Source organism: Ammospiza caudacuta, chromosome 1 (genome assembly GCF_027887145.1).
Source record: "Ammospiza caudacuta isolate bAmmCau1 chromosome 1, bAmmCau1.pri, whole genome shotgun sequence".
In the NCBI taxonomy this organism is placed as follows: Eukaryota; Metazoa; Chordata; class Aves; order Passeriformes; family Passerellidae; genus Ammospiza; species Ammospiza caudacuta.
The window spans coordinates 8,762,418-8,906,596 of record NC_080593.1 but is presented as its reverse complement, the minus strand read 5'-3'; the positions used below and the strand labels follow the sequence as shown (position 1 = coordinate 8,906,596).

The 144,179-nt window shown below is 40.9% G+C and overlaps 3 protein-coding genes across 4 annotated transcripts in view; 1 reads left to right on the top strand and 2 right to left on the bottom strand.

Moving 5' to 3' along the window:
* The window catches only part of SHH (sonic hedgehog signaling molecule), a 9,478-nt gene extending 6,815 nt beyond the window's left edge, over window positions 1-2,663 (top strand). Inside the window, exons 3-4 of one of the 2 annotated variants that reach the window (XM_058816564.1) lie at window positions 1,957-2,520; window positions 2,551-2,663. In XM_058816564.1, the coding sequence (XP_058672547.1) occupies window positions 1,957-2,520; window positions 2,551-2,663 (677 nt within the window). Of the gene's footprint in view, window positions 1-1,956 lie in introns of both variants that reach the window. The other variant, XM_058816556.1, reaches the window with a different exon arrangement.
* A 30,150-nt stretch (window positions 2,664-32,813) lies between these two features.
* On the bottom strand, window positions 32,814-132,987 carry RBM33 (RNA binding motif protein 33). Its single transcript, XM_058815625.1, has 19 exons — window positions 131,388-132,987; window positions 117,413-117,491; window positions 112,408-112,456; window positions 110,531-110,607; window positions 107,757-108,048; window positions 106,579-106,689; window positions 99,116-99,287; window positions 94,141-94,346; window positions 92,036-92,336; window positions 86,813-86,871; window positions 70,779-70,938; window positions 69,549-69,880; window positions 68,667-68,909; window positions 67,668-67,955; window positions 59,381-60,022; window positions 46,941-47,144; window positions 45,380-45,568; window positions 34,213-34,301; window positions 32,814-34,030 (listed from the first exon to the last, which is right to left on the bottom strand). The coding sequence occupies exons 1-19, from the start codon at window positions 131,569-131,571 to the stop codon at window positions 33,982-33,984; spliced, it is 3,726 nt and encodes a 1,241-aa protein (XP_058671608.1). The 5' UTR covers window positions 131,572-132,987; the 3' UTR covers window positions 32,814-33,981.
* Window positions 124,609-137,283, bottom strand: LOC131564987 (uncharacterized). The gene is made up of 2 exons (XM_058815615.1): window positions 137,058-137,283; window positions 124,609-128,633 (listed from the first exon to the last, which is right to left on the bottom strand). Exon 2 carries the CDS (start codon window positions 128,128-128,130, stop codon window positions 126,493-126,495), a length of 1,638 nt encoding a protein of 545 aa, XP_058671598.1. The 5' UTR covers window positions 128,131-128,633; window positions 137,058-137,283; the 3' UTR covers window positions 124,609-126,492.
* Window positions 137,284-144,179: the final 6,896 nt, after the last annotated feature.

The window sequence follows — 144,179 nt, the reverse complement described above, 5'->3', positions numbered from 1 at the left end:
GGGACATTGATAATGCGCTACAGCAAGTATTTAGAGCAAGCTTCTACATTTAAAATTCAAATACAGATCTTGAGTGCCTTGGAAAAGTGGCTCTGCTGTGCAAATAGTGCTTGGAAGGTCCTGGGTTTTTGGAGAGTATGTGTGTGAATTGGCACATAGGGTTTCTGCACCTGAACAAATAGGGAGGGGGAGAAAAGGGGGGGAAGAAGCTGGGAAAAAAATGGAAGTGTCCTCTCTTCCAAGAGTGTCTGCATTTATTACATGAATCAGAATGACAATGCTGATCCTTTATTGGATTTTAATTAGAGAACCCAAACAAGCGCTGCTCAAAGAAGCAGATTTTCACACCTCTGCCAATTCACTGGCATGTTTGTAGAGCTGCTACACTACTACATCTATTCATCAAGTCCCTGAATATGCAAACAAAGCTCTAGCCAGACCTTTACTGCCAGCTTGTAGGAAGGTGTAGTTTACTAGCAGAGGCCTCCACATAAAGCACATAGCTTGTTTGTTGCCATGTCCTCCCTGAAGAGGGAGGCCTTGGAGATCTTGCTGCTTCATTTCTGAAGAAGTGATAAAGTCATTAGCAAATCAATAACGGTCTAATTTTCACCCTTCCTGTCTTTCCTGAGAAAGTCATTAGGGGACACTCCAATGATTTGTTTAAATCATAGGAATTTCAGTAGCAGTCACAGAGACAAAATATAAAATCTGTCCATCTTTAGGATCTAAATCAGCAGGTCTCTTGACTGCTATAGGGAGTAACTGAGAGAAAGCAGGGAAAGGCAAGGGAGGGATGGGGAATCTCAACACTTGCTACCATGACATACTGTGGGATATTAACCAATATTAAAAAAAAAACCAGAGTGGTTAGGAGCACTGCAAGTCCCTCTGTTAAGACAGAGATCAGCCTGGAGCACAGCAGACTTCTTTTCCCACCGCCCCACAGGTGGCTGAACTTCCAAAAAGTGATTTACAAGAGAGACAGAGTCTCATTGCTACTTTTGCTGTCTTTAAGTCTGAGATTGTTCCTCTCAGTAGCACAGGAAAGCAGCAAAAGCTGCTCTAAACTCTGAGTAACTCCCAAGAGTTACTCAGGAGGAGGCATTTGCTTGGGCCTGGCACAGTGTTGGGCTGCTCTGGGATCACATGCTACGAGGCAGGGAAGAGCATGCTTCTCCTAGAAGGAGGGAAGTTTCTTTCTTTTTTGGGAGAGGATTGAAGCAAAGTGCTGGAGATGCCAGGCAAGGAGCTGTGAGTGTGAGATGTGCCCCAGTAGCCAGCATGCTGAGCAGGAAGGCTGGAGGCAGCATGGGGGCTTGTGCAGCACTATGCAGGGGGATTTGGGAAATTTGGGTTGTGGCTTTGCAGTGGCAAAATTTGTGTGCAACCTGGGGCAAAGTCTCCTCCTGTTCTTTGCTGTTTGCTGCCCTAGATGTGCTCCTTGAGTAAGAGCTGAATGGGGACCCTGAGCATCAAGAGCACAGGCACTTGCTTAGAGAAGAAACTTCATGCCAGCAAAATGACTCGGCTTTAAAAGCCTGCAAGTTATCTGGCATCAGGTGTCAGTGCAGGGTAAACAGTAGCCAAATGGGAAGCTCTTCCAGGAGAGATTTTGTTCTGGAACAGTTTTCTCAGTGGAAATATTTTGGCTTATTTCCCTTACGAGACAAATCACTCTTGTAACTCCTAACCTAGAGGAGATTTTGCACTGGCTCAAATCTGGCAGGAAGGGGATTCTCACTTGACCCAATGAGTGCAAATGGAAAGTGCTCATAGATGAGGGTGGAGGAATTTCAGAGGCTGTGTCCTGAGCTTTCTTTGTGGGTTGGGGTGGCTGGGAAAGCAATAAGTTCCTGCATGCTCCCATGCCCCATCCTGGGCAAGAAAAAAAAAAAGGAAAAAAAAATACATATGTGCCTCCTCTAACCCTACTCTGCCTCTCTCCTTTTACAGAAAACTCAGTGGCAGCCAAATCCGGAGGTTGCTTCCCTGGCTCGGCCACGGTGCACTTGGAGAAAGGTGGGACCAAGCTGGTGAAGGACCTGAGGCCTGGAGACCGGGTGCTGGTGGCCGACACCGAAGGCCGTCTGCTCTACAGCGACTTCCTCACCTTCCTGGACCGCGAGGACGGCTCCCACAAGCTCTTCTACGTCATCGAGACGCGGCAGCCCCGGGCCCGGCTGCTGCTGACGGCCGCCCACCTCCTGTTCGTGGCCCCCCAGCAGAACCAGTCGGAGGCGGGGAGCGCCGGCAGCCGGGCGCTGTTCGCCAGCCGTGTGCGGCCGGGCCAGCGCGTCTTCGTGCTGGGCGAGGGCGGGCGGCGGCTGCTGCCGGCGGCCGTGCACCGCGTGTCGCTGCGGGAGGAGGCGTCGGGAGCCTACGCGCCGCTCACCGCCCAGGGCACCATCCTCATCGACCGCGTGCTGGCCTCGTGCTACGCCGTCATCGAGGAGCACAGCTGGGCGCACTGGGCCTTCGCTCCCTTCCGCCTGCTGCAGGCCCTGCTGGCCGCCCTCTGTCCCGCCGGGATGGGGTCCCCCATGGGAGACCCCACGGCCCCCGGCATCCACTGGTACTCTCGGCTCCTCTACCGCATCGGCAGCTGGGTGCTGGATAGTGACTCTCTGCACCCGCTGGGCATGATGGTGTCGTCCAGCTGAGGGCCCCCCGCGCCAGCCCGCCAGGCTCCAACGGAGAGACAGAGACACGGAGGGAAAGAGAGAGAGAGAGAAAGGAGAGAAAAAAAAGAGAAAAAAAAAAAAGAAAAGAATACGCTAAAAGAAAACAAAAAAAAAAGGAAAAAATACATATTTTTAAAAGAGAGCACGGATTAAGACTTAAAAAATAATAATAATAAAATAATAATAATTAAGTAGGACAGTCCAAAGTAGACTTAAAGGGAAACAAAGACCCCTGGAAGTTCTGTTCTGTTTAGTTTATAAATATATATATATTTTTATTTGTTCTTTTGTTTTGTTTGTTGTTTGTTTTTTTTTTTTTCCTCCTCTCCTGGATATTTATTTCTTTGGTATTTTGAATAGATGTTTTAAATGATATGAACCGGACCTTCAAGAGCCTTAAATAGTTTCTTTGATAATTTATTATCATGTGAACTGTACTCACAGGAGAAAAAATTATTTTGTGAGGCCAAGCAAAACTGCGCAGAGTCTATTTTTCTACATGTCACGTGTGTCCTGACTTTCAGAAAGCAAAATTCTGTACTTTCCCATCTCTCCATTACATTGCTCTTTCATTTCAGCAAGTCTAAAAAACAAGCAAACAAACAAACAAATACACACACACAAAAAAGACAAACTTCATGGGGGTCCGTAAATTATATTTTTATACACAGAATTGTAAATTAGATTTTTTTGAGAGATCAATACTTAACTGAATCACATTTCGTTTTTTGAAATAGTGTAAAATATGAGAATATATTATTTTAATTTAAATAGTTGCAAATGTAACATCATTTCCTGTATTGTTTTCCATGCTTTGCTTTGTAAAAACATCATTTGGCCACGTTCATGGAAGTTCATGGAAGTCGAGACTGTTACACAAACTTTTTATTTGCAAAAACCGTAAGAAACTTTGTTATTTTTAACTTCAGAAAAAGTTTATTAGAAAATAATATTTTTTAAAAAGCGCACATGGCGGCAATTCTGTGACGATGGAGATGGTAGTTTGTACAGAGGGGGAAAAGGATGTTTTGCATTAATAAATTGAGAAATAACTGCTGTAAATTTACTAAAATGTATTTTCGAATATTTTGTAATAGTTTTAATAGTTTTATAGAAATAAAATGTGCCATGCACAGTTTGGTTAGTATATAATAACTAAGAGTTCCTGGTGCATCCCATTTTTTTTTCCTTTTTCCTTGTTGGTTTAGGAAACATGATACCTAAATGAGTGCCCTTTATTTTATTTAGATTGTTGCTTATAACATTTAATTTTGGTACTTTAATTAAGGAAACAAATCCATCACATCTGTGCATAACCTGGAATCTCTTGTACTGACAGTAGAACCTCACTTATTTGCACGAGTGACCAGCAGATGGGTTTCCCTTTGCCAGAGCCCTGGCTCCCCACCCCTGCTCAGACAATGCTCCTCTCTTCCAGCTGCAGCCCTGACTCCACGCTCACTTCCCAGTCTGGAATGGAGACTGTAGATGGCTCTGAGAATTGATTTCTGAGGATGCTAAATCAAGTTTTCTCTTTGAAGTGCATTAATGTAAGGGAGGCAGCTGTCTTTGCCTTGTGGCAACTGCGGGGTTTCAGTGGGGTTCAATCTGGGTGCCCAGAAGATGGAAATCTGAGGGAGAGACATTGACTTTGGTGAGTTAGAGGGGTTCATGTGGCTGATGCTGGAAGAAGGATCATGAGATCCACCAGATTTCACTGGCTGCTTTGAGTAACAGCACAGAGTTTGTGGCCACTGACAACAGAGCAAAGCACCCTTTGCAAAACAAACAAAAGGATAAAGATTTGTTAATTTATGCTGAGATACATTCCTTAGCTGTAATGCAGGAGTCTGTCCCCACCCACCCATGGGTGAATGTGCTGGAGATGTGTTTTAGGAGCTGAGCGGTGGGGCCAGTGCTGCATCCCCTGCCTGGTCCCAGCCCCAACCCACCCTGAGGGGATCATCCTTGACAGGTGCTGATCAGTGAGGTTCTGCTGCACCACGTGCTCCTCCATTGAGGGTTTCCAGGATCCCTTTAAAAATTTTGCAAAACATTGTGTGTGCATGTGTGTGCGCGTCTGCGACGGGACCGCGCCGGAAGGGAGCTTGCCTTGAATGTCTTCTCACCTTTTCTTTGGTTTCCATTACTTGCCAGTCTAGGATGTTCACCCACCAGGCCTTTTGCTCCAGACACAGCCACGTTCTCTGCTGGGATGGATGGCAGCTCCACAGCCTCCCAGAACGTCCCTGCTGGGGCCATCTCCAGAGAGTGTCGACCATGCCCTTCCACGCTGAAATCCCAGGAGCTTCTGGAGCGCAGTCAGGAGCTGGAGGCCGAGTTCCACACACGAGCACTGCTGTGTGAAGCCCCGACAGATGGATGTGGTTTCTCCTTCCTGTCAACTTCTAGTCCAGCCCCACTTCCAACCTCCAAAGCTTGGACATGGCCAAGGTGATGAGACTTTGGAGTGACCACAGTGTGCTGCAGCACCAGGAGAGGAACAAAGCCACCCTCATGTCTACCCAATGAGAGGCATCACGGGGGACTGTGGACTGCCTGGTGGGTGCTGAGGACCTGCTGCCCACCCCAGCTTGGACTCTGCCACCTCCCTGTCTTTGGGGTGTGCTGAGGGCTGCAAACCCAGATGATTTGGGGCATGTGAGAATGTGATCATGGAACAAATGAGTCTCTGCTGTAAGAGTCTGGCCTTAGTTTGGCAGCGTCTGGGTGTCTGAGCTCTCTTACCCTGTCTCTGAGAGGCTGCCATTTTTAAAGGCCTCTACACTCAAAGAAATGACCGTGTTGGAAGGTGCCTTCTCCAGAGGTCGGGTGGTGGAGGTGTTTAGGGATGTCAATGATCAAACTTAAAGCCACTGGCTGGAGGGCTTAAATCTAAATTGCAACTGAGAAGTTTAAGAGCCATCAGACCAGAGCCCACACTTGTGTCAGGGCAGGGCACGTGCCTGGATGGGACCACACCAGACATTGCCTCATTTAATCTTCACCCAAAGGCCGAGATGAGCTCAGATCTTTGTGGTGTGAGAGAAGCTTAGATGCTCTTACACCAGGATCAGCCTGTTTCACTGAGCAGAGAAATGCTGTGCCACGTTCTCCGTGCGCTTACTCCAAGCAGCTTTACGTCTTCCTCTCACCGTGTCTGAATTCCACCTCTCCCTCTGGCTCCTCTCATCAGGATCACCCCTCTGTGGTGTGTTAGAAGTGCTTCCTTAGATGGGCCAATCCAACCCACAGCCACAGCTCTTGTATGAAGGATGTACTGTCATAACCTTGTGCAAAACATCTAGGAGATGTCACTGTCCGTTTTCAGGGTCCGAGTATGGCAATAGTTTGTATAAATGTACACATAGTGGTGGCTACAGAATAGTTTATGACTAAATACATATCTATTACTGTCAAAATAATGTATAAGAATGTACTTGAAGCTATTATCCTTGTGCTCTGTTGTCTGAATAATTAAAGAAGTTACAGAGACTTCCTGAAATGTCTGATATGTGATGACATTCCTATTGCACACCTCTGAGGAGATTACCCTGATGAAATTGAAATGCAGAGTGGGGATCCTGTGGGATTTGGTATTGGACTCTTCAAACACACCAGGAATTGTGCCAGTGGGGCTTCATGTGGTGGCCACAGCCTCCTCCTCCTCCCACCCACAGCCACGTGGGCAGTCTGTCATTTACCTGTGAAATATTGCGTGGCTCTGCAAAGCCAACTCATTTGGGAGGGTTCTGTGGGGTGGCAGAGGTGCCCTGAAGGGCAGCCACCAGCAGCTGCCTGTCCTCTCCACCTTCCCCAGCCAAGCCAATGTGAGAAATGACCCTAATTAGACTGGGGCTAGTCTGTGTTTACTTGACCAATAGTTCAGGCAGTGCCCTGGTGCTCAAACCCTCCAAAGGGAAGCTGGGATGTGCCAGTAAAAGAGGATCACATCCACAACTAAAATCCAAGCACTGGGGTGAACCAGGTGTTTCCCAGCCTGTAGCTGTGCTGTGCCTCAGCTCTTTGTGCCCTCACAGGGAAAGTTTGCCTAGCTGGATCTTTAGACATATATGCACATATATGTCTACATATATAATATTATTATCCTGATATTAAGAGCTCAGCACATCCCACCAGGACACAAATATGTTTACTCTGGCCCTCCTGAGCATTTCCCACCATGCTGAGGCTGAGCAGGAGATGTAAATCAGCCTAGCTGGCTGATAATTGGGCAGCAGTTTTGCAGCCCCAGTACAGCAACTATTTCAATTACAGGGGGAAGGAAACCAGAAAGAGCATTTTATCTTACTCATTACTGCAAGCCATAAGGGACCATTAGATTTCTTAAGCTTTTGAAATTCTCTCTTCAGCAGTTTCTGCCTTAAAACTAGTTCAAACTTAACTGAAAAAAGGTCAATTTTCCATGTGCAGAGCCCTTCAGAGCTTTCAAAGGAGCAGTGTTAATGTGATCCTTGGCCCAGGAGGGCTGAAAGGGAAAAAAATAATCTGTAAAAAAAGCATCTTTACAAGCAATGGGATTGTCTCAGATTTGATAGGGGCCCCACAGCCACTGTTGGGGCCAAGATTGTTAAATATAATTTTTAATGCTTTGCGTTTGGGGTGTTTGGACTTACATATTTAAATAATTTTGGTTTTCAGGGATGAAAAGGAGTGAACAAATGCAGGAAATATGACTTTAATGATCTTGTCCTGATTCCAGTGAAATCAAGAGTGGAATCCAGACGTGATTTGGGTGCACAAGCAATTGTGCACCTTAAAGCTGAGTGCAGGACGCCATATAACTTCTTTTCCTTTCATTTTTAAGTGAGAGCAAGACATCTCTTTGGACAAATATTACTGCAAATCACGAATGAAACCACAAGGTCAGGAAATCTGTTTGGGGTAAAAATATTTGTTTTGATGTCCTGTGACCTAAATGTGAAATAAATATTAGATTTGCTCAGTTTGGTGTGAACAAGTGTCTGTTTGTATTACTGGGGAGGAGAGGTGACAAGGGATGGGACTGTGGAGGGTTCCTTGGCCACCAAACTCACATCTGGCTGCTGCCCAAGGGCAGGAGGGGTTGGACATGGGGCAAAACTTGCCTGGACCAGACCTGTGGGACATCACGATGGCTCCCTTGGAAAGGGGATGTGCTCACAGGGAAACCATACTTGGGAATGCTGGATCATTCCAAGTTTTGAGACTTTTGATGGCATTGTCTGCAAGGGAGTGGATGATCCATCTGTGTGCAATTACAGCGACTTCCTTTTGGTCTCATGACAGACAGACACTGTGTCACAGACCTGTCACAGGCTTTCCCTGGGTGGAGGAAACTTATTTACAGGCAGGATACAGATCAGGCTTTGGCTAGTGCATTTCATGGGCCTTTTTCCTTTTTTCTTTTTTTTTTTTTTTTTTTTTAGCAGTTTAGGCTGCAAGCAGCCCCTGGTGGTTCCAGGTCTCACCTCAGCCCATCCTGAGCAATGTGCTGGGGGCCACCCTCTGTCAGGTGCCACATGTCTGCAAGGATGGAGGGGCTCCATCCCTCTGATCAACTAGTATTGTTAAAAAAGCTAGCAGTTTTCCTAAATAGAGCAGCCTTGCATCCCATCCACCAAGAATCTTCCTTTACAGTCTCCTTGCATTTATTCTGTGAGGAAGGAGAGCAAAGAGTTAAAACAAGATTGGTTTTAAGAAATCCCAGACTCAGAATCTGGGACATTCAGAGCTCTGCCAAGCTCTGCTGCTGCTCCTGCAGCCTGCCCTGAGCACAGAGCTGAAACCTCACTCACCCAGCTCACCTCTTCCTTGTGAGTCAGCCCCATCCTGTTTTCTACAGCAGTGAGAACTGGTTTTAATTATTAGACAGTAATGAATGCAAGTAAATATTACTCTCAGGATTGCTCATGGACAATTCCCTTGGAATAGTCACTGGTTGGGTGTAAGCTTTGTTGGCTTTGCCAAATGATGTCCTTTCTACTCAGCAAAGTTCTGGACACAGGAGTGTAATAAATGTTCAGTATCAAACAAGTCTGTTCTGGCAGAGTATTTGTGAACAACCATTTTGTGCTAACACCAATGGAAGCTGTGGCATCAGAAAGTCCAACTGCCATTCAAATATTTGCAAATAATGAATATGTGATCCCACAAATAACAACAAACCAAGCTGGTTGCTTTCATTGAGGAAAATGATTATGAATCACTGTGTACTGTGGGCTCAATCCAACAACCACCAGCGTCAAAAGAAGTTTTTCCACAACTTCAAACAAGCAGGGAGCTGAGCTGTGTTTGCTCAGCTTTACCTGGTGTATCCAACACTCTCATATTGCACCATCAAATAATAGGATTTATCAGGCCAGTAAGTATTTCCTAGAACAGCCAAGAGTGGGCACATTTCACCTCCTGACTGAGAATGTGCAGCTCCCACTGATGTCAGCAGGGTTATGTATGGGCAAAATGAGGTCAGACTCTGTTGCCCTACTTTATGTGCCCTGTGGTATTACACTCAATTAAGTTTTGTCTCCCAGGACACAGCCTCTCTCCCACTTAAGTCACCAGGAACTTTGTCACTGCACAACAGTGCAGGAGGAGGCACGAAATACCAGTCTTTGATGCAGAGTGCAGTGAGTTTTAACCCGTGTGTTCAGGAACTTTCAGCTGCACTTCAAAAAGGGAGGGTTAAATTCAATAAAAAAATTATTAGATCCATGAAAATCCAACATGGGGAATCTTCAGGAGAAGGTAACAGCTTTGCAAACTCACCCAGAGCCTTGCAGAGTGTAGCAGACTCAGCAAGAGCTGCTTCCCAAGGCAGCAGTGCATCTTTCCTGCCCTCTGCCAACAGCTCCCCCTGATCCCTGCAGAAAGATCCTGAATATCATGGGCAACACCTCTTAGGCAGCAGAGAATCAGTCACATTTTCTGTGTGGGTGACCACATGCTTGACTACTTTGAAAATATTAACCACTGCTTATGAACTGAAACTATAAATAGCTGTAGGAAGGAGAAAACAGTAAAAAAAATTCCTCATTGCAGACAAACAAGTTGCCAACAATTCCAGACTTTGAGTGAAGCAGGTTTGGTCCTTGTCCGTTTGATGGGGTTTCTTCTGATTTTGAGCAAGTAGCTTGTTGTCCCCTTGGCTTTACCAGAGATGGGCAGAAAAAACATTTCTGAAGATATTTTTCCACAGTCTGTGGGGCCAACATGATGGGAAACACAGTGGATCAGATATCAGATATCTACTGCCCATGTGCCACTCTGAGGGTTCTCCTCTGTGGTGGTGTGCTTCTTGCCAGTGTGCTTCCTGCCAGATTTTTAATTCCATTCTAAATACCTTTGGAAAAGAGGACAGATGATTTTATACATGATGCTAAACTCTGCATTACATACATACATCACAAGGAGGAACAACAAGGCTTTAGTCAGATCAAGAGTAAGAAATAATTTTGGCTTCTGATTGTGTCTCCGCCATGGAGAGGAGGTCCCTGCTGACTGGACAGGATCTCCCTGGACTGACGAGTGAGCTGAGACACCAAGAGCTCACAGAGAGAGTTGCAAATATGTCTGAATGTAGGTGTCCTAACTTTGCTTCTGAATTCTCCCTAAAATGTCATGTCAGCCTTCTGCAGAGGCTCCCCATGGAGTCCAGGCTACATTGGGAGCATCTTGGTCTCATCCAGTGGTCCTCATGTGAGGTGCATATAGACTTTCCTTAGCTCTGCACAGTGACCAAGCTCTGGGCCCACATCTTCACCCCTCTCTGTTCTGGGCTGGGGTAAGCCCAGTGCAGCCCAAACCCAGAGCTTTCTCTGCATCTGGCTCTCCACTGAGGGATTAGAATTTCAGAGAGGCCACAAACCTCAGTGCCTCTCTTTCCAAGAGCAGGGCACACTTGTTCAGCCTTGCCTGTGTAGGTATAAACACTGTGCACATACAGCCCAGTTAATTAAAAACTATTCCCACTCAATTCTCCCTCAGGGGAAGGAAGGGAGAAGATAGATGCTCATGGGAGGGGTGCTCATCACATTGCTTAATGTGATTTGGAGTGGGACATGCTGTGCTGTGGGGGGCTGAGGGAACACCATGGAGAGCTGTCCCTGGAGAGAAATTTCCCCTAATCTCTGCAGTGTGGAAGGGAAGGAGTGATGTGTTTCCAGGAGAGAGAGCAGGAGACCAAAAACCTGCTCCCCAAGGCAAGGAGGCACGGATGGAGGCTTGCCCTGACATTTACCCAACACAGGATTCTTGCTTGGGACTTTTGGGGGTCTTGGGAACCTCCCAAGTTCCCAGGTTTTGGGCAGCTCATGGAAAGGAGAGGAGAAATCCCCAGCACCTGAGTGTGGGCAGGACACAGCCTGGTCTGTGCTCTGGTGTGTCTGAGTGGCTCAGCTCTGCCACCAGGAGCTGTCCTGGGCACCAGACACAGAACAGCCACAGCCACAGCTCTCCACCCTCTGCTCCCAAGTCACTCATGGGAGTCACTGATGGACACACCAGGAGTCACTGGGGACACTCCAGGAGACACTGGGGACGCACCAGCAGTCACTCACAGACACACCAGTGGTCACTGATGGACACACCAGGAGTCACTGGGGACACTCCAGGAGTCACTGGGGCCTGCCTTAGCGGTGTGTGGATGTGCAAGGGCTCCCAGGGAGCAAGTGCAGATGCCTCAGGAGCTCTGGTGCCTTCCAGCAGGTGCTGAACAACACCAGGGGCAGAAGAAAAGCTGCAGCTTTGTGGGATCTGCTGGCTGCAGCCAAAGTTGACCTACATGCACCACCAAGGTTCTGGGCATGCCAAGTGTTTGTGCCTTTCCCAAACCAGGATTAAACCAACTGCATTTAGAAACAGGCAGGATGCTGCCACTCCTCAGGGCAGGGGGATGTCTCTGTGCAGCCCCTGCCCCACCAGGGACTCAGCATGGAGACATCTGGACAGCAGTGGTGCCACTCCTGAGGGAGATGTGCCATGGGTTCCACACCTGGGCCTCAGGCTCCTGTGAACCTGTGACTAAAGAAGCTTGCTGGGTAGGGCCAGAGTGTTCCCAATGTTCAAAATGAGAGAAAAGTCATATTTCATCCTATAGGTCCCCAAATTGCTGCTTTACAAATGTAAAAAAGGCCAAGTCAGGACTCCCTTTTGAGTTGCTCCTTGCACCAGGGAAGTGTTTTGTCTGATCACAAGATGTTCCTTTTTAGGGGTGTTTTTTTCTCTTAGCAAGGAAATACCTGAACATTGTTTATCAACTGAAGCAAGGAATGAAATACACCTAAACATTTCTTCTCATTTGGGTGCAACTGAATATGCAGGAAAATTGGAATATCTTCCTGCAGATTATACATTGGAGCTATTTTTTTCCTATTTATATGGATCTTGACAGGACAGAACTCTTTATTGAGAGTTCAATAATGACATCTGCTATCAGGAATATCAAATCCAGTAGAAGATGTTTCACATTAAAATAGAAACCCATGGCCAAATTTCCTCTTGATGAATACAGACACGGCTTTATAAACTTCTTCAAAGTTTCACTCTTTGCACCAGAATAAAATTCAGCTCAGGGAGTTTCTATGAACACTTATCCACATGTGCAAAAAGAGTCTGCTTTTAAAAAGTGTCTCACAACAACAACAAGAAAAAAAGGCAGAAACAAACCCTCAGACCTTTCAGGCTTTGTTGCATTAGGTGGAATCGAAGTGACCTCTAGTGATTCCCTGCTAACCGTGCAGCTTGGCAGCTGCCTGCGCTGAGCTCAGGGCTGAGAGGGGATGTGTGCTGCTCTCTCAGCTGGTAAAAATGCAATCAATACCTGATTAATGCAAAATTACGGCAATTAACAGCCTTCACAATAGCAATTCTTACAATTCAAGTGTAGAATGTTTTCCCAATCTCTACCGTTCCTTTCCATGCAAGCTGTGCATTGTTAAAAGGAGTGTTTTTATCAGTCGGCTTAAAAATCAGCAACACAATGAATTTATTAGTAACTTATCATCCATGTGTCTTCTGGCAGTGCTGACATGCTGTTCTGTAGGAATAGACAGGATAGGAAGTGCATTAGATTTGTGATTTAACTCATTTGTTCCTATTTTTTGGAACAGTCACAGGCTGATCACAAAATTATTACCAGTTGTGTAGGGAGTGTTGCTGTGGGGCTAAGCCATCCCCATCCCCAGGTTCAACCAGAGATTATCACCTCTGCAAGGTCATCTTCCCTCTCCCAGACTATTAAGGGTTTTTTTTTTTTTTTTAAAAAAAAGAGCATAGAGAGAGAGGATGTTACAATTCATCAGCGGTGGGGGAAATGAAAATTGTGTATCAGCCAAATTATGTCAGTTTACCACGAAAATCAATACCAAAGGGGGCTAGAAATGGGATGTCATCATTCAGAGGCAATGCAGGAGAAGATCTGTCAGCAGCAAGACGGCTGTGAGCTCTGTCCCTGCATTCCCCAGGGATATCTCAGGGTTGGGGAAGGCAGAAAAAAATCATTGATTCCTCTGGCACACGAGATTGGGATGGGCACAAAGGAGATGCTCAGGAGATGCTGAGCTCTGCTAGGACTCAGAATATAGATATTTAAAAAACAAGCTTTCCATAGATCAGATGTGTCAATCTCTGAATCAGAGCTGGGTGAAAACCAGGACCCTATTCCTACCAGAAGAAAACCCACTGAGCTGCTTTGGTTTCCTTCATGTTTTGAAGAATTAATCTCTGACCTCTATTCTTTCCTGCCCTATCTCTACGTCCATTAAAGACCATGAGGTGTGATATCTGCAGAAAAGAGGATAGGAACGCTACTTCTGTCTTGCTCTCTCTCCCTGCTGTCAGCTCTCCAGAACAAAATGCAATTTAAATCATTCCCAGGGCTGATTTTGCATTCCCTGTAATTTTCATGGAGGCTGAGCCACAGCCACTGCAATGGAATGAGCTCCCTTGTTGGGGTCAGTGCTGCACTATTTGAGACATTCCTCAGACACACTTCAGAAGGACTTCACATGGAAATGAGGAGTTCTGCAATGGGAGCTTCCAGACTCACTGTCTCAGCCTGACCCTCTGCCTGCCCCACCAGCCCTGTCAGGGATTCTGGGGACCCTCCTGCCTCTCTGGGGTGTCCATGGTGTAAAACCAGGCTGTATTCCCAAAAACCTTCTGCTTTCTACTCCCAAAATGCAAGGCTGGACCTGAGTGTTGGGCTGTTGGGCTGTTATTGTCAGACTATGATTTCACCTGCCACTGCTCAGGAGCATCTTCTGAGTTCAGCCTCCTCCATCCTGAGGCATGAAAGAACTAAAATGATGCATGTGTTTGTCCAGGGCTAGAAATCAGCCAGAGAAAACCTATTTGTCTCCCCAAAATGAATCCAGCCACCAGAGAGTGCCAGCCCAAGCTCTGCTCTGCCTGGGCAAACCTGCAGAGCCATGACTGGGGCCAAGCAACAGGTCCCATCCACATTTCTGTGTGAAGGCAAATATGGCTCAATCTCTGTTTGCTTTTAAGGCTTAGAGACTGAAGGGAAACATTTTTATTTGTTGTGAGCAGCAAAACAAATAAAAACAGGTGGATGGGAAAAAGCAGGGGGCTCAGCATGGGATGATCTGGTGCTAACCCTGAATTATCTTTTAGGCTGAGGCATCTTTATTGGTGTTAAACCAAAACAGAATCTTCTGTGCATCAGCTAATTTCTTTCACAAAGAAACATGCACATTTTATTAAGCTCCTTATAAATTTCATTTTCATTTTGGATTAAATGATATCATTTTAATGAAAGGCAGTAGCTAGAAAAATGCATTTTGTCTTTAAAGAATCACTTTCTGGTAAAGCACCATTTCCTATTTTTTAAAGCCAGGACTGTGATAATCCAAATACTTGCATAGCCTTTGGTTACCAGCCCTGAAAGCTGTAAAAATATGATTTATTTTACACGTGCATGCTGTGGGTTTATTTTTCCAGCTAAGGAATGAGAATACAGAAGCTAGTTTCACTTTTGTGGTCTAATAGGTCAGTGCAGATTTACCATTTTAAACATGTGCAGCCATAAATACAAAACAAAACAAATTGTTGCTGCTGCTGTGATTCAAACCCCAAATTAAAAACAAATACAAATTAGAAATCCCCTTTAAAACCTCATCTGTCTAAAGCTGCTGAAATATTGTCTTGATGACAGAACTTCTCACATAACAACACTGCATAATAGGTTGACCATTTAGAGTATTTTCACTAAACTTTTGTTTGTTTTGAATATCCTCAGAGGCCTTTTCAAATTTGACTCTGTGAGCATATGTTTGCATGTCAATCCCAGATTGTGTTGGTTTTTTCAAGTTATCTTCCAGCCTTCATTATCTTCAGCAAAAATGTTAAACATGTGAACCTCAAATGTTAAAAAAAAAAAATAAAATAAGGAAATTTAGATAAAACTTGCTCATGTATTTATGTCATAGTAAAGTTTGCACAGTTGAAATTGGGATCAGGAGATGATTCAAAAGTAGCAGAGTGGAACATTTAAATTTTTTTATACTGGAAACCATAGAAAAGTGTAAAGCAGCCAGCTGGGTACCAGCCCACCCAGCTCAGCCTGTTCTCACCCCAGCCCTCCATGGGCACTTGCTTGCAGAAGGAGAAACACAGTGAATATTTGGAATATTGACATAGTGAATATAATGAATATTTTACAAAAGGTTCACTGCTGCCTGAAGGAAAGCTTTCCTAAGGGAAGGAGTATGACAATCTGTTCCTTAGAAAATACCTGGCTGAATTCATTGGGACTGGAAGCAATGGTGGGTGCAGGATCAGAGGCTGCCCAAACAGCCTGGAGAAACCAGTGCTGCACATTGTGCTCCTGCAGATTCCTCACAGCCATCTCTGCAGACCTGGCTTTTCTGCCTCGGTAGCCCAGAGTGGATTTAGGAATGCCAAGGGAGAAGCAGGAGAGAGGAGGGGCAGCCCTGGGGCTGAGGAGTCCCCTCAGCTCCTCCCCAGCATCTCCTGCAGGGCTTTCCAAGGGGAGGAACCTCCAGACTTCCCTCATGCCAGAGGGAAATGAGTCAAAATGTTATAACTACACAAGGTTCCCTGGGCCTGGTGGGGCTGCACAAGCTGCCAGGGTCCAAAAGCAAAAAAAAAAAGTTACCAACAAAACCTAACAGTGATGAAAAGGACAATGTCTGAAAACACAGTGAACGCCTTTGAAGGTGTTGAGATTAATGGCTCTTCTTGCTGTATCTTCCTGTGATTTAGCCAACATTCTGAAAGCTGTAAAATGTTGAATTTTCATTTTCAGGCCCCCTTGCACAGGGCAGAACCTGACACATGACTGCAGGCAGACCTCACTCCTGGAGAGCAGCTGGAAAGCCCCTGAGTAGCAAAGAAACCAATGTTTTTGGAGTTTCACAAGGAAAATGACTATAAACCAGATTTTGTAGCTCGATTTTGCATAGGAATAACCTGAAGGCTGTTGAAATGTCCAGGTAAAGATGAAGCTGTGCAGGGAAAGCTTCATTCACCCTGCAGAGAGGAGCAAGCCAAAGCTAACTGAAGCACAGCTAAAAAGCACTTTGCTGTAGCTTCCAGGAAAATGCTGATACTGGACAAGGGAGGAAGAGAGAAATGGCTCATGGATACATCTGGAAAATTACTGGATCCACCACAGAAATTCAATTTGTCCCTTTAAGCCCTTAACCAAGCTGCTCTGCACCCAAAGCAGATGGGAAGCAGCACTTGGGATGACACATCCAGAGGGGATGATGTTCCACAGGTCCATCACATCAGCTGTGCTGGCAGGGCAGCTGGGAAAGGAGAAACTCGAATTTGTGGTAGGAGCAGAGTGCCTGAGCAAGCACAAGCCAAATGTCTTGAGCTTGGTATTGTACAAAAAAAAAAAGCCAGAGCAGGTTTTAGGTGAAAAAGGGATCAAAGACTGAGAGCCAGACAGAGAATGGGATTTATGGTACCAGACTGGGTCAGTTAATGTAGAACTGTTCTTTGATAAAGTCAGTGATTTTATTTTATTTTTAGAGAGAACAATTGATCTCAGGTGAGTTTGCAATGATGTTACATTAGTGTGTGCCACCTCAGCCTGGGAGGGTGGAAACAAGCAGGGCTGATGTGCAGGCTGGGGCTTGGCAGTGAGGGGCTCTGCAGAGCTCACTGTGAAAATGGAAGGAGGAGACAAATGGATTTCCTCACACATTGTTTCACTTATCTGCTCCAATGTCCTGGCAGAACTTTAGGACTGTGTGAAGGTGGGTGACAAGAGCTGGCACAGTCAATAAATGTGACCAAAATACTCGCCAGGAAGCCTGAGACTACCTTGACCAAATAATAGAAATTATGAAAAAATGATAATCAGAGGTGTTCCTTGTGAGTAAAAACAGTTATTCCTGTTATAAATGCAAGGCAAGAAGGGAGACCAGAGTCCCTCAGGCATTAACCACATCCATGTAACCATCAGGAATGCAGCATGCCTGTGCAAAAATCCAGCATGATGCTAGGAGGTGTCAGGTGAGGCATTTCCACCAGAGCTGGGGGAAAGCTTTGGGAAGAAGCACATAGGCACAGGAAAAAAGGGGGTTTGAAGCTGAATTGTTTTGCTTAGAATTCAAGTGAGTCTGATGATGATAGAGATATACTATACTATAATTATATTACATTACACTACATTATATTATATTATATTATATTATATTATATTATATTACATTACACTACATTATATTATATTATATTATATTATATTATATTATATTATATTATATTATATTATATTATATTATATTATATTATATTATGGAGATATAGAAGGAAGTCAGGGGTTGTGTGCTCTGAAAGAGGAAGGATTGGAGAAGGGCCCTCTGCTGGAAGACTGCTCATCTTTATGTACATTTACACTGGTCAGTCACACCACCCATGGAAAAACAAACATTCAGCAACACATCACATCTCTCCAGGAATTTCAACAGGTTTCACACCTGTCTCTACAGCTAATTATTTGTTACTTAAAGCAGTGATTTGTCACCATGATATTTTATGAAAAATTCCTTCGCCAGGATTTCTTCTCCTGGGAAGCTGGGAAGCTTCAGCTTCTCCATGTTTTCCTGTTTTGGAATGTGATTTGGAGAATTGTTTTTAATTAATGACCGATCCCAGTCCAGCTGTGTCAATACTCTGGTCAGTCATGGGTTTTTATTACTCATTCTTGTCCAGCCTTCTTTAGGTATCCTTTCTAATTCTTTAGTATATAGAACATAACGTAACATATCATATCATAACGGTGCACAGGGCAGCCACTGGTGCAGGGTCCAATTTTGGGTGATTCCTTCATGGACAGATTGCACAGCTCAGAGCCAGGGCCCAGTTTCTTCCCAGTATGATGAAGGGACTTTTGCCTGGTCAAACTTGAAGTCCACACCCAGCTTTTCCCTTGTCCAGTTTGGTGCCCAATTGACTATTTCTTATAGCAAATTTCCTTCAATATTAATATAATATCAATATAATATTAATTATATATTATAATATATGTTATAATATATTATAAAATAATATATATTATATTATTGTATATTATAAGATATAATTTCTATTTGATTATACATAAAAATATTTATATTTATAATTAAATATAAATGAATATATCTCTTTAATATATCCACAGTTATGATTGAACTAAAACCTTCCCTTTTTCCAGCTTCATTGCAGGTAAAGAAACTGACAACCTGATTCAGTTGTGAGTTAATTCATTTAATCTCCAGGTGCCCTTAATCTTGAAATTAATACCCCTAAAACATGGCTAAGTAGCATTCAACCTTCTTCCTTTAATTATGTGTATAATGAAGCTCATTTAGAGAGCAGCCAGCAGTATGGAGACCACACTGCAGGTGCTGCCCCTCTTTCCCACTCCAATCCAAATCCCCTTTTCCAGGTTAGTGTGAGTCAGGACTTCACTCAGCACCAGCTGACAACATTGGTCCAAAAATGTCTCACATGGCACAAGGGCCTGGTGAGTTTTGGTCCTGTGAAATATGAAGAAGAATCAATCTCAGTGGACCCACCTTGTGGAATGTTATGGTTTTTGCTGCCCTGTGACAGCAGGTAAAGAAGTTTCAGTGGCAGCAGTCTCGTCCTGCTCCTCCCTGCATTCATCTGCTCTGCCACCCTGGCATCCCTCAAACACTGCAACTGAGCAAGAAACTGGAGTTAAACTATTGTCTTCTACCTGATCTCCTGAATCGGGAGGAAAGGAGGCTCAGGAGAGACCTTATCACTCTCATAGCAGGTGGGAGTCAGTCCTCTCCCAAGGAACAAGTGATAGGACAAAGGCAATGGCCTCCAGTTCCACCAGGGAAGGTTTATATTGGATTTTAAGAAAAATTGCTTCACAGAGAGAGCTGCCAAGCACTGGAACAGGCTGCCCATGGCAGTTGTGAAGTCCCATCCCTGCAGGTATTTATAAGACATGTAGATGTGGCACTTGGGGATATGGTTTAGTGCTGGGCTTGGCAGTGCTGGGTTAACCTGGACTTGGCATCTTGGGGGTCTTTTCCAAGCTAAGCCATTCTGTGGTTCTGTGACACTTTGATTTACACCAGGAGGAGGGCTGGCATGGCACATGAGCATGGCAGGAGTTGTGTCCTGCAAGGAGTGCCCTCCCAGCAGCCCAGCCTGCAGCAGGCTGCCTTTCCAGAGCTGCTGTTCCCTTGCCTGTTCATTCTGCTCCTGTCTAGAGACTGCTGGGGATGCCAGGAGGAAAAATAAATAAAAAACCCTACCCAAAGCACTGGTAATTAGTTCCTGTAAATGGGTTTCAGTCTGGTTACTTCTCTGGTTCAGTCTGATGTTAAGATTTTTTTCATGCCCTTTCCAAAATCACAAGTTAAAACTGGTTCTTTGAGAGTATTCTGGGACATTTGGTATAAACAATTCTGATGTAAAACTGCAAGAAGCTGTTCTTTGGGGTGGTTTTTTTTTTGTGTATTTCCTTAGGGTGCTTCAAATCACGGCACAAGGACCACACTCCTGTGGGAAACATGATCTTGCTCTCCCTGGGCAGCTGGGCAGCTCATCCAGCACTGCACAGCTCCCAGCACACCTGGCACCTCTCCTGGCACCTCTGGGCTTGGCATGGGCAGCCAAAACTCCAGCACAACCAACACCTTGTTCAAATCACTCCTCCCCATGCTTGTGCCCACCCCATCACCCCATGTGGGCCCATGTCCCTCCATCACCAAATCTAACTGGACACAGGAGGAGGAAGGGGAAGGTGAGCTCTACCAATGGATCTCTAACCATAAAAGGGATTAGAGATGGGCACAGGCTCTTCCTGGGTCCCTTGTGAGGTGGGTCCAGGCTCCCCATCCCTGTGGCTGTGCTGGCAGAGGCAGCACAGGTTGGGTAGAGGGTCAGGGAGGGGACTGGTAGGTCCTGGGGGAAGAATTTCTCAGGGAATTGCATCATGGATTGCTGGCCTGGGGATGGGCAAAGGTGTGGCTGAAGGACATACACCAGAGTTATTTAATTTTATGGGGCTGAGGAAGAAGAAAAGCCCTTGTGCCTTCATGCCCAGCATGAGCTCTGGTAACCAGGGCCAAAAATATCACAGAACCGGCAAAAGTCATTCACTGTGTCACACTGGCTCATCCTCCTTCAGATTCACTCACAAACATAAAGAAACCTAAAAAAATCTGGGGACTTTTGTGATACTTGGCTTTCATGTGTCTTGTCATGGGTAACTTCTCACCTCCACTCAGGAAGCAACCCCAAATATTTTGTAAATAAACACCACCTTCATGGAGAAGGTTCCCATCCATCGTGTTGCCCTCTCTGCACTTTTAAATGAAACCCAGGAGATTTAACTAGAACGTGCCAGCATTTTTTAAATTTGCTTTGATGTTTCTGCTGTTTGAAAAATGCTTGCCTTCAATACCTTGACTCCATGGCTGTAGCATTGTGTGTTTTATACAGGTTTTGTTGTAAAGTTGGTTATTTTTTATAAGTTGAGATTATGGACCCTCGGTTTCCCCCATGTTCTCCCTCACAATGGCTTGTTCCTGACTTGTTTGGCACCACATGGCCTGCAAGGCCTCCTCACCCTCCCTCAGGTCTCCTCCTGATCCTTGGGATGAGCTTCACCTTCAACAGAGGCCTCCCTCACCCTCTGCCCTCCCTGTGATGGACACCCAGGCTCTGGTTTGTCCCCTCCATGGTAAAGGATCAGCTGCAGCTGAATATTCCCGAGTCCATTTGGGACCTGCTGGGATTCATCCTGGAGTTCAGCAGGAGCTGCCAGATGTCATGGCAGGACCCTTCATCTACCAAAAGTCCTGGAAGTCTCCCCTGATGGAGCTACTAAGTGTGAAAAAGGTGTGTGAGGGAAGGTCCAGGGAGCTACAGGGTTCAGCATCAGTTCCTGGAAAAGTTATGGGGAAGATTATACTGAGTGCTCCTGAAAGGCATTTCAGGGAGGATACAATCACCAGGCACCATCCCTGTGGGGAAATCCTGTCCTCAGTGCTCAGTTTGAGCAGACAGTGAAGCTGAGGGAGCTGCTGGGCCACGCTGGTGAGCAGGAGCTCGTGAGGGGCTGATGGTGGGTGGGGAGGCTGAGGCCTTTCCAGGCTGGGGCTTTTCATTTGATGGGTTTGCTTGTGGGATTTTTGGGTTCTTTTAGGGTATTTTTAGGCTTTTGGGAGTATTTATTGGTGCTATTTTGATAAGACAAGTACTTCTGTGCTCAGTAAATCACTTTCTTAAGTGCCATGAGAGGAGGGGAAAGTGAGGATGCAGCAGCTGCCAGGTGTGAAGTGCTCAGAGGATGCTGCCTCTGGGCTCAGCAATCTCTCACACCCTGCTCTGTGTGCCCACCCTGTCAGGACCAGGACATTCCTCTGGCTGCCCTGGATGGCTCCAGACCACGGCAGGGGCTCAGAGACCTTGGCACGGAGTCAAAAACACCTGTGCCTTTGATTTTAGCCCTTGGAAAAAATTATCAACTTTGTATGAAGTGTTACAAGCCACAAGAGTTTGAGTAGAATGATAGTGAATTTATCACAGGGTGAAAAAATAGAATTTTGGGGTTTTAGAATGGGGGTTCAAGAGGCAGGATGGAGGAATCTGGGCATGTCCTGTGCCACTTCTCCTTCTTGCCCTCCATCTTCTGCTGGGATGGTGACACTTCTGGATTGGTTTAGAGTAGAGACAGACTGTCTAACATAAGTGATGGTATTGGAAAATTATTGTAAATAAAGTACACGTAGTTTTTAGTATTAAAATCTAACACCACCCTAAGGGCAGACACTCTAAGGCCACAACCCAACCTGCTGGACAGACCTCAGCAGATCAGAGAAAGAATGGAATAGATCAGAGAAAATAAACAACCTTGAAAAGCAGAGCTGAGGAATCTCGATTTCTTCAGTCAGGGGGCTGGGAAAAAGAGACCTTCTAACACCTCAAAAGTCATCTCAGCCACAGAAACCTGAGACACCCCCCCCCCCCCCATCTCCTTCTGAGGCCAAATGAGGGGGAGAAGTTGAGAAGGCAGAACCACTGAGCAGGAGGAACCCAAACTGGTGACATCCTGCACTCACTGTGACAACCCACAGGACCTCGGACACTTCATGGGTTAAATTCTCATCTCAAAAGGCAGAGTCTCACCAGAAACAGCCACAGGAAAGAGGAGCAATGAAACAGAGACTGATGCAGAGCCTCCCTGAGCTGATCCCCCACTGCTGAGGCTCCCTGAAGCTCTGTTGCACCACAGTGGCTCATGGCAGCCAACTGGTGAGCACAGCCACCACCTCTACAGACAGGTGAGGGATGGCAATGACAGGGACAGAGCTGCCAGCAGAGCCTCCTCCCACCCTCCTGAGCTGCCCTGAGATGGTGCCTGTTTCCCTCGGGCAGCACAGCACAACCCTGGCTGAGCTCTTGCACAGTAACAATTAAATTAGATTTCAGATATGTCATTTTCAACATATCCAAAGCGTTTGCATTGTCATCAAACCAGTGACAGAGCTAATAAAACCAGGGAAATATAGAGGCATTCAAGCCATTGCCATCATGCTCTTGTGTTTGACTTCATGTTTCTTGCACACTCAAAATATTTGGGGTTTGGTGTGTGTGTGTGTTTTAAGGCTCCAGCACAATTAGTGAAGATGCAGGTTTAAGGCTGGAGCACCACAAGCTTCCTTTCCTCTTTCCTCTTTCCTTTCCCCTTTTTCCTTTCCTTTCTCTTTTTTCCTTTCCCCTTTTTCCTTTCCCCTTTTTCCTTTCCCCTTTTTCCTTTCCCCTTTTTCCTTTCTTTTCCTTTCCCCTTTTTCCTTTCCTTTCCTTTCCTTTCCTTTCCTTTCCTTTCCTTTCCTTTCCTTTCCTTTCCTTTCCTTTCCTTTCCTTTCCCCCTTTTCCTTTCCTTTCCCCCTTTTCCTTTCCTTTCTCCCTTTTCCCTTCCTTTCCCCCTTTTCCTTTCCTTTCCCCCTTTTCCTTTCCTTTCCCCCTTTTCCTTTCCTTTCCCCTTTTTCCTTTCCTTTCCTTTCCTTTCCTTTCCTTTCCTTTCCTTTCCTTTCCTTTCCTTTCCTTTCCTTTCCTTTCCTTTCCTTTCCTTTCCTTTCCTTTCCTTTCCTTTCCTTTCCTTTCCTTTCCTTTCCTTTCCCCCTCTCCAACTTTCAAACAAATGCACCCATCATATCTGTTCCTTGCAGACAAGAATTGGACAAGAATTAAAAAAAACCAGGTGCTTTCAGATTTAATGCACATCTCTGCAATAAAAGATTCTCTTGCTTTGAAATAAAACAGGCTGAGAGACACTTGCCAGTTTTAATCAATAACGCAGGGAACATCTTTGCTCTGGACTCATCCCTGCAGGAAGTTGTGCCAGGGTTTTGAAGCTCCCCGGGAGCAGAAGGGCAGGAGGGATGTGCTGAGTCACTGAAGAGCATCACCCTGTGCAAGGAAACCCTGGAGCAGGATGCTGGCGCGGGGCTCAGGCTGCCAAGATGTGGCACAAAATCTGCAGAGAGGATCCTGCCTGCTCCGGGACAGCCCCTTCATCAGCAGCATTCACAGAGCGAGGAGCCATTTCACCTCCCTGAGAGGGGTAATTATTTCTTGTCAGTCAGACTCAATCACTGAGCTCCCCACAGCTGGTGGCGGAGAAGCATTTAGCCTCATTTACCACCCTGATGGCCTTTTAGCTCTCCCACACTTCACACGGGCTCTGCCATTTCGCCCATAAATTCTTCTTTAAAAAAAAAATCATAAAAATGTATGAGGGGGGGAAAAAAAGGGCAGAAAATGGAGGCAGCTAGGAGAAAAGGTACTAAAATTTTCAAATGAAGATGAGGTTATGTACCCCCAGCTGTTTCAAGTGCAGTGATTGAGGGGCTGCCTGATGAGGGATGATTACATTCCTCCTGCCCCTCACCCCCATTAGAAGCAGTGTGCATCCTCCCCCTGGATAGGCTGATTAACAGTAGCACAGGAAAGCTTGGAAACAACCTCATCTTCCCCATTTTGATGCAATCCTTGAATTTTCCTGACCCAAATTAACAAACACAAGCCTTTTGCAATAAGCCAGCACCTTTAAACAGTCTGAAAGGTTTAAAGCAGGAGGAACTGTGGGTATCACTTGGCAGAGAGACCCTTTTGTGGCAGTATTTTAATGGAAAATATACAGAGAAATTATCTTCTCATCAGTTAATTGGGATTTGGCTTCCAGGACTGGTTTTGCCACACAAAAGTCCAGGCTAGAAGCAGAAAAGGACATAGTTACAATTCTAGGTTCTCAAACTGCATTTAGTCCCCAGGACTCAGATTTTGCATCCAGCTACTGTTTGCAGAAGTGCCAGTTTCAATAATAATGTTAATAATGATAGCTATAATAATTTTTTTAATAAGCAAATTATAAAAAGTGATGAAGAATTGACTGAGGGCTGAAGGAGCAGCCAGGCATCCCAAACCCCTGAATATCTTTTGAATCTCATCAGAACAAATGAAAGAGCTGCCTTCCACTTTTTCCTTTGAAGCTTTTAGCTATTTCCCCATTTCTCAGGTCCTGCAGTGGGATCCATGACGATGAAGGCTGTGGAAGGCACCTGACTCACTGCACAGATAAATGTAGGAAAAAGTCTCCCAATCCCCCCTCCCTCTGCTCTTACTGCAAGTAAAGATTGTGTGCTGCTGTACAGGAGCACCACACTTACAGAAGGCACAGCCTGATTTGTTTGAGACCCTGGAAATCAGGATTGGAAAAGGCTGTGGGGCTATTCAGTCCATCCTCATGCTGTCTAAAAATCCTTCTTATGAAAGGAGAATCCTCTCATCAGTAATTTAATGAAAAGATTGTTAATTAGCTAACAATCAGTGGCATACAGGACTGGAATCGGAAGAAACAAATGCTTAATTCCCATGTTCTCCCCACAGCATCCCCAGTGCCAACAGCATCTCCAGAGAACAATTTTCCTGGTCAGCATCTTTAATTTTTCACCAGTTGAAGGCACACATTCCCCTGGGATCTTTTCAGAACAGCACAGATGGGTGAAAATATTGAATGCATATTCAGCAGTTACCAGAACTGACATCTGAACCCAAGGAGCAGTGGCACCGTGTGACCAGTCAATTCTCATTGAACCCAACTAAGGATGTTTTCTGTAGCTTAAGCCCTGGTCTTTGAAAGGCTGAATGTGTAGAGCAAAAGCAGAGGAAATCTTTGATGGATGAATCATTCAAAAAAATCTTCCCAAAATAAATATTCACGGGGTGTTACTACTTAGGGCTGTAGGGAGGTGGTTGATTGGGCTGCAATTTTTGAAGTCCAGCATTAAATCTTCATGCCACACATCCACATGCTAATAACTCAATCCTGGAAGTGCCTGATGCATCCAGCCTAAAAAAGCTGTAGTCTTTTTCCTCATAGATCACCCCATCTATAGATCAGATATCTGCAATTAATTCACTGCTCTTCCTCTTTTCCCAGTGACTCTTACAGCAAAAATCCTTATTTATTAATACCAGAGTGCATCACTTTGCACTTTGCAAGATTAAATTTAATCTCACCTCTATTATTCTAATTCTCCACCTCATCCAATTCCTCTAAGATTCTCTGATCCTCCTCCTCAGCTGAGCCCTCCCTGATCTGTCTCCCAACACGTTTGGTGAGCACACTCCAGCTCATCCTGCCCAAATCATTCCAAATTAATTAAGGCTAATCAAGACCAATTTCTGAAGCACACAGCTAGGCATCTCAATATTTGATTTTAAAGGTTTGTTTGCACCTCCCTTGGTCACTCCCTTTTCATCCCCTCAGTAACCATTTCTTAGCCATACTGATTTCACCCCTCTCTCCCTGGCTGTCAGCCTTCCAGCTCCCAAAGAACATCCCCACATGAATCCTGCAATCCTAAATTACAAATTAATCGGCAGCACAACATTTTAACTTCTGAAGACCAACAGACTTCTATGCCCAATCCTCACCTGCCCCCTTGAAAAGGGACCTTGTTCTTCCTCTGTGCTGTGCAGTGTTCACTCATTCAGTTTAGGGCAGGAGTGAACAGGAGTCATTGCTCAGTGGTGCTTCAACTTCACTAAAACACAAATTCCCGCCCCAAGACTACAGACTGACAGAGGCAGAGAAAGGTGGTCCAAGAAAGTGAGGAGATAGGACTCATTAAGTTTGGGTTTTGAGGGATTTTGGTGAGGTTTACTTTGGTTGGAGCCTTGTCCAAAGGAGGAGATGTGGAAGAGGTGATGCTGCAGATATTTACAGTGTGCCCCTACTGCTAATACATGACAAAATTAGGCTGAAAACTAAACTGTAACTTTGCTCACAAAGGTGACTATTACATATTTATTCTGAATTCCCTATTTATATCACTGAATCAGAGGCAATTTTTTAACCCTGATGAGTCCTCTGAGGTCACTGTGTGCCCTCCATCAGGCTACCAGCAGAACAATTTGGGGTGCCGTTAGTCTGCCCATGTAACAAGGTTCTCCTGAGACCCACCACAGTGATTCTGTGACAAGCTAGCAATGCTTCCATGGAAGTGTATACACTGATCACAGGTGCCACTTGCAGTGATGCCAGGATATTTACATTTAACTTTGTGAATAATGTTAAAAAACCCCTATGAAGTGCAAAACAGCTGATTCTGACCTCTTTTCTGTAGATCTTCTCTTGATCTCCAGCAGACCAGTGGAATTAGCCTCCATTTATGTTGATATAAAAGTGTTCAGGAAGTAACTGATGGTTACCAAACTGGGCTTGCTAAGAGCTCCTCTTCATGTCATGAATTAAGATAAGCAATATTTGAAAGTAGGGATCTTTCATTAGACATGCCAGTATGGCTAAAAAGCATCAGAAAAGCTGCAACACTCACAGGCTTTCCTCCTGTACGTATGTTATCTCTAAAGAGAGACCCCTTTTGTTTTCCAGACCCTTTGAACCAGCCACACAAGCACAAGTTCTTTTTACCCTCAGCCACTTTTGTTTCCATGTGCGGCACCTTTGCACAGCTGGTGAAGAACCCTGTGCTACTCTGCTGATGTAAAAGCAAGCCCAGAGATGATGCCATAATAAAAATGGTCAAACAATCCAGTGTGTGAAGCCTTTTTTGACAAGTTTGAAGTTGTACACGAAGCAACAACAAGCAGGAAATTATAAATATCAGGTTTTATTGACATATTTTAGGTACAATAAATATGTTTACATGTTCACATTTCAAAACATTGAAATACATGTAAAAAAAACTTGTACAGGAGATCATCTTTGTGTTTCCATTTTTACATTCACCCAAATAGGTAAGACAAAGATCTCTTATGCACGTGGAGGATTTGGTACAGTCCAGTTTTACACTCAAGCAACCAGCAGTTGCACACCTGGTGCAGATGATGCTGTAGGAAACATGAGGCAGATGCACTCCCAGTGCAGTCAGTATGATACAGTCGGCTGCTGAATTTATATCCTGAACTGCTAATAAACAAACTCTGCAATCCAGATTAGAGCAGTACATTTGAAATGATTCTCAAAACTCCCAGATACAGATAAATATGTATCTATATATATTTATATACACGCTGCTTAGGACTTTACAGGTTAGGAAGGATCACATTCAGTAATAGTAATAGGAGGTAGAATCGTGTCGACAGTGTTGGTATTTCTACGTGGCAAAACCAAAAAGTGCTATTACTATCACTGAATTCAAGAACAGAGCTCCTGAAAAAGTGAAAAGGATAAAACAGTTGTTAATCCTGTTTAGCCTGGCTAAATGCTCAAGCATGTAAAGGAAATGTCTACATTCCCCAGCATGGGTAAAACTGCAAAGCAAAAGTGTTAAGTGATGCTTCTCCAGTGCTCTGGGACGGGCAGCACGGCCTAAGGGGTGACACCTGTACCAAAGCAACCTCAACTTCAGGCACCAGAGTCTGCAAAGGAAAGTGTGGTAGGGTGGATTTCAGGGCAGGATAGCTTGGGTTCAATACCCTCAAAAGAGCTGGAAGAACAGAAAACAGAGCAAAAGACTGAATGCAATGCACTCAGGAAAAAAAGCAGAGAGATGAACAGGGAATGAAAAGGGCAGGAACATAACAAGGATACAAACGGAAATGGAAAATGGGAGCAAATGAGATGAAAATGAGGAAAAGCATAGCAGAGAGGCAAAGGGTACCACAGGAAAAAGGAAAGTTGACTTAATCCAAGGGCTCCTTTATAAATAAAATTATATGCAATGGTACAGAAGATCAGCTGTGAATAAATAAGGGTTAGCATCTGGTCTCTGCTGGATCTGTAAGTAAAAATGTCTATTAATTAGAAGTTAAACTGCTGAAAGAAGTTTCATCATCTGAAAAAGAAAACCTGCAAACAAATGGTTTTGTTATTCTCAAAATAGAGATAAAACTGTAAGGTTCCAATCTCAGCCTGACAGACACTAGGAAAAAAAATACCATGCACATTAAAATCCATTAGATGCACACAAAGAAAATCCTGAACAAACACAACATCAGTACAGCAGTGTTGGAAACTGTGATCTTCCATGTGACTACACACAACATTGCAATACAGCTACATTTAACTGTACACAGGTTCTTTTACAAAGTACTTTTAAACTGCAATACTCTTTAAAGTTTAGATGGTAAAAACCACTGAACAAAAGTGCTGTTACATAAAATAAAAGCAGTGTAACCTGTTGAAAAAGTGTATCTATAAAGCCCATTTCCAGTTAGAAAAATCAGTGAACCAAGAAAGCAGAGAGCAACACAAGCACCTAAAAGACCCTGTGAGATTTAACTTTCACCTCGAGGTTTTCTTTAGTGCAATAAGGACCACACTTTCCACCAAAGCAGAGAAATAGAAAAGGGAGTTTGTTTGTTTGTTTGAAATTAAAAAACCCAACCCTGCCAAAAGCAGCATTATAAAGAACAAAATGATCCTTCCCAACCATATTGTACCAGAAGTTGGCATACCCAAGGATCCAATATGAATCTGGTTTTGTACACAAGCCCCTGTGCTCATGTGGACAGTAAGTTATCTCCATGCTTAAAAATCAGGTTACAAAAAAACCTTACAGAAAATCCTTAGGATTTGATACTAATTTAAGATAAAATACTTTCAAGTATTTATGGTTATGATTTAATTAGAGGACAAGGCATGATTTAAGGTAACATTGAAACAAAAACTCTATGTTACCCTAAATGACCTTTATAACACAGCTAACTTTCTGCAATGTGTTTAGGATTTGTGTCCTTCACAATTAATTTCTCATCTATCATGACGCTAAAAAAAAGAAACAAAACCAAAAGCACAAAAAATGCATTAAAAAAACCCAGGTTTATGTCTCTCTGAACAAAAAATGCCTTTTTGACAGTGAACAGGTGACACAGATTTCTACCTTCAAGTACCTTGACTCGAATCACAGACACAGTACTACACAAAGGACAGGAAAGCACAATAATACTATGCCAGAGGACAAATCCAGGGTATCTCCCAAGCAGACAAAAAAAAAAAAAAAAAAAAAAAAAGAAAAAAGAAAAAAAAAAAGGCAAAAAAAACTCTCAAAAGAACCCCCAGAGCCTCCCACCCCCTCTCAGCCCAGGTACAAGGGTGACACACCCACACACACATACAGCCACACAGATAATGGGTGCAGGAAGTGCCTGCAGCAGCTTCCAGGGAAACTGCATCATTTCAACCTACACAGATAAAAAATACTATGTTTAAAAAAAGATAAAAAATATAGCACCAAGTAAAAGGTTTTTTTTTATCCCCAGTAGCTGACGTTAAAAATAAAAAACAACTCTGAGGACCTCCAAGGTTATTCTGAAATAACCTTCAGTTTCACTCTCATCTGTGCCCTTGCAGAGGAAACCTAACATTAGTGAATTAAAATGCTCAATCTGCTTGGCATTTTAAAGGCTAGAAGGACTTTACAAAAAATCAGAAACCTGAAGCAAACCTTCACATTTAAATGGGGGGAACAAAATACATATCCAAGGATAGCATGCAGAGGGGGTGCCTGGATCCACTCCTCCTTGCCAAAGCCACACTGGGGATGTGTGTGGGCTGAGGACAGCACCCCTCTGGCTCTGGAAATGCTACAGAGCTGTCCTGGTGCCCCTGCCTGCAGCAAGGACCCTGAGCACCACACCACAGGCTGGTGTGGCACTGATAAGGGGTGGCACTGATAACACTGGGATGCACCAACGTGCCACCAACCTGCCCCACATGTGAAACCCAAACTGTGCAACCAAAACAGCCCCAACTTTTGAGGACAGTATTACACCACAGACCTAAATTTGTACCTGCAAACAGCACAATGGAACAAACCCAGAGAGACCCCGTGCCTTGGTCTGACAGAGTTTCCCCTCAGAAGTTAAAGGACAGAGCTGTTTTAGGGTTTTTTAATAAAAAAAAAAAAAAAAAAAAAAAAAGTAGAACATTCAACTAAAATACCACAGATCATATGGGTACTTCAATATTTTAGTCAAGGCAAAATATGAATAGTTATAAAGTGAATTTTCCAGTGGTACAAGATGGAAATGAAATAATTAAAAAAAAAAAAAAGCTGACTTCATATAACCACCTACTGGAGTTGCCTATTTAAATAATTATAAAATTATGCTAATAAAAACTGAACAAATAATACACAGATCAGGATATATGTATTGACTTACTAGCATCTTTATAAAAATTTGAAGATATACACAAAAACACATCAACATTTATGGAACCATATCCATTTAAATTTAGATAAGACAACACAAAAAACTAACAAATAGCTAAGATGTGGTTGACTGTAAGCACTTTGAGTAGCATTTTAATTTTAAAAGGTCAATATTTACATACTACATTAAATGCCTTCTCTTTTTTTCCCATTTTGCATCGTATTGTGAATTCACTACAAAGAAAGAACAAGATAATGGTTGCAACAGATCTTCCAAGAAAGTTAACTTAAAATGCTCAGATTTAACTCTGTGCTGGAAGAGAACACATCAAGAACACGTCTGTCTAGCTTTACCTCTATTTCCTTTGGGTGTTTTTGGGAGGAGACAACAGATGAATCTAAAGGAGCTGTATCATCCAAACCAATCAATGCCAAGAAATCCACTTTTAAGTTATGATTTGAGAAGTAAGAGAACACAAACATTGCAAAAAATGCCTCACCTAACTGCTACTTTTGCTACTGAGTTTTTTAGGACATTAGAGAGAAATGGTGACAACACAGGGTGTGAGTATGTATGTATGTGTATAATAAAACAAATATAGACATACATACATAAGGTAGGTTTACATGGAGGAAGGTACCCAGGAACAGCTGAATTAATCCCCAGCAATCCACCCATACCCTGTCTATGCACAAGCATAAATCTTCTGCAACTGCTGTTAGAGAGGATGCATCTACTCATTAAACAGGCATTGCTCACGTCACTCCTTCATTTAAATAGATATGAGGCCATTTCATGCCTTTATTCCAAAGCCACACATTTGTCTCAAAAAAAAAAAAAATAAAAACCCAACTGAATAAAAATTTTTAAAACTTAAGTTGGCTGAACCTCAGGCTCTTTGGGATGGATTCAAAACCCAAAGCAGGAGTGTTTCTACAAACTTCTTTGACTTTTGAATCAAACCCATATTCTTAGGCTCCAAGAAACCCTCTAACCCCAATAATGTTTGCTTCTGACAGGACAGCTGATCAACTGCAGATGTTCCTAGTGCTGAACTCAGCTGCTGGCCTGTCTGGAGTTGCATTTATCCCAGATTTCCAGGCACGCACTACTGTAACTCTGAGATGTCTCCTTGTCCTGCTCACTGCAGAGAAGCTGCTCCCTAACAGGGGATGAGCAACTGTTCAATGCCTTGTTTTAAAGATCACCAGGTATTTCTTAGCAATAAAAGTGACATAACCTGAGGGGGCAGTGCAGGGGTCCCAGAGCTAATGGTGTGAGGAGTTAAACAGCCTGGGGCTGAGCACTCTGCAGGCCTTTGGGGCTGGTCCCACTGGGCATTTCCTACCTGCAGCTCTGTCCTGGGCTTGGCTCTACCCTGAAGCACTAACAGCACTTCATGTACAGCAGCTGGGGCTGTCATTAAACATTATGCATGAATTATACAGGTGGCTGTAAACTCTGCCTCCATGAAAAGATTCTCATTCTGCTACTGTGTCTTGTCACTAAGTTTGAAATGGACTTAAAGAATATTTCCTAAGCACCATGTTATTCTAAATTATTTCATTGAACAGAGAGCAGGTCTACCTAGAAGTCTTTTATCAGTACTTATTCCCTCATTATTTTTGGTAACTTTTACTTAATTGAAAATCTAGACCAAAAGTGGAAGAAAGCCAATTAGGTATCTGTGCCATTAAATAATAAAAAAAAATACTATTTTAAAAAGGTTCTATAAATTTGCTTAGCTCATCCCTTCCAGCTTGGCATGCCTACTTTGGACCCCATTTGCAGATCTTTTATTTCATACCCATAGCGTTCTTCTGCAGTCACTCTGGTAACAAACCTACATTTCTGCAAGTCCCCCCCCCCTTCAAAAAGTAGATGGAGTGCTTAAGAGTATTCCTAAAATAAAGCATGAAGCAAAACATCATGGTCTAAAACTAAGGAAATGTTCATAAAAACTGGAATCCAATATAAAGATGACATTTGAATAAGTTTATTCAGAAGTAACTGAAAAAATTGTTACTTTGGGAACCCCGTCTGGATAGTTCTAACCAAAAGGATATATTATGAATTTTACTTTGAATAAAATATAAGCTCCTTAATGTTTTCATGGCATTTTTGGGAACTGACACGTTCATCAGGAGATCCACAATGTCTTTATAGTCCTTTATGTATCAGGAACACCACATTAAAACAAGTCCCTTCAGTGACGGGTTTCTTATGGTTCAGCATTAATGACAAAACAAATCTCAAAGAAAAAAACCTGATCAAAACAAAACATGAGGCAACCACTAGGCCAGAAGAACTATCAGGAATGCACCACTCTTCCTGCATAACATTTTTGAAGTGACCCACCAAATACTTCTTTTTCCTTGCATCTGACAAAGTTATTTAAAACAACCTAATTACAACTCAAGAGTTCACTACCCCACGACGCTACTGAAGGGTAAATCCTTGTTTTTAAAAACCAAGGGAAAATACAGCAGTGTTATTCCTCCTACACAGGGTTTTATAGAATAAGTGGAGTTGGAAAGAGAAAATGGTAGTCTATGTTGGAATAGAAAAATGCACAGACTTATTTACAAAGATCAAAACTACAATTTTCCAGTGTCACCTCCAAAGCTTCTCAGCAAACTGCTATTCAGCAAAGCAGACCATGTTCAAATCTATGCAAGAATACCTTCTGTGCTCTCAAGTATACAATGCAACTAATTTGTTTAGAAAAATGAGTTTTCATTCAAATACCTTGCACTGAAGATAAGAGCAACCATTATCAAATATTCTTTGCTATTCTTTTGAAAGTTTTTCAAATCGTTCGCTGTAACCGCTCTCTCTCAAGTCACTGTGGTCACACAGTAGGATCCTGAAGAACAATGTCTACATGCATCAAAAGCATTTTGGGAAAAAAAAAAAAACCCTCTATAATTCCATGTGGTTACAACAGAATGTGAAGAAACTGAACACAAATTCCACCTTTGCAGATCCTCTCGAATTCACCTCTCCTGGAGGTCACCTTGGTGCTTTCTGGAGTTCAACAGAGCAGTCACAGACTGAGCTGACAGGGTTCCAACCCGATGGATTTTCCTCTGTGAGTCTGTAGCTCCACAGTACACTGAGGCTGGTGCAGGGCTTCTCTCAGCAGACATCACTCCACAATCAGTGCCACGTTGATGTGGGATAGATCTATCATGTGCCTGTTAAAAGTTAAAAGAAAGTTAAATGTGGTGCTCAGACTGATTCGGGCATGGAGCTTCCATGAAGGTCACTAATCAACAGATGCTTGATTGGATTAAAGAAACATTGAGCCAGAGGAGACTGATTTTATCTTCTGAAAGGAAGGAAGGACCCATGGTGGCAGCAGTGCTTAATTATTTACCTGTGGAATTTCTGTTGAAATGCTAAAGCATGTGCTGGCTCCTTGAACTTTGCTATGGCTTTCCGTTGCTGAGGAAGCATCTGTAAACTCTGCAGAGACAAAAGAGCCAGAACATATTTTTAATATTCAAGATCTACTTCACAAAAGCCCCTTATTTTGCATGAAACAGACTGAAATTTTGTAATATCTTACAAATAAAGACTGTACTCTTTATTCAGAAACATATTTCTGTTTTCTTTTTTTTGTGCAATAAAAGAATAGACTGGAAAGAGATTGCAATCAGGGTCCCAGCTGATGGTGTTTGAGTTGGTGGTTTAAAACCTGGAAAACCCAGACTATCTATCACTTGTTAAGCAAAGGTGACAACTCTTCACTTCAATCCATGCAGATGAGACAAACCCCACAGCCAAACTCCCACCAAGTAAGAAGCATTCAACTGGTCAGAGCTCAACTGCCCACACAGCACCTGGAGTCATTTACCAGATGTACATTAAGGGATCAGGGCTCTCCACAGGTTAGGCAGGGCAGAAACAGAAAAAAGTGGTAATTTCTCTCAACTGCACATCCTCATGCTGTTTTTATAAAACAAGTGGCCAGCTTTTGGCAGACACCACCACAAAACCCCACTGAGATGGGTTAGGTCACCACACCCAAGTCCTCCACACAACACACATCTCCCAGACAAGTCCATCTGACACTGCCTCCCAACCATGAGAGCAGCAGTTCACAAAGCTCCAGCTCTGACAAACCCCCTGCACAGTACTGAGCTCTCCAAAGCTCCAGCACACCTCAGGCAGGACTCTGCAGAACTCCTGTCCTGATTCCCTGCTTGCAGCAGTCAGGCTGACCCCAGAGAGCAGCCCTGTGGCCTTGGTTAAGAGGTGTTATCACACCTATGAAGTTTAAAGCTTATGCTTTGAGTTAGCACTTCAGTTATAATAGAAAAAATTTCAAAAAGACACTTGAGAAATTCAAGAAGATGAAGATTCACACATTAAATAGCTACATATCCAACAGTCAGTGAGAACATCCAGCAATTATTCAGCATCACAGAATACTCAGGATGGAAATATGATCCTGAAATCCTGCTGCCTGTGAACACAGGCCAGAGATTTCAGAGTAATGAGGTTAAAACAGATCTGAAGGCTTCAAACAAAATTTCACAGTACCACAGTGATTCCAACATCTCACAGAAAGTTCTGGATGTTTAATAGCCTATGCTGCAGTACATTAAAGACAGAATTGTTCTGATTCAACTTCCAGTTGTTCTTACAGCTTTGGATGCAGAATAAAGAATTATTAACATTCCACTTTTCTCTGAGTTTCTACATAATGGCAATAGAGTTTTACACTGAGATATACATATACACACAGACACAGAGACAAATGCATATATATGGACACCTTAAAACTGTTCTAGATTATGACCTCCTGATGGATAATATAACCATAATTCTTTACTCCTGTATCTTGCCTGGAACTCAGCTGCATCCCCCACACTTGGAAGATTCCAGCCCTCTGATGGTCAGTCTTCAGAATTTTAAACTTTACCTTCAAAAATTCTGTATCACCATCTAGACTGTTAAAAAAGCACCACAGATCTTTGGAGAAAGCAAGGATTTCTTGTGAAACAACATACAACCCCACTCAACACATTTTGAGGGTGACACACTTTGGTATCTCTTAGTGAAAGAATTTTTAATCCCACTAATCTGTTCCCTGTTCATCCAATCTAATGGAGCATTTTAAGCAAGATGTCATATGCCTAGATGAAATTTGCTATTAAAATTGTCTACTTCTACCTTTTTTGAACACATAAGACTCTCTTGGTAAATGTGTATTTAACAAGAGCCATGGCACCTGATAAGTCCAATTTCTTTGTATCTAAGCCTGACAATTCAGCTTTGCCAATTTCTGTAACTTACCTATCTGTGATTTTGAAGCAATTAATTTTGCACCTTCTTCTAACTGACAGGAAACTTTCCTCTCTCCAGCAAAATCACAGATGTCTAGTATTTCCACCAGCCTGTGATTTCAAAGTGAAAGCTGAATAAAAGTTAAAGGATTCAGCAAATCTGATAAGCATCAGAAGGTTAATTTGCATTTTATAGTTTGTGGAAAGCTGCTATGATGAAAAGGTACAGCTAAGTCACTGCAACTTCTCCACTTCTGAGCTGGTAGAAATAGGATTTAGCTTTAAAAAAAAACACTCAGAGGATGATCTTTATTTCTTTTAAAATCAGAATGCTCTTGCTACAGTTAAGCACATTTTACCAACAAGAAGCTCAATTCACCTGCAGGTTTATCTGCAGGAATAAGTGACAGAGATGCTGAAGTTTGTGTTCTCCTCCCTTAGTGATCTCACTTTTTTATGATTTATAGAACTAGATCTTAACACATGTTTTCTTGACACAACTTTTCTTGCTAAAAAGAAACCACCATGAACTAACTAAGTCCTATCACTGAGGACTATGCTTTGAAGACTAAAAATTAAACACAGCCTTAAAGTAAGATTTGGAAAGAACAAACTTTGGGAGTTGCAACAAAAATATCTCTGAATTACAGCTGAAAACAAACAAAAAATCTGTTCTGTTTAAAGAAGTCAACACTTTTAATGAGAGAAAAATCTGTTTGAATCACTGAAAGGATGAATATTTCAGGGAACAGTTCAACAAGAGGAGCCGTACAAGGGCCCAGGGATGCACCCTGCATGTCCTGCTGCCAAACTGATCCTCCCCACAATGTCAGGTCTCACTCAACCACCACAGCAGATTCTCCCAATGCTTTATGCTCCAGACTCCTGTTGTGATCAACTGAAGAAGAGAAGCTGCTTTTTTTTGGTGACTTTTCCCACAAGAACTGAGATATTATTGCATTAATATTCTGGAGAGGCGCAAAAGTAAAATTTGATTTTGCAGTTTATACAAGCATGATGATGAATTATTAACAAGTTTCTCAGTAATTAGCATGTAAAATTTGACTAAAGGAAGACATTCTGGTGTAACACAGACTTATTAACAAAATTAGGCAAAGCATCTAAATATCATTATAGATAACTTATTTATACTTTCTTATGAATTAATAAGCCTTTCAACTGACTAGTTTGGGTACTGTGTTCTTACACTGCATAACTGCTTTATTTCCAAAGCAAAAAAAAAGCCTCAAAAGCAATCAAAACACTAAATGCATTTTAATACTCAACGGCTTTGGCAACAAGGCATCAGTTCTTGGGTAAATTTACTGAAAAGCATCTTTATGAGATTTAATTTCACTGGTCAATACAACTATGGAAACAAAAAAAATCTATCCATGTGACCCTTCATTGAACTGCCCAAACACAACTCATCACCCAGCCTGGGGTAAGGCAGCATCTCAACTGCTGCAGTGACACATGCCTAGATGTAAGACTGAGAATTAAGGACTGCAAAACAAGGGATAGACTAATACTGTACTGCTCCAGTTGGAAACTGTCTGAAAAAAAACAATTTAAATGGGTTTTACACAAATTCTCAGCCTCTGCTACACTCAGACTATGTCAGCAAAAATGATGGATGATCACTTCATGTTTGTTAAGGTACATGAGCTATACACACCTTCCTTGGGCACAGATAAAAAACCCTTCTGGTTCTGTTTTAACAAGAGACAATTACTAAGCCAAGTTTCTCTGAAGATGTGACCATGATCTGAAATGCCACCATCTCTGCTGTGTTTTCAAACAAATCCTCATCTATCACGACTCACAAGTGTGAACTTTATGCATCCAGCTAACAAAGATTTATTTATGTTCTGATTTTGGGACAATACCTTCCTACTCACTTAACTACCTAAGCCCTGACTTTTATGTTTTAAGAGCATTGATGATAAGGCACACAACACATTTACCACAGGTGCAGGGCTTGAGCTGCTGCCATTCCATTCTGAGTAGACAGGCCATGGGCTGGGCACAGAAATTAAGAGTTCCACTTCAGCAGAAGCCTGAAGTTAAATTATTGCATTCTCATCCTAATGGATTATTTCTGTCTTGTTGAATTTGGGGTGATCTGCAGTTTGGAGCTGATTCTACATTTGGATGATGTTAACAGCTACAGTCAGAAGAAAACTCTCCTTGTGTACCCTGTGGTATTTTATTATCCCAAAATATTCAAGGCATTATCTCAAAGACTTACTCCATCAGCTTCTGCTTTTGTTGATTCCAAACAAACAAACTAGGAAAATACATCCCAAAGTTAATTCATTTTACAAATCTTAATCATGTTTCATGTTACCTAGCTAGTTTAACACACCTAAACTTATTCATCCTTTTTGAATAATTTGGCAGCTGTTTTGTTGGTTTTTTTTTTCTTTCAGTGATAACACTCAATAGCCCCTCTCCCTTTTTGAAAACACATTATTATTTGAAAACAGAGGCACAAACACCACTGCTGATGGCTCAGCCTCAGGCAGTGCTGGGTCCATCCTGGAGTTGGTTGGCATTGGCTCAATCACACACAGGGGAACCTTCAGGCAGCTTCTCACAGAATCCACCCCTGCAGCCCCCCCACCACAAAAACACAGCCATGCAAATCCAACACCCATTTCTCAAAAAGTAATTCAGTGTGTTGTTCTTAGACCTGAGGCAGCACCACACACAACTAATGCCAGCTGCTCTCTCCTTTTCAAAGAACAAACATTCCTACAGCAATCCTTGGTCTATGATCTCCATTGCAATGACAAAACACATGGTTCTATGTTTTCCAAAGCATGATACCTCAATAAGAATTTGATCAGAGTTTGATATTAGTCTGTGACCTACAGATTTTGAAAGGCCAGTGGTGGGAGGTAGGGTGGATGCAGCTCTGCCTCTGGAGACCAGCTGGTTCTAGTGAGCATCACTTGATTTACTGGGAGGGCCCTCACCCTTCCTCCACAGGAGACTTCCCTACTGCAACACCAGAACCTCCTATCATGAGCCCCTAAACTGAAATACCACAATCCTCCCAAACGTCACAGCTCTGAGAAAACAACTTCATTCACATCTTCTCTTTAAGCTGACCTAGTCAGATGTTCACCAGAGGATGAAAACCTCTTCTGGGACCCACTCAGGTGGAAAGGATTGACAATACACACAATAACTTCCAAAGGATTTCAAGTGACTGGTTACTTCACAGATTTGGCTGTACAGATCTACTGGGCAGCAGTTCCTGATAGCAGCCTGAGGTCACAGGGATTCTGAGCATGTGTGACCCTGGAGGACAGAGATTACATTGTGACATATTTCTAGCATTAAAAATAAACAGCCAGTTTAGAGTGAGGAAGAGTATTTTACATGGAAGGGATTTAGGAAGCACAGAGCTCATATTGATCTTGACTGACTTCTTTTTCTGCTTAGGAACTGCCATGGAAAGATGCAGATCTTAGGCTGAATAGAAAATTCAAGAAGCCCAGTATTTCATAATCATACTTTTGATTGAGAGTTTGCTTACAAGCAAAACCAATACATAACAATACAATACTATGTTTTAGAACACACTATTTAACTCAAAATCTTAAAAAATAATCAGCAGCTCTGGCTTTTTCTGCAACTGAACTACTACCAGTGACTAAAGCATTAATATCATAAAAGGACCATTTCCTCTGAAGGTATTTCCTTAGGCCTGAAGATCTACACTGCCCTCAAATTTCTCCTCTATCCAAGGTCTGTAATTAAATTTGCACTTACTTGTACAATACTGAAATAGTCAATATGATCAGAGCAGCACATTAATGTCTAGTAAAGCTTCACTGCAAAACCAAGGGCCCTGAGACAAACAGCAGGACATCCTCCAGTGCAAAGCAGAGACTGCAGAAAGCAGGACACCAGAACTCAGAGGTTACACAGAGAGCAAGAAGTGAAAAGGGAGATAAGAGAGCACTGAGAGATGGAAACCAAGCAGGTAGGAATGAGACTGGAGCAGGCACTTGTTTCAACCATAGGAGACACATGGAAATGAAGGTTTCCTCTTTAACTTAATTTCTCTCACTGAAGTAAATGTACTGCCCAGCAGGCCACACTTCCAGTTCACCAGTGGGTTTGGGATTAGGGATGCCAGTTCATATAAAATATTAAAAACCAGGTCTGTGCAAAAAGAAATCAAACTTCCCCAACCAACACCATCTCCAGTGTGTGATCCAAGCTGTTCTGCAACAAGTCAAACAGCAGCACAGCAGGCACTTTCTGAACAGAACAACCAGATTCTATTTTTTCTTCTCTCCCATCAGTAAATGCAGACATGTTTTTATTGTCCTCACAGTCTCCTGATACCTGAAGCATCTTTCCTGGCAGTGACACTTCCCAGCCACCACCAGCAGGCACAGAGGCTGGGACAGAATGTATTTATTTCACCCTCAGCTGTTGCAATTGATCTCTTCCACCTTCTGTTCCTCCCTCCTTTCTGCTTTTCTGACACCTTTGACTTCCCATTATTTGCCCTTAGAAGTACTCAGCTTTCTTTTTCCATATGCAAAGTGTCATGAAGGGAAAGGCTGTTCTGTGGATGACTGATTGATGATTTATGATCATGGTTTACATTTTTGTTTGGTTTTTTTGGGGAGGGGTTAGTTCTGGGGTGGTTATGGAATGATGATGATGGTTGGTTATTGGTTTTGATACTAGGACATAGAGAGGAAGGTTAATTGAAAATGTATTGATGATAAGTGAGTTGGATAATGTAGGGATATATGGTTTAATTGTTTAATAAAAAAATTAAAATGTCAAGATGAAAAGAAAATGGTATGTGTAAAATAGGATTTAAAGGGCTGGCTGGGGCTGCCTTTACAGCAGCTCAGCACTAGGTAGCACTGTCACTCCAGGAAAGCCAAGCCAGGCACATCTGCACTGGAATTGCTTTTCCTTTCCCAGACCAGAAATGACAGTGTTAGCAGAGCAAAATCCTCATTTGTACAACTACTCACAGTACACCTACAATCCCAACACTCTCCTCACCTCTGATATACAACAGTGTGCTTTCCCATTTCCTCTTTTTTTAAGCATCAGAAATTATAATCTTAAATCGTCACATATACTGAGATTTTGTACTGATGCTTTATGTTTGCATCTATATGATGTAAGAAAACACAATCTTTAATCAAAGATTATGATGATGATGATGGAACACCTCCATAAAATAATTCCCTCAGTACTCAAATTCTCGGGAGATCTAGAAAACAGTCTACTCTATCTGCCACCATCCCAAAAAACCTCAATTCATCTGAGGGTGGCAATGACTAGCTGAACACAACTCTCTTTAGACAATATAAACATTAAACCTGAATTCAAGAGTACAAAAAAAAAATACAAGTGCTGTTTCTCATGACCTTTGCAACTTATTAGTAATCTACTTTATCAAGTGGTTCTGGATGGATGTGCATTGAATGTCACTGCTCCACCACCATTCTCAGGAGGCTTTAGTTTGGTGATGTGCACAGAAATCTCCCGAACTTTCCAACACTCTGGAATACATAATTTTATTTATAACATGTAATTATTTTAGAATCAGCAGTGAGATTTTACTGGAGGTACATTATTTGCTTCTGAAAGCCCATCCTCTCCAGAAAGAGTGTAACAGCAGAGTGTATGCTGGAAGGAAGCACTTCTGCTAATTTCATCATGTTTGAGTTGTAAAAGGCAGTTGTAACAAAGGGGATGTTCCTGGAGCCCCATATAAGATTTTCTTATATTCAATATAAGATTTTCTTATATTCAATGTCTTAAGAATCTTAATGGTATTTTTTTTCCTATGTTAATAACAGAGCACATCTAGTGAAGCAGGGATGAGAATGAAAGAGTTTTCAGTGATTAGGCAACAGAAGGTATTTCAAAGGTTGTACATGGGAAAAGGTAATTTTCTCCATTTCTAGGGTATGGGAAGGGAAAAATGTCAAATTTCCAACTTCAACTCTAAGTTTCCCCCATCCTGTCTTTTGCATGTCCAGTTATTCCCAAACTGTGACTCACAGACAGCTCAATGAAAGCTGTCCCAGCTGACAAAGCTGGGAGCATTGAACATCATAAACTGAGGGAAGTTTTTAACTTCCCATCCCAAGGTTCTTGTACCTTGAGAGTGATACTGACAAGAAAAAGCTAAAATAAAACCCCAAGGCCTTTTGGACCCAGAAAAGCAAAGTAATCTCTTCCTCCCTGCTAACTCCATTGATAGATTATAGACTTTTTCCACAACTTCAAACTCTTATGTCAGCAAAGATTCACTTTCTGAGGGAAGATACACAGGATGATCACACTGTAACAAATTCATGATATTTGGAACCAAGAGCTGGTGTGGGATCAGTTGCTTCACAGATGCCCCAGCATGGAAGGTGAAGATGAAGCAGAGCTCCTCTACCAGCAGGGACATGTGCTCATGGTCTGTTCCTCTTGTGAAAGAGCAAGGAGCTCCTTGGATTTCTGCCTCCTCTCTGGGAGCTCTGTCTCAGCCACTCCGACCTTCAAATCTAGACTGCAGCAGAAATTGATACACAGATTTTCTGAGCTGTGTCTGCATGCTGCTTTAAAGCAAGGAGCTTGTTTAACATCAGAGGGGCTTGTTTAACTATGTCCCACACTTGGGGAATCCTTACCTTTAATCAGGCATTTGGGGGGTGGATATGTGTCATTTCAAGACACTATCCAGGCATGAAGAGAACTCCCAAAGTTTTGATTCAGATTTAAATTCCCTTTACAACCGCAAAAAATAACTGTGAGTTCAACACACTTATTTCCCCTGAAGACAAATCAAATGAAAATCTTGATCTCAGAAGGACTCAGCTCCTTAAGGAAAATTTTGGTGAATATAGTCAACAGCTGAAGACAGGATATTCTACATCTTAAAGACTGAGTCAGATAGAACTGACTCTCCTTTCCTTTCCCTTACTATTTCTTCAGCTCCATCAGCTGAAGAAACCAGCTAAAAACCTGGGCATCTTGGCCTAATTTCAAAAAAAGCAGCTAGAATTTCACACCTTGCTATTTTCTCACAACTGCCATCTCCCCACATCCCTCCTATTTCAGTCCATCAAGCTGCAACACTTCATCTTAGAGGACCAGAGCTGTGCATATCCAAGATCTGTTTGTGTGGTCCATGCCTCCCACACACACTGTCCTCACACAGAAACCCCAAAACCTGCATGGAAAGAGCTCTTCCAGCCACTGCTGGGCTCTCCTTCAGCAGCTCCCTTCAGCACTCCTCCCTGCAATGTCCCTTACATGAAACACATATTAGAGGAAGAATGAGGAAATAATTGAGTCTCCCTTTGCTATCAGAGCCTCCTGACCCTCCCAGCTGCAGAGGATTTTGTGCAGCACTGAGCACAAACAGGAGTTAAAACATTAATTTACAGCCAGGAGAAAATCCACTTTTGTACTTCAGGATATTGACCTCTCTGAAAATCTAGCACCACCTCTATAAAACTAATTGCTGTGGACAGTAACAATGCAGATTTTCAAACATTCTTGTTTTCCATTCTTGTCCTTCAAGTCAAATTGTTACTGCATTCTCCTCATTTGGTGCATTAACACTTCTGTGGTGCCACTTCTCAGGGTACCATTACAAAACAAAATCAAAAAGCTAAGTATTACAGATGGTGGAACCAGTCTCATATTCTTCCTACAAAAGCATCCATTTTTTCCCGCATATCTCACCATTTGTACTTGTGAAACATCATTTAGTCTCAAACAAGCCAGGGAATTTCCAGCCTTCTACAAGTCAGACTTGAAATTCAAGTGCAGAATTAGCACAAAAGCTAAATTCAAACATCTTGTTGAAGCACTACTTCTAGATTTCTTGTAAGGAAAATGGATGATGATTCAGAAAGCATAATTTCCAAAGGCACAGTTGACGCTGCTGCAAGAATACAAGTTCTGGAGGGCATAGATATGCATCAAATCCCACTAGAAAATTAGTCACTGTTTTTTCTCCTGTAAGTACATCCTTCTAAATTGGTCTGTGACATTGAATTGAGAGACCAGGGCTTGGAGTCTGCTATGAAACAGCAAGTACTGAATAAATTTTTTAGCACATTCTCAATAACTTCTCTCAATTGTGAGATTTCATTGCAGGGTTTCTATTAATCTCCTTCTAATATTCTCATGCAAGATTTAGCAAGTAAACACTGAATAAATGTGCTTTGGAACTGTATGAATAATTTCCTAGAGTACTACAGAACACAAAGGCACAAAGTATTTTGTGAGGCTAGTTTTGCTTTCCCAAACAAATTAAACCTCTCTGAATTGATGACGTAAATAATTCAGCATTATTCCATTTACTAAATCAGGAACAAGTGAGGCAGAATGTTCATTTTTAGGAGAGCAGTCTGTTTTGCAACAGAGAGATGATCCTAGTAAAGAATTCTCACAGAACACCTCCAATTCATGCATTGCATTTGTCTGAAAATGTTGTTCCTGTCAAAAGGAAAAAAATTTCTCACCTGTATTTTTCATTATTCATTGAATGATATTTTTAAATGCAGTAACAATAAGTCAGAGAGGGCCTCCTAAGCCTTTCACTGCTTTGAAAACCTCCTGCTTTCCTCAAGTCATTTAACTGACACATCAGTTCCAGAAGGCAGTTTGTGAACAGAAGCTGCACAGCAGATATAAGTGTGTGCATGTCATAACCTTGCCCACAGGCCCCTAACGAAGAGAACCTTCTAAAAAATTAAGGATCAATAAAATCCTCCAAAGAAGACCGAAAAAGTAGAGGATGCTACACAGTATAAAGTGTCCTCTGGGTCATCAGGTGCTTGTACCCCAGGACTGCAGTGACAGGAAAAGGTAAATGTCAAAAAGGAGAGTAGGTGCAAGTCAACAATAAACAAGGACAGCACCCAAAATACATCTGCTCTGATATGACCATCTGGCTTCAACAACCTCACAGAATGGACAGGCTTGTATTGGCTATGAAAATAACAGAGGAACTCCAAAATGAAGGAGAATTTTGCAGCAGGAATGTGATGGTTAGCAAAATCCAACTGTGCCTCCTGTGCTGCAATATCATCACGTGCTTGTCTTTGCTACCAGGTGTAGCTTGTGTGGGTGGGGGTGCCTTCAAACATAAATTACCAATAAGCACGCATTGTACTTAGTGTCAGGGAATTAATTGAGCTTTCTGGAATGAAAGCCTTTTGGCACAAAAATGCTAAACCAAGGTTGACCTACCTGAATGGGTCCCACTGACATCAGCAGGTTTTTCAGTTGGACATCAGTAGTTGATGAAGAAAGCCCTTCAACTGACACAATACAGGGCTGAGGTTTGCACTCCACCACTCGCAGGTTCTGTTTATTTGGCATCAGGCGTCCTCGGCCCATCTGGCCTGCTACTCCTCTGCCTCTGCCGTGCATAATGACCTGCCAACAACAAAAGTAACAGTATTTTGATTTACTTACCCACTGACTCTGTGTGCTGCACTTGACAGAGGATATAAAAGTTGGCTATTTGCTTGAAAACTTGATTAAAGTCTTGATTTAAAACAGCTTGTTGCTGTTTGCCAATTTGAAAGGCCACTTACTGACATATTCCTCCACTGCTTATGCAAACCTCTTTTAGCAGGATAACAGGTTATATATACTGCATTCATCCTAGAAGCCTCAGCTCTAGCACAGTTTGATCAAGCACGCAGTGGAGGATCTCAGACAAAAATATATAACCTAGTTTTCAACACTGATCACATCAGCAGCATGTGTTCAGCTTCCATATTTTGAGTATGGATAAAAAAACCCAACAGGTGATCCCTCTCCTTCTTCTATTCTTAACCCATAGTTAAATTTAATGTACTCACAAGATCAGCAAAGTGCTTCAAGCACCTTCAATCTCTACTGCTACCAACTCTTGGTTTTATTCACATAAGGCTAAATAACTTTAAAATAACTTTTTTCAAAGTTCCTCTCCCCTGTACTCTGGAGCAGAAAACACATGGATTTAATTCTTGCAAACTAAATGTTGAACAGTGAGAAAGTGGAAAAATAACAATGAAACAGAGTAACAAACATTAAACAGAGTTAACACTGAGTCAACATTCAACAGAGTTTCTTGATTCCTACTTGGAAAGGCTATGATGAGTAATAACTTTTCAAAGACTTCAACATCTGCAACAAAACTTTATCCTTACATGAAACAGGAAGATTATGGCCAACAGCTGAAAACCAAGAACTAACTTAAAAGCCAAAATACCAGCTACCTTCAAGGAGTGTGCCAGCTTGCAAATGCAGAGAAGGAACACACTGCTGCCACCCTGACCCTTTCCTGCCTCCTACCAGTGTAAGATCAGGGCAAAAATCAAGTTACAAGATCACCAACTGTTTTGAGTGATACCAGCTTTGGGGATCCAACAAAGAGCATCCTGAAACAGCTACTGTGTGCTCCTACATAAGCAGGAAACTGCCAAAATGAAATCTTAAGCACAACTTCAAAAACCCGCTTGGTTTTAAAGCTAAAAAGCACACTGGTTACCATCTCCTCCAGTAGCTGTCTCGGGATACATGCACTTCCCCAGGGAGTGCTGAGCTGGCCAGAACATCAGCAGATGAAGCACTCTGCAGGCACTGCCAGCCTGTGCTGGGTACAAACAAATCTCTCTAGATTAAAAGCTTTATATGCAATTATGCATCTCCTGGGTCATGCAGCCCTGCATTAGCAGTTGACAAACAGAATGCCGGTTATTAATAGAGCAACACAGCTAGACAGTGAAACTTCTAGCTCCAATATGCGTCTGAAAATCACCTTTTTAGCTTGATGGATTCCCTGGATGTTTTTGACTCCTTGAGGAGCTGGTGAATGGATCTGTGCCTGCTGCTGCTGTTGGTGCTGCTGCATTCCCTTTGTCAATGTGACCTTCCGCACTGGCGGCTGTTTCGGCTCCGGGGGCGGCTGAGGCCGCTGGGGTTGGCCCTCGGGGTGAAAAAAGCCAGCATCCTCTCCCCCCTGCTGAAATCAACAACACAACAGCGGCTCAGGGTCCAGGCACTGCACACCCTTGCCCTGAGCAGGCTCCTGCCACATTCAGCTCGTTCAGAGAGTGTCCAGGGCTCTGCCTGCTAAAGCAAACTGGTGGCTGTGGTGTGCAAAGGTTCAGCCTGGAAATTGCACTTCAGCCTAAAATAAATCTGTGCTAGCTGAAGATCAGTTTGCTTTTTTCAGGTTTTATTATAATTACAATGCTCAACCACGTCTTTTCATGCTTTCACTTCTCTTTCCAAATAATTTTTCCTTCCAGGTTACATGTGAACTATGGTGTGTGTTAAATTTTTATTTCTTTTTTTTTTTTAATATAATTAGAGATATGCACATTGCAGAAGGAGGAGCAAACAACTATGGAGGCTAGAAGAATCAGGAAAATGCTCTGCTCATCTTTAAGCCTCCAACCCCTCTTTAGTTAAAAAATTGGTACTTATTTTGAAGTGCATACTCCTTCTTCAACTTCTATACCAGCAGCTTTTTAGGCAGTCCTTTTCCTTGGACACTGTCTGTACTTGAACAGTTCCTCAAGGTGTTTTTTTGTTTGCCTTACAAAGCTCTTATATTTGTAACCATAAACCAGTCTCAGGTTTGATAGTTCAGTAGTTCAGAATTTACACCTCAAAATCAAGGCCTGTGCATGACAAAAGTATATGCAGGCTACAACTTCTCAAGAACTCAAATCCCAGACAAATGAGCTTCAAACCTCCTTGCACTACAACTCAAAAGCACAATCTGTCACAGGGAAAATCCTAAAGCTCATCATGGCATTTGTCCACAGTGTCCAAAGCAAGAAAGCAACAGAAATGTGCATCTGTCTTTTCCACCTCTAATCACAAACAGGTTTTTTTCTCTGCTGAACTGAATGGCACCAAGTCTTCATGGAACGTTTGGTATATAAAACTTTAAGAGCAGCAATTAGTGAGAAATTACAAACCTTTCCCCTCAATTTCTCTTCAATTTGTATTCAAAAATACAATAGCAAGAGCACTCCTGAAAAACCCAAACATATGCACAAAACCTTACCAGCACTAAATCCTTGTTTTAATATTAGTTCTGATATCAACACCACCATAAGCTCTATGCCTTGATCAGATAATTTCTTTTATTCAACCCTACAGCAGCTGGAAGATGATGAAACTAAAAGGAACAAAAAAAATTCTAGGAGGAATTTAAATGCAATAACTGGGAGTTAAAATCTAATCTCTGCTAAATGCCTGCTGTGAGAACCGTAAATATTTGCAACCATTTCTTTCCGAACCAAAAAATGATCCCAGCACATCGGAAGAGCATCTGAGAGCAAAGCCCTCAAGTACAAAACACATCCAACATGCTCATTACAGAAACTTCAAAAGCAAACAATCATTTCACATAAAAGCCTAGGATGGCCAACAACCACCCAATATTTAACTACCAAGCTCAATTATCACCAAATAAAACTGTATAAACTGAACAGAGTCAAAGGCATTAGCACACCACATTGGTTTGCACTGATGAAAAATCTGAGGGGTTTGTTCCCTGCTGGGGTCTCAAATGCCACCACTGGTCTTTGCTGCTACCAAGATGCTTCTGTGAGCCTGAAAAGGTGGAAAGCTCTGGACTTTTTAATGACTTGCTCCATTTCAGAAGAAAACCTTCAGAAAACAATAAAGAAAAGGGATGGAATGAGTTTTGCTTGTTCCTGCAAAAAGAATTAAAGGAAAGGCAACTGGATCAAGTAATCCTTTTTTTTACATTACTGCTCTGAACATTTACTGGTTTTGAGATGACTTGAAGAGAGGAAGCAGAGACAAAACTACAGCACTACTACTCCAGAGAGGTCTGTGAGTCAGACAAGGTGCCCCAGGTCTAACAGAGCTGAGCAAGTCAGCAAAACATTAATTCCTGTTCCAGGTAGTCTGGCTTCAATTGAAGATAAAAACCTGGTGGTTTCCTTAAGAAATAAAAACCAAACATGACTGCTAAGTGACATGTGGCAACAAGCAAAGTGACCCAGAAGAAGCATTTCAGCAGTAATTCCTTTTTCAGTGGTTAAAGGCACAACAGTGCAAGGACAAACACTATCCAAGCTAAAATGAACAACCATGTAGTGGTGAATTACTCTCACCACCACCATCATTCTTTAAACTTCCATGCAAGACAACAACAAGTGGCTTTTCCAGGTACAACAATGAAGAAACCAAGTCAAGCAAAACACCTGAAAAAAAGCTTTTTAACTTCTGGACTTAAATTCACAGCAAATTACAGACAAGCAGGTAAGTCCACTAAAGCTCTAGTAGCTACCCCAAATCATCTAAATCACAGAAAATAAATAGCTAAGATCTAATTGCTAACATCTCTCCTACTTAAAATGTCTCAAGTCTAGCTCATCTTAAATCAATTATTGCTCTTCCTAAAGACAATTTCTGTATTGTTATTTTTAATCAGCTTACACCACTGCCTTCCCCAGATTTAAATATGCAGCAACAGAGGGATGTATTAAAGCTTTGAGCCTTCTCATGTCAAAATACATTTTCTTTCCTATTATTTCTTTCCTAGTATTTCACAATTTACAGGGCTGCACTAAATTTTTCAGAGATGCATCTATTCATCATCATGGCCTGTCTCACATAATTTGATGTACAAAACGCTGAGCCCAGGTAGAACACCTTATTCAACCACAGAGACCTGGGACAGACTGATACAAGCCCTGATTTTATACTTCAAATTTCCTCTAAACTCCTGAGCAGAAAATGAATTTTCATTCGTCTGCAAATCAATCACAGAAGAATGCTTTCCTCTTATTGTTTACTACCTAATTTCTAGATTATAAATTTTGAAGTTTTACAAAGGTTCTGCCTTCCTAAGATCTTGCCAGGAAAAGAGTTCTCTTAAAAGAAACTTCTCTATTATTCAATTAAAGCTGGAGTAATGAAAATGCCTTTTTTTTAAGTTGCAGGAGTTCTGCAACTTAAAGGGGAAAGTATAAAAAGTGTCTTTCAAATTTCAAGTACTGAAGGATTGTGAGCAGCGCCAAAACAAGTTAATTTCAAATACTGTGTATAAACAAAGCTCAAAAGATTGAGGTAAAAGAATCTGATTTACATGGTGAATGTTTTTCAAACCTCTGCTCTGGAAAAATGTGCAGTTTGACCTGAAACTAGACTAACAAAAAGAACTGATGCCATTCAGAGGCCATGATTTTAGAACCAATCCACTGATACCTATCAAGGCTGGTTTTCATCAGCCTCTCACTATACAGATCTATATATAGTCAGTGTTGTGTTTTGAGCAACTTAGAAAGAATTCTGTCAAATATGAGATCACAAATTCTACAAGCAGAATTCTATGAAGGACTGCTTGAATTTACCAAGTTGGAACATCTGTCATAACCATTATGACAGTTTTATGATGAAGATGAAGTTTATTTGCCACCAACATTAGCAGGACAAATTTATTTATAACAAATGCTTTAAAATGTACTGATAAAAATGCCTATTGATACTGTCAGAGCTGCTTGCAATTTGACAGATCAAATCTTATTTTCATTCTTAAACCCCATGAAGGAATGGTATCACCAACTTGCATTCTGTAGTGAGCAAATTGATTAATCCCTCTCTATAGAAATCTCAACTCTTGATTACACCTATCAGACGTTAAGCAGCATTATTCTAGAGTGACAACACTTGACAAATTCCCAAACCATTTTTCTCAGCCTTTGTGGCCCTGCTAGCTTGTATTAACCCTGATGAAAAATTAATTTTCCTTATCTTCTGCTAAACCCCAAAATCCAAATCCGCCAAACTGGCAACTCTTTCTGTAAAGGTATTATGAAAACCTCTAAAAGATTAATTGCATGTCTTCAGGTGACATTAAATTAATTTCTGTACTCGTGACAGACATTTGATACTCCGCACTGAGAGGACAGATAACATTGTCAGGATACACAGAAGGACAGTGGTGCAGTGTCCCAGGGCAGCCTCTTATGAATTCTCCTTTCGATAAGGCCATACTTCACTGTCATTGGCACTGTTAGTGATCTTGCAGCCCACAGACCTCACTGCACAGGTTTCTATTAACCACCACAATGCTGGCTCTATCCATGTAATCTTTATAAAGCTAATTCAAAATTGTCCAATGGCAAAGGGATGTGCATGCTGGATAAGGGAATAAATAAACTCTGGTTGATTTGTGTAAAAATAACACAGAGAAGCAAAATGTTGTCAGCTTTTCTGAGATGCTTTACAACTCAAATTCTCTGTAGCACGATGAAGACTTAAATCTTGTAGAGAAATCTCAGTCCAAAACTGTACTGTGATTGATTTCTTGTAAGAAAGGAGAAACCCTTCATCTGTTACCAGTTCAAGTCAATATTTCTAGAAATTAGTACCTTTTAAGTATCACAGCAGTTGGGGAAGGAAAACATGCTTTTGGTTATTAAATTTATCTTTACTTTCAGGAGAAGAGAAATTACTATTCCTGAGCTGAATAGGTTTGCATAGGCAAACTTGCTTTTTACTGATACTGCAGATGACTGTAGTGAAACAAACAACTACAAAGACAGCTGTGATCCTCACATAACAAAGAAAAAAAAAAAGGCAAAAACCACATAGAACAACAGTGATTTTCATCTAATATATAAAGTATTTTTTCACTATAATTATCAGGAACACATATTAGAAGCAAACCCCTAATAATGAGCTATTTCTCTTTGACTGCTGCTCCAGTGCTTTACCACTTTGATACAGCTGGCTGACAGACTGGGGACCTGGGAATAGGAAGCCTAATCACTTGCCAAATATCCCACAACCGAGTGACATGACCAAGCACTGCTTCTGAACAGTTGAAGATCTGTTTTCAATCTGTCAAATGCCAATGAGAAACACCTGGAGACCTTTTTTTTTTTTCCCCAGGCATTCTAGGACCTTTAAAAGGTTTTTTTTTTTTTTTTTTAAGAATAGCGGTAGTTAAGAAAACTGCTCTCCCACCAGGCTAGAAAATGCCACTGTATCAAAGAGACAACTCATCATTAATAACTGGTTTAAGACATATTAAGGGGCTAGTTTTGACTGAAAGTACACACAGCAATAAGCTACATCAGACTACAAAAGTGATGAAAGAGCCAAATCATTCCCAGTTCACACCAGAGAAAAAAGACACTTCTGACGCTGGTCAGTGATTCAGTTAATTTTTCCCAGCCTAAAATTTTTTTATAGGCTGAACTTAACCTGAGCAAGAGCACCCAGACTAAGCAATAAATAAATATAATGCAGAAATAGTTCCCCTCCTGTGATAAAAGGACACTGTTACACTGCTTCAGTGAGCCATGATGTGATGAGCATCTTCTGTGCCTAATGGTGTATGAAAAGCCAGAACAGGAAGAAGAAAACATCTTGCAGAAAAAGCAGCTAATTCCATTTAATCCCATGTACTAACACAATTCTCAACTCAAGTAGCTCCTCCACCTGAAAGGAGAACCAAGGCACGGAGAAGGACTGGCCAAAGAGAGTCCCAGCCCCATACCTGACTATACACCTATGCTTCATGAAGTTTCACTGGGAGTGGCAAAAGCACAGCTTGAATCATGCTGAATCAGTGTTCAATCACAACTACATGGTTTTTAGTTAAAGCACCCACCTGCTCATTATGAAAAAATAATAAAAACTATATGTTAAATCTACAGCAAAATCAAGGTTCTGAATGGGCATGTCTACCACTCTCAGAAATACCTCAATTTTTATGTGTCATCTGCAAAGTACATAGTATAGATAAACAATGTTTTAAGCAAAGTTTCCTGGTTCACTTTTCAGCTGCCAGTCTGAGAGGTCTTTGTACAGAGAATTTTAGCAAAGACTGGGCATGCAGAGAAAGACCAAGAGAAAAAGCTCCTGCTGGAAAATATCAGTGATACAAATCTTGTGATGGCCCAAAGCTCCAAGAGGAGCACTTCCCAGCTACGGCACAGAAAGCCAGTACTGGATATCAGAAGCCTGTACAATTAGAACTTCCCTTCCTGTGCTGTGTCTGGCCTTTCTAGTTCATGTTCCTTCAAGCCTGAAACTATTGGCAAGTCAATTCCCTCTTGTGTCCCGCCTGAAGCTCCCGGTAAGTCTTAACAAAGACAACCCCATTCCCTCCCACCCCAAACACTCCTGACTCAAGGGCCAAACCTCTGCCCTGAAGGCCTGTTCCAAGTGGTCCAACTTCTCAACAGAGGGATGTGACTTCTCAAAATATTGAACTCTACAACTCTGCAAGCTTGCCTCCCAAGTTAAGAGACTGCATTTTCACATTAAATCTGACTTTCTCTTTGTAAAGCACTTTAGTGGAGTCACAGCTATCTTCACCAGGAAACTGGGCTCCAAGACACTGTAACACCAACATCTCTGTAACACAGACATGAATTCTGCACTGTAACATTTACCATGGCAAAGAAACCTGTTCTGCAGTCTACAATAGAAAATACTTTACTGCACTTTAGATCCATGTTATAGCATAGTCAGATTCAATTTAGGTAAGTACCTCTTCTCCCTTGCACACATTTTATGAGAAGCCCATAAAATGTACTATCTGTGTCTGGTTTGGCTGTCACCTTAATTCTTACTTTCTAAGTGTGCCCTTAGGGACACATGTCCCTTTATTTCCTTTTCCCAGTAATCAAATATGCCCTAAAGAGCAGAGCACACCTCCTGACCCCAGTGCATGAAATCAGAGACTCTGTCTCTATAGGGACCATCCTCACTGGAGGTCTGGGAGGACACAGCTTTTTACTCATTTTCAAATGTTCCTGCCATGGGCAGGGACACCTTCCACTAGACCAGGCTGCTCAAAACCCTGTCCAATCTGGCCTTCAACACTTCTAGGATGGGGCATCCACAGCTTCTCTGGTCACCCTGTTCCAGCTCCTCACCACGCTCACAGGAAAAAATTTCTTCCTAATATCCAATATAAATCAACCCTTCTTCAGTGTGAAGTCATTGCCCTTGTCCTGTCACTCCATGCCCTTGTAACAAGTCCCTCTTCAGCTCTCTTGCAGCCCCTTTAGGGAGGTTCTGTAAGGTCTCCTTGGAGCCTTCTTTTCTCCAGGCAGAACAGCCCCAACTTTCTCAGCCTGTCTTCAGAGGGGAGGTGCTCCAGTCCCTTTACCAACTTTGGGGCCTCCTCTGGACACCTTTCAACAGTTTCATACAACCAAGAAATTAATGTCCACTTGTGAAACATTTCCAGAGTGAAATCTTGCAGGTTATGGCAGGCAGAGTCCTTCTTCAGAGCTCATTTGGCCACAGAACCTGGGCACTCAGATGTGGCTCCTGCAGCTCCCCCAGCCCACTCCTAGGCAGGCACTATCCATGCCTCCTTCAAACTCTGGGATACAAATGAACACTAAAGTCATTCTCCTGTTTCTTGAAATGTTATAGGACTGTACAGGGGAAGAGTTCCTTTGTCAAGGGTTGGGGAAAGGGCTTCATGAACTTCCCACACAAATGCTGCAATTCCTGTGTTTGCAATTCCTGACATATTTAGATGAAAGGCGCTAAAGAGCTTTCAAGTCAAATATTTTTAATTAAACTTGAACACATACATGCAAGTAGAAACAAGTACAAACATTAAGCAAAGTTGGTTGATAAGGTTACATTATCAAACAACAATCATATCAATCTGTATTTTTTTCCATATTTAGAACTCCATATTCATCTCACACTTCCCAGTTGCTTGAAATTCGACCGAAGTTGTCTATCTTCCATTTCCATCTTGTTTTTGCAATCCGAGGACATTTTTTTGTGACAGGCTTTTCAAACAGAAGAATTTGCCAGCTCTTTTTTCAAGCTTTTCATACGAAGCATTTCAGGTTTTCGGGAATTAGGATCACTTACAAGATACTGCTTGTAATGCAACAGGGAACACCAAGATTTTACTGTATTTTTATCTATGTATTTATGAAAAAACCCTCATTGTGCAGCCTTCCACAGAGACAAAGATTGGTGTGTTCTTGGTGCAGCATAAGAACCAGCATTTTCAGGCCTTTGGGACAGACACACAGCTCTCTGAGCATGGCAGGACATTTTCTGGCTAAGAGAAAAATCATCCAACAACATAAGATGACAATAACACAGAGATTTTATGATATTGTAATTTACCACAGAACCTCCAACTAAATAGACAACATGTTCAGCATGTGTTTCATATATCTTTAGATATCTAATATTATAGATGGTACAAACCTGTTCTTCCAGGACTGAAAAAACTCTGAATATATTGACCGAATGAATTCAATTACATTTAGTACTAGAACTCTTAACAGACAGATTGATGACAGAGAGCCCAAAGAGCAACACAAACAGTCAAGGTGTTAAAAAACATGACTCATCAAGAGAGAATCAAAGATATTAGAGCTCAGAAACAGTTAAGATATGCTTAAAACAAGAGAGAAATTCTTCCCCCTCTTCAAGAATAATACACATAGTCAGAAATTCAAAACTATAGCAAGAAAATGTAATTTGGTCACTAAGAAAATTATCCTAAATATACACATTTGATACTGGAATAGATGACCTGGGAAATCTGCAATAATGAGATCTCAGAAAAACATTGGACAAAATCTGTCAGGAATACTTCAGAGTTCATCCCCTCCTTTCAAGATAAATTACTTCAACAGTCTTTTCACCCCTATTTTCTATAATTTTATGATCACATTTTCAAGTGATTTATTAGGGTGTTTCTTTCCTACACTCTCATTGACTTTATACTTACAAGTAACTTTAGGATTGACTTCAGGCTCCTCAGCAAGCCCAGCAAGTCTCAGATGCTTTATTAGTAAAATTTACAAGTATGAATGCTCAGGGAATACACTGAGCTCTTGTATCTGAAAAGGACAGCTCTGAGGAAATGCCACAAAAACAAAGCACACTGCATTCACTGAAAAGTATCTGAGCCTCCTTGGAAAAAATAAAACCAAGAATAAAACCAAAACCAAAGCAGCAACAACAACAACAACAAAAAACCCCCTCAAAAATTCCCAAAACCCACTCCCCTTCCCCGCCCCCAAAAAAAACCAATCCCGCAACAACAACAAAAAAAATCCAAGTCCGTGTGCTAAACATTGCCTATTTTTCCAGGAATGTAACATTTAAAGAAGTAATTTAAATGGAAAACTATTCACTTTACTGCCATTCCCATATAAATTATATGTATATTAGAAAGGGATGGGCAAAGTGTTGGGGAGAAGGTGAAGGGTGGGATTTATTTAAAAAATAAAAAAGCATCAACAGACAAAATCATTACTGACAGTACCTAACATGTCACCTTGATACACAGACTTAGTCTGACATACTGAAAATGCTGAATCATTTTCTACTTTAATTTTCCTGAAGAACAGAAATTGTAAATTAAGGCATCTTATGTGTCAAGAAAGCTGAACAAGTTAAAATATTCTTGGAATTTACATGGTAATTCTTAAAATTCCAAAAGTAAAATCTTCTCACAAAAGAATATTGCAGAAACAGATGAAAGACCATTTTGTTTTTTAAGGACCCAAGGGATATTTCTACCTACAGGCCAGAGATCTTCAGTAGCACTGCTGTGCCCAGCAACACAAACAGACAAAAGCTCAGCCTGGTAAAGACACTGCCCTCAGGAAAGGAAGCCATTCTCTTGTGACAGTGTTTGTACTCCACAGTTCTCACCAACACACCACACTGCTTAAATATTACACAAAAAACATCAGCAGCAGCACCAAAGCACTGAATCCTGGTTCTACAGATGATCCTACTGAATTAATAACAGTCCTTGTAACCAGGTTTTGGTTTAGGCCAGCTTGGGCTAGAGAGAGTGAGTTAGAACAGCTCTGGGCTGGAGCAGCTCCTTCAGCTGGAGCTCCCCTGTGGGGCTGCCAAACAGGACAGACTTGAACCCAGGAAGCTCCAAAAGGGAACCTGCATTCTGTCTGATCATGAGCATCTCACTTGTACAAATTTATTCAAAACAGCTCTGCACAAAAGAGCCCAGGAAAGGAGAAGAGTACAAGGACTTACAGAGAGAGCAAGGCCACGGATGCTGAGCTGCAGGACAGAGCCAGAGCATACAGGTAAGAGATGCCAGCAACCCTTTGGCCAAAGGCAAGGAGTAAGAGGAAGCACTATCATATGCTAAGGAGAATGGCCAGGGAAAATGAGATTTGGCTTTTGCTTTATATTTAGTGCTCAGGCAAAAGTTGTGAAAATAAATTAAGCATGTGGCAGGACTAAAGCAGTGAAAACTAAGAACAATCTCCAACTGTGGTAGTATTTGGAGCCCAAGCACCTTTTAATTCTTCTTTTAAATCCTGTCAGAAATGGACTAGATGACTGTCTGCCCTGCTGCTCAATTTATATTTTTTTCCTTGTGTGGTCAAAGAGATAAAGTCACAGATTCAGTTTGTCACTAACTGATTAAAAATTAATCAATTATATTGATCAGTGTTAACAGCTAATTGCAATGCTTGCTTTCAGTCTCCCATAGCTGGAAGGAAACTTAAGAAGTCCGTGGCAACATGAAAAGAGTGACAAATGCTACATGTTAAGAACCTGCTCCACCTTGCTGAAACCTCAGTATCTGAAAGTTAAGGAAGACAGAGTAAATCTGCTTCTCTACACAATTAAAGAGGAGTTACACATGCATTTAATCAAGCTAATTGCTCTTGCTTACCATCACACTTATCTGAAACAAATCATTAATGGTCTTCTGAAATGGAGCATGTGATAAAACCAATTTCATTGTGGATGCTGCTGTGGGCACTGATAACTATTTGTTACAAGGAGCTCTATACAGTTGTGACTGGCATTGTTTTGTTTCATCACATAATAAAAGAAGTTGTGCATGACTGCTTTATTCAATTATGCATGAATCACAAACCTGTCATACCTCTTGCAGGCCACTGGGATTCCTGCAGACATACTTATAAATATTTTTAGCTTAGCAGAATTAATTTCTTTCAGTTTCCTGTACTTTATTCTTCTGTACTTAAGTTACCACATCTGAGGAATTAGAACTGACAACAACGTGACCTGCAGGATTGCATGTAGTCAATAATGCCCTGTATGTTAATATTTGGAAAGACCATACAGTCATTATGCAATTCACAACTCTGAGTGCAATTAAGCTTTATGAACTGTAGAAAAACATTCATAAAAAGTAGTTAAGACTGGTTTTTCAACTTCCTCTCCATTTCTACAGAGTAAAGCCTAACCTCCAAGGCCTTGTTCAGTCCCTGTTACAACTGTTTTGTTTTCCCTATAAAATTCTCCAAATCATGTAAAAGCATTCTTGCAGAAAAACACCTCCAATGTGCTCCTACATCAAATCATTCTTTCCTCCTCAGCATAAAAACCAAGGACAGTCTTCAAACACTGACAACATGATCTCCATGTCCCCTCATCTTAGTTTCTTTAGAGCCCTAACAAATTAACTTGTCTTTTCATTGAGACAGAAGAAATTTGATCAAGAGACTTTCTCACCAAAACCTCATATTTTAAACAGGCACACTGTCCTTAAGACCATCACTGTGAGTCCTCCACACCAGTGCTCAAGGGACACACTGCAGATAAAAGACCCCTCATCAAGAGATAAGGAAATCTCATTTAGATGCAGAAGTGAAATGGTAACGTTTTAAACCCAGCCTGTAACAGAAAACACCCCTCTCCAACACACTGCTTAGATCAGTTTCATAACATGCTTCCTAAGAAAATAAAAACCATCTTCCACTGAGTAGAAACCATACTAAGACCAACAACTGCACACAACTAAATTAGGTGGCCTCACTTACCAAATAAGTAGGTCCTCCAAATAAGCAGGTCCTTTTTAACCAAACCTTAGTTAAATAATTAATAATTAAGTCACCTAAATTCTTTTCTCTGAGCAATTATCAGACCTATCAACCTTAAGCAAAAGGAGCTCAACTGAGCAGTCTTTGAGATTTCAGACTCCAATTTACAACTTAAAAGAAAGGAGTATTTCACTATGATGTCATTGGTAACTGCCTGGCAGTAAAGTATTACAGGAAACACTAATTGTTGAATAATTGCTAATAAATTACAGTTCTGCAAATATAATATATAGACTATTAGATATGCTAAACCTGTCACCTCCCTCACCATCTCAGGCCCATCATTTATTTCGGGATTCCACAGAGTCAACCACACAGAAACAAACCACGAGGAGACACAGAGATGAGATGAGCCTTGTACACTTACCCCTCCTGACAACTTAATCACCCTGACTTTGCTGCCTCCATGGGGCCCATCACTAGCACTGTTTGTCCGCTGCATCACTGTCCTTTTCACGCCCGGCTTCTGCTCCTGGGGCCGGCCGGGCACGGCGGCCGCGCGCGCCGCCTGCGCCGTGGGCAGCGCCGCCGCCGTGGCCGCCTTGCTCGGTAACACTTTGGGGGCTGCCTGAGGCTGACTCGCAGGGATCGTTCTGGTTTGCCTCAGCTGCTTCACTGGCTTCAGCTGCTGTCCTTGGTAGGGGCCGTCCCCTGCGCCCTGGGGGAAGTCTGTGGGTTTGGGGTGGATGTTGGCCACTACTGCGTCTTGTTTTCTAACCAGGAGTCTGCTCTTCACGTTGTGCCGGGTCTGCAGGCCGGAGTGGGGGATGTAGGGGCTGCCGTTGGTGGGGAACTCGGAGGAGTCCTCCTCGTGCTGCTGGTAGGGCTGCTGGGAGCAAGGCTGCTGCTGCTGCTGCTGCTGGGCAAGTCTCTCCAGCAGCTCTCTCTTCCTGGCCCCAGCCTGCTGCTGCCGTCTCAGCTCCTTCTGCTTCAGGATCTCCTCTCGCAGGCGCTTCTGCTCCTCTATCTTCAAACGGTACAACCGAGTTTCCTCATCCTCGTCTGGGTACTACAAGGGAAAAACAAATGAATTTATGGAATTCTAAACAGATGCCAGCTTGGCCAAAATAATATGAAATTAGTTCAGATGTAGAGCTTTTTACATTTTCCCTGATACACTCCACTAATAGCCTTGCTTTGGTATCTGCTGCTAGGGTTTATTTGCTATTCATTACAGACAAACAGCTCAAATCTGGTTTAGGACTTAGATATACTACTTCCTAGACAGAAAAGCTTTAGTACCACTTGAGAAATCTGATCAGAATACTAAAAAAAATAATAATAAAAAAAGTTTGACAAATTGGAATTAATTTAAAAGTTTCCAAAACCAATTAAACTATTAATATAATTCAAGATATCAAAATATGTTTCAAATAGAAGGTAACAATACAGAGGCAACCCACTGTCACACAGGTTTTATCTTGCTCTTTTCTGACAAAGTAACAAAAGGTAGGGTGGTAAATGACCTGAAAGGCCCTGATTAGAACTATTGATTTTTCTCACAGAATTTTAAGCCTGATCTCAAACTCATTTGTCACACAATAATTGGTTATAATGAACAGCACAAGTCAATCTCTGTGACCTTGAACTCATGCACTCTCTTCAGAATCAAAATGTTGCCAAATGCAGTGCTGGAATATTAATGGTATATAGAGAATGCCTTTAATATTCCAGCCCTGGGCCTCTCTGAAAGTACTACACACCATCAAATAACCTTCCTAAAGATTGTTCCACTCTGGCAGAAGGGGTTCTTATGAAAAGCTGTATAAAATGGGCAAGAGGCAGGGAAATTCAGATTCTCATCACCCTGGAAAAGAAATCAAATGGCTCTTGCAATAAAACCACATATTTTTCAAAATTAGGAAGAATACTGTTTTATTTTATTATTTCTCTCTTTTTAACCATTTGAAATATTAAGTTAGATTTATAGAGAATGCTTACAAATGGTAATGAGCCCAACATTCTACCTAGAATGTATCAACCACTCCTAAAAACAGCCTCCTGAAGTAATGATACTTTGCATGCTGGTAAATTAATGCATGAAGAGTGCTAAAATATTTCTCAAAAACGGGGAATCTGTGACAAACCTTTATGTATCTTGCAGCAACTGGGTGCAAACTGTTTTTGACACAACTGCCATTTTTTGAACAGATGTAACCCAAATGTATGACTTGAAGGTTTGGGCTTTTTTAAGAGCTTTTAATCTTAGTGCACCCTAGAATCCTTCCCAATCCAAGAAAAAACCCAGCAGAACAGATTCAGCCATAATGTTGATTCATGGATGTGAGAGCCCAGCAGAGTCAGATTTGCACTCACAGTACCCAGATGCACAAATCCTGAATGTTTGTTTCCTTCAGCTGTAGCTGCTTCTTCCCTGAGCAGGTATTGACAGGGATTATTCTCACAGTCAGTAAAACCAGCTCACTGTCTCAAATTAACAGTTCAATTGCAAGCATCTAATCAGCAGTCTAATTAGAAGCCAAAACAGTTACTAAATAAGACTAACCAAATTGCATTTTTAAAATTTGTATTTATGTTTTAAGTATGGATTGTAGTTCAGGGATGAGATCTAACACAGTTCTTTGCATGAGAATGCTACATGCCCCCAAAAGTTCATATCTTTATCTATACTTTGTAGAACATGATGATGGTGACTAATAACCACTGTGACAACTAAATTAAAGCTCTGTGTTGATAGGTGGTACAGAAACATACTTCTAGAGGAGGAAACACAGATATTTCATCTTGTATTGACTACTGGAGATGGTGGATTGTAGCAAAAAATAGAATTAGAATTTATCCTTAAATTTACCCCCAAAAAATAGAATTTATCCTTTTGAAATACAGGGAAAGATGAAGACCCTTAAGAATACTTTGCAAAGGATGAGAAAACATGTAAGCTCCAGCTAGGAGGAGGATGTGCTGTTATGCAGATCCTGTTGCAATTAATAAAAATTTCAGTCATTTTCAGAGACACTAAATATCACAATTACTACAGTTGTTCAGAGGAAAAACTTAATGAATTTTCACTTAATGAATTAGTTTATTCACCTGCTTTGGTTTAGATTATAATAATTTATCTAAACAAGCCTGATGGATGCCATGAGCCAATACCAAGTTTACTTTTGGAGGCAGTCCTGTAATTTTTTTTCCCCTTATGTTCAATCGGAACATTGCAGCGTGAGTCTTCAGGAGACCACTTCTATCAGTGCCCTTTATTATGAGGGATTTGCCTGCTCATTTTATCACCTAACAAGGTCTGAAGGCCTTGGGAGACAGATCATGGTGTGGCAGGCTCAGAACACCAACTCAAAGGTTGCACATGGCACAGAGATGTGTGCTTTGCAGCACACTCAAATGAGCCCTGCCAGCACACAAGGAATGGACATCCCAAGGGACTCTGACTAATACATCCCTGCCACAGCCCTTGGACAGACATACTGATTCCAACTATGCCAGAATTAAACACAGAAAGATGACTGACATAAACTAGACATAAACTTTACTACCAACACACATGCAGTTCAAAGAATGCTTAGTAGAATATTCAGGCAATTTGATTTCAAATATAATCTGAAACCTTCCTCTCTAGAACTTGACTAAGGAAATTAGTAATGATCCTAGGAAGTCAATCCCTTCTTAAAAGTTAAAATCAATCATCAAGAGCCCTGAGGTTATATGACAACTGCAGATCAGTCTGTTAACAGGCTACAGGTAGACCTAAATCCTTCAAAAGCAAGGTACTACTGTTACTGTTAAATTCTAAACAAAATACCCCCACAGCTGGAGGAAGATAATATAAAGACCCTGTGATGATTAACAAAATATCTCCATTAGAAGTCAGCTTTAACTCAATTTAGTTGTACAATGGCCCAACAGCACAGAGTGAGAAGGACAGCAAACTCCTTGCCAGGATGAAAAGAGGGGCAGTTAAATCCCCTCCTCCTCAGCTCTAAGAGCACCTTGTATACACCATCCTAGAGAGTGGGGGTATATTTGTGATGTATAGTGCACACAAATGACCTAGAGTAGGTAATAAGGACATTCAGCATATGGAACAGGCAAGACAGGGTCAAGATGAACACAGGACACAATGCCCATTGCTAATGACTTCCATCCCACTAGTTCAGTAAGCCCAGTATAGATTTTTCCAAAAAGCAACAGCACTGCCAAGGAAAAAAAGAAAAAAAGCCAGGAAAACAAGCATTCTGCCTACAGAATCAACTGGGAGAAAGTACACATCCTTCAAAGTTCAAACCACTGTAATTTTCACATTCTGGGTCTGGAAGCAACATTATCTGTAGGTAAAAAAGCAGAAAAACATGGAGCAGCTTTTTCCCCAGACAAATTATTAAGCTTCATGTGATCTGGGTAGAAAACTCCCCAACATGAAGAAATGGTACACTGTAAATGTATATGGCACTTGGTTTGTGGGGGTGGCTTTTTTCTGCCAGGTTTTAAGTTTGTTTTCTTTTTTTTTCTTCTCTTTTTAAAGTGGAAATTCTCATCCTGCTTTGAATAGCTTTAACACAATGCATTTCACTGAGGTTTGAAGGACGACTGAGCCTTAGCTGCAGGTTTTTCTTCTCCCTTAAGATCCAAGGCAGTTTTGATAGGAAGCACCAAAAGAAAACATTACAGGCTGCTCTCCTGAATCTAGCTGAAGAGCACCAGCAAGAAAGAGAAGCAGCAGTCCCACATCCTTCTGGGGATCCTAGAATCTGTTAACTTAGGAAAAGGCAGCAGGGACACATTCTAAATCAAGGGATTAAACTTTCTACTGAAATTTAAGTCCTAATACCAAGTAACTTGTTTTTCATGTAGTAAATTAAAAAAAATAAACCCATACCTTTTCAGAAGTCTGCAGGATTAATTGCCAATTAATAGAACTAAATGCTGAGTCATAAGAACCAGACACTGTTAATGTTCTGGTAGGCTTCCAAGGAGCAAAAAAGGAATCATGCAACCAGGATCACTTATGTGTCCCAGCAAAATGGGTGCAAGAACAGAACATTCAAAATGGTTTGATCTGTGGCACAAACACAAACCTATTCAGCAGACTTGTCTTTATTTTTTTAACCTGTAACATTAAAAACATAAACTAGAAAAAAAAATAGGCACCACTACAAAAATCTGGAAGGGAAATTATTTAAACTGGAAGAAATTCTACAATTTTTCAGGGCGTTCATACCCAAAAATATTAAACTATTCAGATAGATTTGATCTAGTAATTTAGTGCAGCAACTTTTTTCCATATTGCAAGACTTGTTAGAAAAGACAGCAATGTAAAATCCAACAAAATTCACAATTCACTGGATTTGGAAGAATGGAATACAAAGGTTTTCTTTCAGTACATCAAGGATATTATCCCCAGTGTAAGTACTAACATCAATACACTGATGACTGCACAGTGCTCTACTAATTTCCCTCCTGCTCTGAGCTCCAATATCCATTTCTCCTAAAGACACATCACCTTTCTCCATTCTCCCTCTTCTTTAAACTCAAAAATGCTTAATACTGCCTAAATTGCTCTAATCCTAAGATGACTTCAACAGGAGCAGAATTAGGCCCACAGTATCCAGACTTTCCTATTTCAATGACAAAGTGATGTTTCAGACTAAGGACATACAATTGAAATCCTGGGCAGTAAAAGCTATTCTGAACAGGCATTTAAGGTCAGTATTTTGCAGCCTCACAGGAACACAAGCATTCCACTAATATACAGTTTTTAATCTCCTCACATTGCAAACCTTTCAAATATCTATATTTAGGGTGAGCAAAACCTCTAACAGCCAATACTGCTATTTTTTTTTTTTTGGTGCTTCCTGAATGATAGGCCACTCATAGAGCCACTGACTCTTTAGGAAGAAAGATGCAAAGAAAAGTCTTAATTTTCCAGTTGAAGTCACTTGCAAAATAACCTGCCCAATTTAGTTATGTGCCATACAGCTAGAAAAGGTGACAGAACTTAACTCTTTCTCATCATCATCAAAAGCAAAAGAACAGGATGAAGTCACCTAATTACAAGAAAAACACACAAAAAAGACTGTAAAACATTACAATCTGCCTAAGGAAAGATATGTAATAAACTACATTACACAAACAGTGAAGGAAATTATTAAATGCTTGCAAATGAACATTTTTGGTGCAGCATTACCATCTATAAGTGACAATAAGCAGCAGCAGTGACCAAGACCACTGCAGTGGCACAGCAGAAATGGGACAAAGCTTCTACAGTGTTTGCAGCACCAGGCTCTGTTCCAGGTGTGCTTTGGAAGGACAAGGTTCTAATGCCTGCCAAATATAACTACAAGGGCTTCACCAGGACACTTCATTTGTTCCAAGACAACCTTGGTTTTTTATCCTGCTTTGCAAAAACTTGCATGAAACAGGTATCAGAATTTTATTTCTGTCAAAACTGTCATTAATAAAAAGAAAGTTTTATTTGTAATATACTAAGAATTCACAAAGGTAAGATTAGTTGGTTTGATAACCAACTAGAGCATGTTTAAAATGTAAAATGGAGAAAACCAGATGACTGCTTTGGGGCTGTTTGTTTAGCTTTCTATTTAACTAAAAAAAACTTTTAAAATTCTTATATTTTTTCTAAATACTGCCAGCGATACTTTGGAACTAATGCCTGAATTTTCATAAGACTACACTACAGAATAACTTCAGGATGTTTTAGATGTGGAGGCCTGCAGCTGATTTTTCAAGACTTACCTTGCTACTGGCCTGAAAGAAAAGGCTTCCCTATGAAGCACTGCATTTTACATTCTCTGTGACTGAGATTATTCCAAGAGACTGAATCAAGGGGAAAGAGATTACTAAAATATTTTTTCCAAAAAAAGGTGAAAATTGAAAGCTAAAAAAGGATTTTTTTTTCATTTCCATTGAAAAGCAAGTGCACAGGAGGTCAAACACTGATAGCTTTGGTTTTCTTTTGTGCCTCATTTATGGAAATTAGTTATGACCATCCCTAATCCAAGAACAAGATGAAAAGCTAATCATGAGCAGCTTAAAAGGAAGACAGCATTATCACAATTAAAGCTTTCAATGGCTGTTGAAGAAAACCTGGTCCTTGAGACAAGATTCATGGTTAACTGTAACTATGAAGATTTACAGTTCTTCACAGAATAGCCTGACAAAGCACACAGGGTGCATTTAGCCATCATGCTCAGGATATAAAGAGCACCATCAGTCCAATCCTACCCACTCTCTCAAAGCAACAGAGCTCATGGAGACTCTTCTCTAGCTTCCAGGAGATGTGCAGGGAAACGGTCATCTGTTCACATGACACGATCCAGTGGAGCTGAAAACACTGGCACCTGATTTTTCCAATTGTGCAGAATACCAGCAGAGCAAACAGTATCACCTTCTCCAAAATGGAAAACTTCAAAGCATCTCCTCTTTTCCCTTACATGAAAAGGTTTCATAAAAAAGAGATTTTCTTTTTCAGGAGCAAGAGCAAGAAGCTCCATGGACAGCACAACTATGATCTCCTGCAGGAATGCTCAAGGCCTAGTAGAGACTGAACAGCCTAAAGGAAAACAGCATGAGGAAGACAGCTCTCCAAATAGCCTCTATTTTTTGCCTTTGAGCCACACAGCATCATGCAAAATGACAAAGAGGCTTTCAGACTTAGAAGAATATGATCACCTGAAAATAAGATGTAATTCCCAAAGATAAAAACGGGCAAAATGAGTATTTCAGAGACTTGTATCACTGATCACCTTCACTCAAATTCCACCTGTTCCTAGCAGAAATGACAACTCCTCCCACAAAACAAATTCACCACAGCCTTGCCAACCTTCCTGACCTTCTATGTCAACGGAGACTATTTCTGCTGTTACAATAAAAAAGTGCAATTCAGAAGGGAGGCCTCTAGTGGCACCGAAAATATTTGATGGATAATACATTAAATGTGCTTTCTATTCATAAATCAGACTAGAAAAGTCTTTTAAAGGTGGGAGTTTTGTGGTGGGAACTTTGTTTCTCGTTGTTTGGTTTTTGATCTTTTGTGCAGGAGTATCGGAGGGTAGGACAGTCAGGAGGGACAGAGACAAGAGAAGCCAGATTTCTGAAGCCAGGTTGTGGAATTTGGGGTTTATTGTAAAGGGTGTGGGTGCAGGGCCCTGCTGGGAGCTGCCAGCCACAGATCAGAGCAGCTCTTCTCTCACAGCTCTTGAGAGAAGAGAGTGGCAAAGAGGATGAGAGAGAGAGAGGGAGTTAAAGAGGATAAGAGTGTAAGAGAGCGAGGTTCTCTTTACAATACAATAAATCTTCTGTGTTGAATATTTTACTTCTCACTAATTTAGTACAAAATTATAAGAACCATTACATTACTATACTGTGTTACATTTTAAACTCTAAAAACTACTTTTTGGACTCCTGCCAAGCTAGTAGGGTCTGCTCTGATCCTTGGACCTGTCTGCAAGCAGAGGGTATTGTTTCATCAAAAGGGGATTACCCTTCAGCCAGGCACACCATTGTTTTCCAGTTGTTCAGTAACTCAGGTATCTCAAAGCTTGCTTTCATATCAATCTTATAGTTTCCATATCCTCAAAATCTTTTGCCAGGCAATCATATTGATAAGGCTTTCCTGTTTCATCTTCCCCAACACTTTTGTTTAAGCAAAACAAAAAATCCCTTACCTCCGGTTCACATTTTCCTTCCGACTTTGCCTGGCCCACTGGGGTGATGGGTTTAGCTTTCATCTCAGGCCTCCCCTGGGAGTTGGCAGCAGCAGTGGCAGGCTTGGTGGCAGGCAGGGAGCTGGGGATGGGTTTGACCTGGGCAGCAGGGGCGGAGCTGCGGCGGGTGCTGCCCATGTCCAGGGCGTGGGCCGGGGCGATGGGCAGCTCGCGCAGGTTGCTGTTCCTGGGAGCCGCCGCCTGCAGCTGCTGGCTGGAACGCTTGACAATATTCTGGGATGGGGTACTCTGGAAAGAATAAAGGAAAAGAAGTGCTGATTTACACCACAAAACAAGCTGAAGTGATTCTGGTTTCACATTTTCCTGATTTAGTTCAGTTTGGGAAAATAAGCTTTGTGAAAAGGCACAATATTTTTAATGTCAGGGAAAAAATACAGAAATGAGAATATTTTAATAACCTTTCCTAATCAAAGCAATTATGCTGAACTGTAGTTATATTGTCTTGAGCACTGCTCCACGCTGTTGTCCTACCCAACCTACCAAGCAGCAAAATATGCTGCATTGGAGGAAACTCACAAGACAAGAGAGGCATTATCTGAACCAGAAAACTGATCAGCAGTGGTACAGAGAGGCCTTCAAGAGTGTCACAGAAGTGGGCTCCCACACAATCACAGACTACCAGCAGTTGTAAACCCTTATAAAGCAAACCTCTCCTTCACCCCCCCCCTTCACCGCTAGTTCTTGGGCAACTGCAACATTTCCTCTATTGGACCCAAATCAAAAACAGCATTGAAGACTAGAGGAGAAAAGAAAGATACACATGGTATTTTAAAATGTAGATTATAAAATGATCAGGGCAGAAAATGAGCAAGAAATGATAAAAGAAGGGGAAAGAGCAGGAAGCTAATAAATAGAACAGAAAACTCACGCTGGTGAGTTTTGAAATTTGTGCTTACATGCCTGCTACTCCTGCAGGGCACTGCTGTATGTGGTACTTACATGCCTTGGCTTCATTGGACCCTGTCGTGGCTGACACTGCATCCTGTTGTTATTTGGCTGCTGCTGTGTGGCTTGCATGTGAGGTCTGAACTGTGGCTGGTTCATGGGCATCAAGGGCTGTGGAGGCCCTTGGAGATGGTGATGCTGCTGCTGCTGCTGGTGATGGTGCTGCTGTTGCTGCTGGTGATGCTGCTGATGAGGCTGAGGTTGTGGCTGAGGCTGTAATGGAGGATGCATGGGACCCTTCACATGAAAAAAAAAAATTTTAGTTTCAAGGTGATAAACTCCAGAAAAGCACCTCCAGCCTCCTGAGTCCTAAGATCTTTCTCTTCAGTGTAGCTGAAGTACTCTTTTTCAGAAGTGCAAAATGCTAGGTCTCTGATGCGGTCAGAAAACCCACTGTAATGAGTAAAAGTGAATATATATCTCCATTCCTGACTGGTCTACCTTGCCCAAAATAGAGAACTATAAGCAGCTATGAATCAGGTTACACTAGGAAAGAGGAAAGAACAGACCAACCAGAAGGTCATTCTACTCTTAAAATCTGTGTACGGCAACAGGTGAAGTTAAAAGAAAAATACGAATTCAAGGGTTGCTGTCCTCTACCCCGTTTTCTAACGAGGTTTACCCCAGCCCTCCGCACATCCCCGAAGCGCTGCCCCGCTTCCAGCGGCGGCCGCAGCCCCACGGCCCCGCTCCGCGGCCGGCAGAGGGCGCTGCCGCCCCGCGCCAGCACCGAGCGAGACCGGACACGGCGGCGGGGGAAGATCCCTCAGATCCAGAATATCCATCACCCTCCAGGCACAGCAGCGATGGCACTGCAGGGCCATCCCCCCTCGGAGCCGCAGTGCTTTCGGCCCCGTCACTCCCCCAGCGCTGTACCTGCATGCTGGGCTGCGTGTGCGGGGCCAGGAAGGGCTGTCCCGGCGCCTGCAGGAACTGCTGCCGCGGGGGGATGAAGGGCCGCGGCGTGGCGGAGCCCGGCTGGTTGAAGTGCAGGATCCCCACGGGGCCCTGGGGCTGCATGCCGGGCCGCACCGGCCGCTCCCGGGGGTACACCGGCTGCTGGCCCTGCTGCGTGAAGGCGGGCCCGGGCGGGCTGAAGGGCAGCGGGCTCTGCGTAGGAACGGGATGGGCGCTGTTCAGAAGCGGGGGAGGCGGTGGCGGCGGGGGACTGCGCTGCTCAAACAAGGGGTGACCCGGGAACCTCGGATCTGCGGGAATGAGAGAATTGATTCGATTGCAGCCTTCCCGGGACACAAACACATTTCAGAGACATAGAGCTCTAGTATGATTTGGAAAGTAAACTGAAATTTGCACAATGCAAAACTCTATGGGAGGTTTTAATTATAAGAGCTACCCTCAAGGTTATGTTTCTCTTGCTCCTGTCATTTGTGTATAAAAGGAATTGATCCTTGAAAGACCAGCACAACTGGTACTCTGCTGGAATCAGCAATATCTTTTGGAAATTCTACTTTAATAAAATCAATTAAGGATTCCAGTGAATACAGTTTAAACCAGAGAAGAACTCATAAAGCACTGACAACATTTGCTGACCAGGTATTTAGCACATTTTAACATACTATACATGTGCAAAAATATTGTGCGTCTGTGTATATATATACGCATATATATATATATACATACACACACATTACATATATGTGGTATAAGTATAACTTACCCTCTCTTTTGTTTGCTAGGCTGTATCATTTTATCTAACCTTAACAAACACTACACACTCGGTCCAGGCAGTTTAAAGAGTTACAAGAAATCCAAGTGTACGGAGAGTGTTTGTTATCCAAATTACAACAAAGTGCAACAATTTCATTGCAATAATCACATAGATATTAATTATTCTTGTGTATATATAAATATCTGGATTCATGGCAGTTACAGGTGAAGACATTAAAAAAGTAAAAATCCACATCAAAAGAAGTAAAAATATACTAGACAACCAGAATTTCTGGCATGGTCCAGCCTGACTCCATCAAATGGGATCTTCCAGCCTTCATGTTCTTCTGAACACTTCATGTTGTGGGATATGCAGTGACAGTGCAGTCACTTTACAACAGGTTGGTATTAATTATTAATGGGATTGAAAATGCTCACCTGCTAAGAAGAAAGGATCTCTGTCCTGAGGAGGTGGAGGAGGGAGTGGTGGAGGTGGTGGGGGTGGCCCTCTCCACTGGTCCTGGATTGGCAGCCTTGGGGCTTGGGAGAAGTTGGTAGGAACTGGTCCAGGTGTATGCTGCTGGAAGTCTGGAGGGCCCTATTTAATAAGGCAGAATTAAAATTAAGGCTACCATCCAGTAATTTATGTATTGTCTGCTATAACTTTTTTTCTCTCAAAAATACAATTGCTGTATAAATTATCTCCTATCACCTGTACAAAATGACAGCCCTTACTGAGTCATTCCTTCACAATGGAAGATATATTAAACCCTAGTACAGTATCTTGAAATGGATTCACAATGTTTTAATAATCACTAGCACCACAGGAATGCCATTTCTTCTCAAGCTTATTTCTGAAATCCATGCAATTATTGACCTTCTTTCCCATTAATCCAAAAAAATCTGAACGTCTACTTTAGAAGACATTCCTGACATTTATCTTCATAAACCATACTATTCTTCATCATCAATTCAGCACAATGTAAGCTACAGGAGGGAGCAGCTTTACTTTAAAAAAAAAGCGGGGAGGAAGGACAATTTATGACACCCAGAAAATTAAAGAAATAATCTTCGTAAAAGAATTAAGAGCAGAGCAACATTTCAGGCTATTCACAGTTTAGCATCTGAAGCATTTTAAGAAAGAAAATTTTGTACTCTTTCTTCCAATAAGGTATTGGATTTTTTTCTTTTTTTTAATGCCTTTGCATACTGCAGGAAGCAGTATGTTAATACAAAACCAGAACTCTGCAGAAGACATGTTTAATTGAGTAATTCACACTAGAAATTTTTTTTTCTATCAAAAGTTGACAAAATACATTCGCAACCTCTAATATACAGAGTAAGCTTTGCTTCACATAAATTATATTCTCAACCATTTCCTTATTATGTGAGTAAATCAAGTAAGTAACAAAAATAATCTGTGAACATCCTTGCTTTCTATAAAGATTCTGAAATCAGTGGTGGGATCTGTTCTGTCTACATGTGATGCTCACCTTGAAACTTCAAACCTACACTGCTGAAGACAAGCTTTTCAAAACAGATGCCAGACCAAATGCTCCCTGCTAGACTGAAGTATTGTCATCAGGAAAGGACCAAACAACTCAGCTGCAGTAGCTTATCTTTTATCTCTTCAGTTGGCCTCACCAAGGGTATGCACAGTCTCACCCTATCATATTTGCACTGCACAAAGACTGGAATTTTAGGATAAGAATTTCTCACACAGCAACAATGGCTCTGGAGCATAATCACTATCAAAGCAGCACAAGACAGAGCTGCTTTTACAGCCTTCTACCAGCACAATACACCTGGGATTGGCAAGGCCCAAATAAGCAAATGAGAAGCACCAAGGATCAGATCCATTATTAAATCTGTGCCCTTCCTGAAACACCTGAATGGGGATGTGTGAGATACTGAAACCTCTTATTTGGGACCAAGACTGTGACTACTTATGTCATTATACAGCCATCAACTGTAAATACATTATATTCCCAGAGATTAAAGGGTCTATATCCCCTTGCTTCCAGTCAGCCAGTCTCCTGTGGGTATTTCATTTAGTGAAAAGACATTATATTACACTCAAGCATGACAGTCCTCATAACATACACACTTTGTAGGAGGAGCTCTACACTTTTGCAAGTTAGCAGTCACAACACACAATATTCCTGCCACCTTGGAACTGACTAATGCCTTTGAATTTCACAGGCTATCTGCAAACAACAGCAGTTGGAGCAAAATGGAGCTGTTTGGGATGGAAAAAAAGTGACATTTATTTGTTCCATAAAAACCTTTTCAGGTTCAGCTGAACAAGGATGTTGAACTGCTTTGCCCCTACCCTGGTGTTGAGCAGGACAGCGCTGGCTGCCTGCCAAAAGATCAGCTGAACACAAACCTTGAGGATCCTGACCCTTCACTCCCAAACCACACCTCCAGCACCACTGCACACAGGAGCTGCCACAGCTACTTTCAAAATAAGGTTAGATGCATTCCCTCAGCTCAGAAGCTTTGGTGACAAAAGCCTATTTCTCAAAGTATTGCTCTTACAGCAATCCCAGGGAATACACACACAGCCCTTCCACATGCTGCACATCCCTGAGGGAGGCACCCAGCAGACACACTCATTTTTAGCTAATCATATTTTAGCTATTTAGTTATTAGTTTACCAGTGGATAATGCATAAGGCCATTGCAACAGGAGCATGGGAGAACCCAGTTCAACAGGGCACTTGCACACAAGATGGTTTTAACCTTGCATCTGATTTACAGCACATAGTCATGCTCATCTTGCATCTCAGGACAGAGCATGGTCCTGGACAACCTTCTTTCCCCATTTTCAGAGAGCCTGACTCAGAAGCTCTCAAATTCCTCCTAGTTTTCCCTAGACATATGCCTACACATATCTTAGTCATTTGTAAAATAGCCAGCAAAAAACAATTTACGTGGAAACTTACTGAAACCTGGGCTAATAAATTTTAAGTGTCACATATCTGCCACCCGAGCTGAAGAACTGGCAGCAGCAAGAATCTGTCTGGGCTTGGTTCCAAGCACCAAATGGCAGTGCAGTGATCATGGTCTCCTCTACCTGCTTCTTCCAAACTCCATGTATTCTGCCCTGGTTGAGGTAACAGATCCTTATCAGTCTCTTCTCTCACTCCCAGGCTTCCGTTTTAGTGCTAGGCTGAAGGGAACAGGCTTAGGCTACAAACTAAGCAGCCATCTCTGCTTCTCAACCACATTTGTTACCTGGTCTCATGCATCTTCCTCAATATTAATTCCTTGCCCAATTTGCCTTTTTGTTCTCCTGGTCCTGCTCACTCCTGCAGATACATTCTCTCATCCCCATCACGTCTTTCACTCTGGCCACTGGTTCCTAAGCCCAGCATGGATCCAGATCCCAGCTTCCACACTCCAAGCTGGTGCTCTTGTGCTGTGGCAGCTGGTCAGGAGCTCTTACTTGCCCCCCTCAGCCCCTGATTTCCTTGTCTGTACACTTACACCAGGCCAACTCCCCTCTTTTTCCTTTCCTTCCAAGGAAGCAGCAGGCACAGGTTGAAAAAAATCCAGTATGTTTATTTTAAATAAACAATTCTTTGTACCAGCCTTCCCTCTCCTGCCAACCTGTACCCTCATTATTATGCCCAGATTTGTCTCCTCCTAAGGCAGCCCTGAATTGCAAATGCATGGAAAGTCCTGCTGAATTTCACACAGCCCTTATGTACTGAAACATCCTCTCAGTGCAGCCAAATTCAGTTTTCTTCCTTGGAAAATGAGCAATAATAAAACATTTCTAAATAACTCACCTGGACACAAAAGTATTTTTCCATTATTTCAGTTTAAGAATTAAAGTACATTTGGAAAATCTCAACCAAAAGGATTCAAAATGAGGCCAGCAACCAGCAGAACATCTTGGTTTAGGCCACCAAAGTCTGTTAGTATTACATGCACTGAGAGCAGCTTTGTATTTCCCATCATAAAGAAACAAACCTTTATGAAATAAGCTTTAGGTAAGTTTTAGAACTGAGTAATACAAGGCCATTTTAAGTCTAAGGAAGCTCACACTTAAAAAAAAAAACCAAACAAACAAACAAAAACTCCACAAACCAATAACCTGCAAGACATTTTACTATTAAAAATAGTAGCAATGCTGATTTCAAGCTCCCCGTGATCTTTTGTACCAAAGGTGTCCAGCCATCTTAAGAATCAAAACATTTAGTGTCCTCTAAAAATCTGCACTGATTTAACACAAAATAACAGGTATCCAACTGTTATCCAAAAGTTGGTGTCAAAAAATCCCAACAGATTAAGAATTTTTTCCTCTAGATTGCAGTATATGTCATGTAAGTACATACCACAACACAAGCTTGGATCAAAATAACTCTTAAAACAGTCCAAGAAAGAACAAGAAGGAAATATCTGAAATTTGGAACTCTTCCTATTGGCCTCTCTTTTTTTCTGTCCCTAGCAGTGAAGAACTCTGGGTTTTTTCCACTTTTTAAGATTCCAGATTCACTAACAAATATCTACTTATTTGATTGCTGAGCAGATTTTGTGTTTGACATTTTGAAAAACTACTAAATTATGACTGATCACATTTCTGATAACCAAAGGCCAATCATGCAAAATTAATTGCAAAGACATTTGTTATTTGCTGAAAAACGAATTACTAATGTTTGCTTCTAAAAAAAAAATAAATTAGGTTGACTCTTTCCCATCTTACAGTCATGATAAACTGACCTCCACTTCTTTCCTAAACCAGCTTTGCTTCTATATGCCTAAAGATAAAAACTTCTGCCCTAAATAACAGTATAAACAGGGAGGGGGAAGCTTGTATTTTCATATCTTACATTGCTGAGATTTTTCTTCAGAAAAAGTTCCAATATAATAATAATTGGATAATTCCAATAGGAATTCAGTTGTGCAACTGATTCATATCACACACTCCATGTGAAAACTCTAACATTCAACTACTCCCAGACACACACTGATCTTTTTAAAAAAGAAAATACATAAACTATGATGGGTATTTTTCTAATTATGAGGTCTTTGTCTGTTATTCTCAAATAACATTAATTTTTTTTCCAATTCAATAGAAATACAACAGAACTACCAGTACCACTTTTACTTACGTCAAATTCAAATTATCCTAAAAAGTAATATAACAGTTTTCCATTGCTTAATGCTTTTGAGGATGGGCTTGTTTTTTTTTTTTGGTGGGTTTTTCTTTTTGTGTTTAGCAGTAGTTAAACTACAATTTTAGTATTGGATTATTTTACCATTAATGTTAAACTCTACATTCAGCAAGTATTTGTTGCTAATAACCCCCAAGTGCCCTCTGGTATTTGGTGGAAAAGACCACTCAGAGCTATTTAACTTCAAAAATTAATGAAGAGCAGGTGCAAAAGCCAGGTTTCATAATGGTCTATTTTTGATAAAATAAGCATACTGTAACATAGATGCATAATAAATCTTTATATGCACAGTAGTTACTCCCATTTTTCATGGTTTTGCTATCCGGACAGTTTCAAATTACACCCAACTATTCAGTACACACATCAGCAGGAGTCCCTGCAAAAAACATTTTAACTATTACTTCACCATTATTAAATCTTTCAGGAAACTTCCTTACTCACTGTTCAGAACACCTATTTTTTCCTTACTCAGTGTTCAGAACACCTATTTTTAAGCTAACAGGTTCCAACTTAAAAAAGAAAATTGCCAATTCATACGATCCAGCCATGGCTCCAAGGTTCTACATTTCAGTCCAACATTGGGGCCAACTCTAACACTGAGGGAAAGGACAACAATTTATGTGCCTTCCCAGTGAGATCCCACAAAGTTGGTTCACATTCATGCAGAAATGGTTACCATGACAGTTACCAAATGTCCATAAGAATGACCCAGCAGACAACAGTATCTTTTCCTGGTTTTAAGGAAAGCTCTGAACTCCATAATTTAATTTATCCTCATGCAATTTTATTTTGAAAATGCAAGAAGGAAAAAAGGTGGTACTTAAGAATACAAGACCTGAGGTCTAGAAGGAAATTACACTGGGATTCTGTGTAGATTTCTTAAGAGAACACCATCACAGACATTTCAGAAATACTTTAAAGGGAATATAACACCACAGTGAAGTGCTACTGACAGGTATTTTGTCTTAACTGTTTGATTTTGTGATGTTTACTCTTACCAAAAAATGTACCCACTCTTCCTCCCACACACACCATAATTTACTGCACTTCAGACTGACATTTTTATACAGTTCTGAATAACTGCATGTTGTACAATTTCCCCTTCTACTAATTTCAATTATTCAGTATAGCTAAGGCATAACCTACACCTTATCAATCACTTTTGGAAAAAAAAAAGGCAATGCAAACTTGTGTCTACAATTCATTAGAGTTGTGAATAGCTCATTGAACATGACTTTCACACACTCATGCAATCCCACCTTCTGAAAGAACACGAGATAAGGTTACTTTAATCCTTTCAAAGAACTGCACTATTTTGCCTTCCTTTTATCCCTTTAAATATCCTTCCTAGTTAAGAAATTAACATTTTCTCTCATACAATTCTTACACAAATTGTACTTTTACTTTTCTGCATCTCTTGTTAATTACATGATGTTATCTCCAATAATCTATTCATGAAGCACAGATAACTTTGGTTACCAATAAAAGGGAAAACTTAGCATAAATTGCTTAGCACAAAGTTAATCTTATAAAGCAAGGAATAAAGAGGATCTAACAGCTATTGTATGATTTATCAGCTTCTCTAAAAGGGTCACTCCACTTTCTTCATGAGACTAATTAAATACCTTAAGAATGTCATTGAAACATCATGAATCTTTCAATAAAATACACCCTGCCTCTACAACATGTTTTCATTTATTAATCTCACTTAAAATGCAAAGAACTAGGAGAACCCCATTGACAGTTAAGCAGGGCCACTCAGTTAATTCTTCTTATATGGTTTAAATGCAAAGAATAATGACCACTATAACCTATGACAATTAAAACTATAGCCATCTGTCACAAGATGTTAATCCTCTTATTTCAGCAGCCCCCAGACTTTTTGAAAAGCTTTCCTAAACTGCCTACCTCCTGTGCAAGAAACTGACTTTTCATCCTCTTGTGTAGGAAACCCTGCTCATATATCTTGGATATGGCTCAAAAATTTCCAAGTAGAAATATGTATCCCTATCTTCCATGAAATATGGGTCTTCAAGTTTCACAGTATTTTTTTTTTAGTTTGCACAGCATACAGAAAGGAATGACTCATGGAAATTTGTAATTATAAAATTCATTTTGATACTTTTCAAATACAGTTTCAATGATTCAGTATTGTGCTTCTGACGTCTATAACAATCACATAAGTCTATCAAGGTGAAATAAAACCTAACAAGCATCATGGTTTTCCCAAAAGATTTAGGAAAATCTCACCTAATATAAAAGACAAACCTTGAATTCATGCCAATCATGGACAGAAAAGTTCAGAGTGCCCATAAACATCCAGACAACAGTTTTTTGCTACCTACATAAGTATTTTCAAAGTTTCTGGAACATATTTTCTGAGGGGAAAACATATAGAGATAGCCAAGCACTGTTTCAAGTCTGTGGACTGCACAGATCCTGGCACTACAGGCACACTGAGTCACAGAGAATGGGTTGATATTCTCAACTGAACTGGAAGTAATTTTTAATATTAAAATGTACCACACAACTTGGATAAGCTCCTCTCTGACACTACACAACTCCAAGAGATAAGAAAGTGTTGGGAGGCTTAGGCAGAAGTACAGGTCATCTCTAAGAGAAATCACCAATGCCCTATTTCTCTGTTTAGGGTCTCAAAGCAGAATTCCCACGTCAGCCAACATGGTAAACCAGTACAAGCAAGGAGAGAAAGGCACGGAATCCCCTGTTATTTAAACCAACTCATGCTCAAATAGCTAAAATAAGTAACACAGGCAATGCAGACAGAGATGGGTATTCCCAGCAGACTGACAAACCCTAACAGCTCAGGAGACTAAAGCTGAAAATTTTAACTGTTGTATACTAAAAGTGTCCCTTTTCAGCAAGTTTCAGGGCATCCCCACAATACATCCAAGCAGGAAAAGATTCATGCTGCAAATGGAGACAAAACCAGTCCCAATTTCAGTGTGTTTCTCAGAGAAGCACCAAAGCAGATGGGCCCACAAGGAACCACATCTTCACAGGAGAACTTCTGCTTCAGAGAGTCCTTAATGAAATACAGACAATGTACTGGTAACAAGATCCCAACTCTAGATTCAAATTCCTAATTTGAAGTGCTGATGTGCAAACAACCACACTCCCATCCATCTATTTGGTATGGATGAAGGAAGAGTGCCCCCAGCAGAGACAGGCCATAATGAGAAACAGTGTGACAGACAAGCTTCTGCAACCTGCACAGACTGAAGGGAAGAGTAAACCCAAACCTCCCAAACCACAAACCTAAGGAAGTTGTTCAACGCTAAATTGTTACACCAATTCATCTGGAAGATTCAGTTTCACTTAAGTTTGCAATCCTCTGCAGGAGAGGGGTGTAGAAGAGTGCATGATCATTTTTGTTTGGTGCCCTCTAATTTTTAAGGTAAAGTACAACACAACAAACTGGAGAAAGAGTGTAAGAGACATTAATGTCATTTAGAACAATGAACCCTCCCTTGAAAGATGAGGATTTCATCATCATTTAGTAAAAGACAGTAAAATCCTTCTGCATACATTTTGTGCTGACATCTAACAGTTTTATGGATGTGTAAAGAATTAGGAATCCCTCCTGTTCCCAGAACTAATGAGGTAAGATCTTCCCCTTGGACTTTGCAGAAACTACTCCACAGACATATCATCATGGCGTTTATGTGTATCTTGGTGGCCTGCAAGTCACTAACAATTAGCACAACTTGAGGCTACAACTAAACTGGATCATGAATATTAAATTCAAGATTTCTACATTACACTCCAAGCTTGAAGTTGCAGTTACAATTTATTTAAAACAATCTCAGAATCTCAATGAGACCCGGGGATGATGCTTCTCTCTTTAATAAGAAATGGTGAGGTTGCTACAAAAAAAAAAGTCAAGAAGCAGCCAGCTTTACAGAAAACAAAAATGAGAATTGCTGCTAACCTGGACTTTGAAAAGGACCTGATTACTTAGTAAGCAAATTACTAGATTGATGGCATTTAGTTCTGTTGGGAAATCTCATTTCTGAGACGTTCTGCACATTTCTGACCTTACAAACACATTGATGTGAGAACTTTACATACTCAGAGTTCCCAATATACCTGCAAGTACTATTCATGCATTGGGTATGAAGACCTGAATATTTTCATCATTTTACAGTCAACCCATAATATCTCTGAATTGCCTTATTTTATTGTAACAGTAGTGACTTACTGCTTTATAATAAAATGGAGCATTTTCACTCTCACATTCTAAAGAATTAACAAGAACTGAAGACACAGAAGGTGAACAAACACCAGTTTATAGATTTACTTTTTCATATTGTGATGACACAAATGTACTGAGTTATCTTTTAAAAGCACATTTACTCATCTCAGTGAAATAGCTTAAGATAACTTTACTATCATCTAATACTTTCTAGTATTATAATAGATACATTTTAGTTCTCTATTCAGTTTTTAAGCTCTAGATTACTCTTACTGTATTGTACTCAGCAGACTGTGTATTTTAATTGGATTTCTTTATAAGTCCTGATTTCTGCAAAGTAACTCTTTAACAGTGCTTAATTAACAGCAAAATAGCACATCCATAATACTTTTCCCTCTGTGCACTGACAAAAGTTTTGTGCTTTGCTTACAATGGATTTTTTAAAAGCTTCACATTTCATTCACAGAAATATACAAAAACCGAAGTACAACCTATATATCTCGATAAACAAAAACTTTTTAAACTTTTTACTGTAAGGGTGCCTGAGCACTTGCACCATCCTTGGAGATATTCAGAAGCCATCCACACGTGGTCCAGGACAATTGGCTTCAGGTGGCCCTGCTTGAGCAGGGGGATGGACCAGGTGACCTCCAGAGGTCCCTGTCAACCTCAGCCCTTCTGTGACTCTGTGTTTAGTACGTACTAAAGCTGAGATTGAAGAAAATCTACCATCATTAACACAGGGGGAAAAAAATCTGCAGTACTGGTTCTCCTTGGCTGTGCTAAACAGCAATCACCTTACAGAAAGATAAATGACAGTAAAATATAAATGCACAAGTTTTCTGCTCCATTTTACTGCCTACAGAGCACGTGCACACAGGAGCCAACATGACAAGTTAAAGGGTTACTGCATTTAGAAACCAGCTATTTCTCTCTTATTTAATAGCTGTTACCATCATGTTTAGCTGCTGCTGCTCCTCCTGCAGATGGGAATTCACTGATATGATTAAATTTGATGGTATGATAATGTATGGTAATCGTGATTAATCAGAAGCCCACTAGCAAATGGAGGATGTTGGGTATTATGTCACCTGCATTTTAAACTGCTTTCCCTCCATGGCAGCCTGACAATACTTGACAGCTGGAGAGATCTCATGCTGCATTTGCTTGCTACTACTTATAGATCTGATAAGAGAAAGTGCCCATCATTCCTTCACTATCTTAAGTGCTGTAATTATAGAGCTTTGCAGTCAAGTTGTGAAAACTGTACCTGTTAAAAACCAAAGCCTTTTGCTAGCTGCTGAACAAGCTCTGTCTCACATCTGCAAGGGCTATAATCTGAAAGAAATGTAATTTGATGCAGCAGTCTCATTCAAACATGATTTGCATGAAATGCTGTGTAAAGCAGTATCCAAGAAATGTCAATCAACACCACCTGATACCATGTATTCTGTTAAATGGAAACAAAATGCTTTCTACACTACCTGTGATCTGCCACTGCTACACAGCAATAGAGGGAAAATTTCATTTACTGTTACTCATTACAGTGAAGCCATAGCTAAAGCAAAATAATTGTGAGGAAGTAAGAGAATCACTTTCACAAGTGGCTTTTTATTTCCATTAACAGTTTGTCTCCTACACACGTACTGCTGCAAACATGTACAGGTTACTAAATATCAGTTTAAAATGACTGCCTGTAGTCAGATGCAGGACTCTAATTTGTCCTTACTACGTGGACAGTGAGTCCACACTAGTAACAACTGCTAACAAACCCTTACTCACATGTAGCAACTCATGACTGAATTTGAAAAAATGGGGAAAAAATTCCAACCCTATTTGCATTTCCCACAACACACAACAAACAATTCTGCAAGGACCTTTGTTTTCAAAAGCACTGCAAATTTCTGCCTCTAAATCCTCTAAGAGGTGGTGCAGCCACAGACCCAGGCCCACTGTAATGCCACTAAGCCAACCCATGTTTGCTAAAATAATGGTGGGGTGATCCATGACAGTCCAAGGATCACCTGGGAAAAATAAGTAATGTACCTTTTAGAATTAATTTGTATAGCACTAATATACTGCTTTTTTAAAAGAAATGTTTCAAACAAATGACCATGAAGGACAGCAACTTCTGTTTTGAGCAATGACTAGTCACTTGTTTAAAAAACCTCTCACAGATGAAATCAATAAAGAAGTGCTTAAAAAGAGTGTCAGGAACACAACACTCGAAAACTCAGAAATCAAACTACTGATTCCAGAAATGATGGAAAAATTAACCAAAACTGGTCAACTACCCTTCACAGCATCCATTTGAGACACCACCTGATGTGCTGGAGATCAAGTGGAAGCACATTGAATGAGAACATGAAGAAAGTCTACTAAGGTTTTTGCTGTTTAAGGAAATAAATGTATTGTTTGAGATAAAGATTATTTTAAAAATAAGTCCTGAGTTCCAAAAGCAAATAATGTCAAAATCCCCTGGGAATAAAACAGACATACAACATTGCTATTCACAAGGGCCTGAGAGTAAGTCACCCTGACAAAGTCTTAAAAATACTAAATAAAACATGATTTAGGTTTTACAATTCAGCTTCTTCAGACATGAATCCAAGAGTTATCTGAAAGACACCCACCCAGTGCACTAAGATGTCCTATCAAGAGAGAAAATCTTGGTGCATTAAAAAATAGCAAAGCCTTCCTGGCACAACTTAGTCAGGGTAGACATTGGTGCCACTTCATCTTGTGCTTGGTGCCTCTTCAGACTGTTGCCAAAGTTGAATAGTCCTTCTTCTCAAAGAAACTCAAGTTGACCAAAGATGTCTGTGGGCTGGGCACCTGCCCAGCTCACACCACACCCAGGGTGACAGCTTAAGGAGAACAGCTAAATGAGAACTGATCCCAAGCTCCTGAAGCTTTCCTGGCCAAAGGCACACAGCTCCATTAACAGGCTCTGCTCCATCTGCAGCAGCTGCAGAGGAGGATCCAGGTCATGGACAGAGGGGGAATGGCCTCAGAGCTGAGGAACCCCTCTCTTCTGCCTTTAGCAGAGGGAGGCAGGGTCTGCCCAGCTCCCTCTTCTCTCCAAATGCCCCACACTACAGTCACAAATCTGGATGCTAGAGATACCTCACAATTTCTGGCTGAAGAACAGAGACCTCCCTCTGCCACATTCCATCCCAAAGTGGGCATGACAACACTTCCACTTCTTTATGTCCATAAAATACTGCACATGTGTCTCATGTAGTATTATTACTTCAGTGTTCATAAGTTAACTAAATGATGTTTGAAGCCAAAAGCTTCTACACATTTTCCTTCAGGCAAACAATGAAATATTTCAGACATGGAATGTGCTGGTGGACTCAGATAAGCAGATGGTCCAGATTTTTTCATCCCTTAACTTCCAGCTTCACACTCACTAATGCTCTGGCCTCTGTAACAGCCAGTTAGCAGCAGTCTTTAGATAATAAAAAGAAATACCTCTTGCATTTTCTATTTAATCTCCTCTTCCTTATTTTATCCCATCTTTCTTCACACATCATAGGAATTTAAAGAGAAATTAGCCAAGATAACAAACACTGCATGAAAGACAGAAATCACAGTGGTCCCTCTTGTGTAATATAAAACCCTCCAGCTCCTTCCCCTGCAATGGGCCATCCACAAGAATTAGTAAATTGGTCAGAAAACACATGAAAAGTTCAGAAGAGCCACATAAGCAGTCTGTGAGTAAAATCTCCTGTGACATTCCTGTAAATGGATCAGTTTGCAAAGTAGACTGTTGTTTGTGAGATACCAACTGTGACACTGGGACAGGAAATCTGGAAAAGGCCTCTTAACCACTTTAAAGCAAAGGCAGAAGATAAAGCCAGACCTTATGTTAATCTATTCTTTAAACTGTTTAAAGAAAACATGTAGTTGGCACTTGCACAGGTCCAGGTTAATTCAAACCATGTTTTCAGACTGGATTACTGTGAACTATGGCCACAAGCACTGTGCAATTCAGACAAACAGAACTCACATCCTTAACTCCCAGATCCCACAAGTGCACCCTGTTTCTCAGCTGTGACACACCTCAGATCCACCGTTCATTCAGTCCTTGTCAGTTACAAACAGCTCTCCAAAACCATTCACACCAAGCCATCTCAAATGCTCAGAGAGTAACAGGTAAGACAACTCGATTGCTTGATTCAAGATTACTGTAAGTGCTAAAATAACTCTGTGTACACAACACAGATTCATTCCCTGGTATCTTTTCCAGTAGTCCCTCTCTAAACATTCCAGGAGTTAAGTTTTAAGAAAGAAATAACTGAACAATGAGCTCTACCTTGAAATACTAAAATTGAGATTCAAGATTAAGGGAATTTAATCAGCCCCCACTCTAAGCAGGCTCAGTCCTGATCAACACTAGCCTGACACAGCACTACATTATTTCCTATAATTCAGGTCTCACACCATATGTTAACATGCTCATTACAACTTTGTTCAACCCTTCAATTACATCCTTCTGCAGAAGGTTGTAAGAATTAACCATTACATGGTTACAAAGTCATTTCATCAGCCCTAAATTAACAACACCTGGTTTCCAATAGATTTAGGACTAGCAATTGATTAGCTCTGATTGAAGTTGTTCCCATATTTGGAGCACAAAGGCTCTCTGCACTGAGAGGTTTCTCTGCTAGATAAGATAGAAACTCAATGACAAATTTTTTCTTCAATTATGGCATTGCCCACTTCTGGTCTCTTCTTGCAAGAATTTAATTACTCTTCATGTTTCCACCTCTGTCACATTCAATGAAAAGAAACCATCCAGTTCAAAGTTCAAGGGGAAACCAGATTGCAAATATTTAATTCTAACCCCACTATCTTTTAGAAGCAAAGCAATCAGAGAAATCAGTTAACTGTTATCCTTTGATTATGCAATCTTAAAAACAAGAGCAAATTCAAGTTATTGCATATCCAGAGATTCTTTATACAATGAAAAAAAGGCTGAATGAACTGTACATAGTCTGGAGTAAGTCTTTGATCTTTTTCAAATGGCTTGTCAGAATTGTCTAACCACTGCTGCATTGCTTTAAGTCAACATTTATACATAAACAAGTGAATTAGAATAGCACAAAGGCATCTGACATGTAACAGCAAAAAAGGTAGTTCTGCAAGATAAAACGTTAGTCAGAAAGTAAATTTGTCTTCAGCTCAAGAGCTAACATACTACATTTAATAAAACAAACATGAGGTATGTACACAGTGACACTTAATTCCTAATCCTAATATGACTGATAACCCATGCAAAATTTATAAAGTACTTCATAGGGGAAGTCCACTTTATAACCCAGTGAGCCATGCAAAGATGAAGCAACTTTCTCAGGGTCATGCAGCACCTTACTGCTGAAGTACAAAAAAACCAGGGCAACCAAATGACAGTGCTAGACCCTCACAGTTAAGTCAGCCCTCCTCCTCCTCCTCCTTATGAAAATTTAATTATACTGACTCTTCTCTGGTGCACTGCTTATACAAATAAAAAGACTGCAAGCAGTCAAGTTTTTCCTTAGGCTAAGGAGCAAAAGTCTGACCAAAAAATGTTCAGTTTACTTTATTCCCTTTTAATAAACTGCTGCATTTAGATCAGTTAGGTTTGCAATACTTCTCAACTTGCAACCCCAAAAGTGAACAGAACTAAAATCTAATTTCACACTCAATTTAAATAAAAATTAATTTCCAATTTTTCTACGCTGATGTAAACACACTTCAAAGATGCCAATTGCAATGCCTTTACAGATATTCCTTATCCTCCAATTTCTTTTCCATCCCAAATTGTGTTTACTGGCAAATCAACTTAGTATCAAAGGAAAACAAATGCATGACACTTGTTTTCATAAAAAATAACAATTAAAACTACTTTCAAAATGTAAATAACGTCTCCCCATAATACTAAAGTGAAGAAACTACTTCATCTGGAAACCACAATATTTTTAGTTTTTAAAAAAGCTGAAAAATATTTTCCTTAAGATACAGCATGAATTTACTTAATGAAACTGTGGGTTTACAACTTAATTTTTTAAAACTTCACAGAAGAAATGCAGCAATGTAAAGACTGTTTCTCTGCAAAATACAGATACCACAATTCCTCAGCCATAAGTCATGTATGAAAAATATTCTGCATTAAAAAAAAAACAGGTCTGCACTAGGCAATCAAAAGTCACAGAGGGTTTCTGAAATTTGCTTCTTTCCAGTACATCTGATCTTTGTGCCTGAGATACCACACAGATGTTCAAACATCTATTTTCCTCCTTCAGCACTGCACACATCAACACATTTTTTGTGTGTTTTATATATTTGGGAAGTATAATATACAGGTTTTTACTTGAAAATACTTTAGGTAATATTGCAACCTAGGTCTTTTGCTTATTTTGATACTCTGCTAACCATTTCAACTAGAAATTTAGTATAACAAAATTGAAATTATGAGAAAAGTTCTAGAAGCATATACTGTTTCCATTCATAGAATTTAAAATAATTATGAAATAATTATGAAGTGAAATTAGCCCAGTGAAGCAGCTAAGTGTCTGGTTGGTTTTCAAAATTAGAAACATAACTGGCATTGCATGACCTTGCTTTCTTTTATGTTTTTTATATAAAAAACATGAGATGTTGAAATACCTTTAGTAATGATAAAAATGACTGCTGCATTTTACAATAAATACATACTACTGCTTTTTAAGCTTAGGGATTATTTCACATTGCCTTTTATTATATCAAATAAAATAAGGATTCTATTTATACAGAAAGAGTTGAGTAATAAAATGAAGCCCATATTCCTTAAGACAAGATGCATTCATGCCTTTCCCACTGGAGAGACTGGTTCAACAATTTTACAGTTAAACAGAATTAATTCTACTCTCAAAAATCCATTGACCTTAAGCTTTTAACAAACATTTTCAACTGCAGAGTGTATTGTCAATATTTACAAATCCTTAAAATTATATTTCACTAGAACAGCTTTTATTTGCAATATTAATATTTCCTTGCAAATGTATGCTTATCCATATCAGAGAAGAAGAAACAGCTGCTACTCACAGGAAATCTCTGGGGTCCTACAGCAGGTCTTGGCTGGGCAGGAACTGGCAGCAAGGGCACTGAAACAAGAAGCACCTTTTAACACCATTTGTTTTACCTAACAGTTGTTGTAGTTATTTCCAAAAGCATTTGCAATAAAAAGCCATGATTAAAATCTGCTACTTTTACTCTCACATGTCACAGTTCCTACAATTAACTTTGAGCAACCGTTCCCTCCCCTACAACATGCAACAGGGCAATTAGGATTCTCCTAGTTAATTTGCATAATTTAGTTCTGCTTTTTTCAAGAATTAAATTGCTCCTTGTTGCAGGAAGGCAAACTAGAGTAGTTATTCAGCCAAAGACATCCCTTAGACAAAGCTGACAGACACTAACAATAATTTCACGTTTCCAATAGAAGGATACATGATTAACTTGCCTTCTCAACTTCATGCCACTCAACATTTCCAAAGCATCTCCCAGTCTCACCACCAAACTACCACAAGAAACATGAACATGAGAGACACTAACTGGTAAAAATCACTGCTCATGAGGGTAAAATGAAGCAGGTAGCTGCAATTAACAGCACACAAAAACTACTTAGTCTGTCTGGCCTTGCCACCACAGTGTGTGTGTGTGCAACTGTGATCACAGAACTGCTGATCTCAGATGAAAGACACTGATTGCACAAAGATACTAAGAAGAATTAGGAGACCTTTTCCTGAAAAAATAACCTCTAAAACTAGTATTTCAGGGGGATTAACATGGATGATTTGCCCTTACAACTGCACTTTGAAATGCTAGGCACAAAAAGCTATTTCCCAAAACATTCACTTAATGGTATGGCAAAATGCACAAAGTGCTACAGCTGGATCACCCTGGGAACTGAGCCTGTATTCCAATCTCGAATACAAAGTGTAACAACAATTTTCCTATTTTCCAGAGCACTTTTTGTTTCCTCTCACAGTTGTGTAAGTGGTTAAAAATACAAACATTTCCACAATAAATGAAAGGCCTAGAGAAGTTCAATAAAGCATTTCCAACCACACAATGTGGTTGCTCATTTACTAAAAGCTTTTAGTAAGATTCTTCTCCAGTTTGTTTTTAGCACTTCTGAAAGTGAGAGGGAAACATTTCCCAGGCAGGGTTGAACACTGACTTTGCAGACAGCTCCTGTGTTACACTGCAGAGCAGGAAATATACTAAGAAATTCTTCTAGTTTGAGAGAGAAGTTGGGTGCATTTCCCAACACAGAGCTGACTAAGATGCCTCAAAAATCCCTTTTCCCTTGGTAACCAAGGCACAAGAACTAATGCATTAGTGTTTTTTTTTTCCAGTTCATGTCCATGTCTGGCTTCCATCCACTTTCATTAAGTACTTGTGGTTTGCTGGTTCAGAGACTGATGGGGTAAACTAATTGCAGCAGTCTTTCAGCATGGGAGGACTGTGTGCAAGCTTTGTATCACATTACACCAGAAAATGACTGCAAGAGCTTCATCCTGGCTTCTAATGAACATCTGTTGGTATCAAACAGCCATGGCCACACAGAAAAAAATTGGCAAGATGCTCTTGACAGACCTAGTCCTAAAATAGTTCAGGTATTACAGGTCAAAGAGGCACTGAGAAAAATGGCATAAGGTGGGAAATGTAGAGAAATGTCAACTGAACTAGAGTCTATTTCAGTATCCTGCCTCCAGCAGTAGCATAGAAATTCACATATTTATATATTTTCAACAAATTAATTTAATTCTCATGAAAGATAGTAGTTCAAACTCTGTGCCCTTTCAATCCTTGGACACTTGCTTAAGCAGCAAAGAAGTCTCAAGCCCTCATTTACTTGATGTCAAATATTCCATAGGTGTGAAAAGTATGTTTCCAAAATAATACACAGCATGTTGTAAGACACTATTTTAAGAAGATTAAATTGCTTCTTGCTATAAATTCCAACACTATACTGGAAAAGATGAAGAAGCAATTCCCACACTGATTATTCAGGAGAATTACAACGTGATTGTTCCCAAGACACCAAACAGTTTTCAAAAGGTAAATGGCATAGTGAGCTGCCATAAACTGCTCATTAGTTCATGTCAATTTTGGCAGCACCACAGGATCCCTGAAATAGTTACTGGTGGTGTAAACATTTAAGGGGAAAAATGCAACACCTATTATCACAGGTTAAATCAGTACTTCACAGTGCATCTATGTACAGCTGTCCTCACTAATAAATGGATCATACTCAAGTTTGGACACACATTCAGCAAAAATCACTACCTACAACTCAAAAATAATTTGCAGAATAGGACACAAAAAAAAGATACGAGACAAGACAATAATAGATATGGGATTCAAATGCCACAGGAGGCACAGCTGAACACCAACTGCACAGTACCTGCAGCAGGTATCCACAGAGCCTCATCTTTTAGGGGCTTGATAGTCCAACTCCTTAATCATTTATGAAACTTCAAAGACAAAAAATAGCAGCAATCCATTTAAAACTGACTTGAAAGTTACTGGTATTTTCAAATCAGGATTCAAGGCTGGGCAGGGAGATGGTGGCCACTGTAAAGACATTTGCCTTTGAAACATCAAAGGAATAGGCCTATGATAGGATTCCTCAACAGTGTTTCTGCTCCTTTTCAGGCTGAAGTGGCTGTCTAGTAAGAGCTCTTATAGATGGTTTTTTATTCACATGAAAATTTTGTAGCAATTTACAGGAGGTTTGAGTCTATTTTAGAAAATATTGATACACTCTAAGCATTTCAAGACTTACTGAAACCAAAAAGATGTTTAAAAAGTGTATTTCTATGATCTGCACTTAGGAAAAGTGTTCCTGATGCTGACAATTAGAAGCGTGTGAGCTTTATCCTGCCATAAAATTAGAGAGGAAAAAATGCCAGTCTACACTAAAACATGACAGCACACCATTAAAATTACCAGAACCTAAGTGTGCATATCATGCACTTCTAGACATGGCTTTTTTAGCTTCCAGGCATCACATTTTCAACAAGAGAATCCCAATAAACTTTGCACCTATCTGACTACATTCTCTAATGTGTAAAGCCCCTCATGTATCTGGAAATATGTTCAGCCAACAAGGGGCAGGACATCATCAAGACCACAAAGTCAATCTGATCTTTCATCCTTCCCATTACCCTGAAAGAAATGAGGCTGCAAGTGGAACACATCCTTTTGTTGCCAACCACCAGTCTCTGCCTACTGGAGCTTCAAGCAGATGGATTAAAGGAAGATTTTTTTAAGAGGAAGCTTGGAACAGCACTTCCTACACTGGAATTTCTATCTACCACTTGACTGCAGTGACTGCTTTAAAATTCACCTTAATATGCAAAAACCATTGAAGATGTTAGAATTACATTCATTTATCTACAGAAAGCTCCTAATTTCCAACACATTTTCACATTTTCCTTATGTGTGCAAGTGTTTACTTTCATGTGACATAACTGTACTGCTACAGATTAGGACTGAGATGGCCACTACTCTCAGTCACTGCAGGAGACTCAGCTTCCAATAGATGCTCTCTAATCAAGAAGATGAAATTTCTACAGTGACTTAAAAGATCATATTTAATAGTATGCTGCACACCTATTAGCAGAAAAAATTCAGCAGTCTTGCCAAGGACTCTTTCAGTAAAATGAATGGCACAAAGGGATTTCATATGAAGCAGCTGCCATCAATACACAGAGCAAAGAATGTCCTTGCTGAATGCAGGTTTTAACACCATTCAACAATCTCAACTCACTCTGCAGGGCAGCTCAGTCTAAGAGAACACCTGAACTTTTACAAGCCAAGAAATGAATGTGCACATAAAGTCAGCAGATGTAAGATGTTAAAAACCCAAGAACACCTTTCCTTTTACAAATCCAATACTGAAGATCTAACCTGCAGGAAGTATACAACTTTCTGGAAATAAGGATGTGCATAAAGATTGAAAAACTGAACAAGATCAAGCAAGAGACCTGCAACAGCTACAGTGCCACAGACATAGTGGCAAAGCTGAGAAGAGCCTGAAGCTGCCCAGCAATGTGAAAAAAAGACTCCTCAGACAAAGGGAAGAAAACACATTAAGATACTTCTGACATTAGGCAAAAGCACAAACTCTCAGTAGCCATTCCCAGGATTATGATCACATTATTGCTTACCTAGATAGAAAAGATCTAGTACTGTTTCACAGGGACAGAGAAAAGGCATCTAGAATAGTCTAGAAGCAATTTTTGCTTCTCATTAAACAGTAACTTACTTTGGTAGTGCTAGAAAAATGCACAGAAGGTACAAATCCACAAGTAAAGATTCTTTTGGAGTGTTTCCAGATAATCTGTCCTGATGCATAATTTTGTGGGAAGCACCACAGGGAAAAGCAAAATAAACTCTGACAAAGCCATATGTGAGCAGCAAAACAGACCTCTATACTTTGGCAATATTCTACCCTGCCAAATTCCTGCTTTTCATTGGTCAAATCAATGAAGCAAAGATAGCACTGGCTTGGAGTTCTGCTGATGTGAAGGGGGGAAAATACAGAAAATCTAATGGCAAATATGTATAAATATTGATGTATTTTTTTAGGCTGTCTTGTCCCAACATAATCAGAAATCAGAGCTATGCAGGTATCTTTTTTTAACCCTCTTTGGGATTAAACACTTCCTAAATAAGCAGCAGTATGAACAGCTTTGCTGAGAGCTACCCTAAGAAATGTAGCTCAAATGCTTGTGTTAACTTAGAGAAAACAGTATTTGCAAATCAAAACAATTACAGATGTTCTTCTGTGAAAGGAGAATTGAGGGCATGTATCTTGTCAAGAAAGGACAGCAACTGGTATCTTTCACAGAGCAATTACATGGCAAGGAGTGCCTCAGTACCCTCTCACCAAAACAGGTAGATTGTCCTCGGAAATTCACAAATTATAGTACTTTCCTAGTTTTGAAAAATGACATTTATTGTTTTTTGAGAAGCACATTCTCTTTTCAGTTTCCATTTTTCCTGCTCTTCTCAGGCTTTACATCAGAACAGCAAACATGGTAAAAGCTGAAAAGGCTTTGCTTGTTCAGCTGGCCACAGTCCAACAACATTATGTCTTACTTCAGGCAAAACATTTGTTTCAAGCTTCAAGAAAAAAACCCAGCAGTCTGAAGAACATTTCCATGAAGTGATAAACAAACAAATTGTTCCATCTCTGGCAAAGAATGAGCTGAGTCACGCTTGCATGACTGGCAAGGTGTTCAGAGATCTCACCTTGTACGGGCGTCACCACGGTCCCCTTGAAATGAGGATTGATGTGGATGTTCTTCGGCTGCTGGGGGGTCACTGGAGGGGGAGTCATCATTATTCGAGGTGTTTCTATCTGAGGGGGCATATGTAGCCCTGGAGGAGGAGAAGAATGATGCTGATGCTGTAAAGGAAGCAGAGATTGTAACTGTTGCTGCTGCTGCTGTTGTTGCTGCTGTTGCTGTTGTTGTTGTTGCTGCTGTTGTTGCTGCTGGAACAGACTCATAACAGGTTGCTGGTGTGTTGGAATTAACCTCTGTGAGTGAGTCTAAAGTCAGACAAAAGAACAGAGTCACTAGGCTTTAAAGTCAAAATATCCTGACATAAATGAGCACAAAACCAAGACATCTCTGGAGAACAATTAAGGCCAATTATGAACAGAAAAAATTCTTTTCCCTAAAATCAACTGGATCCACCAAAAACCATCAGCACAGGAAAGCAAAGGAGCAATCAAAAACATTCAAGTGAAGAAGAAAGCAACAAAGAGCAAAGAAGCACAGGGAATGCAGACACATTCACTCATTTTTAACAGTGAAACCATCTGGTTTCATATGTAGTCAGGGCTCTGCATAGGTCAGTGTTATTAACTGCAATAAGGTTTATGTGGAGATCACTAGAAATCTGAGTCCTAGTACCAAAACAAATCCACTACCTCTTCTCTCATGTATACAAGAGCCTCTCTCAGATAACAGACCTAGCACTAGCAACAGAAGTCAAAATACAAATTCAGGTATCAGTGCAGCACAAATTCAACTACTCTTCAATATCAGTGCAGCACACCTAACCATACTGCTTGAAGAAAAAACTCATTTGAAGATATATTTCAAAGGTCTCCTTCCAAACACAGAAGAAAGTCTCTTGCTGCTCAACTATTAGAAAAAAATGGCCAAAATCAGTGCTAATAAATAGTGTCTCTTCTCAGAGACATCCTTCTGCCCCTCAAGTCACTGTTACTAGATCTCAGTCCTACATCAGCAACTTCTAAGAGGCAGTGCAAGAAGAGGCCCAAGGAGACAACCTTTTAGCAACAAAGGTGCGACAGACTTTCTTGTTTCTTCCAGTGTACATAAAGCACAGAACTACATAGTATGCACAAAAAGACACTGTGATGAATACAAAAATATTTACATTTAAAATCAAAATAGCTTGCAATGACTGCAGCAAAACAGAAAAAAATATTCAACCTTCACTGCTTAAAAAGCACAAAATTTAATACTGCAGGGCTCTCAAGCACTGAGATATCCACCGACTCCTGCCAGTGACCAGCACCTACTTACTGCTGTTGGAAAAAATCACCTTTGTTTAACACAGATGACCTTGTCCTGCAAAGATATATAAAGACTTTGTTCTACAATCTCAGCTTCCAGTATATTTTATGACAGTGAACAAAAATAAGTGATGACCTCTTGATCACTTGCTGGAGATGGTTTTGGTTTTCATAAGGCTTTTTTGATGGGAAAAGTAAAGTCTTAATATTGTGATACAAAGCACAGCAGAGAAATAGAAAAGAGCAACAAAGCTAAATTTCATTTGAAATCCCAAAATAGTAAATTATCTAGTAATGAAGTGCTGATTACTGTCCTCAGCTTTTATTTACCTCCATAGTAGCATAGCTTATAGGCAAACAGATTTTTTAAAGAAGTATCAGCAAAAACATTACCTTGACAGAAGCCAAGAAGCATTTTACAAAATCATATTTTTTAAACTACATTATTATAAATAATGAAGGATTGAACATGTTTCCATGTTGTATGAAGACTTTTCAGAGGAATTCAGTTTTTCCTCCATCCTCATGCTAACCAGCAGTTAAGTCTGACTGTGACTCATCAGTCAAAATGCACTTTTCATTTGGAGGTCTTGAGATTGCTCAAGGTGAAGCCAGTAACAGGACTGAGCACATACTTTGCAATCATCACATCACACAAAGCCCACACTGCCTAAGAGTGCCCAGAAAGAGCAGAAAGTCTACACTGGAACATATATCCCATCTTTGCAAAGATTCATGATTTAAAATACATTTCTCTACAACTTCCTGCAAGGATGCTCAAAGAATACTAAGGATTGAAAGGTACCATTGATGGCTGGTTTGGCAGCAGTGCAGGCCTGTGATCCTTCATTCTTCCCCTGTCATTACTGTCTCTCCTTTGGTCTCCCATTCCATGGCACATGACTGAGCCTCCTCTTCTCCCTCCTCTCCTGGAGCCGTACCGCCCCTGCTTGAGCTGCCTCTCCCTCTCTTCAAACTCACGTAGGGCTGCCTGGGCTTCTGCAGAAAGCTCTGTCGAGACAGAAAAATGGGGAAAATTATTTTAGCTTCGTGCTGAAAAGGTGGAAAACACAATGACAAATAAAACACTGCTAGAACTACAGAAGAATCCCTGCAACTAACAAAATTTGTAGGCACTTGATCTCCTTTAGGTGGCATGTTAACATTTTGTTAAAACATCTTTAAAAGGGAAAAGCACAGATACTTCTGTCTTCTGCACAGGCAAAAAGCAGCAGATAAATGAAACAAACGAACAAAAAGGTTTGGTTGTTTTCTTTTTCAAGATGGTATTGAAGTCTGTCTTCTGCTCTAAGAGAAGGCTGTGGCTCCCCTCAAAGTATTATCTTTAACATCTCACTTATCTGCAAATGTCAGGAAAGACAATGAACCTGCAGTAAACTTTACTGTAAAGGATCTGTTGAGTCTTCCATATAAACAGATTTTATGCACCACTCTTCTGCACATTGGCCTACTCCAAAGAAGGACATCCTGCTTGCTGAAATGTTTCAAGTACATAACTAAATTTTTGTTTTACTGTATGTGGTTTAAGAACCAACTGTACTTCACAAGTGGTAATTCCACTGAAGAGAGAGCACACATTAAAATCTGTGCTTAGCTCAAGCCAAACACATGGCTGCTGGTAACACCCAGCCAACTCACATCATTGGGTTGGCTGTGTTGAGTAAACACCAGAAAACACATGGTACTTAGCAAAGATGACAAATTTGCTTGAAGCCTTGGATAGTGCTGACAACATTAAAATGATGCAGTAATAGACCCAGGTAATGAAATCACTTGAAAATACAGAAAAGGTCTACAACAGACTTCAGAAAACATACCATGAAAGTATGAGCAGAACCACTCACCAGGTTTCAATCACTTACAAGGGGTAATAAACTTTAACTCAAACATGCAGCTGAATCTTTTGCCATGTGCTAGTCAGATCCTTTGTTAACCCTAAATTGATTTCTGCCTCTAACACAGCAAAATTAAACTACTAAAAACAAACACACTCGTGACAAATAAAAGCATATTTTGAACTAATATGGTATTTACTTGTCAATACTACACACAGTGGCCATAATATCAGAATTACAGTAATTAGTATCTGGCAGGAGACATTACAACTGTCTCCACACCATGAGATATCCTCTCCCAAGAATACATAACTAAATCAATTAGAAAACTCTAACAATTTCTTGTGAGTCTAAAGGCCAAAGCTACTTAACCCACCTCCATCTTTAACATCTTCATAAGTAATCTCTGTTAGTCTTTGAAGTTGAGGATTGACAGAAGGGCAGAAAAGGGTGAGCACTGAGCATTCCCTCTGCGGCAGTTGTTCTTACTTTGCTACAAAAACTATCTGCATGACTGAGCTGTAAAGACTGTCAATTTGCATGTCCCAGTTTACAGAAGTATTTAGCACCTCCACAAAGCAGGAGCTTTTCAATTTTTAAAAGTTCTGAACTTGCTGATGGCCTGTAAGAACACAGCAAACATGACAGACTTCTAAAAGCCCAGGATCTGCCCAGGTTTCCTATTTTATTTTTGGACATTGGTGATGAGAAGTTTCTTTACCTCCTTTTCTCTCCACTCTGACACCACAACTGAATGGCATAAAGCCTTAACAAATACTCTTATGAAATGCTACCTTTGCCCTCAAGGCACTGCAGAGCCCAAGACAATCAGGCTTTATGAGGAAAATTTTACACAATGCTCACAATGAGGGAAGAAATCACAGTCCCTCAAGTCTTAGTATGAAGTGTCCATTTCTAACAAAAATTAAGAGAAATGTACTCTTGCCCAAAGCAATTAAAAACATTAGATGCAAGTAACACAACTGCCATAGTCATTTCTGGCTGCCAGGGATCAAAAATGCTGGTTAGATAGGAAAAACTATCTAGCTCTTATTTCAAGTCTTCTTCCTCTCCACACCTGAATCAAGTTGTGTTTCTTCAGAAACCCACAAACACTGAAGGGCAAATGTGGGCTTTGACCTGACCTGCCTGAAAGACAGACCCCTACTCTCCATACATTCAAGAGGGAAAATAGTGCCACTATGCTGCAAAAGAGTGTCTCTATCCCTCATCCAGAAATGATCCAAGTCCTGCAGGGCATACTGAGCGTTCTGCTGCTTGGACAGATGTTTTGTTTTCCCAGGAATAGGACAGGGAGGGCAATTTCTCTGACATCTTCCACACTACAACCCTGAACTCAGCACTGGAGTCTGGAAAATAAAGTTCAGTCATTGCAACAAGTACCTACCAATGATGGTGAAGTTCCTATTAAATAACTTTGATCACATGTGAGGAAGGCAATTTTTAATGAACCTGGGAACAGAGCTAGGCTTCCTAAAAATCAAAACTATGGCCAAGTCTCTCAGCCTCTTGAGCACACACTGAAGGACACTGAATAGAAACAAGGATGGGCTGCTCCCAACAAAATTACCTCAGAGCACTGTGCTGATAAAGCTTGGGGAGGGAATGACAGCATCCATGCAAAGTCAAGTTTGTCAATCTTGGATGTGCAGAATCACTCCCTTTAAAATACATAAATTGTTTTCCTCCTCACTTTACACAAAATTTCTCAAACTTTTAAGGCCATGTCCTTAAAGGCACAGCCCACACTCTCAGTTTTTCAGCCAGAGTAGGGACCAACTTTGGAAAAAAATCCCAAACAAAACCACACAAAAATTCACATACATACTACACCTATGACCACAGAAGTACAATATAAAAACTGGATTTTAAAAATAAGACGATTACATCAATAAAGTAAATTTCCTCCACAACATGCCACTGCTTAGACAAAAGTGCAGGTTCAGAACCCTCTTGCAGAAGTTAAGACTGATGCCATGAGCACCTCAAGTGCTGCATGTAGCTACATATCACCCACCACACATCAAAATATCATCAGCTCTATTATGAGGGGGCTGCATATTGAATTTGAGAGCACTGTGTCCCATACACAGATCAAGCAGAGGAGAAGGCACGGGAGATGGTTTTGCAAGGAGGGAAGCAACAGAAACAGTCCCTGCTTCCCTGAAAGCAGCCTCAGACTGCTCAAGAAAAGAGGGGATGAGCAGAGGAAGAAGAGATTCTCCTTCCCTCCCTGGGCTCTTCCAAGCACAGCCAGGTGTTCATCCATATGAACACAGCTCCTCCCTGGCTAAGAACTCGTGCACAACTACAAATACATATTCATTTACATATATAAGCAGTATGTTGTCATTTCTCCTCATCATCCAGATCTGCAAACTGATTACACTCTGTGCTTCTGGACACAGAGCAACTGGACAAATTTAGAACACTTCAACTTCCCAGGCCTGCCTGAAATCTCAGACATGAGGCATCACAGTGAACATAAGCCAGCTAAGCAGGGCATAACAAGAAGTACTGCCACATCCAAAGTGACCTTTGTTAGCACTTTGCAATTGGTTCTGCAGAAGTCTAAGGGTTTGAGTTGTGTATTTTTGATTAGATAGAAAGGGAATACTTTAATTTGGTAATACCAAAGACATTTTTACTCTTCACATTCTTTAAGATCTGATTACATCCAGAGAATAATTACTATTCCCACTCTGAGAAGGCTTCATGTAATGGCACTGAAAGAAGATAATGTACTTCTTATCAAAGGTGACAAACTTGGTATTGCTAGAAATCAATTGCACAGCTGTCCTATAATACCCCTCTTCTGAACTTTGAAAATCCATTCTTTACATTATCTGGGATGAAGAATTGTTTAGGAAAGATCTTAGCTACATTACTGAGAAGACTGTATTTTTACATCTTTTTTACCAGCACACACTTGGTCTCATCTTGACTGTACAGTTCTCACACACAGTTAATGCAGTGAATCAGCAATTATTTTTCCAGTGTCTCTAAGTGTCAAGATTAATTTCACTATTGCTGGTAATAAAATGGTTTCAAATGACATCTTTAATCAGTAAGTAAGAATGCACTCCTCCAATAGAGACAAGCTGTCACAAAAGGTCACCAAAATGTGACAGGATGGAAATTACGTTTGTAACTTCAACTGAAATGTTAATTCCTCTTTAAGTGTTTTCTGAACTATGTTCATATTTTAGAGTAAGGAGATGTAGGTCTGCAATGGAATTTCATTTTTAAACCATAGCAGCTGTAAAAATTTGCTCTACAATCTTAAAAGGAAGCAGTTATTTATATCTGCAAACAGAATTTTTGTGGTTTAACCTTCTACCACATGGTCAGTTATCTGGTCTCTATCAACAAATCATTAAGAAAAACTAGTATATGAATAGAAACCATTTCACAACAGCAATATTGTGGTTTTGCCAAACATTAGTTTAAAAACCTCTTTATAGAATCATCCACATGTGCACTCATCTTTTCCTTCTATCTCAGAGCTACATCTCAGATTATTTAGAATTACATTTGGAAGTCTAATTCAAATCACTGTTCCCTTAACAGTCATGCTCCACTATAAGGTTTTCTCCTTACTGGCTGGTCTTGTTTTTATATTAAACTAAATCCACAGACAGATGAAAACAAATGCAATTGTCCTTTATCTTGTAATTATGCGCAGAAATTTAGTTATTCCAGTGCACTCTTGTTTTTAAATTTTCTGTTTTGTCAAGCCACCAACACCTTTTGTATAAACAAGATACAGTCTCTGTGTGGTTTGTAGAAATGTGGTCTCATGGTTGCAAATATATTTGGAATGCACCTGAGCTAAAACACCCTTTGCCTTTTACTACCACTCATTACAGCTCTGCAAAACAATCCATTGCCACAAAGCCTCACCCAAAGTTTCTGGAATGTTCCTCCTTTCTCTTGTCACATCTGAGAGCCTGATGATGGTTCCTTCTTTCCGTTCGGTTTTGAAACGTAATCGTCCGGACTCTTCATCATCATCCTCCTCCTCATCAGACTCTTCTTTTGTTTCTTCTTGAAGTTCCAGAGACCCAATAGCTGCCTAAATCACAAAAACCAGAGGACATGTTGCCTCAAAAAACCAAGTCTCTTATAAACAGTATCAAAAGCAAGCTTTCTTTAAAAGCCCCTTTCTACAAATTTTGCTGGCATTATACATTGTGTTCATTATAATTCAGGGAACATTTAAGAGCTGGTGATTTTTTTAAAATAAAAATACATGTACTACATGATAAATAATAAAGTAAAACACATTTAGAAAATAAATTTGCTGTAATATTTAAGGGATTATTGAAACTCCAGTTAGAACCTCCATCTGATTAGTAGGTACTTCTGCACACAGATTTTTATCACTGAATTGACTATGATGCAAACTTTGGTTACTACCAGATTCAAATAACAGAACAGTAAAATCCATTTTTTTTCATCTTTTAACAACTGTCAGTACCATGCTGTTAAAAAAACCTAACCAAACAAGATAACCTTGTATCTCAATCCCATTCCTCTAGGTATGTATGCCTGTACCTTGCTCCTCAAATACCTCCCAGTTTCAATTCAGTAATTGATGGGAGAATAAGAATAAGATTGGATAAAACTGGAAATACCAAATTTATATTCTGGGTGCTATTGGAATGCTTCTGGAATTTACTTTCCAGTTCTCTCTAGAACATTTATTTAAATAAAACAATGTTCCAAATGAAAATGGATCCCTCTCCTTCAAATGAATAGAAACTTAGAAAAAGATTCCATTTTCACATGTAGGCCTGATGAAAATGTCCAGAGTGTTACACAAGTTATACTGGATTTCTACAGCATTAGAAGTGTTCTAATATCATGTGATTCTCCATAAAAATTTTTGGTTACTTGATTATGTGGTATTTGATTATTTCTTGTACAAGCCTACTTGTCCATTTCTTAGAGCCTGTTAAATTAAAATGAACATGCATTTTAATTCTATGCAAAGCCACTAAATACATCATAAATTTAATGCTGCTTGAGGACAGTTAAAAAATGAGCCAAATCTAACATGTAAAAATGGTTTAATCTTCTAATTAACCACATCAGTGCAGAAATTTATATGAGAAAGGCACAGCAAGTGTGACACTCAGGTGGACAGATATTAAATCACAAATCAAGAAAGAATTAATAGCATAATTGTGCAAGAAACTGCAAATTTCCCTATCTAGCAACCTAACTGCATTCATAACCAAAATAAAAATGAGTGAAGCAAGATCAGAGACAGGGTGACCTGGCAAAACAGTTTCTGCTTTAAAAGACAGCAAACCTTGAACTCAAGCTCAAAGCTACTCCAGCTTTGGTCTGGTGAATAAAAGATCTGCATACTTAGTTACAGGGCTTTAATGGGCTACTGATCCCATTTTATCCATTCCAGACAAACTTTTAAGCCCTCCATTTCCTGACCTCACAAAACTGCTTTAAGATACAACTAAGAGAACAGTCAAATTTTACAAAAGATTTTAAGGCTTTCATGTTACAAATATATTTATTTTGGTATAAAAACTTAATCATATTAAAAAAAAAAAACAGGCAAAAACAACAGGGAAAGCAGGAGGAAAAAAACACCTTCAACAAGACTGAAAGAAATCCAAACCTCAAAAGCAAACCCAACTGAGCACAACTGGTCTAATTAACATATCCACATATAATCAAAACACCTTTGAGGGCAAGCATTTGATACTGGTAGAACAGAGGAGGGATGTTAGCAAGGAAAGAGATGCTAACATGGTTTAATGAAAACAAACAACACCAAGAGAAAGACAGGGCTGGCATTTTACTTGAAAAGAGGGACTCCCAAAAGAGCAAGGAGAAGCAATATCTCTATTAAATCTGCTTTTCATAAATATCACAAACTCCATAATTTCACTGTCTGACTTCTTCCTTTTAGAAACTTTTCCTTGAGGATCAGGATTTGGAAGTCAGAACTGGAGCAGCTGTTTTGCAAGACATGCTTACTCTACACCGAGCCTCCTGCTTTACTCTAAAGCACAAACCCCAGACACATCTAGGGCCCTTAGAAGCTACATTGGAATTCTGGTTTTTATTAATCAAAGACTGGTCTCAGTCATGTAATCTCATCTGTGAGTGCTAAACTTAATCATGCAAGGCTCTATGTGTGGCTCAAACTTCAGAATTGGGACTAGAAAGAATAATGAAGTCTACATTGTCCTGAAAACTTCTGCTATGTTTTAATGAAATGCTATTAAAAACCCTGAAACACTCTGTTGAATTTGACAATTATCATTCTGGAAAAAAAAATCTATTCTAAAAAGAAAATATAAGAAAACATCCTAATTTCTGACAGACTATCAGACTTACCTACAGAACAATAAAAAAAAATTCCAAACTTTTCTAGACTAGCATTATTCTACTCTTACCCACTTATACCAATTCTGAAGTCTTGGTCTGACCCACTTTATTCACCAGCATAATGCTCATGCCACCCATTAACCAGCAACAGCCATACAAGCATTACATATCAAAGACAAAAAAAATATCAAAGGAGCTAATGAAAAAGCAGGCACCAAGGCAAGGCAGTGCTGGAGAATGGTAACTGACCCATATCCAAATCTGATTATTGAGGGATTTATGCAATGGAACACAAACATGTCTGACAGCCACCCATGAGTTCTCTCCACACAGCTCCAGGAAAGGCTGGCTGAGCAGGGTAGGAGCCCACATCCTTCCCCTGCAGTTTGTTCTGCACTTGTAAAATGCAAGATTCCTGCAGGATCATTTCCACCTTCCAGCCAAACAGAAGCTGCTTTGCCAAGATACAGCATGAATGGATTCTATGTTTCAAAAAAACAACTGCAGACACAGAATTAAGCCATATTTTTACTTACAGGATTTGCTTTAATACCTGCTAATCATGAATATCTCTGCATAGATTTTAACAGCCCTTGAATGGCCACTTGAGGTCACTGCACTGGACTCACCAGCCCAGGCTTCCCAAAGGGAGCTCTACATTTCCCACTATGACACCTTGCACAAAGCTACCACAGAGCTTTGCTGACCCTTACACAGAAACAGAATGACCTTTCTGGTGCCACGAGGTCAGGGGCTCCTGCCATCCTCATTCAATAACTGTGCCCTAAATCCCAGCCACTGAGCAAGACTCCTCACACTGGGTTATGATCTGCTGTGGAGAAGGGCTGAGTGCTCCTGCCCTGAGCAGCTTACAGGAATGGTGTCAGACACAGCCCAAGGGATGCTGCAGAAACACTGACACAGCATGATCCTCCCAAAGATGGGATCCCCCCAGACACAGGATCCCCCCCACACACAGGTGAAGCCCCAAAACAGATAGCCCTCAAGAAATAATGAGTTAAAACATAGAATGTGAGGCATTTGAAAAAGGCATAGTATTAGGAAGCACATAGAGCAATTAATCAGCTAAAACATGAAACACAATGACAGGACAGAGATAGGGATAGGAGAAGTGATGGGCTAAGCATGATCAGAGCCAACAATGTCAAACTGACCCTAAGAACTTTGCCAAGCCATAGAGAACAAGCCAAGTACACCGGGAATTGACCGAATTAGGAAAGAGGTTCAAAAGTTTAAAGAGGAAGACCCATCAGGAGACCCCAGCCCATGATGAAGGCAACCGGAATGACCACCAAGATGATCCTCAAAAGAAGTGTCCCCGCCCACGCTCTGCCTACACCACGCCCCATATGAATATTCATGAAAAGGTATGATTATGTATATGATCTGATGCAATCTTATATCCAAAACTGTATATAAGCTTGCTTTTGTTACGGGAAACTCGGAAATCCACTTTGTGATTTCCCTGACGCGTCACAATAAAATACCTCCTGCTTATTAGACTTAAGCTGAGTCTCTTAGGCAGTTATTCTTTGCCTTTTGGGGCAAAATTCGGCATCACAGGGTTCAGGAGAGCTTTGTTCCAGATATGCAGAAGATGTGCAAAACCAACTAAATTAAAGGTGAAACAAAGAACTTCTACTAATAAGCCATAAAAAAGGAAGTGGAGGCATCTGCTACAGGTAAACACTGAAGAAGATGCACTTGCTCAGTCCCAGGGGATCAAAAAATAACAGGGCAGATAGGAGGATATTATACCTATTCCAAGGGCACCTCGATTCCACAGATGAAAAATGGAGTCAAAAACCAAATCTAAGTGCCTTATAATATGTTTAAAAATTGGCCGTTTTGATTTGCACTCTTTTCACCACTTTCCTCCATGCTGGCAGGTCGTGTTTTCAAACTTGAACAACAGAACTAAAGTGCAGAAGTTTTGGCTAAGCACAGATGCAACATATCAGACATAATATGTTATTTTGTCTACAAAAAAAAAAAAGAGATATGGGTATTTTTTCCCCCAAGCCTTTATTCTATCAAAAGAAAAGCAGTATGCAGCATTTCTTCATGAAATGCTTTCTTGACTAAAGTACTCTTCACTTCTTATCATCATAACCCAAGACACAGTTTAAATTATGCAATGATAAATCCTCTATCATTGACTTCACAGATAACTTCCAATATAAAACAAAGACATTACGAATTCCAATTTCATGAGATTTAATTTTTATGAACACTTCACAGAAGTAATTAGTGATATTTTCCCTCTAAAATATTTAGGACATGATACATCATGTGGCTCTTCTGTCACACCTATTTGCTGCTGAAACTTCTGGGTGTTGGGTTTTGCTTCATACCTTAGGAAGGCAAAAATATTTTCTGAAGCAATGCTACATTTTTGAATGAAGCCACACAGAGTGTTGTTTATTTATTAACCCAAGTTCTCAAATTTTAAGCACTGTTTCAAAAACAAACTTTACCTGCCTACTCCTCACTTCTCCCACCTGAATGCCACTTGTAACAATTGTCTCCCCTCCCTTATTCACTTCTTTCCCCCATCACGTTCCAATTCCCCAGCCAGTCAGATTTTCTCTTGGTTTACAAAATGATTTCTTATTTCTTCATGCAATATAATAAGAAGCTTTAGCTGGTTTTAATGTAACTGCTCAAAATAAAACACCACCCAACATTCTCCTCTGTTACTCAGATGCCAAATTTCAACCAAGAGATAATAATGCTCTTTCTTTGTACCACATCCATTTCTTTGTACCACATCCATTACAGCTCCACTCTTGTTGCAGGAGAATGCCAACCTTTACCCCTGTTTACAAGCACTGAATGTTATGAGATTTAAGGAAAAGTGCTGTTACTTTACACTTGAATAAAGAACAGAACTCTTCAGAGCTGGAGGCAGGCATCTAACCACGCAATGAACAGAAGTGAATACTCTACAAAGGTTCCCTCCCATTCTTCAGAGAGTGCAACTGTGAGCCTACTGCCAAATGGAAGTAAGATCCATACAAAATGACAAAGGAAAAAAAGATGGTACTGTTTTGGAGAAAATAAACCTGTGACAATCTACAAACAATGAGAATAAAGCCAAAATGTAGAGTAACTGAAGGTATGGCCAAAACATTCACCGTATATGATGAACAAATTCCATAAAAGCTTCCTTTACAAAACAAATTAAAAACTTGCATCAATGGTACCTTTTGAATTAAACACATTTATTTCTGAATTAGACAAATTTAGACAATGTGACTATTAGAGGATTCTCACTCTGGAGTTCATGCTCCCAAAATGAAGCTGTGCTTTTACAGCAGTAAGTTTGGCACTGAATCCCAGCTATGCATTTAATTTTACACGATGTGCATCGTGTCCATCATCTCAGACTGCGGCTGCAGACACAACAAATGCATCAGTTCATCTCCAAAACACCACAACAAAAGTGTGCATCATCAATCCAGTGAAGGAATAAAAAGTGTTCAAGGATTTCACAGCTCTTCTGAAGGGCAGATTTAACATTTGGGAAGTAGGAAATTAATGACATGAATGTGTATTTGGTGCAAGATGTTTTGCTTGCAGCAGTGGAAGCTGAAGGATGCAGGTGGTCCCTTTCAATGCAGATCTCCACCTACCAAAAAATGCTGTTTTACCAAGACAGGTTTGATACAACTGGAGCATCACAGCACACCCAGTTGTGAGAACTTCATACAGTAAGGCTGCTGTGTCTTTGAGGAATTAATTTCCTGATGAGTTAAAGCTCCAAAGAGGAAATACACTCTGACTACACTTCTCAGCAGGTAATCCATTCAATCCTATTTAATTAAGAACTGGAATAAAAGTAATATTAAAGCAGATTCCTGGTGGGGAAAGGAAAAAAATCTTCCATTAAAAACTTGCTGCAAATTAAAACTGGTTGTGATACTCTTCCCTAATAACAAAAGGGAAAACCTTGCAACACAGTTGAAGTGCAAAAATAAAAAAGCGACTTTTATGAAAGCTTGCAGGTGCACAAAATATGGCATTGCACATGCATGACACGGGATTTCTGTTATTTTTATAAGGTTAATTAATCAGTTTATCTAGCCAGTACATCCAATAGGAAATCACTTCTGTCAGTAACCCAGCCCTGAGTCAGCTGGTCCAGGGGCTTCCTTCCCTTTTTTCTTGTTATGTCTCTTAGGTTCTGGTAGAGCATAAGATGTCCTTGTCAGGAATTATCTTCTTAAGACTAAACAGAATCTCAAGAATGTAGAGTAAAGGCTTGTTAAACTGTGATAGAGGGCAGGAAAAATACTAGAACCTACACAAATATGTATTAAAAATATACAAGGCTGTAGATATACATAAAATATATAAAAAGCTAAAAAACCTTTAGGCATCACTACCAGGCTGTAATTAGTGAATGCATACTTGGCAGACTTTAGCATAAGCTTTCTTATTGCAAATGAAGGAACTCTCCCTTTTCCTCACTGAAGAAGATAAATCTCACAGGAATTTCAGTCTCAACACAACTTTCAAAACAGCAAACTCTTTGCCTGTCTAAAATACCAAACCTTCCATGCTTACAATCTCCCTCAAAGGGTGATACCCAAGAACTGTGTGTACATCCCAACAGCACCAATGATCCACCTGGAAAGGGAAGCACCACAGCTCTGGGAGACTGAACAGACTGTGCAGTATTACTGTCATCTCCTACCCAAATGGGCCCCTGAAGTTTCTAATGTTGAAGCCAAGACTAAATATTCACATTTTGGGCTTTCCCTTATGATTCTAATCCCAAGGGAAGGAGGGGATCTGATGTATCTGACAATATAGATGCTATCACAATTCATTTTATATATAGAGTACTACCATCAGTAATTCAACACTGGCAAAGTTGCATCAATTCATACCCAGCACAATTCCATGCATAATTCTATGTACAATTCTACAAACTGTAACAGAACTAGTTATTTAAAGTTTCCAATAAATTCATGACATACCTCTTCTGATTCATTAGCCATTGTCTGGGTTTCTTCCAACTCCTCATCAGCTGCATACTCTCCTTGTTCTTCCATTGCTGGCTCATTATAGGATTGCATGTAATCTTCATCCTAAAGCAGTAAAGAGGAGGCAAATGAATAGGTGGGGTCTGACTGCATTGCTGCAGCTTCCACAGTGGAAGAGAAGTATTGCATCTCTGGGAACAGTCAACTATAAGTGATATGGCACACTACAGCATAATTAGCAGGGTTTTAACTAGACAGTGATTTCAAAATTATCAAAACCAAAACAGTTTCATTCATATCCCAGCAATGTCATCATAAAGATCCCATTTAATACTATTTGTCCCAACTACTTCTATATATCTGCATCCACTGATTACAAATTCATGAAGCAAACACTGCAGGACTTTCTGGCCATAGCACATATACATTAACATCAGATTTACCCATCAAATATAAACATTCTTAAAGCATTCTGCAAGGGCTTACATATGAGTGGGTTCAACTCTGAAAAACTATGAACATAAAACAAAAGCAAAATCTTGCTTAAGTTTGCTTGTATTTTTCCAACACCTCACTGATCACGTACAGTTTTGATTAAGATTAAATCATTTCATTAACAATTAAAGTCAGTGCATGTGTTCTAATATGCTGCTTAAATTATATTGAATTATGCAGGTGACATTTTCTGAACTAACCTCCAATCTCTTTATTCAGGTTTAGACAGCTCTCAGTTACAAAAAGGATGAACAAGCAGGACATCAATCACTTTGGGATATTAGCACCTTAAAGATGTCTTTAGCAGGTCAATAATCTTTTCACCTTGGAAGGACTTTATCAGATCTTGTCTAAAGCCTGGATAAAAGCTTTTGCATTAAGTACTTCTAACAATTGGCAGTGCATCTCCACCACACAAAGCAGTTTTCTTCCTTAAGGATACAGCCCTCAAGGTCACGATTCTCAACTGCTTTCCAGCATGACAAAGGAGCATTACCTACCGCCAAACAAGCTGTCAACACAAACTTTGTCACAGCCTAGATAAAGAAACTGGCAGACAGTGATAATAGGTCTAATTTCCCCTCCTCCCCAGGGAGGTAAACAGATTTTAAATCAGTCTAAAACCCTATGCACGTGAAGCAATGTTATCTCTGACGATACAATAGAAGGAAACTCACTGGAAATTCATCTAGGGGTTCATTGATTTCAAGGTCTAGCACTTCATCTTCTTCTCCAGGCTCTTCCCCATATTCTATTTGGTCTTCTGTCAGCTCAGGATCATTGCCTTCATAATGTCCTTCCTCTGCATACTCTGAGGCATATTCTTCAGGTGCTTCAGATTTGTCATAACCAATTTCATCTTCCCCTTGGTCATATTCAGCCTCGTGTTCCAGGGAGGGGTCGTTGATGGACTCGTAGGATGCCAGGATGCCAGGTGTGGCATTGAGGCTCACTGTGACACCTGGAGAGCTGTGGGACAGGGGCACAATTCAGAGGCTCAAGTCTAACTGGCAACTACTCACAAAGATTCAGCAAAACAAAGCCAACAAATGTAAAATCTCCAAGTTGGTGGATAGAATTATAGCCCATATACTGTTTGACTCCATGCCATGTTCTCATAATGCATACTAAAATGCAGCTTATCACCAGCTGCAGGCTATTTGACCAGGGGAATCAAACCAACCAGATGGTTTAGCAGGTCAAACTGGCAAAAGTCTTGCTTGGTAGCCAAAGCCGACCAGACTCAATTTTAATTCCAAGAATAACAAAAAAAATACACCAAATTACTATAACTGCATCTGTTTTCCCAATCTTTCAGAATACACTAGCAAAACATTTTTTACTAAATGTATTAACATTGTTCATTCTTGATTATTGAATTCAAACTTGCATTTTTAATGATAGATTTAATGTTCTACATAATATAAAACAAATAGTCAAAACTGTAATGCAAATGTTTAATACATTCTTAACTAGCACAGACCCTGAAAAAAAATAATCAATAGAAAAACTGCCAAGTTTATAATCTTCAGGCAGGCAAAGCAAAGCTCAGGGTTTACTGTTTACAAAAGTCAGTGCCATCAACACAAAAAAGCAACTAACCAACAGCAGACTAGCTCTTGATTTGAGAGCTCTGTGTATAAGGAAAACAAAGAATTTTTTTTTTAAATAACATTCCTATTATTCTCCATTTTCCCAAGTTTGGGGGAACAAGACCCAGGCAGCTTTGAGCTATCTGCATCTCTAGGAGAGAGAAGATTTAAAACAAAAGTGAAGACATTATGCAGGATTATCATTATCCTCCCAACTACAGAAACATGAGGTTGACTGGAAACATAAGGGGAAGGGAAAGGCTCTCTGTGGCAATAAAACTGCTAAAAATGCAAAACTTGTCTACAGAAACCTGCTTCCACTGAGCAATATCATCACATTTGAGATAATATCAAATTGGTTTTATCACTACTGTGTTTGGTCACACAGCCATCCCTGCCATCCAGGAGTCTCAAGGAGGACATACAGCAAAAACCAGCCAAGATCTCTAACTGGGATTCCCCTTTTTGAAGGGAACAGTCCCACCCTCACTGCATGGAGAAAAATGGCAGCCAATGAAGAGATTGATGGTGGAGCATTTTATCACACCCTCACCAGTCCAACATAAGGACAGGAATCCTTATCCTAATTACAGCTAATACAGAGATCTCAGAGATGGAGATCCCCTATGTATGTTATACATATAGATACATTCACAGCCCTTCAGATGAATGCCTGGCACAGCATGCAATAAGGGAAGCAGGAAAAACAGGCCAGTGAAAGCAGCAATGGCACTGCATCACTTTGGCATTACAAGCACTTTCTCTGCTACTTTACTCCAGCTTGAAAAGCAAAAACAAGACATTCATTTTGACTTGTAATGCCCAAAATTCAGCTGAAAAACTGTATTACCACAGGGTATTCACAGGGCAGGATTCTCAGTAAACTCCCATGGAAATATCTTAATCCTATTAAGTCTGTTCAAAATTTTCTGCTGTGTAATTGTAGAGAAATGTTTAAGTCACAAATTCCCCTCCTCAGAGTCTGAGGAGGTAAGACAGAGTTTTAAAAGAAATATGGCAGAAAAGGACTATATAGGAATGATGCCTTTCCCTTGGTCCTAAAAATTAAGAGCCAGACACAATTAAGGGATAAAGGGTTTTTACCTTGGTATTCAATAAGGATCCTTATGGTGCACCACTTCACCAAGGTGGAACATACAAAATGCACACAACACAGGACAGATCCCATATACAATTTACAGACCTTACAAATCAGCATATCTAACAAAGATGCCCCAATGAGAAGACTGAATGAATAGTGTGATATCCTCCCACCCCAAGCAACTCCCCCCTGGCTGGGCCAAATCTCCAATTTACAGGATGGATTCTAGAGAGGACTTTGGCTTCCCAAGATAGTGCAGGGTTTTCCAGCCTCCTACTACGAGGCCTTTAGGATGTTTGGTCTCCTGGCCTAACAGAACACTAGGACTATGATAAATTTTCAGACTTGAGGAATTACAAGTATGCATGCTAAGTGTACTGAGGATACATAAAAGTGATATGATATACAAAAGGCAAAAAATCATCTGGCATCAGCAAGCAATACTGAGGCAGTAAAGCAAGCTCTGTAAGTGCTAATAATTAATTCTATATGCACAGCAGATGACACTATTTCTTCTTATAAGCTTTTTAGAGACTTGAAAAAATTTATTAGATCAAAATAACAAAAAAAATATTTTACTGAAATGTTCACAATGCTACTGTGTACATTATATATACATCACTAAATAGCTGGCTATGTAAAAAGCAAAACTATTTTAAGTATATACCAATAACTTTAGTTGAGTAGTTATTAGTTATCAGTAACAGGAGTCATTCATAGCTTTGAGTTATCCAAGACAAGATTTAAAAAGAAATACCGAAATTCTTGTTCCTCTTCATTGTCACTCTGCAGAAGATCATCATTCAGCTCCTCATCTGACAAGTCTGACTGATTCTAGGTTTCAAAAAAGTCAATCATGAACAAAAAAGATACAAACTTAACTAAGTACTGAAGGCTAAATATTTTTCATGAAGAATACATCCCAAACTGAGAGCATATCTTCAAAGAAATTACATAATTCAATGAGAAAAAACACACAACACAAGATCACAAATCTTAAAATACATTTTTGACAATCCTAAGGAAATTTACAGAACTCAAATTTGCCTGTCTATCAACACTATTTTTTTACTGATGTATTCTCAAATATGGCCAAAGATGACAACTCACTGAGGACAGACCAGGAAGGAAGAAAGGTAAGCTCTTGTACACAGCCTTGTGACCTTGATGCATTAGACAAGTCAAGAAAACACATGAATTGCAATTTCTAGGGAGAAGAGACAGGAGACTGGAGCAAAGGATATGATAAAGAAAACTGAAAAATCATTATTACTTTGTAAGAGAAGAAAAAACCTCCTAATTTGTCTCTCAAATTAAACAACTTTCAGTTGTTTCTTTTTTTAATAATTACCCCCTAGGGAGAGATAACTGCAGTTCTGCTGAGCAACATTTCCAGCCTCTAAAGTAATAGGGCCAGAAAGGTTACACAAAGATAGATTTATCTAAAAGTACTGGGATGAGATTAAATAGAAGGAAGTTTAGCCTAAATAACTCAGGGAAAACTTTCTAAGAAATCTAAGAAATTATTACCCCATTACATGGGTCCATATTCACAGGTATTGCCCTGTAACATGGCAAATTAAAAAGATGAATAGAAAAAGCACCAAAAAAACCATAAAACACTGGAGAATCAAGTACTGGTTAGTATTCACATATATAATTTTTAAATATAAGTAGCTTTATCACCTCCATTCAATGTTAATTGCTGCTGGTTCTGGTAACTGTGTAACAAACATCTGCAATCATTATCCTACTACAATTTTATTTTCTTTAAACCAGCACATGAGAATAAGGAACTTTCTATCTTTAATAAGAAATGGTTACAGAAGCTGTAATAATTTCAAGAAGCTAACTTCCAACACTTAGAAGATGGTTATAAAAAACTACAACAAATAAAACTCAACTCTTAATAGAGCTAGGTTTCTTAACAACCTATTGATTTCCAATTAAAACTTCAAAAACTACTTTCAAAATTAGCTCATTTACACGATAAAATATAGAAAGAGGTCAATTTGATTTCTCAAACTTAAGTCCCATCTTCTCCTATGGATGTCTAGCAAATCCAAAAATACATTTAGCTCTTTTCCCAGAGTTCAATCCTGGAAATAGGTACCAGCAGGAAGAGTCTATAGAAGACATGGGGAAAACTTGTTTATGCTCCCCAGTTTTAGCTGCTGCCATATTTTTCCCCTCACTTTAAAAGGGGAAATCTTCTGTTTACTCATCAGGCAATGACCTGGCAGATCATGCAGATCATCACAGACAGCAATGACTGCTTTTGTATTTACTCTCTGGTAAATACTACTGGTATTTTGGCAAGTCATTTTTAATAGCCAGGAAACTGGGACTTGGATTAAATTTTCCATCATGCTAATTAGCATTCAGGAGACCTAACTGGGTTGAAAAGAAATTTTCCCCTAACATTTATTTTAAAAAGTCACACTCGGAGGTATTCCACAGAAGGAAACAAAGCCTTGGGTGCAGAATGCTCTGGCAGTAAGGCAGACCTCAGGTACCTGTGGCTGTGCTCTGGGGGTGACTGTAAAATACACAAGGTCAAACCAAACACCTGAACTGTCTGAGCTGAACAACATTCACATTTTAATATCTGCAATTTTAATACATAACTCTTACCTTTTTTCCAGTCAGCAAATCCTCTCCAAGCAAGTCATCATCAAGTTCACTGTAAAACAGTAACAAATTTAAGAAGCTGAAATTTACAAAGCAAAACCAAAAACCTTACAGGGCATATGCCTTACAAATTTGCCTCAAGGAGAATTGTTGCCAGGCCAGCACAAAGCGTATTTTAGCAAAGCATTCAGGGAATAAAAGGTTTTTACTTTTCAGTGAAACAACAAATCATACCTATTAAATAAATCTGTATTGCACGGGCATTTCATTTCTGTATGCTCTCCTTTCCATATCCCCTCCACTAAACCCAACACAGGAACAGGGACAGCCAGCCAAACCCCAGCCATTCCAGATCCTTCACTCCAAGGCCATTTGGACACACTGCCCAAACTCCAAATTGCTGATTTCCAGCTCCCCAGGGAGGCCATGGGACAGGAATGTCCTGTGGGCAAGGCTCAGTCCACAGGTCCCCATGTGGCCCACGCTGCACCCAGCCAGGAGCTGAGAGCCTGGGAAGCTGCCTGGCTTGGGAGCCTGGACCTGTCCTGAAAGCCAGCCTTAGGCCTTCATCTTGCATAAATACTTCATTTCCTCCTCCTCAGGTTGAGGGTAAGGGCAAACATACATTTGTAGGGTGACAAAATCAAATGCATGTTTCATCAGTTCTGTATTTGTGCCCAAGAATTCAGGAAGCACAGAAATATTGGCTTACAACACTTCTGCCATCACAGTGCAACTGCCCCATAAACACAACTGGGTGCAAGGAACTACATGCAAGGTGAGCTAAACTCCACAAAAACTGCTTCATTTCATTCCTCCTTCAGTGACAGAATTATTTAGTGACAGGGATGACCAATCCCCTTCAATAATAAACACCTGTTACTGACAAAAAAACACGTATTAGAACATGCATATCAATACTACAATGAGATGTCAGTGATTTGAAATATGAGCTGTACTTTCAGAGGAGACTATTTCTACCTGCACACCTTAAAAAAAACCAAAGAGAAACAAAACCCACCACCCCTTAGGTAGTACATAAAAACCAAATCATCCCAAGTGAGAACAGCCTGTATGAACTGCAAAGGAATTTGTGTAAGAGTTGCTTAGAACTACATGGCAAATGCTTGAAAATGGGGACACAATTCCAAAACATAGATCAGTTGGTTTGCATATGGATCAATCTCTTTCAGAGCCAATTACTGTACAGGTAACATAGGAGGGAAGGGGTAGTGAGGGTTGTAAAAATCCTCTGGGCTAGGAAAGAACAAATGATACACCAAATAAGCCCTAAATAGGACACTAACGTCAGTATAGAGCATTTATCCACTGTTACTGATCACAAACAGGTCCAGGAATGACTGAACATTAACAAATAGCAATTGTTTTGTGCTCAATGTAATATTAAACAAAAATTAGGGGATAAGACATATCACACATTCCAAAGAGCAAACTGACTAGAATTTCAGCCTTTTCTTTCAGAGACAGAGACTCTGTGGAACAGAAATGGTTGCAGAGAATTTCCTACTTCAATTTTGTCTCAAAAAAAAAAAATCACTAATCTTTTCAACTGTCAGTAATCTGACAAATGCACCAAAATGTTTGAAAATATTTCCCAGCACTATGGCCAACCATTGACAGCTTTTAATAAAACTGCACTAGAGAAATTCCAAGAGATGGCAAGAGCATATGTTGCAGCAGCATTCAAAGATAAAAACCAATTTTGGGTAGCAAGAAATTCAAATTAAGGAAAGGAATGCAAAAGAAACTGAAAGATTAATTTAATTATCTAAACATACCTAGGTCTACTTACCATATTACTAAAAAGCACTCTTGATGTGATTGTTTAAAAAAAAATTAACATTTGATCTCTAGAATTAACTGCAAACATATTCTAGATTTTCAGAAACTCTAACCTATTGCCTGACAGTCAAAAAAGCTGTCAGGATATAAATAAGTTTGTATCAGAAGCAAAAAGTAGTTCACAGGGTGCCCTTCAAAACCTATTAAAATATTCAATATCATTCAGTATTTTTATTGATAAATTAGAAAAATGACCATGAGTAACTTTTTTAGTAAACAAAGTAACAGTGAAAAACCTGCACAGGAAAGTGGAACTATCTCAAGCTCCTTTATAAGCAGCCAAATCTGAAGCTGTCTATAGAAAAAAGAACCACAAGGACTAAATCTGACCATTAAAGAACAAAGCAAACAAACAAAAGAACCACCAAGAAAACAAACAGAAAACCCTCTGACACTGACAGATCTTAGGCTAGCTGAGAGAAATAGACAAAAATGAATGGCTGCAATTTCATATAACACAAATCCACATAAAATAAACTGGAATAAAAGTACACACCTATTCTAGATCCAAAAGCATCTCACGCTTGCCATCATCAAGACAAATGTCTTTCCAAAACGACAATACCAGGAAATACTGGGTTAAGATAATTTTGGGTTTGCTGCTCTCACAAGAAAAAGACGGATTTTCCTTCCCTTCTTCAACTCTCAATACCCAACATTTTCCTTAATGAATAAATTTAGCCTACTCAAATAAGAAAAAAATAACAAAAAAAAAAAAAAAAAAAAAAAAAAAAAAAAAGCAGACTAAAAGTGGAAAATTTTCAGCCAGCATAGAGAAATCAGTAATCTCAAAGAAGGGTCTGAACAAGTGAATTTCAGCAAATACCAGCTACTAAATCTGCCCTGTCACCTTGAAGGAGAGCACCAGAAATGCAGGTTTTTCCCAAACCCAAGCTTTGGGCTACTTAATGAGATAAATGTACAAATTAATGTGATAAAGACATCAGACTGGCCCTTTCAAGTCTCCAATTTCATAAGCATGCCTCATTAAACATGAGCAGTAGCAAGGACACAAATGTTTCAGGAAAAGAACTTGGACAAAATGGGGAAAATTCTCCAAGAACAATGTTACATTTGTACTCCCAAATAAGTGGGGCCTTCCAACTCTCAGTTAACACCCTCCAGGGTTTGAGAAATGACAGAGCTCTGAAAAATCAACATTTAATTACAAATAAAATAAATATACTACTAATAAATCTATATTATTTTGATTATTTAAGTGACTGGGGGATGGGACTCAGCCAAGTAACAACACAGCAGGAGCTGATGTTTGATGAAGATGTGTGACTAACACACCTCCTTCATCTCCCCCTCCCAAATGATGCTTCAATGGAAAACAACACATGAAAGATTAAAACCAAGATTACTGTGTTCATCCAGCCTTTTTTCCATCTTTGAGAAACCATGTCCTACACTGAATTAGGCCAGTAGGTAAAATCCCCAAACAATTACATTAGGCAACATGTCCATGTACAGCATTTCTAATTGCCAAGACAACTACAGAACTCAACACTTACAAAGAGAACTTTGAAATTCGAAGAAAATAGTATTAACCAAAAAATATTCCAACACATACAAATAGTATTTTACTAGATACAGCTGTAAAATAAAACTTCTGAAATGATCAACAAAATAAAACTCCAGAATCTTCTGCTCTGCACCTGAAACCACTTCCCTCACAATTTCCCTACTGCATTCTGATCATCTCTCTTTAATTGAATACAGCTAATAATAAACACATAAATTAAGCCATTTTTCTAAAACTAAATCCTTGTATACTTCAAAGTCTCAGCTCAGTGAAAATACTCTAAAACTGTCAAGCCCTATTAAAAGCAGCTTTGCACAAGCAGTTTGCCACTGGGTAAAAGCTTCCAACTTCTGATGTAACAGCTGCTGCTTGACTCTTTCAGATCTTATCAAGTGATGAGCTGGGCAGCCAAACCTGAACGTGACCAGTCAGCAGCCATGAGCCCACCCATTTATGCACCAAAGGCCAAAAGTTCAGAAAATATTCTAATACAAAACATTCTGCCTGCAATTTTAAGGTTTCTGAACAGCCAATCCTGGGTACAGGAGGCAGCCCGGGAGAGACCCAGGCTGAGCAAGTTCTTTAATTCCACTCCCAAAGCAGAGCAGCTCCTTGGTGCACCTCAGCATCCAACCCTCAAACAGCTGCCCTGGGCTGACAGAGAGCAGGCACTGCTCATCAGCAAACAGAACACCCTGCATATACCAGAGCTACTGCCCAAATTCCTCACTCACATACTCCCACTCAACCTAGCAGAACACCAAGGAAGAGGAAACTAATGCCTCTGGAATGACAATAAATGTAGAGCAGTTGATTTACTCCAAAGGCTCAGCTCAGAGGAAAACTACTTACAGTAAAATTTGTTTACTACAATCACTTGAGTGATTATTAGAGAACACAGAAATCTACTTGGAATATTTTCTCCCTTTTAGAGTGAAAACCACTGGCAAAGTCTGAACAAGTCTATTACTAAAAAGGAATCACAGAAAAATAACAGAAATAAGTTATATGTTTTCTCCTAGAAAGAGCAGATCTGTGCAGCCAGCAGCTTGATTGCTGCCTCATAAAATAACACACATTCTCCCCCAAAATAACCCAGAGCACACACACTTCTCTATCTTTAGAACAGTCATATTGTTGAGGATGCCCATGCCTAAGCTCTCCTCCTCTCCCCCAATTTAAAACAGAAGTAGAACTTAAGAGGATAGGGATTTAAAGATCAAAGTAAAATAATTTAAACATGAAAGTAATTTAAACATTGAAGTAAAACATATTTTAAAAATTAAGTTGGGCAAATTCAAGTACTAGCAAATTCTATTTAAACCACCTAGCTCTATTAAATATTTAAAAGCAAAACCAAAACATTAATTGCAAAATTACACACCACAAATACTTTGTATTTATCCAATTTTAAAAGGCATCTCTTCACAATGCTCTATATTCCTCAAGGCAAGTACATGTTTGGCACAATCTAGCATTGGCTGACACATGCAAAACAACATCTTCATTAGAATCTAAATGTGCAGCGCTCTGAATGTTGGAATACAGAATGCCAGAATGGGAAACAGAACAATGCAATTCAGCTTACAGAACTGAACATGGAAATATTCCACCTACCTGTCCCAGTCGTCATCTCCAGCTCTTCTTCTCCAAGACCTTTCAGCACCAGGCTTATCAAACTGATCAAAGTCATCATCTGTAAAAAAATGTGACTGCATTAAATAATCCTTACTGAAACTGAAGCACAGAATAGAGCTCTCCAACCAGTTAAGTCAGAAAGTGCTGTGTTCACTGACAGCACTGGGCACACTTTAGTAGTAACTTCCCAAAGATGTGCAAAATTCTGGCTCTGGCTCTCCATTTATCCACAAAAGTCTTACAAATTCCTATAATTACCCAATACACATATACAAATGCATTACCTAACCCCACCTACTCCTGCTTCCTATATGAGTCCAAAATTCTTTTTACACCTGCACAGTCTCTTGGTTGAATTGAGTCAGTGGGCTTCCAAATGGGTCTGTGGTCTTCTGAGATCACAGTGACCTTTTACTCCTGCCCTGCTGGCAGGCTTTGGACCCCCTGGCTGTAGCTCAAGTTTCAGGGCCCAGCTGCAGGTCACAGTTTCTTCATTTTCACAATAGCTGCAAATATTTATCCTGCTTCTTCAAACACAGTAAGACAAGTAAGTGATTTATATCTTAGCCTTAACCACTCTATCTGCTAATAATTAACTATTCCCCATTAATTCTGCTCTTCTTGGTATACTCTTAATCACTATAAATTGTTTTTATCCTCCTAACTAAATCTAGCTAAACTCTTAACTCTTTCAGTTTCTTTAAATCTTTGGTTCAAAATGAAGAGGTTGCCAAAGCAACCACACAGATGGCATTTTCTGGGTGGGTGTGGGGTGTGCATGTTGTTTAGAAGATGCAAAAATACCTTTTTCTACTTTTCAATTAGCATGTAGAAAACAGACAAATACCAGCACAGAATTACAGAATCATTAAGGTTGGAAAAGACCTGTAAGATTGCCAAGTTCAACTACCAAATTCACCATTAAACCATGTCCTCAAGTGCCATATCCACATGTTTTTGAACCCTTCCAGGGATGATCATTTCCTTTCCCTGGGAAGCCTGTTCCAAAGCTTTACAATCCTTCCAAACATGCAATCTAAACCTTCTTTGGCACAACTTGAGGCCTTTTCCTCTCATTCTGTCTCTTGTTACCTGGGGTAAGAGACAGACCCACCTGGCTACAGCCTCCTCTCAGATGGTCCTCTCAGAGAGATAAGGTCCCCCTGAGTCTCCTTTCCTCCAGCTCCCTCAGCTGCTCCCTGTCAGATTTGTGCTCCAGACCCTGCACCAACCTCCCTGCCCTTCTCTGGACACACTCCAGCACCTCAGTGTCTTTCCTGAAGTGAGAAGCCCAAAACTGAACACAGGATTTGAGGTGTGGCCTCAGCAGTATTGAGGAAAAAGGGATGATCACAGCCTTTGCCTTGCTGGCCACACAAACCAAGATGGCCTTCTTGGCCACCTGGGCACACTTCTGGCTCATTGTCAGCCACTGTCAACCAACATCTCCATGCTTCAACAATAAAAAAAACCCAGAATGTACTACACAGCTTTGCCTCTTCTCACTGTTGCAACCAGGATCACCTGAAGGAAACAGAGCATGAGCTAAATCACTGGCAAAATCTGCCAGTGAAGGACATTCCAGAAACAGCAGCTCCCCAGAAATGCATGGAACTGAGATGCAGTGGAGGTGAAGATAACATCTGCCAAATCTCTGCTTGCCTTGGAGGCCACGAGCTCAACCACTAACACTGAGCCAGCAAAGGCACTCTGAAAATAAGAGCAAACCTCAGGACAGCACAGGGCAGGTCAGCAGCAGCACAAGAGAGAAGTCAGGTGGAAAAACCATCACTCATCTCAACTGGGGCAGCAAAACCACCAGAAGTCACTGAAGCAGGTTACACTCTGTACCTAAACATGCACTTGCCTTCCAAGAAACAACTGCTGCTCCACATTTCTCTCAATAAATACCCTAATTTTGCCCACCACTTCCTCTTGCACAGCTTAGTTTGCAAATGACAGTTTTGCTACTGAAATATGTACAAACTTCCATTTCTCAGCAAGAATATGCAAAGGTCACTTGCTCTGTTCAGACATCATGTCTTGTCACCAGGAAATGGGAAGCAGATACCCTCAATCTCCACTCTCCCCCTCTCTGACTGCAGCCCAACAGAGACTGCACAGCTGGGTTCACTCTCTTTCACACATTTTAACAACTTGGGTAAGAATCCAACAACTGGATTATGCTCAACACAGAGGGAAACCTGCTGCAGTTGAATGGCCTGCAAAATACAGCAGGTCAAGCAATCCAGTCCTTGCAGTGTGACTCTGAATTGGGATTGATAAAATGCCATAAATCCACTTACCCTCCTGAGTCTATTTGTATTCAACTCTTTGACCAAGTACATTGCCAAGGAACAACTGTTTTACTCAACTAGGTTTTCTTGTTTGGTTGGTTTCTTTAATAAATCTCCAAAACCAAATCTGTCTTCAGCTCTTTAAACTCAGCTCAGTATCCTTAAGTGAGTATTTCCCATATGCAATGACAAACCTATTCACTCCTCACTTCATCTTATCAAAATATCAATGTTAGTGACTGATGGAAGTTTACAAGAAGGTAAAAACATTAACAAGAGAAAATCCAGATCTTGCAACATCACTATATTAAGAATATTCAAAGCAGAAATTTCAATCATAAATAGCTACGAAAGAAAGAGTGCTCAGTAAGAATTATGATGCAACATGAAGCAAGTGTAGCAAATCTTTTATTTTGAAACAGTAGCTAGAAATAATTCTCCTTGATCAGGTTCTCTCCTTTACTATCAACAGATATGTCTGCATTTTAATTTATCTTTTATATTTTAACTGACTTGCATAACCTAAAGCCATTGAAAACAGTTGTTTTACATTTCTCTGCTCAAACATCTCCATATTGCAACCTCCTATTCCAATTCCTATTTCACTCACAGAGGAAAACCAAACAAATACACAAGTATTTCCCATCTTCCTCTTGAACACTAAATTCACTAATTCTGTAGTCTCTGTGGGGAACAAAAAAGGTCACATTGCTCTCTTTATGGTCACTCAAAACCATGCTGCAGTGCCTTGGTGCACTGACATTTAAGGGCATGAATATCCCACACTGACACTATTCTTACAGCTGGATTACAGTAATCCACTCACTTGATGTAGCCACCACCACAGGTTATTTTTTAAGGTAAAGCAACTGGTTTGGCAGCAACCCAAATAACAAGTGTCCAAATATTGCCTAAGCTCAAGAAAATGACCACCATCAGGAAGACTGCAAGTTCTTTTTAAGCTATTCCTGCTTGCAAGATACATTTTTCCATGCCAGGCACCCCTTTAGCACTAGAGCTGCATTATAAACCAGGAGCACTTGAAGATCTGAGCTCTCAGCACACAATCCTTCCAGAGATGGACCTTCACATCAGCCAGGTCTAAATCTAGACAAGACAAAACTACACACCAAACCCTTCTTCTCTCCACATATAATCTCTCCACAGCACAGTGAAACACTTTTTGATACAACTCATGGTTGACTTTTCCACCCAGATATCAAAGTTTCACAGCCATAAAAATATTTCAACCTATTACTGCTGCTAGTGAAGAAATTACAGCAAAGGACAGTCCAAGTTCTGGCAAGTTTCTGAACCTGGCAAGTGCGGACCTGAACTCTCACCACTCAGCCAACATCATGAACCTCTATGCTCCAGCTCTTCCAACCCCTCCAAATTCCTCATAACTTATTTCTTAATTATGAGCAACTTCTACCAAAATTCAAAAGCTGAATCACATCCAGCAAAGCTCTTTTCCCAAGTGCCCTCTAGCAGGATGCACACAAAATCCTCAAAAATGACTGGTCCATTTGCCTGTAGTGACCACACCTTGCAAGAACTGCTCCACACATCCCCTTCAGCTCCCTGTTCTCATCTCAACACACATGATATAAAGATCTTTGGGACACAAGGAGACAGCTTTTTTTTTTTTATGCTTATTTGTTCTGTGACAGCTGACACTGAGTGTTACAAATTATGCCATTGTGACATTAAGGACTGTCAGAGCCCAGAGCAGGTTGTAACTTTCCTTATAAAAGAGGTCACAACAGTTACACGCCTACAAACAGCATTCTGTGCCAGCTTTATTTGAGACAGCAGCTCTGAAATGGACTCAGGCCTTGCAATGTGCTGTGGTACCTAACACACCTCTAGAGGCATAATTTTTTCTCCATTTCTGAAATCACACAGACATTTATTTTTCTTTGACTTATCTAGGCAATAACATTGTAAAATACCAGTAAATAACAATCAATTTAACATTTATAGCTCCTTCTTGAGAAACTTGTAAGTCAATGTTTGCGTCACGGGTGGTTAAATGCCTGTAAAACATTAACTTGTGCAGAAATAAACCCACTCAGCATCAGCAGAGTTCACAACCACTGACAGCAACAGCCAAAGTTTTTTGGTTTTTTTTTTTTAAATAATTCTCAGTATTACCGTGAGGAAGATAGTAGGGAAAAATGGATGGTGGAAATCCATGAAAATAGGGTTTAAAGCATTCAAATGTCTATGGCAGGAAGAAGTTCTGTATCTCTTCCAGCACCCGTACACAGCAACTGTTGCTAAGGCACAGCAGGCACTGGCCACAGCTCCTCCTCCAGCAAAGCTCACCAAGATGATGTTTGTGCATCAGCTGGGTACCAACTGGAAAATGCTGATAGGTGATCTCTAAACACATTAAGCCCCCTCTGATTTCCAGGCAAAATCAGCAAGTAAAAAAACCCCACAGCAAACCAAGAGAGACCTATCAAACACCATAAAAAGCAGTAACTGAATAAGGAAGCAGAGCAGGCCAGTTATACAGGGAAACCCAAAGCAATCCTCCACTTGGCTCTTCCTAAAGTGGCAGGGAAGTTTCAGGATGCCGCAGAGAAGGATCTGACTTGTCAGACCAGCCTGCTGTGCAAGGCTCTGGCCAGCTGTGAAGCACAATAAACACAAACACACGTGGGCCCTGTGGCATTCACATTCTCTGGAAAATCCCTTTGCTCAGGATTTTTCTCCTGGCAAGCTGAGGAGAAAAAGAAAACAATTCTTATCTCATTTGCTTCTCCTGTGTTTTGCTCACGTGGAATGTGTTTGGAGATTGTTTACCCACAGGTGATTGTTTCATTGCATTCTGCTGAGAGTTGTTTTGACTCTTTGGCCAATCAGGGCCAAGCTGTGTCAGAACTCTGGAAAGAGTCACAAGCTTTCATTATTATCTTTTTTAGTATTTAGTAAGTATCCCTTCTGTATTCTTTAGTACAGTTTAGTATAATATTCTTTAATATAATATAGTATTATAAAGTAATAAATTAGCCTTCTGAGAACAGGGAGTCAAATGCTTCATTCCTGCCTTCATTGGGGCATCTCCAGCAAATCCAACAGGCCCCACACTAAAAGGTTCCTCTTTTATTGATCTTTACCCTGGTGCTGCACCAGCAGTGCTGCAAATTGTTCCATACAGCTTATGGTTTTATAATATATGGTCAAAACTGGTATCTTTTTTCCCGTTCAATGAGAACAGATCATCCACCCCAGAAATGCACAAAATACAAGCCTCATTTCTTCTCTGGCTGTGCTGATGGCAGTTTCCAACTCTGTGGACACCCCTTCAATAAACCCTCACTAATTATTTGTGCAAAATGGAAGTCTTAAGCTGCACAGTCAAGTCTCACAAGCGTAGGAGGTGAATCAGCAGAACACTGCAGAGCTCTTAAACATCTTCAAATGGTACCAAGAGCCTAAAAAAGCAGTCACACATAGCAACTGTTGCTACCATGGAGTATTTCACTGCTGTGACATGGCCAAGACTTCTGGAGTAAGGAAAACATTTGACAACTGCATTTTCAGTCCTCCCAGACCTACATCTGAAAGCTTTCTGGAACACTCACCAGGTGCTGTCTCACAAACCTGAACAATTCAAAATTCTGTGCTCTGGTTTGCTTCAGCATTACACTTTCATGAACATTAAGCTTATTATTGTAGTTTTAGGCACTGAAGACTTCTGATGGAAACAAGATGGAGATGCTACAATGATCCTAAAATTCAATGGATAAAAATGTCCTACATACTCTTCATCCAACAGGTCTCTCAATGAAGTGACTAAAACTCACTGCTTTGGGGCAAAATAAACCAAATATGATTCTTTGATAGGTAAGGGAGCCAGTAAAATAAAAAAAGAAAATAACAGAAAATTAGAGAAGAAAAGGTCATTTACAACATGAAAAACACAATTTCTCTGTTTTTCAAATAATACTGAATATAACAAGCCTATCTTGCTCTATCCCATTCAAAACACTAAACATGACAACTTGGCAGCATTTCAAGAGCAAGACTCCAGCTTAAAAACATTTTACAGATTGTCTTTATGTAATAACATATTTCTACAAAATATTTTTCTGCATGTCTCATTGTTAAAGGTTACAAAACAGATAGGAATTGTAAAAGCTTTATTTTCTGCACCTGAGTACACCATGTAAAAACAGCTAAACAGTGAAGTGAATTTTGGTAAGTCTTGCTATGCAACACAAAATAACAGATTTCATGAGCAATGTGTGTGCTTGTAACACAGGCTGGCAATGTAACTGCACTGTTAACATCAGTTTAACAAAAACTTCTGGTAACAAATCCTGACAGCATCGGGCAGGAAAAAAAACATGAGGTTGATGCCGAATTTTGCCCCAAAAGGCAAAGAATAACTGCTTAAGAGACTCAGCCTAAGTCAGATAAGCAGGAGGTATTTTATTGCAACGCGTCGGAGAAATCACAAAATGGATTTCTGAGTCTCCCGTAACAAAAGCAGGCTTTTATACAGTTTTGAATATAGGATTACATCAGATCATATGCATAATCGTGAATATTCATAGGGGGCGTGTTGTAGGCGGAGCATGGGCAGGGACACCTCTCTTGAGGATCATCTTGGTGGTCGTTCCGGTTGCCTTCATCACGGGCTGGGGTCTCCTGATGGGTCTTCCTCTTTAAACTTTTGAACTTCTTTCCTAATTTGGTCAATTCCCGGTGTACTTGGCTTGGTCTCTATGGCTTGGCAAAGTTCTTAGGGTCAGTTTGACATTGTTGGCTCTGAACATGCTTAGCCCATCAGTTCCCTACTCCTATCTCTCTTTTCTGTCATTGTGTTTCATGCTTTAGCTGATTTATTGCTTTGTGTTTCCTAATGCTATGCTTTCTTCAAATGCCTCACATTCTATGATTTAACTCATTATTTCTTGAAGGCTATCTGTTTTGGGGTTTCATTCCCCCCTTTTTCTTATAACTTACGAATTCTTTCGTCAAATTTTAATCTTATAGGGCGTTGACATGCTCGTACCATAGCCCATCTTGCTGTGAATCAAAACAGAATGATCAGAGAGACTCATGCAACACATTCTCATGCAACACATTTTTCAAACTCTTCACAATCATGGCCTGGCGCTAAAGCGAAAGTCTATAGCTGCTCTATTCGGCATGATTAACACTTTGCACACCTGTAATTAATAAGCCTAAAACTTCTGTCGTTTTATTTGGCCCATCTTTGGCCTAACATCTCATTTGTTTAGCTCACTAGCTATAATACAACTGCAGCAATGAAATGCATCTCGTGTAGCTTTCACTTTTTTTTTTTCCTTCTTTCTTTTGAGTTTTGCTGTTCCCCACTTTCCTACCTTCAGTCTCTGAAGGTTCTCGATGCACTGACCCAATGCTTGGTCAGGATCTCCCTCAAAGGGCCCTACCACAGATGTTTGGGTCAGTGGGACTTGTTGTCTACACCGGGCAGCCACAATGTGAGAATTTCTCTTTATTTCTAGTCCTTTTAGTTCGTGAATCAAACGCCACCTCACAAAAGCAGTAATTATCTGTTCTGCACTCTCATACAAATTAAGTCCCTCTCTTCCTGGCAAACTTGTAAATTTACTTAACGCTCTAATCTAGCTATGTTCTCTTGCTCATTGGTCATGACACCTCTAACACCAAATTTGCCACACAAGTGCCTGATCATACCAGTAAGTATACCCACACCTAGCACACTTTAGAGCAACTCAAGCACAGCAAAACAAATTACTACAAGCACAACAGGTTGTACTATTCAGTGGTTTGGATTCATCAAATTGCGTGGTAAGAACCCTGTTTATCTAATCTTGTGGTGGGTTTGTTAGGGCTCTGGCAGCTGGTTCACTATATTGCGCGAGACGCTGGAGGTCTTGCTGTACATTAAAGAAAAGCTTTCTCAGCAGTCGTCGTCCTTCATCTCTTGCTGTTATTCTATTCCACTACCCGACATCTCAGATACGTAAGGCTTTATCTATTTAGCAGGTATCTAGAGAGTCCCTCGAGAACTCAATGATCAGAGTTGTAAAGGTTTGAGGTGGAGTCAGAATTATAATGTCTGCTCCTCTTGTTTGTTCTCTGGAGCTTTCTTGACTCGTGGAGTAGATCTACGTGGTTTGCTCTTTGATCTGAACCGCAGTGAAGGTAGTCAGCAGCACTTGGAAAGCTTCCTCCCACTTCTCTTGTAGGGGTTCTCTTAAAAGATTCTTAACATACCCAATCACCGGGATTAAACTGATGCAATTTGCAATCAGGTTGTTTGGGTTGGTGCTCTATCATCACAGTAGCATTTTTATCAAACTGTTTCTCCACCGTAATTACATAATCGTAAATGTATTGATTACCGATTTGGTCTATGGCGTCCCCATTTACAACTTGCATAGCATAAGGTCTACCATACAAAATTTCAAATGGGCTTAACCTTTCTCTTGATCTCGGTTTGACTCTCAACCTCAGCAGAGCAAAATTTTGGCAATTTGCTGTTTGATAAGATGATTCATCTTTTCTACTTGCTCACTGGCCTGTGGACGGTAAGGCGTGTGTAATTGCTATTTGATTTGTAATGCTTTACTTATTGCTCTCACTACTTTTGCACAGAAATGTGTACCCCTATCCGAAGAAATGCTCTTCGGTACCCCAAACCGTGGAATAATTTCATTCAACAGTACTTTAGTTACCTCTCTTTCCTTATTTGTCCTACAAGGGAATGCTTCAGGCCACCCAGAAAATGTATCAGTTAATACCAACAAATACCGAAACCCCCCTTTTTCTTGGGAGTTCAGAAAAATCAATTTGCCATACTTCACCTGGGAATTTACCTCGATTTATGGCCCCTTGGTGTACCTTGGTTCTCGTATTCGGGTTGTTTTTCAGACACCGCTCGCACTGGGACGTAACGTGTTTTACAGTAGTAAATAATTTTGGTCCTGCTATCTTGGTTTGCAAATATTGGTAAAGCGGATCTAGATCCCAGTGGGCCTTCTCATGTTCTGCTTTTACAAACTGCCACATCACATTTCCTGGTACTACTAACTGTCTTGTTTCCAATTGACCCCAACTATTTATTAGGGCCACTATTTCCACTTCCCTAGTTCTTGTGGCAGCCAATTTAGCTTCTGTATCTGCCTTCCTGTTCCCTATTTCTGGAACAGTGTCACCTTTCAGATGTCCCTTACAATGCATTATGGCCACTTGTGCTGGGAGTTGCACCGCCTCTAGCAATCGCAGAACCTCCTCTGCATGTTTGACTGTTTTTCCTTGTGTAGTCAACAGTCCTCTTTCTTTCCAGATGGCCCCATGAGCGTGTACAACGGAAAAAGCATATTTAGAGTCTGTCCATATATTAATTTGCATGTTTTCCGCCAATTCCAGGGCTCGAGTCAGAGCTATCAGTTCTGCCTTTTGGGCTGAAGTCCCTGCAGGCAAGGGGTTTGACTCAATTACCCTTTCTGTAGTAGTGACTGCATAGCCAGCCATTCTTACTCCTCGCTTCACGAAGCTGCTGCCATCCGAGAACCAGTTGTCCGCATCTTCGAGCAGCTCTTCTTTGAGATCTGGGCGACTGTAGTAGACGGCTTCAATTGTTTCCAGGCAGTCGTGTTCGATGGGTTCTGCTGGGGCTCTCCCTTCTAGAAATGAAGCTGGGTTCACAATGTTAGTTACCTGAATGGTTACATCATCTGATTCAGCCAGGATGGCCTGGTATTTTAGGAATCTGGAAGGCGACAACCAATGGTTGCCTTTCTGTTCCAGCACAGCCGACACAGTGTGAGATACTAACACAGTCACCTTTTGGCCCAACGTGAGCTTCCTGGCCTCCTCTATGTTAATTATCACTGCGGCCACTGTCCTCAGACAGCCTGGCCATCCTTTACTTACTTCATCCAATCGCTTGGAGAAGTAGGCCACAGCCCTCTTGTGTGGTCCCAACTGCTGTGCTAAGACTCCTAGGGCCATCCCTTGTCGTTCATGGGAGAACAGCCAGAATGGTTTTAATACATCTGGGAGACCTAAGGCCGGTGCTCTCATTAGCTCCAGCTTCAACTTCCTGAAGGCCCCTTCTGCCTCGGGAGTCCAAACTAGAACGTCCTTAGTTTCCTTCAACAAATCATACAGTGGTTTAGCGAGTATTCCATACTGGTAGATCCATAGCCGACACCAACCTGTCATCCCCAGAAAGGCGCGCAGATCTCTCACCGTCTCTGGTTTAGACATCTGGCAGATGGCCTCTTTCCTAGCTGCTCCCAGGGATCGCTGTCCTCTGGAGACTTCGTATCCCAGGTACACCATTTCTTTTGCACCAGCTGTGCTTTCTGTTGAGAGACTCGATATCCACTTAAACCCAGGAAATTTAACAAGGAAATAGTCCATTCAATGCATTCTTCTTCTGTCACTGTTGCTATTAGGAGGTCGTCTACATACACTGCAGAAGAGTGCCATCTCCCAGCGGCCTTTCTCACTGTTCTAAGGCAAAAATCTTTTGACTCTCGGGAGCTAAGGGAAGGCAGAAGAATGCGTCTTTCAAATCTAATACGGTGAACCAGGCCAAGTTGTCCTTCAGTCTAGTTAAAAGCGTGTATGGATTAGCGACTATCGGATGTAATGTCTTGGTTATTTCGTTTACTGCTCTCAGATCCTGAACTAGTCTATAAGCTCCATTAGGTTTCTTTACTGGCAGGATCGGTGTATTAAAATCCGATTCGCATTCTATCAATGACCTCAGTTCCAAAAACCTTTTGATTATGGGCTCAATCCCCTTCCTTTCTTCTATCCTCAGAGGGTATTGTTTTCTTACCACTGGTCTTGCCCCAATCGATGCTGCTTGTTTTGATTTCAGGGGGAATTGTGGAAGGGGCTAGCAGCGGGCCTGTTAGCTAAAGGAGAGAGAAGTAAGAAGAAGAGGCTGATAAGGAGCTTTCTCCAAGGCCTTGGCAGCTTTCCCAGAAGCTTCGGCAGCTTTCCTGGAAGTTTTGGCAGCTTTCCCAGAAGCTCTGGTAGCATGCCAGGTAACTCCCTTGGCATCTGAACTTTCTTCACCAAGTTCCCCATCAGAGCCCCCTTCTACCTCAGCCCCCCCCCCCCCCCCCCCCCCCCCCCGGTCTGGTATCAGCCCCGACTCTTCGTCCGCATCTTACTCAGTTTCTCTCTCTATTCTCCATTCCTTTAAAGCTTCAAAGAGCGAGTTCCAGGTTACTGCTAAATCAACAGCTGTTTTATCTCCCGCTCGAGCAGTAGCCCAGACTAACGGGTGAGTCTTGCTCAGGATTTGCTCGAAATTGTGATTCTCAGGTTAAGGTTCTACACAGCTGATTGTTAGGCTTAGAACTAGCTGTAATCAGTCGTTCCTCATTTACTTGAAATTCTAATTTGTCTTTGTTGAATTTTATTATGGCTCCCAAGTTCTCCAATAGGTCTCTTCCCAATAAGGGCTTTGGTGAATTTGGTAAATATAAGAACTGATGAATTCCCATTTGTTTCCCAATATTGTATTTAATGGGTTTTAAAAAGTAAGGCTTTTCTGGTTGGCCTGTTGCTCTCACAAATTGTACAAATTCATCACTTTCAGGTACCAATTCCTGATTTAAAACCGAAAAAGTTGCTCCCGTATTAATCAAAAGTACTGTTTGAACTGTGCTTTAACCCACTAAGTTAATTGATCTACTATAATTAACAAATATTTCCACCAACCTACTTTAAGCAAGTCTACAAAATCAACTTGGACCTTTTGAAATAGCCGTTAGGCTGTTTTGCATCCTCCAGGGGGAGGGCTTTTAAACACCTTTTTATTTACCTTTTAACAGGTGAGACACCCCTGGGTAATTTGCTTTTTAATTTCAAATATCCTCATACACTCAAAGACATTTTAAAAAGTGGTCACAAAAGGCTCTTGTTTCCCAGTATGTCCGTCTATACAAGTTATCTAAAATCAAATGTGCCACTGGTTTTGGCATCATAATTCTATCATCAGGAAAAACTCACTTTTCTTCCTTAAATGTTGCTCCTAATTTCCTTATAGCTGCCAATTTTACTAGCGGAAAGGAAAGAGTCTCCTGCTGAATTTCTATTTTTTTTTTTTTTGTAAAGTCATGATTTCAGTATCTCCCTTTCTTAAGGTCGCTCTTTTTGCTTCTTTACCAGCCAAATTATTTCTCTGACTCTAATATCCCTCTCCCTCTGGTGGTTTTTTTTTTATATGAACTATCGCTTTTTTTTTTTTTTTTTTTAATTATCAAACCCCCATATATTAACCCCTTCCTTTGAGTGTTTATAAGTCTCCTTCCAAATTTCTCTAAAAGTATGTACTACACTAAAAACCTACTTTGGAGTCTGTATAAATAGTCCCTTTTTGCCTTTTTAAAATTCACAGGCTTGCGCTGACCAGGAGGGACTAAGGGGACTAGACTCCTTCACCCTAAACTTTTTCCCACTTCACCTGAATGCCAACTCATGTCATTAATTTCTAGATTATCTTCTTCAGGTAAAGAATGAATTTCAAGTTTTCCTTCACAGGGTTTTATCTGTAAATTTAGGGCTAGTATTAGATCTCTGCCTAACATATTCTCCTCGGCCTCTGGTATCAACAATAAATCATTTACTCCAAATTTGTCATTTGTTTCAATTTTCGCTCCTTTTATTACAGGAACAGGGAAAGCTTCTCCTGTGATTCCGATTACTGAAACTCGCTCACAACTTATCTCACATCCCTGGGGTAATTTTGTCACTGTTGACCGAGAAACTCCTGCATTTACTAAAAAGTACAAATTCTTCACTCTGAGGACCTACTCTTAGCTTTATTATCAAGGGCTCTTCTAGGTGTAATTCGGTCCTCTTCGTTAAACAAAACTCTTGCCCTCTCTGATTTTCTTGAGAAGTTTTCTCATCTTGCTGTTTCTTTCTGCAATTTTTTTGCAGGTGCCCCTTCTTATGACAATAAAAACAGGTAGGTCCCGCACCCTTCAAAGTGGGGCAAGAATTTTTAAAGTGTTTTTTTTTCTTGCCGCGGAAAAAAACGCACAGGTCTTGTGTTCCTAAAAATAGATCCTGAATTCCACTGTTTGTCTTTCCCTGCAAATTTTTCTGTATTCAAAGCTGCCTGCATTTCTTGAACTGCTGCCACCAAAATTCTGGCATCTGCTTTCTGCTTTTTCTCATTTCTACTACATGCATCACAGCAACATTCCTTAGGCTTTGGACCCTTCTTATCCCTTTCCAGGGCTAGTAGAACAGACACATGAAGACCACCAACTAATAGACCAGACAGACACATGAAAACCACCAATTAACAGACCTCTCTCCCATTCTCAGAAAGCATTCTTAGTTCTTGACCCTTAATTCACAGTATTATAACATTAAACACAATGTTAAAAAAGTTTCCCACACAATAAAAACAAACTAAAGATACCAAGATAAACAAATACTCCTTCTAACAGCAGGACTTTAACCTGCGTTTCTATTACCGGGACTCTCACCCAGTAGCAGGACTTTAACCTGCGTTTCTATTACCATGCCTCTAACCCAGCTGGGATTCTTTACTGGGGCGTCCCCCAGCTTTCCCTTCGGGCGGTCACGTCTGACCCCCGTTTCCCAACAAAGCGCTTTATCCCAAAACCAATAAACAATTCAAATACCTCTTAATTGGAGCAGGAGATGCAGGGAACCCTTCGTCCACCGAAAGCGCCGGTCCGGGGGGGAAGTCTCTTCTGACAAAAAATTCGTCAGGGGCGCCCAGAGAATCCCGACCCCGGACTCGGCCCGGGAGGACCTCTCAAGGCCCGGATCTCCTGTCTGGTCCCATCTGGGTCGCCAGAACATGATGCCGAATTTTGCCCCAAAAGGCAAAGAATAACTGCTTAAGAGACTCAGCCTAAGTCAGATAAGCAGGAGGTATTTTATTGCGACGCGTCGGAGAAATCACAAAATGGATTTCTGAGTCTCCCGTAACAAAAGCAGGCTTTTATACAGTTTTGAATATAGGATTACATCAGATCATATGCATAATCGTGAATATTCATAGGGGGCGTGTTGTAGGCGGAGCATGGGCAGGGACACCTCTCTTGAGGATCATCTTGGTGGTCGTTCCGGTTGCCTTCATCATGGGCTGGGGTCTCCTGATGGGTCTTCCTCTTTAAACTTTTGAACTTCTTTCCTAATTTGGTCAATTCCCGGTGTACTTGGCTTGGTCTCTATGGCTTGGCAAAGTTCTTAGGGTCAGTTTGACATTGTTGGCTCTGAACATGCTTAGCCCATCAGTTCCCTACTCCTATCTCTCTTTTCTGTCATTGTGTTTCATGCTTTAGCTGATTTATTGCTTTATGTGTTTCCTAATGCTATGCTTTCTTCAAATGCCTCACATTCTATGATTTAACTCATTATTTCTTGAAGGCTATCTGTTTTGGGGTTTCAAGGTCAACAGGAATTTCTGAATCCAAGTCTGTGCCACAAACCCAGCACTTCATGAAGCCCATTACGAATCCAGTCCCACTTACTACAAAATAATCAACCCTTCTACACCATCACAAAAATCACGTTCAGCCTTACTCCCACATTATGCACAAATACCCCACGCTCAAACACAAACAGTTCAGTTTATCTGTTCAGGGACAGACACCAGACAGCCTTGGTATTGGTAAACAATTACTCACAGAAGCTCTAAGTACTTGGTGACTAAGTGTAACAACCTAATATCTGCCTAACACGTTCCTCAATTAGTGCATTTCATGTTTTGTTTTCAAATTATTTCTGTAGACAAAGTTTGGCTTCCTCAAAGACATAAAACAAAAAGTAAGTTATACAGGAGAGAAATTATTTGTATCTTCTTATAACCAACTTTTTTTTTAGAGTTTGTATGCCAAGCAAGTCATTAGCAGTATGCAAGATCAGAACTAATTATGATATGGTGTCTGGAATTGAAATTTTGTAATCAATGCTTGAAAGAAACAGGGCCTCTTCCTTTTTTTTTTTTTTAATTAATAAACCACATCTAAACCCAAAACCACCAAGTCACAAAAAAAATACTTTCAAAGTCTGATTGAACTAGAAAATATATTTGCTTTGGAAAACCAAAAGCGCCATAGTCTTTCTATTACAAATGCTGAGCAGTGACGGAAAGCTGAGAGCTTCAATGAAATGCACACGAGCTCGGTTCCCAAATGGATTTGGACACTGATGAGAAACTGCAACTCTCCAGAAACTCTCCAGTACATTTCACAGCAAACAAAGTTATAGTTAAAACTGAGGCTGCAGCACAACATAACACAGGATGAATCACATCACTTACTTGGAAGTTTTTTGGTCAAGCCTGTGAAAGCCATCATCTTAACTTATTCTGACAACAAATTCTATGTGACCTAAAATCTGAGGTTTAGTATTTGATACAAAATAGTTTTGCCTGGCTTTTGTAAACTGATACTAAGGCTAAGTTTATTTCATATGACCTGAAAAGAGATGACATTCAGAAGAGTTAGACCTTATCAAAAAAGCAGAGATTAAGCATTGCTGTGTTTAGAGGACATCTCCCTGCCTCAAGCACGCTGAAGTTTTTGGCACTAGTTTTTAGTGCAATACTACATACAACACAAGTGCACTGGTTCTTGGTACCTTGAGCATATTATTTCATGAACTATGAACTCTTTAGATCTCCAAGACATGGAGGAGTTTTAATGTGTGCATCACCCAGGCACAATGCAGAATCTGTTTCCAGTCCCTGGAGGCCACTGCAGAATAGCCTGAAGCACAAGTTCCACTGAATCCGTCACCCTGGACAACTTCTGCATCCCTGGGCAGAGATCCGCCCCACACAGAATGCACCACACATCACACGGGCTGTGCCAGCAGCGCCAGCTTTGCTCCACTTTTTATCAACTGCTTCACAAGAGGCTTTTAAAGCCCTGACACTGCTGGGAGTGCAAGAGCCAACCTCAGACATGTTCACATGAAATGAAGCTGCTGACAGCCACGGAGGTAAAGAAACAGCCATTCTGCTTCTCTCCATGCAGGACTTCCAGCAGGAAGGGACACATCTGGCAATGGACCCTCTCCAACTCCTCCTCCACCCCATCCCATGTCATGACTCACAACCCCAAGACATCTCCACCCAAAGTCTTCCTGACCACTGATGTTCATCAGAAGTAAATTAATCTGAACATAAAATTTACAATAATTTTCCCTTACTGCACTATGGCAGAAAATGAAGAGATTCTCCTTGCTTTGTTTTGAACATGGTTTGTTGTTTAACCTCTCCCTAAATGAGACTAATATCTAGCTGCACACTGACTGCAGTAAGTATCAAGAAAATGTCAGCATTTATACAAAATGGTTGTTACCTTATATGATCATTAAACCATGTAATAGTCCAGGTTTGAAGGGACTCTCCAACACCACCTGGTCTCCCATGAAAAAGGGAGCCTAGATGAGATAATTTACCTAGCATCCTGTCAAACATATCCTGAAAGTCTCCAGTAACAGAGGTTCCATCATGTACCTGAGGAAATTCTTCCAGTGAGTGATTACCTCCCTGTTAAGAGTCTTTTTTGCAGCAAGTGAAGCCTCTCCTGGTGCAATTTGTAGCCACTGTCCCTTGCCTGCTCTTCACGGACCCTTGTGAAGAGAAAGCTTCCATGCTCTCTGTACTCACCTTCTAAGATTATGTTACTCAATATTCAGTGTTTCCTCTGGTTCTGTTTGTGTGTGTAAAATTGGAACAAAGTTTGGGAACCAGTCCCTTATCAATGAGCAACTATGAGCCCTCAAGGTCCCATCACCAGCACACCCACCTCAACTCCTCCTGTTTCAACATGCAGCCATTCTACAACTTGAAGCAGGCTGCATCAGGCTGATCAGCTAAAGAATTTGCAAGCTGTTATGCAACTGTGAATTACTCCCAGAGACCTCACAGACCATCACTGCAAAACTTTCTAGTTTGTGAAACCCAACACCAAAAGAGCCTTAACCTTCATCCTCAGAAAGCTTTGCTGCACCAACATATCTGGTCACAAAAGTACTTGTGAATGATTTATTCTGAAGAATCACATCACTTATTTCCCCAAAGCTTTAAAAACTATCAGTGAGCAATGAGTCCATGCATGCTGTCCAACACCTGCCTTCCATCAAATACGCTGAAATGTTCAGCCAACACAGACATTCCACATTTCATTCTCAGTCCTGTAACACACCCTTACAGAGGACTTAAACTTTAATCTGCATCCTCAAAACCAAAACTATCTAATTTTGTCAGCTATCATGCTACAAGTCAAATTAACACTAATTTGTATGCCTAATACCTATTCTGTACTATTTTAGCAATCATTAGCCTTTTTTTTAAGAAAACAGTGGGGTGCTGTTATGCCCATAATTTAAAGTCTTTTCCTCACCCCCAAAATTTAAAAACTAAATCCCAAACATTAATTTCTATAGTCAAAACTTTAAATGACCAAAACTACTTAGTTCAGAGCTTCTTTCACATGCTACCACTACTGACTTTAGAAAGCAGTCCCCTTCCAAAACCAGCTGCATATTCAATTTCTGTAAGTCCTAGGCTTTCTTGACTGGGCTTTAAAAGTGTATTTAACAACCTCACCCAGGAATTGTCCCTGAGTAGTCACAAGGACCACATAAGTGTGTGACCTGTGGGTTCCTCCATTCAGCAAGTGTTGCACCAAGAGCAAACAAACACTTCTATATGGGGCAGGGCTCATATTTAAGTGGCCACCATTTACTGATGAGCACAGTGTGAATGATGAACAAACTGCTTATGTCCACTTAAAACAAAGGGATCCCAATTCACCCTTGAACACAAATGGAACGCCACAACAACAAAAATCAGCCTTGAAATGGCAGTTTTACCACTTTGTTGAAGGTTGCCTGCTGCAGAACATGAAAGCACGTTCATTCAACTTGAAGCAGTTTTAAACAAGAGAAACAAAATGCTTCACAAGTGAAACTTTCCTTAAATTACTCCATCCTCACAATACCACAAAAACTTCCACCTAACACATGAAGAGCAACCTTACTTCCACATGACAAGTGGAACCACAGACCAGAACCACAGAAATTAGCACAAAGACTTTTGAAAAGTAACTCCAATATTGCAGTATATTTAATCCTATTATAACAATGTTCAAGGTATTAAACAACTTGCTGTCTCACCAGTAGTGCTGTCCTTTCTAGCCTTCTTCCCAAATTCAGCTCCTAAATTTGGGAATTTCTTTGTAATATTTACCTTTATGTGTGGCAAGACTTCCCATAAAAATGCAATTATGGGTAAAAATGTAATTATGGTTATGTGCCTTGTTACCCACCAAACGAACCATGGAGCACAGTCAGACCCCTCAGCAAAGTGAGCACTGAACCAACCACCCCTCTCCTCCTCGACAACAACTTACAGACACTAAATCACCAAAAACTTTCATACAGATAAGGACAAGTGGGTCAACTGACCACTCTGATCAGTCTGTAAACTGCTACTCCTAATGAAAGCAAGTACAGAAACACACAAATCCTCTCAACTGTATCACTCCTGAAAACTCTGGAGAGACTTCTAAAATACTTTCCTTTAATCACCCAACCAAATATTAATATTTGCTTATATTGCAAATATTGCTTAATCAGAACCACAGAGCTGTCTATTAAAACGCTGCTTGTAGAAGTATCTGTGTTCATGCAGAAGCACAGCGGAACAAACACCTGAGAGTCTTGGAGTCAAACACTGACTTCATTTTACACTTCTCAAGTGAGATCCTCCACTTCTGCATAGTCTATGAAATAAATTAAACTACACCGTAAAGACGTGTTACTCAAGCCACACACCTGTACCTGTAAAATCTATGCGAAAAAACACCAACCATCCCTAGAGGCGGACGTGGCACTCAGTACCGCGGTTTAGTTGATACAGCGGTGTTCGGCCATAGGTTGGGCTGGGCGGTCTCAGAGATGTTTTCCAACCTAACAGATCCTGGAATGTCTTTCACTAAAACCCACCCACGTCCCCGGAAGGCCCCGCGCCGAGGCCGCTGTCCCCGCGGGCCGTGCCCCGCCGAGCGGCCGCAGCCGCTCCCCGCCATGGCCGGCCCCGGGACCGGAGCGGCGCTGCCGGGACCCCGCGATGCCAGGGCCGCTCCCGCAGCCCCGATCCGCGCCCCCGGCCCCGGCCACGCGGGACGCGCCGCCCCCAGCCGGGCCCGCGGCAGCAGCGGCAGCGCCTCCGCCCCGGGCGGGCCCCGCCGAGCCCGCGGTGCCCTCACCCCGCCGGCCGCGCCGCCCCGAGCCGGCCCCGCTCCCCCGGGCGCGGCCCCAGCACCCACCTGCGCCTCCTCCCAGCGCGGCAGCCATGGCTCTTCGGCCGGCCCGGGCGGCGGCGGGTCGCGGCAGCGCCGCGGTGCCGCCCGCCGGAGCGGCGGGTGCCGGTTGCCGCGGCGAAGGACGCGGGCGAGGGGCCGGGAAGGGCTCGGATTCAGCGCCCGGCGGGCCCCGCTCCCGCCGCCGGAGAACAACAAACTAGCACGACATGGCGGCCGCCACCGCCGTCGCCGCCGCGCTGCATGCCGGGACGGCGGCGGACCTCGGGCCCTCCCTCCGCGGCGGGGGCGGGCGGGCGGCGCGCGCCGCTGGTTGGTCAGGCCGGCGCTTCCCGCGCGTGCGCGGGGCGGGAGGGCGGCGCGCGTGCGCGGTGGAAAGGGCGGGCGGGGCGCGTGCGCGGGGGCGGCGTGAGGGCGGAATGGCGGCCGGGGCGGGGCACGGGGCGCAGGGTGCGGGCAGTGTTCGCTGTCCCGGCTGCGTGCGTGGCGGCTGAGCCGGTGCTGGTTCACCTGGCCTGCGCAAACAGGGGGAGTGGGAGGGAGAGACTCTCTCATGGGGGTCTGTGCGTGTCTTTTGCGGACGTGGGTGACTCCTCGTAGCACCGCTGAAATGCGCGGCCCGCACTGAATCACGGGCTCAGTTAGGTTGGGAAAGACCTCTGAGATCATCGAGGCCAGCCCGTGACGGAAGAGCGGCATAGCAATTACAGCCCGGCACTGAGTGCCACGTCCAGTCTTTCTAAATGCTTCCAGGAACGGTGACTCCTCCACCACCCTGAGCAGCCCATTCCAGTCCCTAATCGCGCACTCTGTCCCACCTAAACTTCCCCTGGTGCAGCTCAAGATTATTTCTTGTCCTATCGCATATTGCTTTAGAAATGAGATCAGCTCTCCGCTGACCACACCCTCCTTTCAGGTGGTTGTAAAGAGTGATAAGGTGCCCCTGAGTCTCCTTTTCTCCAGGCTGAGCGGCCCCAGTTCCCTCAGCTGCTCCTTGCCATTCTTGCACTCCAGACCCTGCCCCAGCTCCGTTTCCTTTCTGTGGAGCCGCTCCAGCAGATCCAATGTCCTTCCTGAATGGAGGGTACCAGAGCTGCGCATATGGGGCTGCATTGAGGCTTCAGCTTGAACCACCGAGTACAGCTGCCTGTTGGGTGACAAAACACCTCACAAATCATTAAATACACCATGAAGGGGATGGTCAAGGTGTGTTAGGGAGATCTGTGGTCTCCCATCTTTCAAGGCTTGAGCATGCCTTGAATTAATAACCCATGTATTAATTGAAGAAGTTCAGATCCTGTGGCTCTTGCTTCCCCACTCAAACCTCACCTGAGTTCATCTCCCTTTACAGGTTCAGAGTTACAACACGCTCACTTTAGTTCACTGCAAGTTGTGAATCCCTTCCTGCTGGCACTCCAAGCACTGCCCTCCTGGCTGCTTGGCTACTTGCCCCCCTCTCATTTTCACTGTGGCTGCTGAGTATATCAGTTTGGATCACTGATCAGAAAAGTAATTACCAAAAAGTTTTCCTTTCAACTTTTCCTTCCTGACTTCTCCAAGTTTTAACAGGGAAATCCAGACTTCTGCACAGGCCAGCTTAAATGCAATATAAAATTATGCCATGATATAAAACAAACTTCTAAGTTATACTACTTGTAAGGAAACCAAATCTGACCTAAAACAATTTAATGGAGCCTACTATAACAAGACTAGTTCAAGTAAATGGCAAAACTTTCCCAGGTGGACAAGTCCTCATGGAAATAATTAACAATGTTAGTATTTAAATTATCAGCGTTATCTGATTAAACCCTCGCTAGGAGAATAGGGAAGTTCTCATGTCACTTTGTTCTGTGCTCCCTGCAGACTTGTCTCTACATTGCATTTGATCTCATTTTTCAGGTTTTCTTCACAACCATACAGGCAGAAGTTTATTCTTTATGTATTCCTACAAACTCACAGCCAAATTCTGCTTTAATGTGGGAAACAGGCCATCAGTGGGTGATGCTTGCTGATAATTTAATGTGTAGTCCATCAGTTCAGCCCTGACTGCCTGACATGGGAGTGATGAGTGAATACAACAATCACCAATGGTAAAAACCCATGAGGATTTCAGTGGGGGGCCAGGAGTTCACCAATTGCTTCTTGGTATTGATCTTCCTTTCCTGAAGCTGCTTTGCAGTACAAAAGAGATTCCTGGCAAGGGAAGGAGTTTCCTGGACCCTTTAAAGGCTGTGCGGGGCAAGACTCAGCCAGGCTCAGCTGCAGCCTGTTACAATTCACAGCTCTCCTGTCAAAATTCTCTGTATAATTTGTTTGATGCTGGAAAATTGTTAAACAGTGTTCACAATGGGCAGCTTTGTGGAATTCACATATGTAGATTTTATGGATATTTTATACTCTATATTTTTGCTCATTTTAATAACAAATTTTTTGACTGACAGTCCAAACAGAAACCAATTACCATTTTCTTAACAGACCAGTCCAATGTTAAAGAGAAATAACAGGACACTTAACTATTATTTTGATAATATACAGACACTTTAGCCATTTTGCACAGCTCTGGTACAAAAAAGTGGCCATCTCCAGGTGTCCAAACTTCAACAGATGTGAAACAGGGACCTAAATGGTAATGACAGAGACAGGTATGGTGACTCTACTCACCTTCACTCAGAATTTTCTATGAATTTTCAAATTCCAGGAACTGTACTTGCTCTGGATTCTGTATAAAAAGCTCCAACTTTTTCTCTGCACTGCCTACACCATGCTATAAATGCAAATGTGCTTGTGTCTTTTCAGTAAGTTAACATGCAGCTTCTGGAACCCAGGAATTAAAATTATTGTATGTGAATTAATCATCAATTAAAAAAATACTTTTGAAAGTTCTGCATAAATTACATATTTGCCTGTGCATCTTCCAACTAAATCCTGTTGTAGTCAGGAATGCAACAGATTGTCTTGCAGTGGGATGAAGTAAATGAGAGAGAGAGAGAACTCAAGATCCAATAATCCTGGTTCTGCATTCACTGCATTACTGCAGCAGGTTGCTTTGCATTTCCTGCCTCAGATTTCTTCTTTTAAACTTTTCAGTTAAAATTGTTGTGTCCTAACTCCTCTACATTAACCTATTTCTGCAGTAATAGTCATTATCACTTTTATTTACAGTGGGTTTGGATGTTAACATTTTCTTTTAAAAATAATTTTAAACTTATTTCTGGAGCAGAAATAATCTTTTTAAAAATCTTTTTTATACTTAAATCATTATTTATTTTTACACTCTAGAATGCTTAAAAATCAGCCAGAAATCCAGTACAGCAACCTTGCAAGTTTAATTCCATGAAACACTTGGAATTAATATGAAGGTTTAGAACAGTGTTGGTTCCTAATTCCAAAGACAAAATATAGTTTTTACTTGCTTTTGAACCACAGTTGCCTCTTTGTGTGCTTGCTTTCTAGTCTGGCAAAACCAGACTGCGTTTTCACAGCATGGCAGGCTGGCCCAGATGGGTGATCCAGTCTGGGTTTGGTTCGTAACTTCCTCGTGCTGAACCTCTCAGTGACACCTGACATCTTCCATCCAAAGTTAAACCTGTCTTTGGGTGAAGTCCTCCAAACCAGAACCTGAACAGTTCATGGCTTATTTCAGCAACATCCTGTGATGCAGCATGTTCTGTCACACCTGACAGGAAATTTTGGATTTAAAGTGTACAAATGAGGGGTGCCAAGGCAAATTTGCTCTCTTGTAGGTGTCACTGGGCCTGATCTATGACCTGCTGGCAGTGGCAGCAATCATAGGAAGCAGCAATACTCTTGAAAGAGAGACACAGGTGAAAGGTCCTTTCCCTTTGAGCCAGTCCCTGGAAGGGCAGAGGCAGATTAGGAAATGACAAAGACTTAAAAACTAATAAATGTCTTACTTAAGGGAAGAGAGCAGTATGAGGATTAAAACAAAGTATATAAAAAACACTGGTGATAAACCTTGAACAGAAACATTTCTGAGTGTGTTACAGCCCCATGACTAACTGTAGTTTCAGAGCTGCGGGCAGCATTCATGGGTATCCAATTTTGGTTTCACTGTAATTTTTCTTTCTGTTTCCTCCTGCATTCTCGGTATGTATTTATCCCCTTGTTGCAGCTTATCTACCTTGTAGTCTGCAATCCACTTGATGCATCTTATTTCAGCTGTAATTTCTTCAGAGTAATGTGACCCTGAAGCAGCTGTGAGGATGGGGAACAGGAGAGCTTGTGGGCTGAGAAATGGCCTGAGCAAGCAACATGTCAAGTGTGGAGTCCCTAGAAAGCTGGTCAACCACCAAAGACCAAAATATCAACAGAACACATATCTTGTAGTGTAAAATATAAACATTTTTATCAGCTCCAACTGGGCTGTACTTTGGGTTCTGAACAGAGAGCAGCACTCAGAAGCCTGGGTAGTGCTCTGGACCCCAGTGATTGCAATATATTTTAGGAATCTAGTGAAAAGAAATCAAGAAACACCAAGGAAATCAAAGTGTTAAATATTTCACAGTGTTTTATTTCTAATTGATTTTTTTCAGTCTGGATGCTGGAAATCTTACTAAGCTTTGCTTCATTTCACCAGGATCCCATCTGGTGTCAGGGTGTCAGGGATGGCATGTGAATCGGGGTGAAGTTGACAAATGTAAGGCAGTCTTTCCTTTCAAGAATGACTTAATGTAGTGGATAATGTCTAAGATCCCACATTCTTAGGTAAAGGGAGTGGTACCCCATGATAAACACATCAGAATAAATAAAGGTTAGGAGTGTTTCCCAGGATTTCCTGACAAGGAGCCAATGTACAGCTCTGTTGGCCTTGCCCAAGTGCTGAGCTTTGGGAAGAGCTTGCTTTCTCTGGACACAGGCCAGGCTGTAAAAGAGCAGAAGGACATGTGATGGCTCTAGGCAAACCTCAGGGCATCACAAGGAGCTCCTGTGGCTCAGATTCCTGTGACCCACACCTGTGAGCAAAGCACAGTGCTCTGTGGAGCCCCACTGAACGCTGTGCACAGGTAGCAAATGTCAGCAGTCATGTACAAACTTCCAGATCCGAGCTCATGTTCCTCAGAACTCCTCGTGCCAGAAGGCTATAATCCCCTTAAAAGCCTCTGGGAACTGCTGCAATGCAAATAATAGTAGCAATAATTAGCTCTGCTTTAATTGATACTGTGTATTCCTCAAATGTCAGTGAAAATTTGCTTTGCTAAGCCAACAACTTCTCCCCTGGAACTCTGCTGTCTTTACCAGAATTACACGAGGGGTGAGTTTGGATCATTGTAGGTTCCTGGCATAAATTATCAGCTGTTGATTCCTTGCCCTTTAAAACTTGGCAAGCATACAAGAAGAGTTTGCCAGACATGCAAGAACTAGATCTATGCATTTATGGGTAAATCCTCTGGGACTATGCACAGAAAGGAGTACAATTTGCTAGAAGTAGCCAGCTGTGAAATCCAGGAACTCCTGCACACAGCTCAAGCAACTTAGAGCATATTTAGCCTGGCATCAATACCAGCAGTTCCTGGAAGCAGTTTTTGCACCCTCAGCTTTATGAAAGCAGAATTTGATAGCAATAAACCCTGTAAATGTGTGGAGATGCTAAATTTACAGAATAATCCTAATGGAGGTGATTTGGAGTGGCATAATCTAGAGTCAGTTTATAGTTTATCCCAGTGGCTGGGAGTTGTCTCTGCTTGACATTGAGAGTGCAGGTCTGAGCACATAATTGGCTAAATTAGTAAAGATAACACACTCCAAAGCTCTCAACATTTTCAGCCTGAATCATATCTTCATCTGCACCTTTTGTCTTACTGAGCACCTGAGAATTTTAATGTCCTATTCTTCACAGACAGACATCTTGCCTTGTGCCACTGGTACAGCTCCACGATCAGATGCTCCTCGGGGCTCCTTCTAAGGGGAGGATAAATGTTCTCTGCTCTGGTTGTGTAAAGGTCGGAGCTAAGCTCGTTGTGTAACCTCCTTCACTCAGTTACATTAGATGGGCTGGATGGTTCCTCTTAGCTGTGGGAGACCTCTCTTGGTCAAAGTGAAGGGAAATAAATCCCAGCCACAGAGTCTCTATTTTTATAGCACTGAGCAAGGTTAGTGCTGCAGCAGATTTTCCATAATTTTCCACATTTACCAGGGCAAGACTCCTGGCTTGGAGAGCTTCACTGCATTATTACAGAACCAAGTAATATCTGTGTTTGCTGGGCCTAATGGATAGTGGGTTTAGGCTATAATGGGGTTCCTTCAAAGACTTGGAGATACAATGCACCTGATTTTATGGGTTTTCCATATGTACAAAAGTGTTGTTGCCAAACAGACTCGGGAACAGATCACTCTAGCACATTACTAATAGCCAATTAGTAAAATGAAGCATTGCAAGTATTAGACTGCTTTATGCAAATATGTTTGTGTGGAAAATAGAATCATTTGAACTGGGTTTACATTCAGGAAGACCTTGCCAGTATGATATGTGGTGATAGTTGCTATAGCTGTTATTGATCAGTTTCTCTTTTCATCCTCATATGTGCGGATTCAAATGTAATGAGTGATGTGAGCCTTAATGAACACAAAGATGCTCAGGATTTAGACCTTATCATGTTTTTTTTTTTCAGTAGCTACATTTGGGCCACAGGTTTTGCAACACCTTCTAACATTAACTTTGGTTATACTATTTCCCCAACACAGTCAGTAGCAGAACCAGTATTTTATTTGGTCCAAAATCCAGAATTTTTTAACATTCGGCCGAATTCTTTGCAAGGAAGAATGATAGAATTAGGGCTTATGTATCAAATCAGTTTGATTTGGGAACTTTAATTTATCTAGTTGATCCAACAGATTTATTTATCACAACCTGTCCACGTTAAGCTGGGTCCCCTTTATGTAAAGAATTCCTGGCAGCCCAGGAGCAGGTTATGGAACATGACCCATTGCAGTGGGCTGAGCTACAGGGAACCATAGAGATGCTTTATCCAATGCACAGGCTGAAGTGCTATCTTGTATAACAAATTATTGACTTCATTGTACATAGTACTAGGATTTAATTAAGCGATAAGACCCATCATAGTGGCCCTTTATCTAGCAGATAAGGATTTACCAAGCTTACCCAAGAGG

What these genes read in the sequence shown, in the direction of transcription:
- LOC131564987 (XM_058815615.1), bottom strand. Translation starts at nt 128,130, where the DNA reads ATGGACTATTTCCTTGTTAAATTTCCTGGGTTTAAGTGGATATCGAGT.
- RBM33 (XM_058815625.1), bottom strand. Translation starts at nt 131,571, where the DNA reads ATGTTCTGGCGACCCAGATGGGACCAGACAGGAGATCCGGGCCTTGAG. An exon ending in GGAGATGACGACTGGGACAG is followed by an intron (nt 112,457 to 117,412) that starts GTAGGTGGAATA and finishes ACTGTTTTACAG; the next exon opens with TGAACTTGATGATGACTTGC. An exon ending in TGGCTAATGAATCAGAAGAG is followed by an intron (nt 99,288 to 106,578) that starts GTATGTCATGAA and finishes TTTGTGATTTAG; the next exon opens with GCAGCTATTGGGTCTCTGGA.